At 41.7% G+C, this 135,340-nt stretch overlaps 2 protein-coding genes across 4 annotated transcripts; both read left to right on the top strand.

Annotated features, from left to right (window-relative positions):
* Positions 1-11,465: 11,465 nt before the first annotated feature.
* RNF130 (ring finger protein 130) lies at positions 11,466-75,522 on the top strand. 2 transcript variants are annotated; one of them, XM_056865458.1, is made up of 9 exons: positions 11,466-11,752; positions 27,075-27,269; positions 32,229-32,479; positions 48,496-48,567; positions 50,505-50,587; positions 57,778-57,874; positions 58,960-59,164; positions 64,306-64,399; positions 66,660-66,809. In XM_056865458.1, the coding sequence occupies exons 1-9, from the start codon at positions 11,494-11,496 to the stop codon at positions 66,673-66,675; spliced, it is 1,272 nt and encodes a 423-aa protein (XP_056721436.1). In that variant the 5' UTR covers positions 11,466-11,493; the 3' UTR covers positions 66,676-66,809. The 2 variants fall into 2 exon arrangements, with proteins under 2 accessions (XP_056721436.1, XP_056721443.1); XM_056865465.1 differs by lacking the exons at positions 64,306-64,399; positions 66,660-66,809 and adding an exon at positions 74,869-75,522.
* A 15,310-nt stretch (positions 75,523-90,832) lies between these two features.
* On the top strand, positions 90,833-129,034 carry TBC1D9B (TBC1 domain family member 9B). 2 transcript variants are annotated; one of them, XM_056865332.1, is made up of 22 exons: positions 90,833-90,955; positions 101,855-101,965; positions 104,696-104,814; positions 105,883-106,111; positions 106,551-106,809; positions 107,750-107,957; positions 108,589-108,801; positions 111,405-111,566; positions 112,094-112,244; positions 112,814-113,028; positions 115,017-115,134; positions 116,682-116,967; positions 117,999-118,128; positions 118,733-118,831; positions 119,876-119,944; positions 121,646-121,883; positions 123,030-123,095; positions 123,463-123,534; positions 123,920-123,970; positions 125,475-125,528; positions 127,372-127,478; positions 128,280-129,034. In XM_056865332.1, exons 1-22 carry the CDS (start codon positions 90,838-90,840, stop codon positions 128,970-128,972), a joined length of 3,768 nt encoding a protein of 1,255 aa, XP_056721310.1. In that variant the 5' UTR covers positions 90,833-90,837; the 3' UTR covers positions 128,973-129,034. The 2 variants fall into 2 exon arrangements, with proteins under 2 accessions (XP_056721310.1, XP_056721318.1); XM_056865340.1 differs by lacking the exon at positions 123,920-123,970.
* Positions 129,035-135,340: the final 6,306 nt, after the last annotated feature.

The following is a 135,340-nucleotide window of genomic DNA, read 5'->3' on the forward strand; positions in this document are numbered from 1 at the left end:
GCTATGCGCCGCCCAGCACTCCTATGAAAAGAAAACACACACATCTCCAGCCGGAGATGTGGAGGTGGAATGGCGGCCTGCGATACTTGTTGGAGCACAAAACTCCCCTTGTCCAATCACCGTTCGCGTGCGTGACGAGTCCCGGGGAGGGAGGAGAAATTTGCCTGCATGGGTGGGGAGTATACATCCGACTCCAGGGAGTTTTTCATGGAGATCTGTGCCAAAAACCACATAGCAAAAGAAAGGTTTGACTTGACGCGGGGATGAAGCGGGTTTTTTCCTCAAATTCGAAGCAATCATGAAAAATCAAAAATTAGCACTGTTGTAAACCTCCGTGAAAAAATGACCTAAGTGTTCTCCTCTCTAGACAGGTTTTATGTGGAAGTATCTATACACAGGATCAGTGGCAGGTTTTGTTGCACTGATTGTGGCCTGGCTGTTGGCACCTATATCAATACCAAGAGCTATCATGGGCATTTATTTACACATTTACTGAAGTGGTATTCTCCCCAAATCTTCACTGCCTTGCTTTTTACTCAGCACCGCAAAAACAGAATACTGTGAATTCCATGGAAATTGTGTGCTTTTACAGTACAGCCAAACTTTCAATAAACCTGTTCTTGATCAGAAGATATTATTCACAGCAATTACACAGAGAAATTTCTCCACAGCAGCATATTACACAACTCAGTGAGAGGAGCACAGAGAAGCAAGGCATTTTCTGTATGACTGACTCTTTAGTTATGGTGCCTGGGACATCAGCTCATGTGCCATTTCTCCTTCAGGATTCTGGTGTCCCTATTAACTTCACTGAATCTCTGTCAGAACAAAGACAGGACAGATTGGCAGGACAGATTTAATTAATTTATGTATAGTTTTCCGTGTGCAAGATAATGCCAAGCTGTAAACAGTGTAGCCTTGATAGGGCTATCACCTCAATCATGGACACCCATCTAGGGTAGCCAGCTCTGGATTGTGAAATACCTGGATATTTTGGGGATGGAGCCTGTGGAAGGCAGGGACTGGGAAGGGGAGGGACCTCAGCAGGATATAATGCCATAGAATCTAGCCTCCAAAGCAGACATTTTCTCCAGGGGAACTGAGCTTGGTCATCTGGAGATCAACTGTAATAGTGGGAGATCTCCAGATATAACCTGGAGGGTGGCAACCCTACACCCATCAGGGAGCAGTACATCGGTACAGCAGAGGAATGGAATTGGGATAAGTGTAAGATTGTCCCCAGCCATTATGGCAGCCTGTTTTTTGTGTGCCTTTCAGACATTTATTCCTCCCAACATTTGGCGCTGATCCTGACATCTTCCACACAGGAGGATCTACATGGCAAGCCCTGTTGTGGCATGGGCAATCATCATACAGAAGTCCCTTAGGGACAAGGTAATCCACAGGCCAATGCTCACTCTTGGTGAATGGGGCACTGCCTTATTTATCTGTACCAGTAAAAGCATATGCGAGTGAGTTAAATGTGCTGCTAGTATGAGCGTTGCAAGGTTGTTCATATGCAAGCTGCTTTCTCTACAGCTTTCTGTTGATTCCTGTGACAGAACAGAGATGAATCTAAAAAAGATGATGTTCAAGCACAGAACACATTTCACTTAATATGTTGTCAAACAATCTGCCCATGAAACTAAGGTCCTGTCACTATTTTAGGCACAGTGTGACACAGCTGCAGACAGTTCCTGTGCAGGACACCAGTGAAATGTGAACATTTGTCATTTGGTTGCTGCACAGTCCTCCCCCTTGGTTAAAAGAGGAAGAGTTTTGCAGAATGCTTAGAGGCCATTAGTGAAATCTTTGTGGTTCATCACCCAGCATTTCCCAAGCAGGAGTGGGGGGAAAATATGATGTAAAAGCAGAACATTCAGCTGCTGCTTCAAAAACATTTCCTGTATTGTATTGACATTTCTATAGAGCTTTTCATAAATGACATCTCTGAGGGTTTTACAAATCCACAAGTTCCCTGCTTTCAGTGGGCTCTGTGGGTTAATGTCTGCTCTCCTAAGCACACACAATGCACAAAGGCACACAGAGGACAGGCTTTGGTCTTCTTTAAAGGAAAATGAGACCAGCACACTATGCTTTACTGCTATTCTGCTCACAATAGAGATCAAGTACATCACAACCAAATCAGCTGCTCAAAAAGGAAATATTTAACCAGATGGCTTAAAGTTAAATCAGTGATATATATTTTTTAAGTTTCCGTTATGGCTAGCAAAAAAAATCAAGGAGGTTATTATTGTTTTCAAATTTCAGATACTTCATCAAAAGCTCAAAATAGTCATAAGTTGGAGGGTTCTTTTTTACAGAACTTTGTGTTATTTCTGTTACATTAATTTATTGGGACACAGACACAACTTTAAGGTGGTTTCACAAAGCATATTTTTTCTGTGATGTTCACATTATACTTGAACAAAACTACTGCTGTTCTACCATTTTGATGTGTGTTGATATTGTCTATTTGTATTCCACACTTCTTCAAAAGAGCTCATACATGTGATGTCATTGTATCCTCGCTATAACCCTTTGAGGTAGGTTAGTCTGAGAGGCACCAACTTGCCCAAAGACAAACAATTGACCATCATGGCCGAATAGAAATTTTAAACTTATTTTCATAGTCAAACCTTCCACTCTCCTCTGTATACCACGTTGGTGCAGTTCAACGGATAGAGCACTTTTAATGGGCTATTCCCCATTTCCATTCCTTATTGGTGTTTTATGCATGTCTATTTCACTTGCCATCACCCCTCCAATGACTTCAGGTCTTTGTTTTTATTATGCATGCCATTTCCAACCGTCAGCGGTCACCTCGCTCTCCCCCTGCCTTTCCCCACATTTTGTCCGCGTTTTCAAATTCAAAATGAAACAGGTCTCTGAAAACGCGGGCAAAATGCGGGGAAAGGCAGGGGGAGAACAAGGCAACTTCTGGCGGTCAGAAACTGCATGCATAATCAACACAAAGACCCGAAGTCATTGGAGGGGTGACGGCGAGTGAAACAGCCATGCATAAAAGACCATTGTCTCCTCCCATACACACAGCACATACAGTATTTATTTCTTTGATTCTTTGCATCTATGTAAAAAAAAGGAGCGTCATGAATAAATCCCTGAATCAGAAAACAAACTTGGACTAGAGCTGAATATTTATGCAGTGAAGCTGACACAAACCTATTATTTAGTGCCATTACTGGCTTTGGAATCCTTGATGTTCAGAGGCATCAAGAAACCATCTAGCAAAGAATGTTGGCAGCAGTGCTTTGTGAATTCTTTTGTTAAAGAAACTGAATATGTCAATGGCCACATACAGTGTCAGATCAAAGTTTTTTTCCCCCAGCCCTGCTTGTGGGCTTTTCTACATCCAATTTTCTACATCTACATTTTCTGATTTTTCTTTTCATTGCATCCACGACAGGAGCATCTGACTGCTCCGCAAATGTATGGGCTGACATACCTCACTCTCATATGAAAAAGCATGCTGTCAGGAAGCATTATCCGCAACCCATGTGCCTTTCATCCCACAAGTGCCATCTTTCAAGGCACCTCATTGTCCAATTCACAATCTGGTTAAGCTGAAACAGCGCAATTCAAATTGGTTTGGCTCTGATGAATTCAATATATTTCACTTCAGGGGAAACACTATGCAGAACTGTGAACTGGGCTGTAATTCCACCCAGGAAGAACCCAGGAAGTCGTCAGAACTCTATGGAAGTGGATGGTTGTAGTTCAGTATAGGCTGTGCTACAGGGCCAGTTCCCACGGCACCATCGGCAGAGAGCTATAGGTGGAATTGAGCTGCTGAACAAGAAAACAAGCTTTCTCCACGTTTTCCTGATACAATATCCACAAAACTCACCTCTAAGAACTTTCTTTGTCCCTTCTGCATCTCCTCCCCTTTGATATATTTCTAATACTGCTACTGTACTGCTAGCCGCAATATCTTGATTCATGTATTACTTTTCCTAGGATGGAAATGAATTTTTCATGTCAGAATTTTAAAAAGTGTACTTTTCATATCTGAATGCCAGGGCCTTTCATGTGTATAAACAACAAAGACTGCAGTGGCTCATTAAAGACTGGTTTATTTTGGTATAAACTTTGATGGAGCAGAGCACCTTTCTTTAAATGTGCATGAATGAAAAATATACTTAAGGCTGCGATCCTAAGAATACTTTCCTGAAAATAACTCCCATTGAAGAAAGTTGAGCTTACTTCTGAATAGACTTGCTTAGTATTGCTTCCTAAGCACACTGTTCTGCCCTGACATGTTACAACTGTGATCCTTAACAACCTTTCTTGGAAGCAAATCTTTGAAACTAATGGGACAGACTTCCAAGTAAGTGGGGTCACGATGATGAGATTAGGCATTTTTCTCTGATTGTTACAAGGAAGAGGATGAATAAATTACCCCATGAAATTGATGGGTAACAGATTCAGGACAGACAAAAGGAAGTACTTTTTCACTCAACAAGTAATTAACTTGTGGAATTCACTGCCACAGGATGTAGTGTAGCCAGTAATTTTGTTGACTGTAAAGAGGGATTACCAGAAATTCATACAAGCCAGTTCCATCAGTGGCACAATGGAGCAGCCATCTTCAGAGGCAGAAACTCTCTTAGCCTCTGTGCTCGCTTACACGCCTTCCAATGGCATCTGGTTGGCGACTGCATGACCTAGAATGTGGGAGTAGACGGACCATTGGTCTGATCCAGAAGGACTGGGCTTACTTTCTTAACCTCCACTTAGCCCCACTGAAATGTAATCCAACATACAAAGTTGTTGCCTTACCACAAATTCGCTAAATGAGGTATGTCAACATTGCACACACTAAAACAATCTCCCGTTAGGACAGTGATGGCGAACCTTTTAGAGACCGAGTGCCCAAACTGCAACCGAAAACCCACTTATTTATCGCCGAGTGCCAATTCGGCAATTTAACCTGAATACCACCCCCAGAGGGGGCCCAGAGGGAGAGGCTAGGGTTGCCAAGTTCCTCTTCGCCATGAGTGGGAGGTTTTTGGGGTGGCGCCTGAGGAGGGCGGGGTTTGGGGAAGGACTTCAGTGCCATAGAGTCCAATTGCCAAAGTGGCAATTTTTTCCAGGGAAACTGATCTCTATTGGTTGGAGATCACCCGGGGTGGGGCAGAGCCGGAAAGGCCAGCGGCTTGGAGGAACCGCGCGTGCCGGCAGAGAGGGCTACGCGTGCCGGAAGTGGCACGCGTGCCATAGGTTCGCCAACACGGCGTTAGGACCTCAACAGTCATACAAAAATGCAGCGTATTCCGTGGTCATTTGGAAGCAACTAGTACTGTCTCATCCAGTATCTTTCTGCTGGGGCAGCACAAGTACATTCCAGTGGTCACTCCAATACTTTTGATGTAGTGGGCTTTTACACAAAAGTTTATGCTGGAATACATCTTGTAAGTCTTTAAGGTGCTACTGTTATAGACTATACTGTTATAGACTAAATTGGCTACCTATCTGAAATTATCAATGGTATTCTATTTAGTATGTTGCTCATGCCCTGACCTGGATAGTCCCAGGCTAGCCTGATCTCATGAGATCTAAGAAGCTGAGCAGGGTTGGCCCTGGCAAGTATTTGGATGAGAGACCTCCAAGAAATACCAGGGTCATGACACAGAGACACAGAGGCAGGCAATGGTAAACCACCTCTGAACTCCGTGTCCTAGTCTCTGGAGCAACACAGAACAAGCTAGTTCCCTCATCAACATGACATCCCTCCAAATATTTAAACATGGCTATCATGTCTCCCCTCAACCTTCTCTTCTCCAAACTAAACAAACCCAACTCCCTAAGTCTCTCCTCATAGGGTATGGATTCCAGACCTTTGACCATTCTGGTCGCCCTCCTCTGGACACGCTCCAACTTGTCAATATCTTTCTTAAATTGTGGAGCCCAAAACTGGACACAGTATTCCAAGTGAGGTCTGGCCAATGCAGAATACAGTGGTAGTATTACTTCCCTTGATCTAGACACAATACTCCTATTGATGCAGCCCAGAATTGCATTGGCCTTCTTAGCCACCATATCACACTGTTGACTCATGTTCAGTTTGTGGTCCACTAAGACTCCCAGATCTCTTTCACATGTACTGTTGTCAAGCCAGCTATCTCCCATCCTGTACCTGTGCCTTATGTTGTTTCTGCCTTGGTGAAGTACTTTACACTTCTCCCTACTGAAATCCATTTTATTGCTTATGGCCCAGCTCTCCAGTCTATCGAGGTCATTCTGAACTCTGACCCTACCCTCCGGGGTATTAACTACCCCTCCTAACTTGGTGTCATCTGCAAATTTGATTAGCATGCTCTCTATTCCATCATCCAAGCCATTTATAAAAATATTAAATAGTACAGGTCCCAGGACAGACCCCTGTGGTACCCCACTGGTCACTCCTCTCCAGGATGAAGTTGTGCCATTAATGAGCACCCTTTGGGTTCGGTTGGTCAACCAATTACCAATCCATCTAACAGTAGCAGTGTCCAGCCCGCATTTTACTAGCTTTGTTTCAAGAAGATCATGGGGGACTTTATCAAAGGCTTTACTGAAATCAAGGTACACTACATCTACAGCATTCCCTTCATCTACCATACTTGTCACTCTTTCAAAAAAAGATATGAGATTAGTTTGGCATGACCTGTTTTTGAGAAACCCATGTTGACTGTCAGTGAGCACGGCATTTTTTTCTAAGTGCTTACAGACCGTCTGTTTAATTATCTGCTCCAGTATTTTACCTGGTATTGATATCAGACTGACTGGGCGATAATTGTTTGGGATTTCTTTTTCCCCCTTTTTAAAGATGGAGACCACATTTGCCCTCCTCCAGTCTGCTAGAACTTCTCCTTTTCTCCATGAATTCTCAAAGATTATTGCCAGTGGTTCTGAAATCACTTCAGCCAGTTCTTTTAACACCCTTGGAAGCAGTTCATCTGGCCCCGGAGACTTGAATTCATTAAGAGTAGCCAGGTATTCCTGTACTATCTCAGTGTCTATACTATGCTGTAATTCCCCTATTGCATCCTCTGCTCCATTATTCCCAGGTTGAGCACTATTCCCCTTTTGGGAGAAGACTGATACAAAAAAGGAGTTAAGTAATTGTGCCTTTTCTGCCTCCCCTGTTAATAACTCACCAACCTCTCCAAGCAATGACCCAATCGTTACCTTTATCTTCCTTTTGTTATAGGCATAACCAAAAAACCCTTTTTTGTTGTTTTTAACTTCCCTGGCTAGCCGGAGCTCATTCTGCACTTTAGCCTTCCTGACTTTCTCCCTACATGTGCTGGCTACTTGTTTGAATTCCTCTTTGTTGATTTCTCCCTTTTTCAATTTCTTGTACATGCCCTTCTTAAATCCTATCTCAACCAAAAATTCTTTAGTCATCCACCCTGGTTTCTTCAAACCTCTACCTTTTTTTCTCCTCGTGGGAATTGATTGAAATTGTGCCTTCAATATCTCCCTTTTTAGAATTTCCCATCCTTCATGTACTCCCTTCTCATTCAATATTCTCACCCATGGGATCACACCTAGTAGTTCTCTAAATTTATTGAAATCAGCTTTCTTAAAGTCTAGAGTACATGTTTGACTATTTCTTGCTTCTCCTTTCTGCTGTATAACAAATTCCAGGAGAACATGGTCACTCCCACCTAAAGATCCCACTCCTTCTACCCCATAAACCAAGTCATCATAATTGGTTAAGATCAGATCCAAAATGGCTGTTCCCCTTGTCGCTTCTTCTACTTTTTGGACTATGAAGTTGTCTGCAAGGGAAGTGAGGAATATGTCGGACCTAGTTGTTTTGGTAGAGTTAGCCTTCCAACAGATGTCAGGATAATTGAAATCTCTCATTACTACTACATCTTTCCTTTTTGAATGTTTGGACATCTGTTCCAGGAAAGCATAATCTAACTCTTCAGTTTGGCTTGGGGGGGTCTATAATATACCCCACAATGACATCACTATTTTTCTCTCCCTTTGTTTTTACCCAGATGGTTTCAAGCTGGGTTCCAGCATTTCAGTCCTGGATCTCCTCGCAGGTGTAATCATCTTTAACGTATAATGCTACCCCTCCCCCCATCCTTCCTGAATCTAACCCCCTTTTAAAGCCATTTAAAATCATGGCCATCACTAAGTCCACTGGCAGTGAATTCCACAATGTAGTTACTTGTTGAGTAAAGAAATATTTCCTTTTGTCTGTCCTGAACCTAGTTGAAGCCCATTAACTTCACTGGCTGCCCCCAGGTTCTAGCATTATGGGAGAGGGGGAAAAATCTTTATCCACTTTCTCCATCTTATGCATAAGTTTACAAACCTCTACTTTTTCCAGTTTTGTATTAGTTTATCAGACCAAGGTCCATCAAGTCCAGCAGTCTGTTCACAGTGGCCAACCAGATGCTTCTAGGAAGCCCCCAAACAGGACAACTGCAGCAGCATTATCTTGTCTGTGTTCCAAAGCACCTAATATATTAGGCATGCTCCTCTGATCCTGGAGAGAATAGGTATGCATCATGACTAGTATCCATTTTTACTAGTAGCCATGGATAGCTGTATCCTCCATGAACATGTCCACTCCCCTCTTAAAGCCTTCCAAGTTGGCAGCCATCACCACATCCTGGGGCAGTGAGTCCCACACAATTTAACTATGCGTTGTGTGAAGAAATCCTTCCTTTAATATGTTTTGACTCTCTCAGCCTCCTACTTCAGCAGATGACCCCATGTTCTAGTATTATGAGAGGGGAAAAAGCTTCTCCCTGTCCAGTCTCTCCATACCATGCATAATTTTATAGACCTCTATCACATTTCCCCTTAACTGCCTTCTTTCCAAGCTAAACAGCCCTAGGCATTTTAACCACTTCTCATAGGGCAGTTGCTCTAGTCCCCTAATCATTTTGGTTGCTCTTTTCTGCACCTTCTCAAGCTCTGTAATTTCCTTTTTTAGGTGTGGTGACCAGAACTGTACACAGTATTCCAAGTGTGGCCTCACTATAGATTTGCACAAGGGCAGTATGATAGCAGCAGTTTTATTCTCTATTCCTCATCTAATTATGGCCAGCATGGAATTTGCCTTTTTCACAGCAGCCACACACTGGGTCGACATCTTCATCGAGCTATCCACTACCACCCCAAGATCCCTTTCTTGGTCTGTCACTGCCAGCACAGATCCCATCAGTGTATATATATGAAGTTGGGTTTTTTTTGCCCAATATGCATCACTTATTTATTTTATTTATTTACTTAATTTCTAATCTTGACTTTCTTCCCATTGGGCCCCCAAAGACCTTATATCATTCTCCTTCCCTCCTCCATTTCATCCTCCCAACAACTCTGTGAGTTAGGTTAGGTTGAGAGTGTGTGGCTGGCCCAAGGTTACCCCAAAGGTTGTATGGCAGAGTAGACATTCACATCTGGGTCTCCCTGACGCTCTAATCACTACAGGCAGTTATAATCTGATGATGCTTTTCTCTAAAGTATTAATGACCATGGCTGTAAATGGAATAAAGGGAGATGCAAATCAGCCAGTGGAAAAACTGTGTGTGTGTGTGGGGTGTGTGACACAGAGACGTTCTCGATCCTTTCTTAAACTCTCATTATCACTTTGTATGCGCAGGAATCATCTCCAATTGGCTGCTAACAGTGATGGAGGAGTATGCTACAGCGGGTGTCGTACATCAATTCTGCCTCAGTGCAGGGATTATGCATTAGACGATCTCAGGTCGCCAAAAGAACAATGCATCCCTCACACCACCCATCTCTTACTAGTCGGCTCTTTTCTTCCTACAGCTTAAAAACGCCCTCCTCCATGACAACCGCAGTGTTCCTTTCTAACTCCTCCGTAACCTATTTTTAAGCAGTGGGTCGCCATGTTAGTCTGTCTGCAGTAGTAGAAAAGGGCAAGAGTCCAGTAGCACCTTAAAGACTAACAAGAATATTTTCTGGCAGGGTATGAGCTCTGGTGAGCCACAGCTCACTTCTTCAGGTATTTTCTGGTAGGGTATGAGCTTTCATGAGCCACAGCTCTCTAAATGCAAAAATATTTTCTGGTAGGGTATGAGCTTTCGTGAGCCGCAGATCACTTCTTCAGGTATCTGAAGAAGTATCTGCAGGTATCTGAAGAAGTGATCTGCGGCTCACGAAAGCTCATACCCTACCAGAAAATATTTTTGTTAGTCTTTAAGGTGCTACTGGATTCTGGCCCTATTTTGAAGCAGCTGTCCCTCCAGATCATGCCCCTCCCCTAGCCACGCCCCCAAAGAATTACCGCCGTCACGCCCCGCCCCTCTCCCCCTCCGTTCCGTGTGGGCGTGACTTCTTCGAGTCCCCTCCCGCCCTCTCCTTCGTCCTCGTGGCGATGCGGGGGGAGGGGGGAAGGAGGACGAGCGGTGGGTTGGCGCATTGCGCTTGCGCGCTGTGCGCGAGGAGGCAGCCGGCTGGTTGCAGTCGGCGGAGGCGACGTGAGATTCCATCTGAGAGGGAGAAAGAGACAGAGTGACGGTTGCTGAACGGCTGCGGGTGGTTGGCCGGCGAGCTCCTCTCTGGACTGGCGCGAAGCTGCAGCCATGGGGGTCCCGCCGCCGCTGCAGTCGCTCGCCTGGGGCTGGGGAGGGTCTGCGGAGGCTGCGTGCGAAGCCAAGCTCCGCCTCGGCCCCCAGCCGGGAGAACAACAACAAGCCTGAGCGCGGCCTCCGAGCTCGGCTGCGCGGCGGTCCAGCAACAAGCCCCAGCCGCGCGCTAGACGCTGCCTCGGCCTCTCTGTCGTCGCCGCCGCAGCAGCAGCCGTGCCGGAGAGGGAGGCGCTTGGCTCTCGCGAGGGGGGAGGACGCAGCCGCCGCCGTGCAGACCAGCCTCTCTCTCCCCCCCCCCGCCCAGCTCCCCAGCGCTTCTCTCCCGGAGGAACAGCCGCTTTGCCCCCGCCGCCCTTCCCTCGGGCCGCCCCTGAAGGGACCAAGCGGCCGCCCGGCCCTCTTCAGTCGCCTTCCCCTCTCGGCTGAAATGGGGAGGTAGGCCGAAGTGAAGGACCTCTTGGCCTCCTAAGGATCGTCTTCTGTGGGAAGCTTTTTTGGCACAAGGATATATATCTATATACATATATTTGGTCTCGCTAGCTGTTGCCTCGCCGCCTTTCCTGCCGACTGCGATCGCGCTTTCAGTCCATCCAGGCCGAATTTCTTCTGAGTTTTTAAGATAACCGTTATTTTTTTTTAAAAAAAAAGGAATGAAGAGGGCGTAGGGCTTCTCTTCCCTCCCTAATCCATATCATTTTAAGCTTCCTCAACGGACTTGGTGGACGGAAAGGTCTGCGCATCTGCCAGGCACCCAGGATGGCTTTCATGTGGTTGTAATCCCTTTTCGACTATGGCGTGGAATGAATAATTGATGGATTTCTGCTCACTGTAGGCATAAATCCATTTATTTGGCAAAGTTTTTTTATGATAAAAAATAAACTGAAGGCACTTATAAGGGCTGAAGATGATCCTAAAGTGTATTTTACCTTCCTGGAACTGTTTACCTGCTGTGCCCGTTTTGGTCCTATTTAATTGTTACACTCTCCTAGCTAGTGCTGATAATACAAATCAAGCATATTATTCAGCCTTGGTAAACGTGACTGTATGGAATTCCGAGCGTTCTACACCGACTTTACTAAGACTTGACCGTGGACGCTATGGGCAGGATTCTCCCAAAGTAGCAGTCAAAGGTCTGCTTGTAGCACCTTTACCAATCAATGGAGGTAAGCCTTTCCTATTCTTTTCCTCACTTTTCTGTGGATAACTACTAGGATGCGAGTCTGAATAAAAATATGGATTTAAATTGCATGTTGGCCCACAGAATCTTATCAGAAACCCCATGCTTTCCTGAACCTCAGAGAGTCCAAAGGTTCAGTCATAGGTTTGAATATTTCCCGTAATCTGCCGTATCAGAAAGCAAGGTGCTTTGGCACTATGGAAGATGGCTGTTTCTTAGGCGGACACCTAGCAAAGTAATTATGAAATTGCCTTATCACCTTAATATGCCTCACAAAATGTGAAAGTAACAAATATTCATGTATTATGTCAGTACTATCATTAGGTGGGACTGGGTGAATTATCCTAGGGAATTGCACTCAGTAGCAAACCTGCTTTTGCTGTCATGGAAGGTGTGAAATGGTCCTTAATGAGTGATGGAAGATTGAAGCACAGTTTCTCACTTCTAAGTCTGACATTATGCAACAGCACTGGCTTTCCTTAAATAAGTACAGTACAATATTATATTTGTGTCGCACAAACTTTGGGCATTTTATCCAGTGCCATCAGTACTTGTTCCAAGTTAAATATCACCTATGTACTTATTTGGTGTTTCAGATCTTCACTGTTGATTCTGGAAAAGAGAAAAATAAAGGGAACAAAGAGAACTCTCAATTGCTCATTTATTTCTGAGGAATTTGAAGATGTTTATAATATTCATCTCAACCAATGATAAGGTGGAATAATTGGTTTGATCTGTGAAATATCACATATTAGTAAAGTAGTTATAGAATGCTCAGGATTCGATACAGTTACATTTACCAGTTCCCATATGCACAACCTTAGGTAATTGTTACAGACATAACATTAACTTTTAAGTTACATTAAGTAGTATATGTAGTGGCATGTTTTAAATCGCTTTTGGATTCCTGCACACATCCGAAATAAATGAAGTACAAGTATAGTATATTTGTACTTAGTATAGACAACATGTGTGTGTGTGTAAGGTGCCTTCAAGTCGCAGCCGACTTATGGCGACCCCCTTTGGGGTTTTCATGGCAAGAGACTAACAGAGGTGGTTTGCCAGTGCCTTCCTCTGCACAGCAACCCTGGTATTCCTTGGTGGTCTCCCATCCCAATACCAACCAGGGCTGACCCTGCTTAGCTTCTGAGATCTGACGAGATCAGGCTAGCCTGGGCCATCCAGGTCAGGGCATAGACAACATAGTGTACTGTAAATTACATATAATCTCAGTTTAATTTGCAGGTCCTTGAAGTAATTTGTATGTTTTTACTATCAAGTACATTCAAGCTCCTTCCCCCCCCATATAATGTCTTAAGCTTTCTGTGAACAGCTTTATTTTTACTAGTTTTTAAAACTTCTGGGCCACCTTTCCAAACCAAAAGGCATTAAAAGTGCTGTGCTGTGTATACAAAACAATATAAAATAAAAATTGACCATGCAGCAGCACTAAAGCAATTCCTGTTTCAAGATGTTAGGAGACTTAATAGAAAAGCAGTGTTTTAACATGACAACTAAAAATTTGAAATGATGACCACTGAGCCTGCTTGGGAAGTGGTGTTAGAGATGTGGCATCAACACTGGAAAAATGCTCTTTGTATCTACTGGAACACAGCATGTGCAGAGAATTTCAGCTGTAGGAAGGTTCACTTTGGAGATGTTCCTAAGATATGCTGGGCCCAGACCCTTCAGGCCTTTATAGGTAGTGCTCAACCCTTCAGATCTGTGAGAAAACCAGTAGTGCAACTGAGAGACAACTGGTGAAATATGCTTAACACTATAAAGTCCAGTCATTAATCAAATGTCTTTCCATGAGTGCCTTCAAGAACAGAGAAAAAACATGGGAGTCTTTATAGTAGCAAAACTGGAAATTAATTTAGATGATACACAATGTAGAGTCTGTCAAAGTCAATGGGCAGTATTACATAGTCATTAGAGGGGAAGGAATTCCCATATGCAAGTGGCATCCTGTATCTTCTTTCAGTTGAAGACTCTTCCTCTGAAGTCTAAGTTTGGTATTTCCCAAAATAGAATGAAATTGTAGGTCGCTGCATCAGTCCACAGGAAAATCCAAAATCAAAACCGATAAAACTGATAGTAAGTAGTTTAGCAGTGGCTGCTGCCTGGATCTGCAGAATCATAGCAGGGTCCAAGAACATTTTCATTCTTTAAACCTCTTCCTTTAGAGAGAGGGATTCCTAAACATTGAATGATTCCCTGCCCCCCCCAACCCTTAAAAAAGCCCAATCCAGGAATTATACTGCATTGAATTGGAAACATTCCATGAAAGCCTACTCTGAAAAGCTATACTCTGTATTGCTTCTGTTGTTTCTCTTCCTTCCTCACTTCAGTTCTTCTTACCTCTCATTCTGTTCCTCTGCTCTTTTCGTTGTGTGCTCTTTGTCAGTATTATTTTATTTTAAATGGTGTGTGCTTAAACTCCATATGCTTTCTTCTTCATCTGTTTGAGTGAAACTTTCATAAATATGGATGGTAGCTTCTTGAAACATTTTAAAATTTGATCTGTTTTAAGAAGAGACATCATATTCACCCTGGGTAAATTGAAATAAACACTATATTTTATGCTTTATTCTTGAATTCTTGAATTTTAAGAATTATTGTAGAAAATGTTTGGATAAATCTGAGTTCCTCAAGCCACAAAGCATTTCAGCCTTCTTTACATCTAGAATCCACTTCAATCAGATAGTCTGCATCGAGTTCCCAACCCTAGCTGTACACAGAATGAACATCCATGCTGCCAGACCTAGGAAAGATTAAAAGAGCACACTGTTGGCTCTAAAGCAGTCTCCATATGATCTCTCCCAGTGACTTTGTATCCATGTGAAAAGGTAGTGGGACTGAATAGCAACATCAAATGATGGGCAGTTGCTCATTTTTTTCAAAAAAGAAAGAGGAAACTACAGGGAATCAAAGCCAGTTATAAAAGCCAGGGGGCTTTCTACCACTCTGTTGGCGTAAACTGACCCAAATTATAATAGAACGTACAATTTGCATATAGGGTAAGTGGAGTGTGGTCCTACATTCCACCTCTTCCTTTATAACACACTGATGTCGCTTGCACTACCTTGATTGTCAGTTTTCCTCTAAAGGGAAACTGGTCTTCACTGTCTGAAATCCATCAATTTTCTCTCTTTATCCTTTTCCTCTGTCAGCTGCTTAAGTAGCAAGGGAGGAGACCAAGAAGGGCAAAACTGAGCCCAGCAGTGCCAGGGAAGGTGGGGTATAAATTTAATAATAAATCAAATGAACATGCAGACTTTGTGAGTGTTATTTCTACTGAACTTTCTGATTAAAAGATTTTTTAAAAAATTTGTTAAAGCTGTTCTTTAATGTGTCCGTTATTTGTATGCTTTTAATTCAAAAATGATCAAATAACTTGTGGAACATTGCAAAAAGCATTGCAAAATTGCTTTAAATATCACAGTTTTCAATTAGTGCATCACAAAGTTCCAGTCCTTCAAATTAGTGCATGTTTTAAAAGCTGTCATAATTAACAGACTTATTTACTTCATTTAAACTATCCGTTTCTTTTCAGTGGGGACCCAAAGTAGCTTACATTGTTCTCCTTCCTTCCATTGTATCTTCACAACAACCCTGTCAGGTTGGTTAGGCTAAGCGTGTGACTGGCCCATGGTGACCTTGCAATCTTCCATGGCAGAGTCTCTCATCCTAGTCCAATATGATAAATACTATACAAAACTGGCTCTCATTTGATGGCTGTACTGGTAATAGTTATACAGCAGTCAAAGGGGTTGTGAGAGAGAAACCTCTGAAGGAAAGTGAACCTTTAGATTTCTCCTTGAAGAGTGTTGCTTTTGGATAATTGACCTTGATATTTCCTTATACAAGGTTTTTCTTTTTTCAACTTTAAATGGCTGTGTTCATATATCCATCAGCCTCTGTGTATTCAGCTCTAGGAATCCATCCTGTAGGTCACATGAAAGTTTCACTTCGTACAAACGGTGTTTTCATGTGAAGGCAATGGATACGAGGCTCCAGCTTTGGCTTTCTCAATGAAGTAGCTCAAAAGAACCACTGCAGTTTAACAAATCATGATGGCCGCATTACAGCCTTATGTAGAAACACCTGTTCATACAAATAGTTCCTGTGTATGATCTCGGGTATAAACCCACCAACAATATTGTACTCTCATAGGCAGTTGTTTGGAGGCCATTTAATGAACTTATGATCAGAAGGATATTCAGTTTTTGAGGAGGGAAGTTATTTTTGAAGATGAGTGCAAGGGTAACACCTTTTTCCATTCTTGGTTTGTAGAAGTGGAACTATAGAAACTTTAGCATAAATTTAACTATTTTTACAATGGGCTTAAAGTGGTTTCTTACTAATGTAAAAACTGCATCCACTTATTGAGCTATGGATCTATGCTTGGTTGTACTGTGCTTACTAATTTTGTTGAAGAGTTAGGATCTTAGTAACTTAATTGTTAGTCTGCAAATAGAATATAAAAAATTCCAACATGACGTCTCTGCCATGTCATTATGTTGGGTTAGACTAAGTTTATACTCACTGCTGATCATGGTACATGGAAGAAGAGTCCACTGAAAATGGTGGTTTATTTATTTTTCACATCACCGATCTTCCTGGCATCCTCCTTTACCCAGTAGTTATTGCTGACCCTAGGAAAGTTTATTCCAGGAGTTGCAGTACCTATGTGGAATAAAAGCCTCACAGGTCAGGTGGCTGCAATGGGGAGGGGGAAAGGGTCTGAAATCACTCTCTCCTGCCTCTTGCATGAATGAAGCTCTGCTGATGGAAGAAGGGAGGAACAGTTTTTCCCTACTGCAGCCTTCTGACTTTTGTGGCATAATAGTGACTCTAGGAATAAACTTTCACAGGGCTGGAAATGGTTGGGGGGGTGGAGGGGATGAGCAGTCTCCTTGCTCTGGATCCAACCTAGTGAATCTACTTCCAACTAGTTTTAATACAGAGCTGAGTTGAATACTGTTCTTTGCCAGTTTTATCCTGTTTACCATATCCAGACAGGACCTGTCCTTGCTCTTCTGGCTCTATCGATTCACTACATCTTGCCCTTTTGGAGCGCCGCTTTTATGAGGAACTTCGATCACATGATATCTCCCCCCTTTTAACATACAAATCTAATGGCTCTGTGTCTGACATAATGCCTTTTCTACTAAGCGATAGGGATCCCAAGGCTACATTGTCAGTGGCAAGATTTGTTTCAGTCCTTATATCCCTCAAACACTAGATATATGCTGCCCAAGATCAATGGATCAAGGAGCTTCTAAGGGATAAAGGAAAGGAAGGAAAGTATTATCCTGTTAGTGGTGATGTTTTAAGCCCTATGATCAATATTGATAAAAACTGTTTTGTGAACACATGGGTAACAAAAGCAGAGTTTACTGAACAAAGGCTTATATGTATCTAGGCCCGTGTTGGCGAACCTATGGCACATGTGCCAAGTCTGGCACGTCGAGCCCTCTCTGTGGAGGCGGCGGGGGCTTTGAAGGGAGCGCGGAGCCGTTCAAAGCCCCCCCTTCCCTGGACTCCCCGCCGCCAGGCTTTGAAGGGCTCCGTGCTGCCTGCAGGCAGCGCGGAGCCCTTCAAAGACCCCCCCTTCCCTGGACTCCCCACCGCCGGCCCCCCTTGCAGAGCTGGGAGGAAACCTCAGTATTCAGGTTAAATTACCGTGTTGGCACTTTGTGATAAATAAGTGGGTTTTGGGTTGCAGTTTGGGCACTCGGTCTCTAAAAGGTTCCCCATCACTGATCTAGGCAATAGGTTTCCCATTTACTCAGTGAACCTAGCTGTAACCCTTAGAGTTTATTCAAATCCCTAACTGCTGATGTTAAAGGACAAAGCTTGGGACGGGCAGCCTAAAGGGGATGTAGATCCACGGCAGCCAGGAGCAGCAGAGCCAAGCCACCTCCAAGCCACTCCAAGGCTTCCCGGCTGCCGTGAAGGGAAAAAACGGTATTTTAAAATGAAAAATGAAAAATGGGGGGAAATGCCACATTGAAAACAGTGAGGCTGTGCCACCAAAAAAAGTGGTGCAGCCCCACCGGCGCTCAAGGGAGCGTTCCCAGGTCGAAAGGTGTTAGGAAGCTGCCCAGAGGCAGCTCCGCCCCCCAGGAACACCCCAGGAACTCCTCCCCCATGCCGACACGGCCGTTCTCTTCTGGGATTTAGTTCCCGGAGTGGCTGCACTGGTGGCGGGGGCCGGCAGAGCTCCGTGGCTCCTGGACACTTGCATGTTTGCCCCTGCATGTTTGCTACTTTATCCTGTGATAAAGTGGCACATATGCTGGCCCAGAGTCACGCTGGCTCCTAAGGAGATTTCCCACCCCCCCAGGATTGCAGCCATAATTTTTTGGAATACAAATCCCACACCTGAAGAAGAACATTGATTGTTATGTTATTACCCTTGTATATACTTTTCCTATCCTTTTTATTCATCCATAGAAAAGTTCTCAAGAGCATTCCTACATATGTTTACTCCAAAACATTATTACCCGAATCTAAAGCATCCCGACACCCAACTCAGTCTTGCAGCATCGTGGGGTAATTGCAATTTGGGAATCGAAAAGCCACCCATGTCCTGCTTGGCCTGTGCTATTTGCCATCTAACCTTATGATTCTTACCTCCCCAAATAAATTTATTTATCACTAGTTGTACCCGGCCACGCGTTGCTGTGGCCCAGTCTGGTTAAATGGAAAAGAAAGAAAAGAGAAAGCGCACGTTTCTAATATGTTTAATTTCACAATGCTTGTGGGTATACAATATTTTTTGTTGTTCCATTGTGCAGATATAGAGATTGTCTGGTTTGCCGACTGTAGAACACGCAACATATAATTGTCCATGTGAGAAGCAATCCGTGTCTAGATCTAAACCGCACAATTCTAAAGATTGGCCCTGAGCTTTGTTGATGGGGATTGCAAACGCCAATCGAATTGGGAATTGCAATCTCTTAAATTGAAATGGCATATCCGTTGGAATCATAGGAATGCGAGGAATGAGGACATCTTCACCTTTGAAAGGTCCTGTCAAGATTGTTGCTTCCATGACGATGCTCGTGAATTTTTTTACTGCAAGCCGCGTGCCGTTGCAAAGCTTTGGCTGGTTGATATTTCGCAACATGTTAATTGGCACGCCGATTTTCAATTGCAGTACGTGCGGTGGCATCCCTGGCAGATCGAGTGAATTCAAAAATTCTGTTGGATAATTAACCGCTTCATCTGCTTCCACAACAGTGTCGACGGACTTGTATGTGACTGCCTCGCTTTGAATGTGAGACTGAATAATATTAAGTTTGTAGACGTCTTTGTTCTTGGCCGCAAGAATAGCTCGTTCACACAGCCAATTGTGATTCTTATAATTGGTTGTAATATTGGGAAATACTTTTTCAACCAATTCTTCTTTTGACGTCACTAAATTGCAGAAGTTATGAGGCAATGAAATTCGTCCTGAGGTCAGATCAACCGGTACCTTTCCGTTCCCAATTTCCAGCAATTGATGTGAGAATATCTCAGCTGATCGATCGTTTTGCAGCTGGACACGCATATTTGTAGTTAATTTTAACGTCTTAACGTGTCGCCACAAAGTAGGTAAGCATTTCAGGCAAGCATTTATTTCGTCCGCTGGTGTCGATCAACGAATTACAGGTAATGTTTGTCTGAAATCTCCTGCAAGCAATATTAATGCGTTCCCAAATGGTCTGATGTTTCCACGCAAATCTTGCAATGATCGATCAAGAGCCTCGAGCGATTTCTTGTGCGCCATTGTGCATTCATCCCAAACAATAAGTTTGCATTTCTGCAATACTTTTCCCATGCCGGATGCTTTGGAAATGTTGCACGTGGGAGCTTCAATGAATTGCATGTTCAATGGCAATTTCAAAGCGGAATGAGCAGTTCTTCCACCTGGTAGCAATGTCACAGGTATTCCGGACGACGCAAGAGCTAAGGCTATGTCATTTTGGGATCGAATTGCTGCCAGAATCAGTCTAATTACGAACGTTTTACCAGTTCCTCCTGGTGCATCTAAGAAGATAGCGTGTGTTGCTTTGACATCCAACAGATGGCGCTGTTTTTCAAAAAAAGCATTTTTTTACCTGTCACAGGTGTGACATCTATATAATATAGGTATATAAAAACGCGCATATTTGAATGCAACGTTGTGTCAAAATTTCAAAGCAATCGGTGAAGAACTTTCGGAGATTTAAGATTTTGAACAAACGAACATTTACATTTTTATTTATATAATAATAATAATAATAGATAGATAGATATAGAAGATTGCTGGCCACTCACCAAGAGTAGCCCCAGGAATTATTATGAGGATGTTATACAGCAGATGATTTACTTTTGGTACCACATTCATTTTAATTACGTTAATGTGGCCCATGATATCAATTTTGATATGGTTGTCCCTTGAATATATCCAGGTAAAACGTTATTTACTGAAGAAAGTTTGTAGAGGCAGGTCTGTGAGAGGCCTTTCAGATTTCGAAATGTTGGTTAAGGGCAGAAGACATATGTTTTCTGAAGTCTATGAAAGGGGTCCCCATCTTTTTGAGCCTATGGGCACATATGGAATTCTAATTACATGGTGGGCACAGCAACAAAATGGCTGCCGCAGGAGGTGGACCCAGACAAAATGATTGCCACAGCTTAACTTCAGTAACACAGTGCAGATCTTTGTGCCAAAGCAACATTTTAAAACATCTGCACAGCCAATCAGAACCCTTGCTGGACAAAGGCCCTACCTGCCTCTGCCCACTTCCTAAAAGCCCTAGGCGGGTACCAGAAAAGGTTTGGTTGGTGCCATGGTGTCCACGGGCACTATGTGGGGGACCCCTGTTCTATGAGCTGTTGGTTCAGCAAACTGCCTGTGGGTCACATTCCACACTTCCTCCTCAATTGTGATTCAAGATACGAGTTGTCTGATAGTTTTTAGAAATATGTCTTATCTTGGGTATCACGTTTTGCTATATCTCTGTACTTCAGGGAAAATTTGTTTAAGGTGATCCATGAAATTTATCTTACTCCCAAGAAGCTTGCAAAGACGTATAATACCACTAGTAATTGTTGGTTTTGTCATCAGCAGTGGACAGATTTTTACATATTGGGTGGCCTTTTCCATGCGCCCTTAATTACTGGAATAACCTAGAGGGAATAGAGGGAAGAGTTAGGGATTAGCATGCCCTTAAATCCAGAATTCTTTTTGTGGAATCACATATCTGGTTTTCCTGTGATTATATCAGGAAATCCTTTTAAATCTCATTACAACTGTGTGACTTGTTTTTGCTTGGTATTGGAAGCTAAATACGGCACCAGGTATGCAGGAATGGTTAGGTAAGGTCAAAGAGGTTAATATAATTATGAAGTTAACTATTTTACAGAAAGGTAGCTGTCCATTATTTAATCACCTACGGACTTCTGTTATTAATTGAATTGAGTGAACTTTGTAAATTTGTTTTGCATAATGGATTTAAGAATTTTGATTATGTAACTTTTTCCAGTATGGAAATTAATAAAAAAATTAAAAGCAGACTTTAAATACTGATTTACTTGTGTTTTAAAATGTCTGCCTTGAATTGTCTATATCAGTGGTTCCCAAACATTTCGGGCCACGGCCCCCTTTGTTCCACAAGCTCAACCCCAGCGCCCCCTACCCTATCCAAAACACAATTGAAGAGGACCCCCTCTAGCACACACTGCCCCCTTGCCTCTTAGTGCCCCCCTAGGTAATCCCACCCCCCTAGGGGGTGGTACTGCCCACTTTGGGAACCACTGGTCTATATCAAGAGTTTGCGTCTTCCTATGGCTTCAGCCTTATTACATTATCCCCACCAAACTCGGTCTGCATCAACTCAAATTGCTGAGGCTTGCACTATCAAATGTATAAAGTAACCCTTTTTAGGACTGTACTGTGAATATACTCCTGAAATCTAGGATGATTGCACTACCTTTATTTTCCATCTGATGAAAACTTAGTGCAGTTCTCAACAAACTTTCTTTACATCTAGGAACCAGACTTGTTTTTTCAGCCTTCAGGGTTTTGTATTGTAATGAAAACATTTTCTAATTATTGCTACTGGAAAGCCTAATCCTAACCCCATTCACAATTTCTGATAATTTTATTAATAATACAACAAAATCTCTGCCTAGATATTTAAAAACCCCAGTTGTAAAAAAAAAATCAAGTAGGAACCAAAGTTTAATCTATAAATACACCCAAGTGGCTGTTAGGATCTCAATGAAGGCATTCTCAAGATACATACCTCTTTGGTGCTGCACCTTCCATTACTTAAGGCACATTAATTCAATATGAATCTTGTAAAATGCCTTTTCATGCTTTGCATATCCACTCCAGCTCTAACAGTGAGGATGTGGTGGAGCTTTCCAAAGCTGGCAGAGTCTCTCTGCTTACATCCAGGGGGAGGGGAAGTAGAGAAGAGCTGTCCAAATCAGTGGCAGCTAAAATAAGAAGAAAAGGGGATTTAAAAAACACAGATCCTTTGTCTCATAGTTTGGATGCCATTGCTCCAGACATCCCTTGTTCATCCCTCTCCTCAACTATAAGTGGAATGCTGTGGCTAGCTTTGGAAAGCTCCACTCAGTCTTTCTTGTTAGAGGAAGGGCAACTAGTGTGGTGTAGTGGTTATGAGTGGAGGACTGTAATCTGGAGAACCAGGTTTGATTCCCCACTCCACATGAGTGGTGGACTCTAATCTGGTGAACCGGTTTTGTTTCCCCACTGCAGATTTTTGCAGCATCTGGCCTCAGCCACCAGAAGGCAAAGGATGGCTGCTGGGTCAGTAGTTGGGAAGGGGGAGTGGGCCAGCAGGCAGGGTTCCTCAGTCCTGATGGGTGTCATTCATCCATGCTAGGTGACCACAGATACTCCCATTGTCCTTATTTGCTGACACCGTATCCCGAGGATGACTGTATGGGAAGGCGCCAGTCAATGAAGCCCCTGGCAGTCGCTAAGCTCTTCGCCATCTGTGCTATGTGCCACAGCATGGCCATCTTCCAACTGCTGCCTCAACCCCTCATAGGGTGTTTGTTGGAAGGTCCCTGGGTCAGGGGGCAGGAGGACGCACAGCTGGAGGAGGCAGTGGCTAGGCAGGATGTCAGAGGTCACATAGAGCGTGAGCGGGTATTAGAGCACATTTGGTGTAGCAGGTGCCTTGCCACTCAGCCCACCTTTTGGGTCCTCTATTCTGTGGTGCCCTGGGAGAGGGATGACCCATCAGCCACAGAATGAGCAGAGCCCCATTGTGTTTGCAGCGTTTGTAGGAAATGTGCTGCAACCCACAACACCACTGCGATCCGCCATTGGCATGCCTGATCCCACTCTGCACCCAAGACAATTGCAGACAGTCACCCTATGCTGGGAGGGTTTTTTGGGGGACCCTCCTACGTCAGTGTCGCTCAGCTTGGCACCTGTGCAACCTGGCCACAGCCACCTGGCCGAGGTCGTGGAAGGGGGAGCCTGGAGCTGGGGCACTGATCCCTGCGGCTGTTTGCTGCTGCATAGGCATATGTCACCAAGCCAGGCAACCAAGATAAACAGAGGGGCTGGTCAGTGGGACCTCTAGAGGCAGAGAGCGGCGCTTTCCAAGGCTCCCTCCAGAGTTTTGTGTTCTGCCTTTTGTTTTTCTCCACTGTAAAGGGGATGGGGTGCCAGTGATGTCAGAGCTGGGAATTCCCATGTTCCATGAACAACAAATGTTCTGTTTCAACAGTTTGTGGTTTTGTTTCTGCTGGCAAAGGACATCTGCAGAAGCAGAATTTTTTTTTTTTTGAGAGTCCTGCCAGTTTGGCTAAGGAACTGAGTCATGAAAGGAACCGCACATCCGTACAGATGGCTGATTCCTCCATGGGCAATCCTGGTCACTCACCTCATGAAGGGTGGGTGCTCCTAGCTCTGAGAGCACTAGGCCCTGAGATAAGCAGGATCCCCCTGGAACCTGGTACACCATCCGTTTCAACGACATTTATCATTATGGTTGCGTGCACAGTAGCCACAACACTAATCCTTTTTTCCTAATGGCCCCATACAAAGCCCAAGCTCCACAGCTTTGTCTCACTCTTTCCCTTTATTAGCATACCCAGATGGAGCTGAGGTTTTTGGAATCCACCTAGCCCTCTCAGGCCTCCATAGTGCTAGACCCCCTGAAATTGACCAGCATTGTTTTCCAGCACCAAAAGACAGCTGTCCAATCAAATGCTGGCAGCGAGGAATTTCTAGCGGACTATGCCACCTGCTTTACCCCAATACAGGTGAATTAGGGCCACCAGTGTCCAACTATGTTGTGTGACTCCATAGAGCCAGTTCCAGGTGTCCTCCCAATCATTCAGAACTTTCAGCAAAACCTAGTTCTGAGCTGACTCATCCCTTTTTGATATACTCCTAGCCCCAAAAACAAAGCTAATTTTGCAAAGAGTACTCCACATCCTGCAGGCCCTCCATGCATTGTGTGTGTTATTGGTTGGAGGTACACAGTAAGGGGCCAAGATCGGATGTATGACAATTACCAGCAGGATGATTACCATCCACTCAGTGGGCAGATGGCACCAGCTGTGGTACAAATCAGCCTCTCCCAAACAACACCAACACACACAAAGACACAGTTGCAGCCAATACAGACACTTTATTGGAGGGCTCCAGAGGCAAAGAAGGTCAGAGATGGGTGTTTATGCAAAGTGCTTGCCCAGTAGTGCTAAGTGCTCTCTGTGCTTTTCCTGCCACCAAGGTACCTTGGCACTCACTCTAGCACATGACATGGAGCTGTCAGAGAGCATCCCATGCCACACAGTCTACCTCATGAGTTGTGGGGCGACCTTTCTGGGGTTTTTGTAGGGCTAGGGGAGGTGTGATAGGTAGGTGTGGGGTGGGGGCTTGGTCGCCACAGGGGAGGGAGGTGATTGGTCGTCCCTTAGTCAGCATCCAGAGCTGCTTGGGGCCTCATGGCCATGGCTGCAGCAGTGTGTGTGGGGGGGGGGGCTTGCTTTTTGCCGCTCTGTGGTCGCCTATGGCCTTCACTACCTTTTTTCTTGGCACATTCAGGGGGCATTCCCAGGCAGAAAGGCATTCGAGGGCGGACTAACTCTGGCCGTGCCCCATGATCTGCCCAGAGTTATGCTGGCACAGAGCCCTGGGTGCAAGAGCGGTGCAGGAGTGCTGGGGGCCTGCTCTGGTGTGAGGGTTGGTCGACTTCCTAAACCCATTCCCCCCCTTAGGATTGCGCTGTTAATTCTACATATTCTGAGTCATTTTGGATATGGCAGCCTAAAATAAGATAAAAGGAATAAAGAATGTGCTTCTTGATTTCAATGGATTTAGAAAGATATTAGTCTGCTTAGGATGGTTCTGACAGTCTACTAAGTCAGCAACTTTAATTGTCAATAGTTGTCCATTATCATCTGTCATCTGCGATCATTTATTCAGAATCCATTTGTAATGTATGTATCCTTTCTAAGCTGAGGACTCTGGATATATGCTGGAAAGTCTCCATGACATAATGAAATGTAATTTAAGAATAATTTTGGGCTAATACAAATCACTTATTAAAAATATGTGATCTGAAGTCATTTGTATCATTTCACAGTATAAAATGTTTTCTCGCTTTTTGATAAAATGCCAAATTCCATCACCTGGATGATTTATTTCTAAGCCTTCTCTGCACTGAAACCACCATGTTTTGCATTGTTATTTCCCAACTCTGCTGTAAACTGGGCATCTTGGATAAAAAAAAATGTGGACATTTTCAGAATACTTTTATTTTGTATGGGTTCTTGTAACTCTTCAGTCCTTCATCTTGTAGTGTTTAATATCAAAGCTAGTGCGGTGTATCATTAAAATGCTGCTTCTTTTTAGAGTGTCCTTGACTTAATTGTGATTTTATTCCTGAACAACAAGTGTGATAATAAAGAGACAGGGAAGAAGAGGATGAATTGTAGAAATTGAAGTTTTTTTCCAAGCATTAAATCTGGCTAACCTATTACCATTTATATTAAGTCAGTCCAGTTCTGAGAATAACAAGCATGTGGACAATTCTTTTACCTCTGTTGTGATGCTTTTAAAGAAACATGTGACAACACATTCAGCATTGATGATTGCATGGTGTTATTATAAAACAAGAGAGCCAGCATGGTGTAGTGGTTAAGATGTCAGACTAGGATCTGGGAAACCCTAGTTCAAATCCCTACTCGCACTGTGGATGCTTGCTGGTTGACCTTGGGCCAGTCACATACTCTCAGCTGTGACCCTGGCTAGTATTTGGATGGGAGACCTCAAAGGAATACTGGGGTCATGATACAGAGGCAGGCAATGGCAAACCACCTCCAAATGTCTCTTGCCTTGAAAACCCTACTGGGTCCCCATAAGTCAACTGTGACTTGACAGCAAAAAAAAAGGTTTTTTTTATAAAACAAGGTCAGCAGCAGTTCCTCGTAGACGGGGTAGTTCTCCTTTGCCCTGGCACTGTTATTCTACAGAAAAAGAAAAAGGAACTACTGCTTTTTGGGTACATTAGTAATTATATACTCAGCAGTACCTAGCAGCAGTGGTTAAGAGAACTAGCTGAATCAGAATGAGCTTTTAAAGTATGTCCTCGGTTGACAAAAAGCAAAATGTGCATGGGGCTGAATGGATAGTATCTGATTAGTATTCCGGGGATATCTGCAATGAACTCTCCTCGCACAGTGAAAACACAGTAGAAGAGCTCTGTCACAGATACAATGAATCTGGAAGCTATATGTGAATGTTTCCATGATAGAGTATAATAGCATAGCAGAAAATTGCAGTAACTCTGTTTATCAGAGACATATTGTGTACTTATTGTTAAAGATTGATATCAATGAAACAAAACAGGCTTGATTTTAAAATGGCCAATAGCCTCTATCCTTATCCTCTCATCAGATAGAATCCAGTAGTTAAATGAAACGCCAGTAATTGATTCAAATTCTTTAGTGTGAGTGACAGACTTATATCGTACAGTAATGCCTTGGTACCTAAAAAAATGAATGCCCCCCTTTCTCCTGTAAATATTGATTGAAATATTAGTTAGCTGTGCTAACTTCTCTGGAATTTTGCAAGTATATATGGCTTAATGTCAGTTACTGTAATCGTTAGATGTGGCTAACATTTACAGCTTTAAAATATTTTTTAAAATGTTCAGTCATACAGATAGATGTAATCTTCTAGTCTGAGAATGAACAGTTTTTGCCAGCAGACTTTGTTTTACCTTCATAAACACATTTCTAGTGGCTTATTTAAAAAAAAAAAATTTTTTTTTTAGTTGCAGATCGTTTAGGCTGTGATTCTCGAACACGGTTTCAAGTTCCTCCAAATACCAAACAGTGGATTGCCCTGCTGCAGCGAGGAAATTGTACCTTTAAAGAAAAAATACTGCGGGCAGCTTCACACAATGCTTCAGCTGTGGTAATTTACAACAATGTATCCAGTGAGGAGCCTGTAACTATGACTCATCAAGGTAAAAGCAAGGATACCAGATCCTTTTCTTTACTCTCTTAGCTCATTTACTGCATGTGTGGTTTACGAGAACTATGAATAGTATTCAAATGTATGACTTGTTTACAGATGGCATGCACAAATACTTAATATTTGCTTTCATTATCAGTCATTATGTTTGTCCCACAAGGTATTTCATTGCTTCATTTGTGTAATTGTAAGCATACCTGATGGTGCTTAAACGGTCAATGTCTATCAGCCAGGTGACTTTAACACATTGCCATGGCTGCTACGTGAGAGCCTGTGCATTCTCACGCTCTCCTCAGAGGGATAGCAGGGGAATGTGATGAGACTTTCCTCTGTCATTAGAGAGGTTGAAATGAAAGAAGGATAGGCATTGGCAGCAGGGTGAGGGTTACCACCCATTAAACACATTTACAAGTTTTATCATGTTAGCCATGATAAAACATCCTGCCAAAGGCATATAGGAGTGGTCCCCAACATGGTGCCTGAGAGCCCCATGGCGCCCGCCAACACCTTTTCTGGCACCTGCCAAGTGTTTTTAGGAAGTGGGCGGGGCCAGGTAGGGCTTTTGTCCAGCAAGTCTTCTGATTGGCTGTGAAGATGTTTTTAAATGTTGCTTTTGCAGCAGCTGCCACCACAGCACAAGGATTCACACTATGTTACTAAAGTTAAGCTGTGGCAATTATTTTGTGTCTGGGTCCACCTCCTGCAGCAGCCATTTTGCTACTGCACCCACCATGGCGTGTCAGAATTCCAAGTATGCCCATAGGCTCAAAAAGGTTGGGAAGCCCTGGCATAGGTATCTGTAGAAGTTATCTATGTTTGAGGTACCTTTTAGCAGAATGCCTGTCTAATATTTGGAGCATGTATTCCAGTATTTAGGTTTTACTTTGCACACTGGTGTTCAGTTTTTAACTCGCAACAAGAAAATACCATAGGTGTAGGTAGCTGTAGAAAACTTTGCTCAGTCAATAGTCTTGTTAAATATGGTTGCATTCTCTAACCCAGTGTTCAGTTGTACTTCTTCTGAATCAGAATTAGTTCAGATCCACAGGACACAGGGTACAAACAAGATCAAAGCTTTGTCTTTGAATAAATTTCCTGCCAATAGACCTCCAGTGAAGTAATCAAGGAAACAAGAGTGAGCAATTTTAAAGCACACGAGAGGTATTCAGACACAGATTGGTTTGTTAAATGAGAACAGTATGGGACTTTCAGCCTTCCTCACCTTTTGAAATTCCTGGTGATACAATCTCTGATTCTATTTTTCTCTTTATCTTCCTCTATTCTCCTTCTCCTTGCACTCATTCCTGTTGGCCATTCCATGTTCCTTTTATTCTCTTTTTCTAGGTTTATCTCTCCATCTATCCTAATGCATATTTATCTCTTTTTAAAATTAATGTTTAATAGTAGCACTTATGTAATAGAGAAAAGTGGATTTTACACAGTCTAATACTTTCATACACCTTGCATAATTTCCATAGTTTGCATATGTTTCCAATATCATTCCAAATGGAGATCATTTGAAGAGCAATAAGTTTAAGCAAATAAGGTCTTTGATTTTCATTAACCAGTCTTGTCTAGAATTATCTTCTATTTCTGCATTCTTACAAAGACTAATCCAACAACTGTTGTCATGTACAAATCAGCTACTTGTTTTCCTTGTGGCACTGAATCAATATAATTAAGAAGAAAAAACTCTGGTGTACAAGGAAGAACACCTAATGCCTTTTTATCCTGCCTTTCAAAGTGGCATACTTGATTCTGAGTTCCCTATTTGACTTGAGAATGACAGGCCCAAAGGCATGCAGCAAGCTTCAGGGTATGCTTGAACCTGGGTTTCTGACATACTCATTGGTATACCACACTAGCTCTACCTGTGTTGCCTCCTTTTAGGCTCTTGAGTTTGGCCAGTGTGCTACCATATAATATAAAACAGGGAGTGCTTTCTGAATGGTGTTGTAGAAAGTGGAGTCTTCTGAATTTCTCTTCTGAATACAGTTCCTGACTATCTGCATCTGTTCCTGCTGCATTTATATAACATGCAAGAACTTGTCACTAGAACTTCATCTGTACTTAAATGGTCAAGCAAACAGTATTTCTCTTGTCTACTAAACTGCCAGCCGCTATGGTTCAGTGTGATAGTTGCCAGTCAGTTACGCCCCTGGGCTTTGGGTTGGTCATTTAACAAAAAATTCATTCTAGTGAGAGGCTGTGCCTCAGAAACTGCAGTTGACACACTCCAGGGATCTCTGCAGATGGGGGTTCATGTCTCCTTATCACATACACAGCATGTAAACAGTCCCTTAAGAGGAAAACACATCAGAAATAAAGGATGGCTGTTTCTTTCGTATTACTTTAGCCACCTTAATAGCCCTGTTTGGAGGATGCTGTCATGAACCACTGGCTGAATTTCATGGGCTCCTACCTTTCCTTGATGGAATGACCTGTTCAGACACTCAGATCACCTCTCTCTTGCATTTGAGCCATCATAAAGCAGCCACATATTAATCCTTCTCTTCCTGGCCTTGATCTCTTAGATAAAATTCCAAACTCAAAATTGGATCCATACTCATGCAGGTGACCAGGTGTTCCACAGTTCTGCGCAAGAGGCCAGAGTCTTTTGAAAATCTATAAATCTTTCCTTCCTATGAGCTCCTTGTGCCTTTCTTGACATGTAGTTCTAGGTTTGAATCCTGGATGTAGTTACCTAGCAGCGTGGGCTAGGATAATTCCCTGTACACAAGCATATCTGAGAGTACTGTGCCAGAATTAATTAAAGGAATTGTTCATGGACAAATTACACTATTAGCTAAATGCTTGCCTCTCACATGGCACAAACTGTCTTGCCAGTCATTTGCCTAGTCTCCCACCCATGGTTGATTTCTTGTGTGCCTATTGCTAATTGTTCCAGCAGACCTCATTATCCATCTCTCCTATCTCCCCTTTATGTAGCTCAGTTGCATCATTTATCATACTAAGAGAAATCAAGAGGGTTGAAATCTTATAGCCAAGGCATGAGATGGAGTTCTAGAATCAAGTCAGATGAATGAGGTAGCTGACTGACTTTTACTAGCAGAACTCCTGTGCTTTTGAAAGCTGTGTAATAGATAGCAAGGTAACAGGTACCTATCTGCCTATTAAGCAACATGTAAAGTTACAAGAAGTCTGCTAGGACAAGAGAGTTGACAAACTGAGTTCCAAAAAAAAAAAGCAACTGAATTCACACAGGTAGCTGCTGTTGCTATAGGCTTGAGGTCTATAATGCACGGGGAGTGGGGAATACACTTGTCTTTGTGCCTGTTGGATGGCTGCCTGCTAAGAGATGAGGACAATGAGTAGGGGTCAGCAGCTGCAACAGACATCATTTAGGTTCAGGTTCTCAGTTAGTGATAGTGATTGTGTGACTAAGAGAATGGCTAAACCTAGGTGCTCTGCTGGATCCCATGTCCTCCTCCTCCTCCCCCTTTGGTGTTATCCAGACTTTCAGATTCCCTTGTATGGGAGGGGGAGAGATATCGTTATTGAGACAATGGTCTCCATTCAGTGTCTGGCGTTATGGTGGATCTTTGTCTTTAGTTCTCTGTGTGCTGTTCCATGTACTAAGGCTATAATCCTGCAAAGCAAAGAGTATTTGACCAGCAGTGTGAATAGAAAACTGGCTCAGCAGGGAGAGACACTTACTTTTCTCAGTTTGCCCCTGACCCCACCCAATTCTTTCTTTACATTGGCACACTAATGGTGGGTTTATATGGTTGTGTATCTAATATTTTACTGATGCAACTCTTGAAAGCACACCAGTGCAAAGGACTTCATTTGTGTCCTCTAGCCCTGTAGCGGCAATACAGAATTGTGCTGTGACCCTTTTCTTAAAGCTCTCTAAGAGAGTAACCAACACTACAATTAAAGACAAGGAGATATTAAAAGTAATTTGACACAGCTGTTACTCTCTTCCCTTTCACTGCCATTTTCTCTCCTGACCTTGCTCTCTTATCACTGAGCCCAATGCAGATATTCGTCTAGTTATGTACCTTGGGAGCTGTGATTGGTAATAAAGATCTTCTATTGTTTTGCTACCTAGTTCGTGATGTGGCAGAAAGTCATGGTAAATGGTTAACATGTGTGTCTCTACGAAATTGAAATACTTGCTGTTGGATAATAGATATGCAAATGACATTCTAGTTCATTCCTAATATTTCTTGCAGTTAGTGAACCAAACACAGTCCCAACAGAATTATGGCAGGCTACAGTACTTGGTTGGTAGACTGTGTTTGGATTGTTGCAAGTTATGCAGGTGTGGTTTCAAATGTAGATTTGAATAACATATTTACTTGAAAGTAGGACCGTCTATCTGGAAAAATAGAGAGCTATCTTAAACTCACATAAAAGGTCATTAAAAGTTGCCTGCTCCTCTCTCTGTCCCATATATCCTTGCAGCACTCTGTCCCCTTCCCAGTATATGACCCAGCTGATCAGCAGGGCCTCGCTTCTAAGCCTGCTGTGTGCTACTGCGCCCTCTTCATCCCCCATCAGCTGGGTCGTGGTACATGATCCACCTAATCAGTATAGCATCTCCTGAGAAGGTAGAGAGAGCAAGAGAGAATGAAGCGAGGAGGAGGACATGGGTGAGGTATAACCCCTTCCCCTCCCTATCTGAGGACTCTAAGAAAGGGGGGGGGTCAGTGGGGCAGGAGTCTACCTATCCTTGTTCCTCCCATAGTGAGTTACAGAGGGTCCATTCCAACTGTCCAAATAGACTAACTGCAGGTACATCATTACTGAGAAGTTTATATCCTTTCAGATATTTTGTGTATTACATGTAAACATTTTATGTATACTGTAACTTTCCTTTTTTAAAGGGAGTGATCTTTAATTCAGGATTGTTTGCTTTTTTGTATATATACAGCAGTTGTTTTAATGTGTACATATTTTAGATACACTTTTTTTTCTTTTGTAGGAACTGGAGACATTGTTGCTGTCATGATAACAGAATCGAAGGTTAAAGAGATCCTGAATTACTTAGAAAAAAACATGTCTGTCCTAATTACAATAGCAGTTGGAAACCGCCATCAAGCTAAAAATTTTAATCGTAGCTCTCTTGTTTTTGTATCAATATCATTTATAGTTTTGATGATAATTTCTTCAGCGTGGTTAATATTTTATTTCATCCAAAAGATCAGATACACAAGTGCACGTGATCGAAATCAGGTAACTATTCTTTGATTTCTACATCATATTTAAAATTCAAATAATACATGGTATTGTGAAATGGTAGTATTCTGATATAAGATTGTGGTACTAACACCAACTGAAATCCCAGAATATGAAGAAGGCCATATTAATTGTGCTGCTTTCTGAATGTTTGCATATCTTGATTTTGGGTGCAAAAATAGTGTTTTCCAGAGGGCATGAAATATTTCCTGGAAAACCTTCTAACAAGCTAATGTTCACCTTATTTCAGGCCTCTTGCCCTCCTATCTACTACTCTTTCACCTGTAATATTTTAAACTGTGAGTTCTTCCCAGGAATAGTTAAAACAATTCAGAGCCAATCAGAGTTGGCTATTTGCTTATTTTTCCAAGGCCAGCTTTAAGGAAGCAGTGTGGTCACTCTCAGTGGGCAAACACTTCATCCTTTGTAATATAATGCTTCTAGAAAACACAGAGCCCTGACCTGGATGGCCCAGGCTAGCCTGATCTCGTCAGATCTCAGAAGCTAAGCAGGGTCAGCCCTGGTTAGTATTTGGATGGGAGACCACCAAGAAATACCAGGGTTGCTGTGCAGAGGAAGGCACTGGCAAACCACCTCTTAGTCTCTTGCCATGAAAACACCCCCCAAAAGGGGTCGCCATAAGTCGGCTGCGACTTGACGGCACTTTACGCACACAGAAAACACAGAAGGGGTATATGAGTTTAACACTGCTGAAAATGAAACTCCTCACTTTGGCTCAGCCCTACATATAAAGAAGCAGAATTATACAATTTTCATTTCATGTTGGTTACTTAAGTTCACGTAGGTTTTCCCCCTCCCAGTTAGTATAGCAATTGCCTTGGGCTCTGGAAACATCTGAAAGCATGAATGAAGTGACACCTTGAAATCATGAAGTGATGTCATTTAAAAATATAGGCAGGAAGTCTGTGCTAAGAAGAGGCTAAATCCTATTAATTCTTCCAACGTATACTTTACCATTTATTTGGGACTCATTCAGGGCAGGTTCCAATGCAACATGTTTTTAACTTTCTCCATGCTAGAATGCACACCTTTCCCTGTATTACAAGTGAATCGGAATAATTCTCACCATCTGTTTGAAGGGAGGGGCCTGCATTCTAAAGGGGAATGGAATTCTTTCATTTTGTGTGTAGGAGTTTGCTGCATGGTGTGCAAAAGGAACAACTTTTCTCTGAGAGACAATGGAAAGTGGCACAGCTTAGTGGTGGAATACATAGTTAGCATGTACAGAAATCATAGGATTAATCTCTCATACTTCCAGTTACAGTGATCTGAGATAGCAGGTGATAGGATTCTGCGATTCCAAGGAGGCATTGTCAGAGTAGATGGAGCAATGAGACTGAGCGTAAGGCAGGTTCATACACATTTAGTTCAGAATTTCCACATTTTTGTCTGCTCCTAAGATGGAGGTATTATGCTCACAACTGATAGAAGAGACTTCTTCGGTATATAGAGCTGCTCATGGATGATGAAGTAATTATAGAAGAGACTCTTAGTTAACGCTGTAGCACTGGAGGTTCCATTGAGGTATCTACGCTTCAAATTACCTATGTTACATTAGAAGTTCCTGCATGTAGTCACCATGACAATATGTCTATAGGATGATGCCGAATAATATTGTTTCACCTTGCAAAATGTTGCAAAATTTTCTGTGGTAACTAATCTGTATTTTTGTCTTTTATTTGACTTAATTAGAATTACATAATAAATTAACAGAAATATAAATTAACAAATATTTGAAGTAACATTCAACTAAAAATTTATACTCCACTTAATTACATCAATTGAGCAACTCTTGGAAAGAAAGTTTTGCCAAACTCCATTTAGTTGAGATGTATCTTTCCCTCTTTTTAAGAATGTCAGTTTGATTACCAAAAAGGTTTCTTTTCATTTCATGGTCTATTCTTCTATTGGTGAAATATTTTCTCACTTCCAATACCTCATGAAGGTAATTCTAAGCTGCTGTTATCATATGAAAGTTCATAGTTCAAAATTCTTTCGGAAACATGGTGTATAGGTTAACATGATTACCTCAGAGGGAAAGGGAAACTCCATACCTAATCCACATTTCATAATGTCTACAACCATCAGCGGCCATCCCACTTATGCCAGCGCTGCCCCTTTTTCTCCTCTTTAGCTCTTTCGGGCAAAGAGCTCAGAAATGCACTGTGAAAGTTTGAAATGCTGGTGCCTTATAGGCCACACACGTGACCAAGTCCTTCAGTTGCTTTTGCTTAGCTAGTCCTGTTGTTCCTCTTAAACTAGATCAGAATGCAGCTGTGATTTTAGCCAGTCATCTTCCACTTGCACATAATTGCTCCATCAGCACTCCAAGAGTTTTTATCATATCCAGTGTCAGCATTGGAGATGATGGGTGTGGGATTAATGCAGGGAAATATGATGAACAGATTTATAATACAGATAGATTACATGAAGATCAGTGGAAGGATGGGAGGGATATAGAATGGGAAAATGTGAAGGGAAAGAGAGTGGGAGTTGTATGGTATAAAAGTGAAAACAAACGGATAGAACAAGTTGCTAAGGCAAGGAGGGGGGTAGGTACATATGTAGAATTGTTGCCTGAATGGTTAACTATAAAAAGACCAAGCCAGGATGTGATGCTTTTTTTCCTCCTCTTTCCTGAGCCTCAAGTTTTTGTCATGGGCAGTATTAAATGGGCTTTCATTAATATATGGAGTATGTTGGCTTTCATAAAATATATGCATGGCATATTTATTCATTCATTTATTTAATTCATTTGTAACCTGCCAATGGGGACCCCTAGCAGCTTACATTGGTCTCCTCTTCTTCATTTTACCCTTAGAACTACCCTATGAGGTAGGTTAGGCTGAGATAATGTGACTGGCCTAAAGTCACCCAGTGAAGTTCCATGGCTCTAGTGGGGATTCAAACCTGGGTCTCTTGGATTCTAGTCCAACACTCTTAACCACTACACCACACTGGCTGTCACTTCTTACTTTGGTTACAGAAAGTTCTGTGTGTATATGTTGTAAAAGGCAGGGTTGACATGGGGATGTATGTCTGTGGAATGAGGTGTTCAATTCATTTCCAGTGGCTATCTATAAAAATGAATTTAAAGAACTACTGTAGGGCTTGGCCATGCCCTGGATTTTTAAAAAAGCTTATGAATAGTGGATTCATTGCATATGCAATATCAAATACTTTTAAATGCCTTCTGTTTCAAAAGAGGTTTACCATGCAACTTGTGGGGGGGCTGTTTTAGGAAACAAAATCCAAAGTTCCCTTGGACAAGTGGTTCTGTTCTTTGAATTCTGGCCAAGAGTTGGTGCAACACTGGCATACAGTTGTACAGAACATGCTGTAACGTGGTTTTACCAGTAAGAGCATGAGAATATTAAATCCAGATAATTTTTTTACTACCCCCTATTACTGTTCCCAGTTTTATAACAGGACTTATGAATTGGATGAAATGTGAATACAGATGTGACAAAATGCAGATGACAATGACTGCATTCATGCATCAAAATACATTGGTTTGTTTAAATCACAGCTTTATTGAAACCATGGCTAATCTGCCTGACATTCATAAACGCCAGTTAGTTTGCTGCTTGCCTCGTTTCTTGTTTCAAGCAGAATCCTTGTGTGTTATCCCAGTGTCTGATGAATGGCCATACCTCTGGCAAATCTTCACTGCTGTGCTGCTTACTTGGTTTAGGTCAGCTTCAATAGCTGGGAAGAAAATGGGGTTGAAGAAGCCTAGAGCAAACTTCCTTCTTGCTTTTGGCTGAGGATCATCAGCCTCCACTGTTTCTATTCAGCTGTGTCACAGAATTCCTGATTTAAAAGAAATAATGTTTATAATCCTCGTCCCCTTTCTGTTGTGCAGTGCCTTCTCTCTCCCTGTCAGACCACTGTATACTGAAGCACATTCCTACTTGATGAGTCATCACTTTCACAGGGTGGCTAAGGAGAAGAAAGAGGAGAGAGTGCCCTTAGAAATCGCTGTATATGATAGCTGAATACAGTTGGAGCAGCAAGATTTTCTGTCGGTATGGGCTTCTCTCTCTGGATGCAGCAGTCTGAAAGGGGCTGGGCTACCAAACAAACTGGGATTTCTGCATTCAGACATCAGACAAATCAGTTAGTATGAACCACAGCCAGATACAAACCATGGCTTGGAATAACATTATTGTACATTACTTTTTCTTAGCAATTGGTTTCTAAAGACATTTATATAAGAGGATAAGCCAGTTAGGGGGTTTATTTTTCTTTGAAATATCCATTCAATTCTACAAGTTCTTATTTCAAAGAGTATCCATTGACAGTTTTGGACCTTACTCAATACTTTCATTTACCAACTTTTTTATTAATTCGGATATTGTATTGGTTTGTTTATTTGCTTCTTATATAGTGTGGCTTTCTCATTGAGATACAAGGTGGATCACATAACTAGAAGACAATGTAACAAAAACAGTAAAATACATGCAATCAGCAGTACATGAAAAAAAGAAAACTGCCTAGCATTTTCATAGACATTATGGTTGGAGTCCTATTCGCTTTATAAAAATGCCCTCTATAATATTTCCATTTTATACATTCTTGGAATGATAAAAGTTTAGGGTACTTCCTGACCTCATCAGGCAGGCCATTCTACCAAATGGGAGCCACAGAAGAGAATGCTCAGATATGGGCAGCATTAGACTGTATCCATTTGTGGGGTGGCTCCCATCAGAAGGCTTTGCCCAGACAAACAAATCTGTCACGATGGAGCATATTGGGAGAGTTGGTCCTGGATATATGTGGGGCCTTGGTCATGAATGGTTTTGTAAGCAAGAACAAACACCTTGAATTGAAGCAAGAAACTAATCTATAACCAATAGAATAGGTGTAATATATTCTGCCCAAACCCTGATAGCAGCCCCTCATAGTGGACAAAGCTGCAGAGTTCTGCTACAGCTGGAGTTTCCAAGCTGTCTTCAAGGACAGACCCAAGTAGAATTCACTACAGTAGTGTAGCCTCAACATTACCATGGCATGGATCAATGTGTCCAGTTTGGCTGGGTTAAGGTAGGGAGCCATCCTCAGGCTAAACAAAGAGGAAAGAAAGAATTTTTCACAGCTAAATTAGCTTGCTTCTCTTTTTTTTATTTAAATTTTTATTATATTTTCAAACATACAAAAAAAATTACAAACTAACAAAAATATATATGACAATATAGAAAGCCAGATAATAAGAATGATCTATATAAAAAGTTTTAAAAAACCCGAAATACATTTGTTACATTCTTATTATATTTATTCTACCCATTTTTTCCCACCACCCTCCACCAGTGTGCCCTTAATCCCTCCCACCACCGTGTTGAACTTCCGGAGAAGTGTCTAAACAGTTTATTCAGTACATTATTTTAACAATAATATAAGTTATCAAAAAATTGAATCTACAACTCGTTCACTATATTTGTAAAATTCATTTTTGCCAGCTTGTCCCAATATGCAAAGGCTTTTGACCACATAGTTTTAAATTCTTCCACATCCTTCCCATGAAGGGAGTCTGTTAATTTAGCCATCCGCATATATAACCATAATTTTTCTCTCCAGTCCTTAATTAGAGGTCTATTTGTTAGCTTCCAGGATTTTGCAATAATAATCCTTGCCGCTGCAAAACTATATTGACATATAACTCTTATCATTCCTATTCATATTATCTTTAGGAATTCCTAATAAACAAAAAGCTGGGTCCATATTTATTTTGATATTAATTAAATTATTTGTCTTCCTTACTACCTTTCTCCAAAACTTTTTGATTTTTTTACAAACCCACCAAGCATGCATCAAAGTTCCTTTTTCCATTCCACATTTCCAACATAAATCAGAGTTCCCCCCTTTAAATTTACTAACCATCACTGGTGTAATATACCATCTATAAAACATCTTATATAAATTTTCTCTTATTTCATTAGTAATTATAAATTTAAATTCTGCTTTCCATAATCTTTCCCAAACCACAAGATTAATATTATACCCCAAATCTCTCATCCATTTTATCATGACTGGTTTGATCCTCTCTTGCTTCAGATTTGTTTCAATTATAAACTTATACATCCTTGCTATTTGACCTTTATTTACCATATTTAATATCAATTCCAATTTAGATTTATTTCTATTAAACCCTATTAATGTATCTTTATTAAATATATCCTTTAATTTATAATACATAAACCAATCTCCAATCTTGAGTTCTTCTCTTGTTTTAAGAGTCTAAATATCACAACTAAACTCAATAATATCCCTATAATTACCTATATCCAAATTAAGCTGTGTTCCCCTTTTCATAAATGCTTCTATAGGATTAATCCACCCTGATGTTTTAAGTTCCCAGCATCTTTTATACCTTTTCCAAATCTGTAACAAGCTATTCCTAACAATATGAGAGTTAAAATCTCTGTTTACTTTATCATACCATAAATATACATGCCAACCAAATCTAATATTAAAACCTTCCATTTCCAACAACCTAGTATTCTCTAATAATATCCAATTCCTTAACCAACCAAAACAAGCTGCTTCGTAATACATTCTTAGATCTGGAAGACCCAAGCCTCCAGTTTCTTTTAATTCAATTAAGTTGTGATAAGCTATCCTGTGTCTTTCTTTTCCCCATAAAAAATTCTAAATTTCCTTGTCAAAGGCTTTTACGGTCAGAGTTCAGTGGTTCTTGTGGGTTATCCGGGCTGCGTAACCGTGGTCTTGGTATTTTCTTTCCTGACGTTTCGCCAGCAGCTGTGGCAGGAGTAACACTGAAGGACAGTGCCTCTCAGTGTCAAGTGTGTAGGAGGAGTAATATGTAGTCAGAAAGGGGTTGGGTTGAGCTGAATCATTGTCCTGCAAAAAGTATCAAAGGTAATGTGCTAATCATTGTCCTGTAAGTATCAAGATAATGTGCTAATGAGGGTGTGGTATGTTAATATGAAACCATTGTATCCTGAAGTGATCTGTTAATGTGTGAAATCCAAAGCTAATCTGCATGGCTATTGTTGACTGGAGGTTTTCAGGATTCAGCTCAAACCCAACCCCTTTCTGACTATATATTACTCTTCCTACACACTTGGCACTGAGAGACACTGTCCTTCAGTGTTACTCCTCTGAAGATGCCTGCCACAGCTGCTGGCGAAACGTCAGGAAAGAAAATACCAAGACCACGGTCATACAGCCCAGATAACCCACAAGAACCAAAATTTCCTTCTTCCAAACTTTAAAGATCTTTACTCCTTTTATAATCGGCAAATTCTGAAATAAAAAAATCATCTTTGGTAATACCATCATTTTGATTACTGAGATCCGTCCCCATAGTGATAACAGAATCTTCTCCTACTGCTTAAGATCTTTAACAATTTGTTGCCAAATTTTTACATAATCTTAATTTATTTCAGAATAATTACTTGGGGTTAACCATATTCCTAAATACCTAACCTTAGATTCAATAGTAAACCCTGTTTTTTAATTAATTCTGCTTGTTGTGATAGTGTCATATTCTTTACCAAAATCTTCTTTTTACTCCTATTTATTTTAAATCCTGCAAGCTTTCCATAGACCTCTACAATGTTATTCCATTTTTCCATTTGGCAATTAGGATTAGTCAGAACACACACTAAATCATCCGCATATGCTTTTACCTTACAATGATTTCTCCCAATTCTTATACCTACAATATTATAATCTTGTCTAAATTTATTCAATAATACTTCTAAAACTAAAATAAACAATAAAGGTGAAAGAGGGCAACCTTGTCTGGTGCCCTTTTGAATTTCTAATTGTGGTGATAGTACTCCGTTAACCATAAGTCTAGCTGTTTGTTGAATATATATACTCTCAGTTGCTTTTTTAAAACCAGTATCCAATCCCATATATTCCAATATTTTTTCATAAATTTCCAGTTTACATTATCAAAAGCTTTCTCTGCATTTAAAAAGATCATAGCCATTGGGGTTGGAGTGTACTCTGAATATTCTAATAAATCTATCACCGTTCTAACATTTTGACTAATCATTCTACCAGGTAAAAAACCAGTTTGATCTTCATGTATATAATCATTTAATACCTTTTTTAGCCTTGTGGCTAAAATATCAACAAATAATCTGTAATCATTATTTAATAGCGAAATAGGCCTATAATTCTTAACTTCCAGTAAATCTGTATCCAATTTTGGTATTAATGCTATATTTGCTTGTTTCCAAGTTTGTGGAATAGAACCATTTTGTAAACATAAATTCATAACCTTCAATAAGTGTGGAGATATCTGTTCTTCAAAAGCTTTGTAATAAAATTCCGTGAATCCATCCGATCCTGGTGATTTATTTAATTTACTTTTACCAATTGCTTTCTTTAATTCCTCAGGGGTTATAATTAAATCTAAAAAATCCTTCTGTTCCTGTGATATACCTTTCCAATCAAATTGTTTCAGATACACATCCATTTCTTTATCTGAAGCTAGTTTTTGTCTATATAAATTTTTATAATAATCTACAAATGTCTCCATTATTTTCTGTTTATCAGTTATTGTTTTGCTTTCTTTCCTTATTCTGACTACTGGCACCTTTTTCTCCCTCTGCTTAATCTGCCAGGCTAACAACTTGCCAGGTTTATTAGCATGTTCAAAAAATCTTTGCCTATTAAACATTATTTTATTTTCTATTTCTGTTGTTATTAATAATTCATATTGTTGTTGTAACTGTTTCAAGTTGTTAGCCTTCTTTTGCTTATCTAATTTATCTTGAGCTTTTTTTATTTGTATTTCTTCTAACTTAATTTTCTCCAATATTATTTTCTTTTGTTTTTCTTTCATCTTAAACCACCTCATATTTTGTTGAATCAAAAGTCCTCTAATTACTGCTTTACCAGCATCCCATACCATCGTATCTGAAACCCCCTTATCAACATTTTCAATGAAATAATTTTGAATATCTATTTTTAATTTTTCTACAATCTTTTTATTTTTTAATAAATAATCATTTACTGACCATGGTCTATGATTCTTATCACCTATCCTGACTTTTATCGTAATGGCATTATGATCAGATAATACCCTAGGTGATATCTCCAGGCTATCTGAAGTATTCATTAAAGTTTTAGAAAGCCATATCATATCTATTCTTGAATGGGTAAGATGTCTGTGTGAAAAATATGTATAACCCTTCTTTCTTCCATTTATAAGTCTCCAAGTATCAAACATTTCCCATTGGTTCGTCATATTAGAAAAAATACCAGGCAACCTACCCTCACATTTCTGTTTCTTTTTCTTTACAGATCTGTCCAATTTTGGTTCTACTACCCCATTAAAATCCCCCATCCAAATCATCTTCTCAGTACCATACTCGGCCAATATCAAAGTTAAATCATTAAAAAAATTTTTTGTTTCATATTAGGGGCATAAATACCAACCAATAATATTTTCTGATATCCAGTTGTAATTTCTATTAATAAAATTCTACCTTTCGTATCCTTATAAATTAACTTTGGTTCCATTATCAAAGGAACATACATAGCTACTCCATTAACTTTTTTCTTTTCATTACAAGATGTAAATAATTTCCCTAATTTCAGATTCTCTAATCTTATTACATCCTTGGATAACATATGTTTCCTGTAAACAAAAAAATGTTAGCTTTAGATTTTTGTAAATGATAAAACACCTTTCTCCTCTTATTGGGAGAATTCAAACCATTAATATTCCATGACAATATTTTTAACATGTCAATTTACAATTCTTCCCATCCCTATTTTCCCCCATTTTTAATACTTATTTAAACCCCCCTCCCTCCCCCCCTATAATCCTTATAAAAACAGCTCAGCCATCATTGTCTTCTGAAAGAGACTCCTCTTCTGGTGTTTCTACAGGGTGAACACCTCCAGATGCTTGTTCAGATTTGTCCTCTTCTGGTGTATCCCTTGGAGCGGTCCGCTTTGAGGATTTTGGAAGATCTTTGTCATATCTTCTCAAAAATTGGTCAGCTTTAAGAGTGTCAGTAATTTTGTATCTTCTTGCTTTGAAAAAGAAAGAAATACCTTGATGATACTCCCATCTGTGTTGAATACCATTGAGCTTCAGTCTTTCAACAATCTCTGCAAAATCTTTTCTTTTCCTGAGTAGCCTGGTAGGAATCTCCTTCATAATTCTCAGAGGAACACCATCTATTGTAAGTGCGCTCTTATAATGTTGATTCAGGATAAGATCTCGATGGCTTCTGGAAAAAAGCTGAATCAGGCAGTCTCTTGGGACCTTGTTGTTTCTAGCATAAGCCGAGCTAACTCTGTAAGCTGTCACAATCATACCCTCAATGACATCTTGGTCTTCTTGGAGAAATTCTGCCAGATGTACTTTAAGGAAACCTTTTAAATCCACTCCTTACGATGACTCTTTAAGCCCACGTATACGAATAAAGTTTTCTTTAACTTTAAGTTCTAACATAGTAATGTGGTCCTCTCGCCTTTCTTCTCTCTCCTGAATAGATTCCACTGAAAGTTCCAGAGTGTCCACCTTTTTCTTAACTTCTTTGCTGTCTTGAACACATTTCTGAAATTTGGTTTCCACTTTGTCTTGTCTTAGGGTTAAAGAGGTAATTGAGTCCTTTAAGGCAGAAATAGCAACTGCATTTTGGTTGACTGCTTCTTTTATGGCAGCACTTTCTTGTAAAGACTTAGTCATCATCTCATGCAGTGACTTGAGAGTGTCTTCAGGTAGTTTTGGTTTAGGTGCCATCTTAGCCAAACCTGAGGCTGCCATTGGAGGGGATGGAACTGTTGACACCAAGTTTATGTTAGACACAGAAGCTCTCCTTGTTTGATGTGAAACCTGCTGCAGTTGCTGTTGTTTCAGAAGCCCTTGAGGATGCTTTTCTTTTTTGTCTCCCATTAGTCTGAGCTGTTGTATTTGTAATCCACAAAAAGAAAAGGGTGGTGGTGGTGAGCTCTGCTGAGCTAGTTAATCAACATCAATGTCTTTCCAGCAGTAAATGGAATCTTCAATTTGATATAATATCCAGACCTTAGAGAACAGTTAGTTACTGGGTTGCTACATTTATTAAACCTTCATCTTTTTCCACTCGTTTTCCCCCTCACTGATCTGTTAGGTTTCTGTAATTGGAACTGATGGAATTTAAACTGCGCAATCCAACTGGCAAAAAGCCAAGTTCAACTCAGATCCCGTTACGGGAGTTGTAGCAAATATTGTGAAGAATTTAATTCCAAGCAAATCCTGTTAGACACCTCAGTTATAAATAGTTATAGAAGTAGAAGTGAAAATACTTGCATCAGTATTAAGATCGGAGAATCCCCGCGGCTCGTCCCTGCTGTAGTAAAGGAAATAATGGCGTCCGCTGCCCAGCTGCAGCACTTCCGAGCGATCCCCGCCGATTTATCGGTAGGGATCGCTACTAGGACGCCGTGCCTGCACCTGCCTTCTCCGCACCCCCTCTTCCATTCAGGGGTCCTGCCTGATACGGGAGGGGTGATCTTTTTGCCCCCCCGAAGCCCTCTGCCGGAGCGCGGTTCTCGCACTTGCCGCCGCCGTTTCTCTCCGACCCGGAAGTTCAATTAGCTTGCTTCTCCAGCAGTAATACTGGATCAAGTATATAACCCCTAAACTCTTAATTGAGTTAGTGAGGGTCAGCCGACCCCCATCAAACAGGGGAAACACAGTGCCCTCAAAGACTTCAGCCTTTTCAACCAGCATCACCTCAGTCTTATCAGGATTCAGTTTAAACTTGCTCATCATTAGCCATTTAACCACAGCAACCAAGACAGCTACAGCAGCATCACGCAGTCTAGACCAGCGATACTCACTCTGCAGATCTCAGAGAGTCGCATTTGCAATTCATACAACTGTTGTATGCCCCAAATACAAGCAAACAACAATGTATTACTGCCATATGACCCTTTTTGTTATGAGCCCTTCTGAGCTTATAGGGTTATCTGTTATGGAAACATAGCTAGCCTGTCCCCTCGCTGCAAAGCAAGTCAGTGTTGACATGAATCAGTGTGCAGACTTTCAAGTTCTCCAGAACTCTATTAGGCTGGTTGTTAAAAACAATGTTAAAAGATCCCTTCAGGTTTTACTCCAGTTCTGGAGGAGGTGTGGTTAGAATCTCTTTCCATGTTAAGTTTTCTGTTAGCAAGGAATTTTTTTAACACTCCTCATTCCACCAGCTTGCATATGTTGACCTAGCCTTGTGCCCAGACCCCCTACAGATATAACCACCGTAGACAAGTTGTTTTGTTGTTTTAAAAATAAACCTGTTAGTTTAACATTGTGTCCATAATAATGAAGAAATTATCCCCAAAGACACTGCCTACTTTCCTGGAATGTGGGATGCTGTGTGGGAATGGTGCTTACAAGAGTCACAGGAAGCATGTCAAAGAGCCACATATGGCTCCCGAGCCATGCATGAGTATCACTAGTCTAGTCAAAGAAATGTAGAGCTGAGTGTCATCAGCATATTGATGCCACCTAACTCCAGAACTATGAATGATCTCTCCTGAGGTCTTTATATAAAGAGAAAGAAGATAAAGCAATTTTGTGGAACTCCACAGGGCCAGTTCCACATTGATGACAACTGGTATCCTATATCAACCCTCTTGAGTCCAATCTGTAAGGAATAATTTATAACATTCTGAAGGATATGGGTTGATTCTTCAATGTCCAAACATCTCAACTGAATGGCATGATCCACAGTATCAAGGGCTGCTAATAAATCCAATAACAATAAACAAGCACAGCATTTGTCTACTTTCAAGCAGAGATCATCAGCTAGAGCCATTAGTGCTGTCTCCGACCCATAGCCTAACCTGAAACCCAACTGAAAGGAGGCCAGAGCATTGAAAGGAGGCCAGGAGAACCTGACATTGCTCTGCCACCACTCTCTCAACTATCTTGCCCAGAAAGGGTAGATTAGATGTTGGACTACTATTGTTCCCTTTGTGCTTCTCCAGTCATTCCCCCCCCCCCCAGTAATGGACTAATTGTCCTAACAGGCTATTAAAGTACTGCTGAGAACAAACAAGGCATTTTATCTTTCTGGAGACTAAAGGTTTAGCTTTATTTACTCAGCTTTATTGTTATTCCTCCTTTAAAAATTCTTAGCAGAAGATATTAGAGGTGCTTTCTAAAAAGGTACTTCTGATCACACTGTGATTCAGAAATATTTTAGTTAAATTCTGCCAGCCTATTTGAGGCTTGTTGCTTTGTCGGGATGTGTGTTAGGGGCTGGGGGGGGAAGTGCCTCCTTCTGATCTGTACATTTCCCCCAATACAGTTATTGGCATTCTTGTTTATGATCTCCTTATGTGTGTGGTATTTAATGATTGTTCATTTTAGACTTCAAAGTTTTATGTTCATGTTTTGCCTATTTTGTATTTATTAACACTGAAAGGCATAACAAGCAGCTGATTTGAACAGACAGCAGTCCTGTTTCCTAACTTCTGTTTTCAAAAACCACACTTTGGAGCAGTTGCTCAATAGATAAAGGGCTTCTGTGACCTTTTTTCCTTCTTTAGAATTTTTCAAAGGTCAGGAGAAACTTGATAAAAATTTTATGTGGTTTAAAAAGCTCATCTTATTAAAGTTTCATGAAGAGGCAGCAACAACTACAGCCCAGTCAGAAAAGCTTAGGTATTGTAAATGAGTGATAGGATAACTGCTCATTTGAAGTGAGCACCTCATTTCAAGCTATTCTGGAAGCAAACTTCCTCTTTATCTGAAAATACCACATGACCTCCTTGCATATATCCATCAAGCATTGCACAAAACATTAGAGTCTCCCTTCACTACCAGTGGGAGGTCTTTGGGGCAGAGCCCGAGGAGGGCGGGGTTTGGGGAGGGGAGGGACTTCAATGTCATAGAGTCCATTTGCCAAAGCAGCCATTTTCTCCAGGTGAACTGATCTCTATTGGCAGGAGATCAGTTGTAATAGAAGGAGATCTCCAGCTAGTACCTGGAGGTTTGCAACCCTACAAATCATGTGGATTTTGGAGTTGAAGAAGAGGTGTGGTAATAAAGGGGAGTAAAACACCAAGTAGGCTCTGCATGTTTCCTAGTGTGATAAGTATTACTCAACTTGTTCAGTTCTAGTTCATGATGTTATCTTTGTTGTTTTGTACTGTCAGGGGAGGAAAAATGGGGGATGTAATGGTAATTAGTAGCATGCACATAGTGGTAATTAGTAGTATGCGCTCACTAGTCCATTTCTCTTAAAATGCAATTAAGCCAACTATTGCCTCATTATGAGCCCATCAAGATTTTTTAAGGTAAGGTGTATTTACTTGTGTGTGTGTGTGTAAAGTGCCGTCAAGTCGCAGCCGACTTATGGCGACCCCTTTTTGGGGTTTTCATGGCAAGAGACTAACAGAGGTGGTTTGCCAGTGCCTTCCTCTGCACAGTAACCGTGGTATTCCTCAGTGGTCTCCCATCCAAATACTAACCAGGGCTGACCCTGCTTAGCTTCTGAGATCTGACAGATCAGGCTAGCCTGGGCCATCTTACAGTTGTGGAAATTAGGAAGGGCAGCAAACTGCAATCCATTTGACTTCCAGACTAGATTGCCTCCTTTTTTTCTCTTATGAACCATAATTGGCTTGTTACTGTTGCTCATATAGCCCATGTTTGTACAGACAAAGAGATAAAAAGAAGCATAGCCAAGCCTCATAAATATAGAAGAGAGGCCAGAGGTAAACTAGAAATTGGCCATGGTTTGGATGCAAGGGCATGTCATGGATTTTTGCTATGTGAATGAACCTAAAGAATCCTCAGACTCATAGTCTTCCCCCCTGCTTCTCCTTGCATGTGGCCAGCTATTTGGAGATTTCTACTTCGGTTATGTACTAATCATCAGCAAGGGTTTGTGGTTTCCCTGCAATCCAGGATTCCAAACAATGGTTAAAAGTGAGCTGTGCCATTATTTTGATTTCAGTATTTAATACATTTGAACCCCTGAGCTGTAATTTATAAGAGCATGTAAACTTGGTTCCTGGAAGCTGAACAAATTCTTCTGCTCCTGTTGCTGTCATCATTATTTCTGTTCCTTCTGTAAGAATGCCTGAATTTTATTCCATGCAACTGTCTGACATGCAAGTATAGAGATTCAGGCTTTGGGATCTCCTTTTGGGTCATTTGCTTGTCACAGGAAGGATTAGCCAAGGAGACATTTTGGAATAACAGAATTAAGCTGCAGTTGCTGTGCCATCTCTTACAAAGATACAGCGAAAGGATATTAGGGAGCCATGCCTCAAATTCAAATTTTTGGTGTGATTTAATTTTAGTTGATAAATTCTTGTTTAGGGTGCTATATTGTTTGAATGACATGCTGTCATCTTAAAACAATATATAAAGCACAGATATCTAGCATGCATTAAAATAAAATTGAAATTATTATCTCCTTACTCTAATATTCAGCAGAAATGAGGGAAAACTGTACACTTTCAAAAGACATCTGGCTTCATCAGTTTACAGGATAGCTACAACAATGAACAAGTCTGCTTCCTGGGAAATAAAACCTATGAAAATAACTTTTTGTGTGTGTTTTAAGCTACTCAGTTACTTGCCTTGCTTTCTCTGTACTATATCTCCCTCCCTTGAGGGATTGCTCATTACTGAAGCAAGGAAATGTGAGATTGCTCAATCAAAATATCCTGACAAATAAATCTATTGAATCTGCTGGCAGGTGGCAATTCTCAGTTGTCTTGGAAGACTAACTTAGAATATGCATTTGACACACAGATATTCCTACTTGTAACCAAAATTGATTCACATAAACATGAGCTTGACGTTAATGGCCAGACTTGAGTTTTCAAAGTAACCTCCAGTGCGATATGCTGTTTATTATTACTCTGGAGAATTTACAAAATATAATGGATAAGCTGAAATAATGCACCATTTGGATTTAGTATATAGCCAAAGGAAGTTAGTTAAGATGTAGAAGTTCAGTTTTCCAACACTTAAGTATGTCCTTATTGTTTTCATATAGCGTCGTCTTGGAGATGCTGCCAAGAAAGCTGTTGGCAAACTGACAACAAGGACTATAAAGAAGGGTGATAAGGTAATCTCACTAAACTATATATTTTACTTTATAAGTAATACTATTAATTGCTGTTTAATTCTCTCCCTTTATGGTTTATTCACCTTGCTGCAATCATCATTTTTGTTTAGCCTTTGCAATAATTATTCAGTGGGATTTTGCCCAGACCCTTCCGGTTTGTTCTTTTTTGTCATTACCTGTTTCAATAGTGCTGATTCAGCTGCCCATCTCAGCTCTTTAAAAGTGGGAACACTGTTTGCAGCCTACATAGCTGTATTTATTCTTCCTATCTAGGGAAACAGCATTGTATTATCATGGACATGTTGTCTCCTGGCCCGGCTATCCTTTGCTACCATGCCTAGTATTTATTTTAAATCTTCCTTTCTTTGATACAAACCTAGCTATGATTTAGAATTTTTTTCATAAGAAATTGTTTCCTCTGGCTTACCAGTCAATGATCTAACACTGCCCCAATAATTGTACATCATTTTGGGGAGAAGTATTGACACTTTGTTTCTTGTTTCTTCAAAAAAAATTCCCCTCTCTGTTTGCCCCCAAACTCTTTTGATTTCTAGATATTTGGTTATGAGAGCCTGTAATAAATTTACCTATATGTAGAGGGTTAGTTGTTGCCTTCCTTACAACATACACAGAATTTAATGAAATGGAGCTGCACTGTGAACAACAGGGCAATCTGTCATTCATTAGTGTAACGCATCGGGGTTCTCTGCATGAAATACTGGCTGTCCATTTCCAACTGTAAAGTTCATAATTTTGTTTTCCAGTGCTTTGGGGTGTCTTCATCTATGCTTCACTATCACAGCGGGAATTCAGCCACACTGCGTGCCAGGGTGGGGACCTTGGCTTTCAGTGCTGGCCTTTATAGGGGGTCAGAAGGTGTGCATGTATATGATTTGTGTATACACAATGATTTTTGTTTAAAATAAAAATACCCTAATTGTAAAGAGATCCCTTTCTTGAAAGCAAATGTATTATAAGGAGGTGTTTAAAAGGTCATAGTGTGTAGGCATGTTATTAACCTGTTTAAAAGGTATAGTATAGAAAGAGTATAATATAGAAAGAGTAGGTGAAGTGTTTTAGCAACATGTAAGCAGCAAGTGATACTGGAGCTGCTTGTCAGCTAGGAAGAACAACCTGTAAAGAGTGGCAGATGCTCTGTTTTCAAGCTACAACAGTAAAAGCAAATATTTTCTTTATCTCTTAGAAGCTCCTTAATCCATTGATCTTGAGCAGTGTAATTTTAAATCTAATGCCTGAGGGATATAAGGACTGAAATAAATCTTGCCACTGACAATGTAGCCTTGGTATCCCTGTCACTTAATAAAAAAAGCATAAGCAAATATTTTCCGTTCTTGTGTGTGTGAAAAAGGAATTTTGCTTTAGTACTAAATGGAAGCTAATTGTATTTATAAACTGTAAAGCTTTCAGGAAAATGTTTTCAGTCTGTAATTCATTTGAGTGTGTGAGGAGATCGTAGGGGGCTTCTTTGGATCCTGCTACTTTCCTGGGATCCTAGGACAGGATTCCGACCATTTGACAGTCAGCTGAGGCTGCTGAGGAGCATCTAGGTGGCTTTTTAAAAATTCTGCCATCTTTCAGAGGATAGTGGAGGGCAGAGCCTTTCTTACTGTGTAACAGAAAGCCATTCTATCAGAAGCTGTAAAGAGTAGTATTGTGATAATAGTCTTGTTAGTAATAATAGTCTTCCATTTTGTAAGTTACTTTGGGAACTTCTAAAGTTGCAATGACCTCATAAATGTATTACATAAAGAGTAGCAGAACTCTCACAGTTATCTTTTTTCCACCTGTGACCTGTAAAGCATACTGTAATCCTTCTACTTGTGGCCACCTCATTATCCCATAATAGGAAGCTTGGATTGCTACTTCTGTTTGTTCAGTGCTGGTTATTACATGAATTTTCTTCACATTCATTTTAGGAAACAGACCCAGACTTCGATCATTGTGCTGTCTGCATTGAATGTTACAAGCAGAATGACGTTGTCCGCATTCTGCCTTGCAAGTAAGCCCACAGTTTTTCTTTCTTTTTTGGGAGAATGTTTTATCTTTAAGAATATATGTATTTGGAGTTTTCCCTTTCTCAGATTTAGATGAAATTTCAATACATTAGTTTGGATGCACCCTCTGGGCTGTACAGGTGCATATATTCTGCAAAACTGCTCTCTGCAGGTTGGGGGTTAGTGCTAAAAGTTGGTTAAAATGTTAGTTATACCATGAAAAGTGGTTTGTGAATGAAGAGAATAGAGGGAAAAGTGGGACCAAAACAATTAAATGTAGAGATGAGGGCAGAAAACTTTTCAGAGGCTTATTTTTCAATGGTAAATATTCAAGATCTTAATATCCATGGATTCATAAAATTAATGACAATGAGTAGATGCCATTGCCACTACAATATTAAGCAACCTTGGCAGTTTCAAAGTTGTAATTAAAGTTTTAGGACGCTAGGAATTGTATGTTTTACTGATTTGTAAACCACAAATATTTACAAAAATCTAAGTAAAAAAATCACGTCTAATTCACCTGATTGTGCAGGTCAAATCAAAGTCAGCGTTGAGACTGTTATTCATATGTCTCTTCTCACTTGCTGGAAGGGATATAGTAGTCATCAATCTGATGTGGAACTAGCAAGTAATGCCATTGATGAGGTACTCTACCGACCTCTGTGGACAAAAGATACATTATTTTGGAATACATAAATGAACAACTAGGTATATGACACATCATGTACGTAGACACATAATCAAGATCCAGCAGCTTAATCCATGTTGTTTAACTATGTACATATAACAGAATGAGAACAGGAATAACCATCATTTCTTTGCCCTTGCACAGCATGTTACGATCATTATCAGGTTGTAATGCTCGTTATCACAAGAACCTTTGTATTCAGGCTTTTAAAAAAAGATTGGCCAATGCAAATCATAGATTATTTTATCCAAGTCCTGCCTCTTCAAAATCCATTTTTCTCTTCTTGTGCAAAGCTGTTTGTAACATCCACACAAAGGTTATCCTGTTATAGTCCTGTATCTATGGAACATATAGAAACTTATGGATCTCAACATAAAATTTCAACATGAAAACAAAGGACAGCAAAAGAGACAACATGAATGTCTAATGTATATTGTCAAATGTATTGCTCTATAACTGGCCTACCCAGTGCATAGTGTACGGCCGTATATATTCTATAAGTCTACATGCATTCTGTAATTCAGTATTGATTGCAAACTATTGTATACTGCAATGATGCTTTTCTATCACATCTTACTATGCAAATATATTATACTTTTTGTAACTATGTCCTGGTATTAAGAGGTAATTGTTATTGTGTGTTGATTATTATGCTATAGATCAGGGGTCGCAAAAGCGCAGCTCCTGAGCCACAAGTGGTTCTTTGGGCCCCTGAGTGCGGCTCTTCCCACGTGCGGAAGCAGCGCCCTAGGCCGGCCAAAGCAGCGGGAGGGTCTCCGAGAGAGGAAGGAGTGGCCCTTCCTCCAGCGCCGTCCCCACCTCCCACCATTGCGGTGGCGGCCGGAGAACGACAAGAGCCCCTCAGCTGCCACCCCCCTGTCTTTTCTTGCCGCCTGGCTGCGTTCCTTGGTTTGGCAGAGAATGGCCCTCCCTCCCTCCTCCCTTCCTTCTCTCCACCGTGAGGAGTGAGGCGTGGCTGTCCGGTCCTCGTTTTGGCCGCCGCCGCCTTTCCTCCTCTGTCTCTATGGGCGACCGGAGCTGGGCGACCTCTCACCCCCCACCTCCTCCTCCTCCTGTTGCTCCGCCTGGCCCCGGGTGGGGAAGGCGACGATGCTTCCTGGGCCAGGACCGAGCTCGCTTCGCCCTCCCCGCGCCTCAGACTGAGAGTTTGGAGCCGGTCCAGCGCATCGCCTTCCCGCGTCTTGCCCAGCCGGGATCTTGCGGGGGAACTTCCAGGGTGGGGGGCGGATTTCGCGCCTTAATCTCCAGCCCACTTGGAAGGGGTAAACTCTCCTCCTCGCTGCCTTCCTCCTCCTCATCCCCCTCAGGCGGCTCCCAAAAGTCCAGCTCCAGGCTGCCTTTCTTCCCCAGTTCCTTCCTTCTCTTTCCTTTCCCAGTTCCTTCCTTTCTTGCTGTCCCTCCCCCACTCTTCCTTCCTTCCATCTTTCCTCCCTTTCATCCTTTCTTCCCCAATTCCTTCCTTCTCTTTCCTTTCCCCCTTCCTTCCTTTCTCTTTCTTTCTCTCTGTCCCTTTCCCCACTCTTCCTTCCTTCCTTCCTTCCTTCCTTCCTTCCTTCCTTCCTTCCTTCCTTCCATCCTTCCTCCCTTTCATCCTTTCTTCCCCAGGTCCTTCCTTCTCTTTCCTTTCCCAGTTCCTTCCTTTCTTTCTGTCCCTCCCTTTCATCCTTTCTTCCCCAGTTCCTTCCTTCTCTTTCCTTTCCCCCTTCCTTCCTTTCTTTCTGTCCCTCCCCCACTCTTCCTTCCTTCCATCCTTCCTCCCTTTCATCCTTTCTTCCCCAGTTCCTTCCTTCTCTTTCCTTTCCCAGTTCCTTCCTTTCTTTCTGTCCCTCCCCCACTCTTCCTTCCATCCTTCCTCCCTTTCATCCTTTCTTCCCCAGTTCCTTCCTTCTCTTTCCTTTCCCAGTTCCTTCCTTCCTTCCTTCCTCTTTCTTTCTTTCTCCATCCCTCCCCCCTTTCTTTCTTCCTTCTTTCCTTTCCCAGTTCCTTCCTTCCTTTCTCCATTCCTTCCCCCTCCCTTCCTCTACTAACGTTTGCTGTTCTTTCCCTTTTCGGTTCTACATATTCATGCAAACAATCTTTTTCAAGCATGAACCTTATCAAGAGTAAATTGAGAAGTCATCTTATTGATGAGAACCTGGAATCATGCCTAAAATTAAAAACAACAACATACAAACCTGATTTACCCAAACTTTCCAAGGAGATGCAAGGCCATTGTTCACATTAAGTGTTTGTCAGTCATTGTCATGATTTAATTTTATGGATACCTTACTTACAATTTAATTTTTATCAATAAATACGATCATTATTAAGTATGATATCAAGTTTTATTCAGTGTACCTATAGTTTAATTAAGACTTAAAACTTTAATTAAAGTTTATTAAGTTAATAAACAGTATACCTACCTATATAGTTTAAGTTTAAGAAATTTGGCTCTCAAAAGAAATCTCAATGGTTGTACTGTTGATATTTGGCTCTCTTGACTAATGAGTTTGCCGACCACTGGTATAGATAGATAGAACTTCAAATAGAACAATTTACAAGGGAGAAGATGTTACACTCCTGTATCTATGGATCATATAGAAGCTTATGGGAACACATGGAGCGGAAGAGTTTGTAGAATTTTCCTATTTGAAGTTCATAGTACAGCCATTTAGAGGCTTGTCTTTCATTTAAAAGTGGACAAGCCTTGAAGAACTACACTTTCAGGAATATATTTTCCTTTGGCCTTTCTCGTTGTACCCTGGGGATTTTTTATCTGGCAGCATTTTGACCCGGTGGTATTTTTGCTAACTGTTACTTAATGATGTAATGTGATGTTATATTGGGTTTTAAGATTTTAATATGAAAGAATAGTCTTAGAAAGTTAAGAAAATATTCATTTTTATCGTGTTCTTTAGAAGATGGGAATGCTGGTAAAATCAACCATTGTAGAAACATAACAGACACAAATTGACTGTTTAGTATATGTGGACAGGAACTCCTTATGTGGTAACGTCCAGAAAAACTGCTGCCACAGGACACATACAGCAGTTGTGCGCAAACTCAGACTATATCTCTCAAGATCAGATAAAGCCGTGAAATTAAATCCTGCCAAGGGCAGAAAGATACTGATCTTGAATGATATAAAAGAGAGGGCACAACAGCAGTAGAGTTAGAGTTCCTAACAGGCCTAAATGGATCTCTCCATCCCTTGCATGAGATGTAAGCTCTCAGGCTTTGATCCTTGTGTGGATTGAGGCTCTTAGAGCTTTCCAAGTCTTTGCATAGACATGGAGGTTCTAAGAGCTCCCTAGCTCACTTCTTATAGATCTCTCCATCCTTTGTATGGAGACACTGAGATCTCCTTAATACTGTGTATTGAGGAGTTTTCACTAAGATCTATCTAGCCCTTACATGGACACTTCAGTCCTTAATAGACATGGAAGTTCTTAGACTTCCCTTAGACTAAGGTCTCACACAGAACTCTTTAATCTAAGCATGGATTAAAGGCTCATGGAACTTTCTAGTTCTTGCCTGAACTAGGAGTTCACACACAGATCTCTCTGATCCTTTGCATCAGAGGCCTCTCAAACAAATGGAGGGACTCATAGATTCAGTCCTCTCACGGTCTGAGAACACTCAGAGATTTCGCTATGGTCTCATGGACCCGGTCCTGGCATGGACTGAGAATATTCTCTGTAGGCTCATGAACTCAGTCCTAGCATGGACTGAGAATGCTCAGAGATTTCTCTAGCCATTGCATATACTAGAGATTCTCAGAGACCCCAATAACAAATAGAGGACCTTAGAGGTTTACCCATCCTAAACATGGACTGGGGAGGTTCACAGATGACATGATTGGGTAAAGTATGCCTACTTATTCTTATGATATTCTAGATACTTTGAATTAAGATGCTTTTAACTAAATCAGATCTTATTCATGAACTAACCATTTTTATAAGATTTCTATAACTATTATATTTTCTGAATGAAATATTATTACTGAGTTTTGAAACTCTCATATAAAGGTATAGAGATTGTTTAAGATTGCTTGCATACATGAACATGTTTAAGACTCATAATGTCTAAACTTAGTAACATTTTAAAGACTTTGTAACCATCTTCATGCATACATATTAAGACTGTACATACATATACATATTCTACATATTTTTGAAGCAATTCAATAAAAAGCTTACTTCAGTAAGAAAGCAGTTGAGTCCTGCTTATTAGGTGTCTAACTGAATAAGATAACATACTTCTTCTCAGGAAGGGGTCGATTCTAAGAGCATAGGCACTGAAACGCACTGACCCACTTCAATCCAGCACAGCTACCAAGTTGATCAAAGTTTCAAAGAATCTATACTTTTCTCTTTCTCTCTCCCTTTGAATACAAGAGCTTTTTAAGTCAGGAACAAGGGGAGGAGAAGATTCCAAAACCATTTCAGTGACTTAAATATTTGTCCCATGGTAGCTTCTATAAGATTTACGGGGAATCTCTTAGACCTATCAGAGGAAACAATAGGAATGTCATTGGTTGTGAAAGAAGATAATGTAATCTTCCCCTAGTGGTCTACTTTGGAAGAATATTTATCTGCAGTTCCTAGGAGGCTGTAGAGGAAATAACCGAAATTGGATTCTCTCCTGGTGGCTGAGGGAAATTTTACCAGTGAGTGTTTTGTTACCCACCAGTGTTATGATGGCATTCCAGAACACTGAAGCTCTGGCATTTGAAAAACAAAGATAGGATGGAAATAGGCTTTGTTCACTGGAAAGGCTGGTGGTGTAAATGCTGTTAATTCTAGTGTTAGTGCTCTCTGAGAATAGACTGAGTCATAGCTGAGTCCAGAACTGATATGGTCAGTATTATAACAACTTATCCAAGACAGAGACATCGGGCAGAGGGGAATGCATTCCATGTTTTAATGTGATAAAGTATGTAAGATTTCTGCCTTGTCAGTTTCACTTGATGAATATTTCTTTTAAATATGTTTTTGTAGTCTGATAGGTAGTACCGTACTTATGTTAGTGGATAAATATGTGTTGATGCAATGAATACTGCTTGCCATTTCAAAGGAGCATGAAATAGTGAGGTACAAGCAGAGGGCATCTCATTTTCCCTAGTATCCTTTTTCCTTATTGTTTTCTCTTATCCTTCCCTGGCAGCCTCCATAGTCTTTTCCTGCTTCCTGCTCTTCTTCCCACCCACCAGCCATCCTACCTTTATCTGCTTCCCTGATTTCAGCTTTCCACCCTTCCTGCTTCCAGCTGCCTCTCCCTAGAAAAAGTCTAGTCTGACTGGGCCCAGTTACGTAGTAGCCATCACTGTAGATTGTGTGTCTCCAGTGATCACTGCCAGGCCTGTCCCCCAGTGCGTTCTCTTTCATCAGAGGACATAATGGGGGATGGGACCAATTCAAGGGCTGTTTTTCCCAAGTCCACCCCTGCTCCAACCCCCCCAGCTTCGCTTTACAGAAACTAAGGCTTGGGAGGCTCAGTAATATTCTTGTGGTTGCCTAGCATCATCCAAAATAATGATTGAGAGCTCAGTGGGCTGGTTTTTTGTTTGTTTGTTTTGCTATAGGCATTCTATCACTTTGGGGTATTTTAATCCCCCAATGTATTTTTTTATTTCAGATTTTTCTGCAAACTTGGGACTTCCTTTAGGTTTGTAGAGAAATCCTCCAGTCTGTCCCTAGCTTTATTTTGCTGATCTATTAATCCCCACACTATGGCCCAGTTAGGAATTAGGTAAAGTAAAGGTAGTCCCCTGTGCAAGCACATGACACCACATCAGAACATTTACTAGGCAGACTATGTTTACAGAGAGGTTTGCCATCGCCGTCCCTAGTCATCTACACTTTACCCCCACCAAGCTGGGTACTTATTTTACCAACCTTGGAAGGATGGAAGGCTGAATCAACCTTGAGCCAGCTACCTGAAACTGACTTCCATTGGGATCGAATTCAGGTTGTGAGCAGAGCTTTGACTGTAGTACTGCAGCTTACCACTCTGTGCCACGGGGCATATTAGATATAGTCATTTCATATGTCCTGTTATGGGTAAGTAGAAGAATTGCATTTTGAATGGGATTCTGGAAAAACTGAGTTACTACCAACATCTGCATCATCCTCCCTCCCCTGGTGAACCTCTTCAGTGACAGCTGAAACACACTTGAAGTTAGGTACAAACAATACCTGAAATGTAGTTTTGGTCTCCCCAGTGGTGCATGGTACATTTGGAAGGATCCCCTGACCTTCAACAGCAGTATTTGCAGGAGGAGCGGGAGGGAGGGGAAAGTGGGTAAAAATTGCTCCTGTGAAGTTGCTGCATTAAAAGAGGCTTGGTTCCAACATGGTATGAAAAGAGGTAGTTTATGTGTACAGTTTGACTGAAGGAAGAATGCCAGTTTTATTAGAACTCCCTAAACCAATTGTTAGAAATTCCTAATCTTGTTTTACTATCACAGTCTCTACAAAATTGTCCTTTGTTCTTCTTTTCCAGGCATGTTTTCCACAAAAACTGTGTGGATCCATGGCTCAGTGAACACTGTACCTGTCCTATGTGTAAACTGAACATTTTGAAAGCCCTGGGAATTGTGGTAAGTTGAGAGTTACTTATTCAGTCAGGAATGCAGAGGTTTTGATTTCCGACATTGCCACAAAATAGTAAACTCACAAATCAGTAAAAGGTCAGGAATTCTAGGATTTGTTAACTACTCTTCCTTGCTTGTTTGATTGGCTGCCACTTGCATGAAATTGTGTTGCACTCACAGCTCTGTATTCTTTAAGTAAGGCCATGAAGTATGAACACTCCATTTAGCTCAAGGTATAAATTGAGATTAAAAGAATCTCTGATTTACTCAAAGTAATCTTCCTTTCTTGTACTTTGTCAGCTTCTAATCTATCTCTTGGCCATGGACCAAGGCCAAAGCAGTTTGGGATAAGTGATGCTTTGAGATAAGTGATGTTACACTAAGGCTTTTATTTCATATACTGTATGATCAAGCAAGTTTGCTCCATGAAAACCATCTTTTCAAAGTAAAATCTATTTTATAATACAACGATCTGGCTTCCTTTCCCTCAAGGCTTATGGATAATCACTTCATTTCTAGATGGAGACTTTCTGGGTCTTTTCAAGAGTAACATTCTGGGAAGAAATCCTGACCTGCTTGAAACCTTGGCCTCAGATGAACACACAGCCTCCCTTCTCCGTCTTATTGCTGAGGGAAGAAATAACAAATGAGGCTATACCACATTTACTTGAATCTAGTACCTCTCTGACCACACAATCTGTCTCTGTGAGAGTGGAGGACAGCATGCAAATAATCAAAATATGGCCCAGCACACTTATTACTTTCTCCCTGTGATGGGGGAGAGGGATATATATGTAAACAAGGCTAATGCATTTTCAGGCTTAACTTATTGATACTAAAATAAGACAAGTGGGTCTTAACCTTGCCAGTTGAGCCTATCAGCTAGAATACAAATGGTTGGTCCAAGCCTATAGAGGGAAGATTTGCTTTGAATAATGATTTAGCACCTACTACCTATTTGCCTGCATACCACGGGACACTGCAGATTATTTCTAAATCAATCTTATTTGCTTTCTGCTGTTTAAGTGTGCATAACTTTGGCAGCAGCCTGTGAAACAAGGCATCTTAACATTACAATATCTTACTTTCAGACAAATGTTCCTTGTGCCGATAATATGGCCTTTGACATGGAAAGGCTCACCAGAGGCCAGCTGGGCAACAGGAGATCAGTACTTGGTGAACTGAGCAGTGACAGCACACTCAGTCTGGAGCCCCTGCGTACCTCTGGCATATCACAGTTTCCACAGGATGGGGAATTGACCCCAAGGACCGGAGAGATCAACATTGCTGTAACTAGTAAGTGATGATTGATTTTAATTTTGGGTATCATAGGTTTTCTCTTACTTTGGATCTGTTGACCGCTAACAGCATGCATATGTTTAACAAATGTTTTATGGTGTGTGTGTTTTGAAGGACAATGTACAACATTATTCATTTTTAATAAGGTTAACAGGGTTAACATCGAGACTCTTGAACTTGAAAACAGCTATAACAGAATCTGAACAGTAAAAACCATTTCCCACTGATTAACAAAATAGATCCTGCAAGGCTATTATTTAAGTGGCTGGCAATTCAGATGGTTAAAGTATTTGACAGCTTTTTTCCCATTAGTGCATTCTGTTTGTAAACCACAATGGCTGGATCCAGCAATTCAGTAAACTAATCCAAGTACATTTGCTTTCTGTCTTTTGGGATTGAAGCAAACAATTCATAGTGTGAGCACTGTTAGAAAAGTCTAGTATGATTGTTTACAGGATTCAACTGTGTGCTTGATTATCTTTTTTAGAAAGAGAGTTCGCATGTACGTTGAGGGTATGCTTTAGACAAACACACCATTGTATTACATTCTTAATACTGTAAATATTGATTTCACTTTTGACTCAGTCACATCCCAGTTGAAAGATAGGGTACTAACTTGGCTAAATCAAACTGTATAACTTCCTAAAGGATACGATGCCTCGTTTCCCTCTCTTTGTTCAGTATGGTTTGTTCTGTCACATATTCAGCAGCTGCATGCACAGATTCGACGCAGACACAACCTGTATTTCTTCCAGCAATATTTTTACAAGTCCTTAAGGAGATGGGTATGGTAACAACCTGCTCCAGACATTTTATTCTTCAGCATTCTGGAATGACTCCCACTGGAAGTACAGACTGTCACTTGCTGCCTTTATTTAGGAGAAGCTTTAAAATGGCTCTGTTTAAGTTTTTGTGATCCTGAAATCTTTGGCATTTGTTGGGCTGCTGTGACAGTCTACTGCCTGGGGTCTTGATTTGTTTTATTGTGATGCATTGCATTTTGTACACCACCTTGAGTCTTAGCTGAAAAAGAGGTCTATAAATACTGTAGTTAGTAAATAAATGTTTCAGCGTAGCACACCACCTTTACTGTATGTTCTGGGGACAATGTAGTATGCAGCACATAGCCCTTGCTTCACAGATTGTTGGGTGTTAAGTGAATGCCTCCCATTACTAGAAATGGGCTGAGTGTACCTATTCTTGCAGTGATAGATGGGTGGGAATACCCGAGGATCTGTTGTTGTTGTTACTTACAAAATTTATATCCTGCCTTTCTGCCTAATCAGGGCCACCAGTGAGGCTAACAATTAAAAACAAAGCATTATAAAAGCATATAAAGCGTTTTAAAACCAATTACAATCAGAATTAGAATACATATATAAAATCCAAAAACAACAATTGAAATATAGTAAGGATGGATGATTGAGGGAAAACCAAATGAAATAAGTCTTCACTCTCTGGCAGAAGACAGTGATAGAAGGGGAAAGATATACCTGGGAAAGGAGTTCCATAATTTTGGCACCATGACCAAGAAGGCCTGTCTTGACTTGCCACCTGTCTAGCCTCAGAAAGCAAGAGCACCCGAAGTAGGGTCTCAGAAGATGACAATAGTGGTTGGATAGGTTTGTATGGGAGTAAGTGGTTCTTAAGATATGCTAGTCCCAAAACCATATAGGACTTTAAAGGTCAGCACCATCACCTTGAATTGTGCCCAGATCCAAATTGGGAACCGGTGTAGATGGGCCAAGACTGGTGTGATATGGTCCCTAGAACCCACTCCAGTCGACATCCTGGCTGCATCATTATGCACCAGTTGAAGTTTTCAAATACTTTTCAACTGAGCACATTGCAATAATCTAATCTAGATGTAACCAGGGCATACACCACAGTGGCAAGATGTTTTCTCCCCAGGAAGGGCCTCAGCTGACTAACTAGTCAAAGCTGGTAAAAGACACTTCCGGTCACCAGCAGAAGGCACAGATCTAACAGCAACCCCACCCTAGAGACCTGTTCCTTCAAGGGAAGTGCAACCCATCCAGAACAGGTGACACCTCAGATTCACTCACCAGTAGCAATTCCATCTTGTTGTGATTAAGCTTCAGTTTATTAGCCTGCATTCACTCCAAACCTCCTCCAGGGATTGGTTCAGGGTTTTTACAACTTCCCAGATCACCTCCCAGTATGAAAAGGAGACCAGTGTCATCTGCATATTGGTGACAACTCAGCCCAAATCTTTGGATGACCTCACCCAGTGGTTTAATGTAGCTGTTAAGAGCAAGGGGAGCCCTATCGAATGGAACCCTGAGGGACCATGCTGGACTGCAAAGGCCAAGGAGCCGAGCAGCATTCACCTAGCACCACCTTCTGAACACTACCTTACAAATAGCTTCAGTGGGGTAGCCATGTCGGTCTGCGACAGAACAGCTAGATTCAAGTCCAGTAGCATCTTAGGTATCTGACCCAGGGAGCTTAGACTCTCAAAAGCTTATACCCAAAAAATCTTCTTGGTCTCTAGGGTGCTACTGGACTTGATTCTACCTTACAAGTTGGATCTTGCACCAGCTTGTAATTTTAGAATGTTAAGTGTTAAAAGGGGTCATGGGATAAGCATTACCAATCTGTAGTTTGAGAAGCTACCAGATGATTAAGGAATGAAAACTGGCTTTTCCCCTGCCATTCTCCCTACCTGTCTGTGATACTGTAAATACCTAATAGGAGAAGTTAGTCACAACAGCGTAATATGTAGGAGGCTGTGGTAAGAAGTGGAGGTATACAGAAAGGTAGGTGAAACAGGTATCATTAACATATTTGGGGGATGATCAAGTAGCAGTTTCCTTTGGGGAGACAGTTGCTAAGGGAGAATCCACAGCTATGGTGGCCTTTAGCCACACCTCCATTACTTGTGATCCATTAAAGCCTATTGTAGCTCACCCATCACATGGCCTGGTAGTGTTTGACAATCTTGTTTTTCCAGTCCTGGGCAGGCAGGAAAAAGGTTTATCAGGTCTGTGGTGGCCACCATACTGATCTGGCTTGTGGCACTTGTTCAGCTTGATGAGTCATAAGTTGTACAGACCTGCTTTTAATTATGAGAGGACATTTCTGCATAAAGCTGTTAGACTTAAGAGCTCTGCTGTTTCTTCTAGTAATGAAAACATATATGTTTTGGGAGGTACAGTTTTACCAGTATACTTAATGGCTTCTGAAATTGATGTTTGCACTTCAGAATAAAATCTGGCATGGTTCCCTTTTACAAGTTCCCAGAAGTTGGGTTTCTTGTCCTGAGTGCTGCACACATGCTGTCTGACTTTTTCTAATCAAACATCAAGCTTTAAAATACAATGACTTATTTAATATTTCCTACAGTCAGGTAGTAAGAGGTCTTTGTCATCTGAGAATGCACAGTGGTGGTAAATCAAATATGTTACCAGCATTCTTATTAATAGATATTGTATGGTCCACATCTGCTAGTGTAATGTCATTGTGCTAGTGAAAGTTGTGGGTTTTTAAAAAAAATTGCAATAGTGTTGCTTGAAGAAAACCTCACTGTATCCAAACAAAGATATCATTTGCTTGTTAAAGGTCTAGCACTAAGATTACCAATGTTGACAATAACGGAAGCAAGAGACGCTTTCAAGCACACAGAGAAGGAGAGCTACTGAAACAACAGCAACACAAAGTAACACAGGGAGGCAATAGGGAAGTAGAAACACAAGGGTACATAATTGTTGTACATTAAACAGAACAATCTTTTATTAAATGCATTGATACAATACATTATTTAAGGTACTTTTATACATAATTTACTGCATCATCTGGTTAGTGATATGAATTGCACTAAGATCTTGCTTGTTCAGTGCTACCACGTGTGTAATTATCCTTGTGTGAATGGAATGGCGCTAAGCTGCAGTTGAACCTTGAACAGGTTTTGTTGGATAACACACCATTAATCCCTTTCATGCCCCCAGAATGTGTGTAAGCAGCGAGTTGGCAACTCTTGTCTTTTGACTAGACATTTCAAACTTTATTATAGTTATATGCTGCCTTCTTTCATGGAACTCAGGGTAGCATGCATACGGTACCTAGGAGGTCTTCCATCCAGACTGATAACTGCTTAGTTTCAGCAAGACTGTCATATAGTCCTTTCCTGGGACCTTTCACCACTTGCCCAATCTTAAAATTAGGCTAAATCTTGAAATCTTTAAAGGGTTGTTGCCCAAAGATCAGAGAGTGAGGGAGATACATTCCTCAACTTCTTCAACAACAAATACCTTAACTTGGCAACAGTTGGACTTATAAAAATGCAGATCATAGTAAAGACCAGAAATTAAAGTAACGTTTCAGGAGCATTTCAGATAGTTGTTTTCTGTATGCATTGCATCAAATTCTGTAACACAGAAAGCTACACCTTAACTTGCTGATGCTTTCTTGAAAACTTATGAAGCAAATTGTATTTCTCATAAAGGTGTCTGTCTTTTTATGTGGTTTATTTTCAAGTAAAATTATACTTCTGTTTTGTGTAATAACGCAGACTCCACACTGAATTGTGCTTTGAAAAAAGACTGAAATATTTCTTTCTAGATAAGGGGAAGCAAACAGTGAAGTGGTTTGTGTGGCTTGGGTCCTGTGGATGCAGTCTGCTGACAGCAGCACTTCCCTCCAGGGCAAGGAACCTTCTACTGATGCTAGAGCCTGTGGCTACTGTTAGCAGAACAGATCTGTGGGATCCAATCCTATATGTATGAGTGTGGGCGTGTGTTTTCATGTAGCCTTAAATACAGGGCCTCAGTTGGAGATAATCACTCTTGATATTCTTTAATTGCTGGTAAAATATCTGCTTCCACTTTCCTTGCTTTGCATTTTACATTAATCATGTGCCACTAACCTCTGGGTTCTGCTGGGAGGTGTTACTGTATCATGTCTATTTTTCTTGCGTTTCCATTTAATTTCTGTATTGGCCTTCTTCATTCAGCACCTTCTATGGCTAACCTTCTTCTGCTTCCCTGTGATGTTTCTCTTCCTGGTGCCTCTCATGACTAGAACTGTTGGCCTGCCTCTGGTCTTTGAAGGCAATGTTACCATCGATTTGACATAAGCCTTCTTCCACGAGTGATTTCCTCCCTTTCCTTTGTCAACAGAAGAATGGTTTATTATTGCCAGCTTTGGCCTCCTGAGTGCCCTTACACTCTGCTACATGATCATCAAAGCCACAGCTAGCTTAAATGCTAACGAGTAAGTAAATGTTCAGGTATCTGTGTGCATATAAACACACATTTGGGTTGGTGCATGTTTCAAAGAGAGCAATTCAAAGAAATAGCAAGAATAGAAGAATGGGAAGGAATGGGCTTTGCAAAACCAGTGTTTTGCTAGTACCAACAGTAACTGGCTGCTTTTGTCTCAGGCCAGGCTTTTCAGACCGATCAAAATGAATTAACATTTGAATTAACTTCATATTCTGAAACGATTTTTACTCTCTTTTTGAAAAACAGTCTTTTAACTAGGCTTATATTACAACTCAACCCCAAATAGCATGCATAGTAACAATATATATAGAGCAGGTGTAGATGTACAAGTGCTGTTCAGATACTTCTTGAATGGATGAATGGACATTTTTTATCCTCACAACAGAAGTAATTATCAAGGAATACAATTTATAGTGAGGATGTAAGAGACGTTATGCAAGAAATTAGTTAGGAGACATTGGAAGGCAAAACTTCAGATGTTGTCTACATCCTATAAGCAAAGAGGCATGGCAATGCACCTTGGAGGCATTTAATATTAACCAGAGTTTATGCACAGATATTTGTATAGGAGTAGGCCATTCCTGCATGATTTGTCAGCTGCAGAAGGGGTAGATGGATTGCACTGGTGGTTCCTTCTTCCATACAGATTCATGTGCACAAGCTTTGGTCCCCACAGCACAGACTGAGACATGAATCCAAGGCTCACTTGCATACCCTGCCACATATAGGGTCATGGGTGAAATTAGGAAACCCTCTTGAAACACATTTAGGAGTGTGTGCTAAATTAACGTTAGGTAAAGGAACACGATGGATTTTCTGGGCCAATTCTCTGAAACTCTGCTATCAGTTTCGCAATCAAGCCGTTCTTCTATTTGTTAATTGCCCTTGCTGTACAGCACCTTGCTGTTTTGCAGATTTTTCAGTATTACTCCTAACAGTTGGTTAACTAGAGGAATATGAAGTGCTGACAGATATTTTGCAACCATTTTCAGCTCGTTATTATCAAATAAGAATGAAAAAAGTAGAGGAGCATTCTATATGTATTTTATGAGAACAGCTTTTAGCCCAAGAGAAATTTGAGGCTTGGGGAGGAGGTGAGAAATCTTAGACTATATTCTATACCTGTTTAAAAAAAGCAGAGTTCAGCCTGTTTCTGGAATTGCCTCAGTATCCAATGTAGCGTTTCTATTATTGATTGGTTTCATATTTCCATAAAAAGACAAGAATTTATTTTACAACTTATTTCCTGTTGCTGATAAGAGCTACTTTAACAAAATAATAATTTTATGACAGATTATAAGTAACATTGTACATGGAATAATTGTAGTAACTTGCCTTAATACTGTGAAGACAGGCCATTGGAAAGATAGATGTCAGTAGCTGTTGAACAGCAAGAACTACCAAAGCTATAATAATTTGGGGAAGGAATTGCAAAATAATTAAAACCATAAAAGTATAGAAGTATATATACAAAACATTTTAAACAAATAAATAAGGGGTAAATTTTCTAAGAAAACAAGCATCATGTATATTGTAGTTTGGGTAACCAGAGAATCTTTCTCAGACCTCTGTATCTAAAAATAAATGTATTGCTTATATCAGTAATGACTATTCTGTCAACAGTGGAGCTCAGCATTAGTAAGTGACTAGGCCTTTGGACATTCCCTTACCATGCTGGAACAGGATGTAGAAGTTCCGTGCGTTTCCTGTTCTACAAGAATACTGCACCCATTATACAGGGGTCACATCTCCCTGCCTTGGATTTCCTGGGTGAGGGAGAAGCAAACACTTATTTAGCAACAGGAAGCAACAGGAAGTGTAGGGGATCTGCGTGTTTTGTTCCTGCATTGCCAAGTAGCATCTAAAGCTGCTCTGAGTTAAATTTTTGCAAAATACAGATATTAATTGAATGTGGGGGCAGAGAGAACTGAAATTCGTTATTTGTTCCTTATTTTTCAGAACTCTCTTACATGCTTTTAACCCCTAACATTTAAGGAGTTTTCCTTGCAATGGAAATAATGTCCCTTCCCATTCACTGAAACAGTTTTTATTGAGCAAATAGCGTTTGTTCAGAATTTGACTCAAACTAATCATAAGCCAAGAAAAAGTACTTAGGATTTCCCTGATAATTATAGACCTGAGTAGGATTCTGAGTAAACCGGCTTAGGGTTGCTCTCTAAGTGTACATAACTTATTTGAACAGTAGTAATAAAATATTACTAATGTTCCTTTCTTTTACTTCTCTGCAGGGCTGAGTGGTATTGAAGAAACACTTTGACAAATTGCCTTGGAGGGCGAACCACCTATTTTTATGCTTCATTTATTGATCATATAACACAAGCATATGTTTAGTACCTTCTATTTTCATAATTTGCTAATGCCAAAGCTTTGTATTAAGGAAAAAATCAATAAAACGTTAGTTTTAAACCTTAGTCTGTGATTGAATTTTTAAAGCAATGCCTCAAAAGTGAGTTTTTGTACTAGTCAGTCAGTCAGTCATATAGGTATGTGGATGTGATCTAGATCTTCCATTTATCTTCTGAACACTCAGCTAACATGGCAACTCTTTAAATTTACACTCATTAATAATGATACCAGTGCATAGATTAGTAATTGTAATATCAGGTACTTGCATTGTCCTACTTTACTGTTATATATACAAATTTAGCATGTTGTATTGGAGCGGGGTTGTTGTTTGAACAAGATGCAATTTTGACTGCAAAAAAAGCAAATTAGTAAACGTATCATGTCATTTTTTGTTCTGTTTGGTGTTGTACTTCCATTTAAAATTTAGTTTTGCATTTTTCATAGGTGTTTATGATTTGATTTATTTATAATGTCATCATACCTTAAGTGGTGTGTTAAATCATAAGCATTGCAATGCTGATCAGAGTAACATCCTTCTGCACAGTAGAATCACTTAATGTGAAAGTTGTAAATGACTAATTGTTCTGAATGAAGAACTTCAGTCCAAGTAGTTCATCTTTAATGTAGATGAAAAATTAGGTTTAAGCAACCTTTGAGTAAAACCTTGCATATTACCCTTATCTAATACTTGCACATGTCTCAAAATATTCTTGCAGGGCTTCATGTTGCTGCCTTGATTCCAAGGAGATAAAGCAGGATACAGATGTTCTAAATATAAATAAAAAATGTTGGGACAACCAAACACTGCACATAAGTGTGAACATTTTACTAGGAGGAGATGTGAATTCTAATCCTAATAGGATTAGAAGAAAAAAAGGAGGGGAATAAAACCCAACCTAAAAAAAAAGCTGGGTACCCAAGGTTGGGTGAAAAGAAAATATATATAAGTCGATGTATAAATACTGAAAGTATAATTTATTAGAAGCGCTATGTAAAATTTAAAATTATTTAAAAGCTTTAGAATAGCACAATGGCATTTCCTGAGGTTGATAACTGTAACCACATACCAAACGCGTTTCGGCCTATGGGGCCTTCATCAGTGGTTAACTAAAACCCTTTGTTAAGCCTGCACACATATCTCATTTACTATGTGTGCAGGTATCAACCTAGTGAAGCTGATACCTGCACACATAGTATATGAGAGACTTATACTAACCAGTATTACAACAAGAACCTATTATACCAGATGTTTGAGTAATTGGGATTAGAATTTACAACATATACACATGCCTGGTTGGGTTTGAACTGTTTGTATTTGTATTCATTAATGTATTTCTGTAAATGTGTGCAGGCTTAACAAAGGATTTTAATTAACCACTGATGAAGGCCCCATAGGCCGAAACGCGTTTGGTATGTGGTTACAGATATCAACCTCAGGAAATGCCATTGTGCTATTCCAATGCTTTTAAATAATTTTAAATTTTACATAGCGCTTCTAATAAATTATACTTTCAGTATTTATACATAGACTTATATATATATTTTCTTTTTACCCAACCTTGGGTACCCAGCTCTTGAATATAGGATTAGCCAGGGACATTGGATGCCTATCTTATTTTTATTCTGCCCTTTCTGCAAGGAGCTCAGAGAACTACATATGGCCCTGTCCTTCATTTTATCCTCTCAACAACCCTGTGAGGGTAACTTCATGGCTAAATGGGAGCTTGATCCCAGGTCTCCCCAGTCCCAGTTAACCACTTTAGTTACAGTAACCACATTGTCTTTTAGTAGGGTTGCTAACCTCCAGGTACTAGCTGGAGATCTCCTGCTATTACAACTGATCTCCAGCTGATAGAGATCTGTTCACCTAGAGAAAATGGCCACTTTGGCAATTGGACTCCATGGGATTGAAGTTCGTCCCCTCCCCAAACCCCTCCTTCCTCAGGCTCCACCCCAAAAACCTCCTGCCAGTGCAAAGAGGGACCTGGCAACCCTATCTCTTAGTAATTTGCTTGACTTTCTTTGCTTTTATATATTTACATGCTGTTGCACAAACCCACATGCTTACTTTAGTCTTCAACAGTAAAACATTAACTTATTTTTTTAATGCATGCTGGCCTTGTTAGTGAATGTAGGGCTATAGAGCTCTGGTTTTGAATCAAAAGCTCATGTCCAACTTAATGAGATTCACTATTGAATAAGGAAACCAAAGCCTGAAACTTTTGTGTGTTAATTCACTCAAAACATAACCTACTTTTGAGTTTAGTACTGTCTAATTAAAATATGCTGGTTTGTATTTCCAGCTATCGAAAAGAAACCAGTATTCTTATAATAGGATTTGCTTTTTAAGAAATATTGGGAATAAAGACTTGGGCTTTTTTTGAACTTAGGAAAGCAGCAAAAATCTATGTTAAAATAATTTGTAGTTGTCAAGAAAACCTTCAGCTTAGAAGGCAATTTTTATAATTAGAATGGAAGTATGTAAAGTTTCTATAATATAATTGATATTTTGAAATGCCCTTGTGATATGTTGGGAGAAATGTTGCAAATGTGGCAGTGTCTTTGCTTCAAAAACTTGAAATACTACTAGAGAGAAAGAGAAGCAAAAATAATATAGATTTTCAGAACTGTTGCTTTTTGCCTTAATATAATATTCCATGCAATTCACATCTATTATTTTAGCAATCCACACAACAATCCTGTAACCAGCATAATTTATTTTTATATTTATAATTGGATGGTGGAGACTGTAAGATTGTGGCTTGCTTAAGATCATCCAGTGAATTCATGACTAGACCTTGATTTGAACAAGAAGATTCCAGTTTATAGATGACACTGTATTTCTTGAGACATCACAATAAAGTATAAGGACAGCTTCAGGCATCAAGAATCATGGGGGAACAGGAAGTGCAAACAACTCTTTTGTTACAAGGATGCATGCAGACACTGAAACTGCATGTACTCCAGACCTATCGTGCAGTGAGATGGACAAATTTTGTTGTTGAGGGAATTCTGTACATTCCAGCTTGAAAGAGTGAGGGAAAAGGAGAACAGATGCATGAAGTGGGGAAATCATGATTCTTTCCTACAAGTCACAGTTTGCAAAACTATTTGATAATACAGCCCGGTGTGTCCACAAAGAAGATGGCTATTCTGTCCAATTATGGCATCTACAAGAAGAAGGGTTGGTTTTTATATGCCAACTTCCTCTACCACTTAAGGAAGAATCCAACTGGCTTACAATCACTTTCCCTTTCCCTCCCCACAACAGACACCCTGTGGGGTAGGTGGGGCTGAGAGAGCTCTAAGAGCTGTGACTAACCCAAGGTCATCCAGCTGGCTTCATCTGTAGGAGTGGGGAAACAAATCCAGTTCACCAGATTAGCATCCATCGCTCATGTGGAGGAGTGGGAAATCAAACCCGGTTCTCCAGATCATAGTCCACCACTCCAAACCACCGCTCTTAACAACTACACCATGCTGGCTCTCACTGGCTCATGTTGGTTAACACAGCATGTAGTGTATGTGTTGCTGACTAGTGTTAACAATTTCCAAGGGCATGTGTAGAATCCTGAGAGTTCCATCCTTCCTCCTTCATCATCTGCATCACAGTGATGGGCTTTGGAACTACGCAGAGCTTCAGTTTTAGAAACTTCTAGAACTGTCATATAGGCTTGAACCTGCTCCCCTCAGAGGTGCAGAACAGACTGCACATGACTGAAGGGCAGGAATCCTGCTTGCCTGCTCTGCTCCTTCCAACAGGTAGGCGGCACGATAAGGACATCAGTTGCAGATAAAGTGTGCAAGTTGTGTGAAAACACAGATGACCACTCAAAGGAACAACAGTTATTGTGAGCAGCCTGCAGAGTGATCATTTGTAATTTAGGAGTTCAAAGGGAGCTTTTCCATGGGATTGGCAGTTGTTAAATGCCATAACCTCTGCTTGCATAACTTGTCAGTTCTCAGCCTCCAAGGAAACCAACTGAGGACACCAGGCGATCTCTGCAAAGATCTGTGATCAGGATAACTGCATGGAAATTGAGAGGCCAGCCTACTTAACACATCTCCAAGGATGTGGCACTCCAAGCTGTCCTTCAGATTACCTTCTGCGTCAAGATTGTTTGTGAGATGGTTGGCCTAAAAGCTATGTTCTTCAAAGATGGCCTTGCCTAATCTACAACCTAACATTTTCTGAAGACAAACATCCACTTCAGCTTCAGTACTTCCAGTTATCAAACAGGTTCCTCTGTTTTGGCATCCTCACAATATTTTCTGCAGAGAAAATCACTTCTAAGTCTTAGTAGATCATCATTTTTTATATTTCAGATTTAATGTCCTTCTACAAAGTTTCATTCTATTACTGTTGGAACCTATGCACAACATTCTACTGAAAAAGATAATGTTAAAGTATTTTTCTGGTTGCTATTACATCCAGAAGGAGCATCTTAAAATTGGGTCGCTTTCCATAAAAACCAGGATTATACAGTTCTCATAAAGACAAGATCACACCAAGGGCAGATCCAACTTTTATGTCTAAGATTAATTACTCCTTCCACTGATCTCAAGAAATAAAGCTACCCTTTGTTTTCACCAAAACCTAACCACCAGGAGAAAATATATGTCACTCTTCGGCATTACAGATTTTTGATGCTTTCTTTGTCACCTTTCATGTAGCTATCAAAGGAAAGAAGGCTTCTAAGACATCTCTAAGTAGATCATTGAGGAAATGTGTACAAGGACCTATGACAAGTAGAACCTGGAAGCATCAGATGACAGTGTACCATCATATCACAAGTGTATCCACTACAGCACATTAACATATTAGAGAATGCAGTATGAGTAACTTTGATTTGCTGAAGAAGCTATGTGGTTCTTGAAAACTGCAGCCTGTTTCTTGACTCTAGAACCAATCAAGAAGCCAGGCCACCTAGACAAGAATACCATTCAGACTTCCCTCCAAGCAGAATGGACTTTTAACAGTAATTACAATGTTCCTTTCTCACAAAATGGGCTATAGAATGTGGCCTTTCCAGACAATCTTAATCAGACTTCCACATGGAAGATCTACTGACCTCAGGCTGTTTACAGCTTTATAGATAAACAGTGTGAATCTTGAACCATGTTGGAAGCAAGCTGGCAGTCAGTGAATGGCAAGACTAGCTGTAGTATTTCCTGTCTTCTGTAACTCCTGGTAGGTGGATTAATTCTATACCAAATAACACTTCTGGGCTATTTTGAAAGGTAGCATAGATTAAAGTAATTGATCGTCAAAGTTATGAAAGGATGAATGACAGTGGCAAGGTCCCTATCCAAGAAGTGACAAAGCAGCCATATTTTATAAGACTGAGGAAAAGACCTCCTGGCCACATTTGAAGATTTGGTATCTAGGAACAAGTTGGATCAGGAGCGCTCCTGGACAGCATACCTAACGTGAGGGCTTCCAGAACAAGCAGTCCCACCACACTTAGATTGCATTAACTATCTGTCATAGCCAGCTGTGATTTTATCTGGATGGATTTCTAGTTCCGGAAACAATTATGCTTTCATGTCATTTCCCAAGGGACATTTGCACAGGATCAATTTAGAGCCTGCCGTAGCACAGGGTATACATATTTTGAAAATATGCAAGTGTCTCTCTTGTTTTCTGGTATGCTGTTAATTTCGCAAGGGTATAGATTTCCTTAATTTTCAACCACCAATCTTGTAATTTAGGAGGGTGTGTTTTTTTGTTTCCACTGCCTTGCAAAAAACAACCTGGCAGCAGTAATCATGTGTAACACAAACATTAACAGGTCACTAGGTAGGGATATCAGGTAGAGAATTTAGCAGCAGTGCCTCTAGGTTGTGGGGTATCGGTTCATTCTCTGTTACGATACTGTGTTCTTGCAGTCTTTGTTTCACCTTCCCATTCGTTCCAGTTGGATTTCAACTATTTTGTTCATTACATCTTTACAACCTACATGTAGACAATGCAAGGCAATTATCTGACCAGCTAAAAAGTTTTACGAGGCAAAGAGGAATGTGTGGTACTTAAAACTGGTTTTTTTTAATAGAGGCTTTAACTTTTGCCACCCTGTCCGAAGGCAAACAGTTCTACTTGCAGTATTAAAAAGAACCAGAGGTCATATACTTAGTACAAGGCGTGCAGGCTAACCTTTCCAATTGTAAGCAGACATGCTTCATACTAGGCACTGTGCTCCTTTAACAAGAATTGGAGTTACTAGCTGAGACTCTGGTCATACAGCAAGGCCCAGATCAAGTGAAGGGACAGAATAAGCTCATAGCAAGTTCCGTTGCCCTCTATGTTAACATCAGCAAGAAAGGAGAGAGTCTTATTTGAAGAAAGCATTTTTTTCCCCTCAGTGCACTCTGAGCATAGTCTTTATTGTAAAGTTTGGGGAAATTGGACCAAATTGTAGACATGTCAAAAAGCCCACGACTGTGTTTAAATTTAGCCTGTACTGCTGCTTTCTCAGCAGGGAAAAGCAAACCTCTGACAGAAATCAATGCTGACTGTCAGTCAACTTCCTGAAGTAGAAATCTCTTCTTCGGTATCTTGCTGAAATTTAAAGGGCTTGGTTTTGTACAGAGCAAAATGAATGAAGGTATTCCATAAGCCCAAAGGCCAAACGTCAAGAATGACATAATAGGTCTTGGACATGATGTGTACAGATGGAAGAAATGGAAAGAGTGATTGGTGGGCACATGTAGACACGTGTAGATTTCTAGCGAGATAATTTGATGGATAGCAGGCAAAGGGTGGACTGAAATGAATTTCAAAAGATGCAGAACCAGTGCAAGCACTTTAGAAATGATGCTGTTTTATACTATTTAATGTTTTTGGGGTGCTATTGTGCTTGTTTATGCATGATCCCTTGCACTGTTTTACCAGCACACCACTGATTGCCTGTATTTGAGAAGGAAGATGTTTACAGTATCTTAAACACTAAGAGAAGTATGGGAATGGACTGGGCAAGATTAGGAGTTCATCTCTGCCATGTTCAGACAACAGTTTCTTGACATTCAGAAAAGATGGGTGTGAGGCAGAGATTCAGGATTGAACAGAGAGACTAAGATAAAGTAGTGTGCTGTACATGAGTTTTCTCGTGAAGTTACTTTGGAAGCTCCAATTAGTCTAGAATGCTTCTGGCCACAGTTTGAGGTGCTAGTTTTTAACTGATAGAAAGTCTTGTATGGCCGAAGAATCATGTTCAACCTTTCTGGCCATGGGTCCCACCAAGCTGAAATCATGTGGCAGCACTGATGACACATGACAGGAAGAGGAGGACTATGACTTTACTGGTGTCGATGCCAGGACTGTGTCAGAGACCAAAGAAAGTTGTGGACAAGGAAGCCCAGGGTTGTTGTTAGGGACTGGATCGTATCAATCCTGTGTTGAAAGATCACACTGGCTGCCAATCTGTTCCTGGGCACAACTCATAGTGTTGGGTCTTACCTATAAGTATATTTTAGACTGTTTTGTTATTTGTGCTTTTATGCCTTGCTTTTAGGAGTGGTTGCTATTGGTGTGCTTTTATTACTATTGACTTCTATGTTTTTACTGTTAACAATTTTTTAAACTTTTGTTTGCTGTAGACTTGGTTGTTCTATCGTTGTGAACTGCCTTGGGCAGGTCTGGAGATGAAGCATACACATTTTCTAAATAAATAGTATTCTGAAGCTTATTGCAAAAATAACAATCTGTTTAGGCTTATATATCAAACAATGATTTCCATGTGGTACTTAGCCAGGAAATTAGCCAGATAATAACTAAATAAATAACTTAATAAATAAAAATAGCTAAATATGATCCTATTCAGACAATCTCATCTTCAGCTAAATTGTGTTATATCCACATATATTATTTCCTACCGATATGCAACGTGACACAGAAATATCTGTCTTTCATATGACTTATATTACCAAATAAGTTTAATCTTTTTAAAAGACTGAAGTAATTTTCACACTTCTATGATTTGGTTAGGAATAAAAATAAATGGAAAGGAGTGGGATATATTCTTGGCTGGAAGTGCCCTGTTTTTCTTCCCACTCATGCCTAATACGATTTTTTAATTGTCTCTTCTTTTGTAGGTGGCCATTTCTTCCACCGTAATTCTCTGTCTCCTCGGAGCCTGGTGTATGAGAATGACTTCTCTTCCATTGAGCCAGTCTTGGACATGTATGATGAGAACAAGACCTGAAGGGGGATCTGCATTCTTCTTGCTTTGCTCTCTTTCCCTTTTCCTTTTCCGTTTCTCATTCCTATTATTGTGTACTCCTTCCATGGGTGTTCTTTGTCTGAAGAAGAGCGGCCTTTTCCAGAACATGTGCCTGGCTGCCAGGCTGCAAAGGTGAAGCTCAGCTGAGGCAATATTGGAGGATAAGCGGATGAAGAGTGTGCACCACAAGTCGGCTGTTGGAGGTTGCCGAGTTAAAGTTGTCATTAGCAGTGCCAACATAATGGTGTCAGTATGCTAGAGGTTTTGCCCTACTCAGTTTTTAATTTTGTACTACAGTTACCTCTCTTGAGTAGGCACATGGTATTTCTCTTTTTTACAAAATTGCAGTGTTTTGCCAGCTTAGTTGCCTATTGGAGGTAGTGGCGGGATACTGCTGAAAACACTCCAGCTATTCTTCATTCTGTCCTTACATTGAACATCCCAGTTCCAAAGGGATTTATGAGAAATGTGTTGACATTCCAGCTTGCCATTTAATTGGCTGCTGGCAGAACAAGCTAATATTACAGCAGTATTATGACTGTCAGCCTCAGTATACAACGTTGGGGGATTTTTTCACTCCATTGCTGAGGATAAATATGGACAAAAGCTACTTAGAATGAATGCAAAAAACAAACAGCCATTTTCCAGCCTTCCTGTTGAGGAAATCTCTGACTTAAAGATGCTGCTGATATTTATAAAACCAGTATTTGACCTTTAGATCATAAGACTACTTTAAAAACATCCAGAAATCAAAAGGAGGTTATTGCTTGGTTTTTAAAAGATCTGTTCTTTTTCACTCTGATTTTTAAAAAGCCAGTATGTTGGCTTTATTTACTGAAATGGCTAGAAGCTTCCTTCCTACATGTTTTTACTTGAGATAGCTGTAGCCATGAAACAACAAACCTTTTCTGAAGCCATGCCTTCTCCAGAGGACTTCAATATCATGAATGCAAGGTGGAGAAGAGATGGCAACTGCTGCTTTGACACCAATTTTTAGTACACTGGAACAGAAATGGCTGAAGAAGAAATGTTCTGATTTAACAACCGCAGATGTGGACAGCTAAAAACAAAGATGATTTTTTTTAAAGAACCGTCAATAGTGTTGCTTAAGCAGAAATCAAACACCACCAGATTTGGATTGTGCAACTAGTACAGCTTTCCTCCAGGATGCTGCGTAAATGTTAGAATTGACAGGTGTCATTTTCTTCCCCATTGCAACTCTGAGCTGCTGTAGAGTTAGAAATGGTATCATTGTAGTGTGAACAAAAGCTTAATGCTCCAGGAATGTTGATTACAGAAGAGACTGAGACGGAAAGAAGGGGCAAGAAATGGTGAGCGGGTGTCTTGTCACAGTTAGACAGCTTATGATATAAGCAGGAAGGTGGACAGGGGAAGTATTTTTTTTTCTTGCAGAAACTGGGCTTTCACAAGATTTGGCGTGCCCTGGAATGTAGTGATGCTGTGACATTAATGTGCTACTTGGAAACGAGCTCTTTGAAGCAGAATGCTTAGTTTGTATTGCCCGGATGGCCATATTTTCTCTGATCATTCTGGACTGATGAGTGATGCAGAGCATAAGGATGTGGTCCTGGTGGCCTCTTGTTTGTTGTCTGTGCCAGGTAAGTTTCTATGTCCTCCGCTAATGTGAGAAATTCTGAACAAAATCTTAAAAGCACAGTCTGAAACTACTGAGAATTTAAAGTTTGGAAGATTTGATGGAGAATATCAGTGATGCCACTTTGAATATGTACAAACAAAAGCCCTACATTCATGGGGTTTTTTTCCCCTTTACCAAGCTGCCAGTATTAGGGAGATATGCAATATGACAAGCAAATCATTTTATGCTAATACTCTCTTATGGCAAAGTATAGGGCTAGAACACAGAAGGGGAAAAGCCAAACACCTATAAATCTGATATCATCCCTAAAGTAATAAATCACACTGTTGGCTGAATGGAAATTCATTTGAATACTATAAACTGCAGACTCCTGTGGACTTTGCTCATGACAACAAGAGTTTTAAATTTAAGAGTTGGGTGGGGTGTTCAAAAATCACTGTTGTTGGAGTAGAACAAGAAGTTGAGACAATGTTAGAGAAGCAAAAGACCAAACAAAAACCCCTTATGCGGTAGATCACCCAGTTTAGAGGAGGTTCCATTAAAGCCTCTGATATGAGGACTTAAGTATGCTGAGTTTCTTTTGTTCTGGGACCAGAGGTGGGGATGGTACAGTGGTTTAATTGTTTGGTTGTAGCTTTATTATTACGTTAGGCCACTGTTATTACTGTATGTGTACCGTTTTCAGTAAGGTTCCTGTGTCTAGCCTCCCCAATTGAATAGTTTTTCAAGTTGGAATCATTATATGGCGGTGACTAGGGCAACTTCTGTTTTCACAGTTTGAACCTTCATTTATATCTAGCAAACAGGGAATTCCCCCAGCAGACCATTGTCTAAGCCCCACTTCCCAAACAATAATGTGAACATACAAGCCAACTCTGGCTGGCACTAGCTGTCTACTGCTTCAGGCACAAGTCTTTCCTGCTACCCACCCTGCTACCTGAGATCCCTGGGGGATTGATTTGGCAGCTTCTGCATGAAAAGCATGTGCTCTTCTGTTGAGCTACATCCCTACTGCAGATTATAATAGATGAAGCAGGGTGCTCAGACTGCGGTGGGTTTAGCTGATTCTGCCACAGGTAAATATTTCCATTTGGTGTCTGAGACATTACTAACAGTGACTTACCTGAGAATATAGGCAAAGTTCTGAAAATAGAATATGGAAACTCGTTTTATTAACTGCAGTTTCCTTTTGCGCATGTCGGTCTGCCTCAATGTTGTGTAGTATTGTGTACCTCAATATATATTGGCTGATGAAGAGACACGTGTATGAAATATCTGCTATTGGAGCACATTTCCTGTTTGGACCACTTTATAGGCAGCATCCAAAAAGGCATTCAGTTTAACTGTTGCCCAGCTTTTCAGATATCACATTTGCTTTTCTGCTAAGCCGTAAAATTCAATGTCCCCTTTGAGCAATAAAAGCAATATAAGCTCTCAATAAGAAAGGACTCCTAGAAAAGAAGGGCCTTTTGATTTTTGGAGTGCCGTTACACTATGCCAGATGTCAATGTGAGTGCTGCCTTTTATCTCATACAAGCCCAACTTTTACATTTTGTTATAAAGTTTGAGACTGAATACAGTACGATGAAGTAATAACTGGATTAAGATTATACATGGCCATTTTTAAAAGATGGTAGCTTGTGTCGAGGGGTCAAACATTTACTTATTTTCATGAACATTCTTATACCCAAGGTGGCTTTTTCAAAATCAAGGGTGCAACCAGATAAGATGTGGAAGACTGGGTTTTTTAATGTCTTTAATATTATTAAAAATAATCTACCAGAGAAGTAGATTTGTTTTGGGACAGAGCATTAACCCTTTCCCCTCACACCATGTGCCTGAGTAGCTATAAGCCTGAGTAGGGGGAAAGATAGATTGTCTGTCTTATTTTCACTACAAAGCTAATAACAACTCAGAAGGGATGGGATTTCTATTGTGGAAATGGTGCATGTGTGGGGTGGGGGGGTTAAATCTCTCTTGTCCCCCTCCCCAAGCTACTTTTAAAACAAAATTAAACACATCAGGAGTCTCAATAGGGGATTTTGTGTGTGTCATCCAGTTTTGTCCCAGATTATAGGCCAGCCATGATGCTAGTAAAATGTGCACTATTCTTAAGGCTAGAATACATGTGCACATTGACCAAAAGGTGATTGAAAATAATCACTAAAGGGTTGAGGGCTGTGCATAGATTTAATTTTCTGATTTCATGAATATGTCACCAGCTCATAAATGACATCAGCGTTATAGTGTGGGTAACAATACCAAAACAAACAGCTATACAAAATTAATATTGTACAGAAATGTTTTAAAACTCAAAGACTGTTCTAGCCCCGGCCACCAAATATATTTTGAACAGAAAGCTCTTGTGTCATATTTGTAAGATACATGGCTCATGCATTGAGAAGCTACTTAGTCTGTGCACTACGAAATGCAGCAAACAACATAATGCAGACATTCTGGAATACACAAATTTTCCTACACAGCAGTTATTCAGTATGGTTTTTTTTCCAAGTTGTGATTAACGCAGCTCTTCTAAAGATAAGGCAATTTCCTAAATGTGAACAAACCCCCTGAGAAAGACAACTGTTATGTCCCTTGTCTTATCAACAGGACAGATTGTATAAATAGGATCAGTTCCACGTCCTTCTACTAGGAAGTCTTCATTTCATTGTTGTCTGGGCATGAACACCTCTATTTGGCACATGCCACTAGGAAGGGGAAACCTTTTGGCTTCTAAACTTACAGCGTTCTGCAGAGCATCGGTCAGTCTGAAGCGAGTTGCACACAGCTGTAGTAGATGCGATCCCACATACATGTATATGGTAACCACTTCAACTATGTCAAGTAACACTGTGGCAGGCAAAAGCATTTAAGAGTCATATTGCTTTCATTAGAGAATTCAGGCCGAAACCCATTCACGTGCAGCTTCATGTGGTTCTGTGCCTGCCCACATCTATTTGAAGGAGCATTATGCAAACCGAGCTTCTGCATGAAGCAGCCGTCTTGTGGTTTGTTATATGCAGGGGAGAAGGGATAGGTGCCAGCCTGCTCTTCCAGTTCATTAGGAGTATTGCCAGCTTGGTGAATCTATGATCCCACCTAGGTTTCTAGTGTATACAAGCTGGCTTTTGTTAGGAAATATGTTTCACATGTGAACTCTTGGGAGAGTTGCACATGCAAATAAGACCTATTCCTGAAAGAGTGTATGGTGAGAAGAATGTGCATGATGTGGAAAGGAGGAGTAACTACAAACGCTAAGTATATTGCAGAGAGACTGCACATTTTCTGCCCTGCTGGGGTTCTCTATGTTGTCCATCCCCTTTTCCTGATGTAGGGTCCCCCACCCCCCAGTGCACAGTAGAAATGTGAAGAATCGTGCAGTTAAGGTCATTAAGTTATGTGCTTTAGAGGCATTTCTAGTGTGGAATTGTAGAATGTCCTTTACAAAATTAATAATCAGTTCATCCGTTTGGGGGAATCTCTCTGTATATGCAGAAATAGTCTGCTGCTGTTAGAATTAGTCCTGAACAAGGGAAGAAAGATATGAAATCGGTAAGAGAATCTGGATTTGACCAGTACTTCAAGCTCATCCAATAAAATTTTTACATATATAGCTAGTTTTATTCTGCACAAGGCAGAGATTTAATTGTGTCTGCATTCTGTGTTGCTGCTGGGTCTTCCCTCTCCCTTTAAGAGTTCATTTTAAAATCTAGAAAGCTTCAGCCTTTTCTTCAGCTCCACTATCTTGTCTTCGGGAGAAAGGGGGGATATTTTAAATAAATGTTAATCTATCCTGAACTAAAAATAATCTCTGATTAATTCAGGTAATCAATAAAATTGTGAGATAACAATAATAAGGAAATGAGCATAGGTGTCGCCTTGGTTTTGGATCATTATGCCTGCTCTTGAACTTCAGTTAGCTGCCGTTTCTGAATGACGGCTGCCTCCCAACACATCCTTCCATGGGGACAGGCTTATCCACTGGCATCTGTCTTTGATGTTGGCTGTGACGTAACCAACTGGTAATGCCTCAGTATGCATCCTCAGTGCAATTTTAGAACAGGATGACCTTAAGTTATCTAATCTATCTGTCTTCCCCAAACAAGGCTATTTTTACCAAAGTCCTCACTGAAAACATTGCTGTAGCTCCTTTGGGCAAATGCACAACAAGGAACTTAACAATCCCCTTTAGTTGCTTGTTGATGCTTCATAATCATGCCAGATAATTTTCCCCGCTGTAAATCACCACAGCCTAATCTGCTTCGCCTGAGTCCAGAAGATCATTTGGTTCCTCTTTTTAGTTGGTTAGAAGCTCCAGCTCAAGCCAAAGGGCAGACTGCTGTGTTTATAACTAGCATGCACCAACGACTGTGTTAATTATCACAGAGAGGCTGGATTTATGCAGCCCTGTCTAAATTTACCAAGATAAAACAAAGGAAGAGGCATCCGCATCATCCCGCAGTTCCACAAGTCTCCATTGTTTACAGCGACATCTAGTGGGGGAAGAGCTAATCTACTCCCCAATAGTTCCTCCACAATAAAGGCTCTGTACCTGCCTGCTTAGATTTAGGCCTATTCAGAAAAGAAAATCCGATTCGTAGCATGTCTGAGGGAGTCTTCAAGCAGATGGTTCCCTTTACTCAGCCGTTTTGATAGAACCGGGTCTGCTTTTGGGTCATTCTTTTCTAACGCCTAACTTCAACTGACCCATTTATTTTTAAAGCAGCATTTTGCTGGTCATGCCAATGGCCTAGAAGAACTTTCTGTGAGATACTGCTGAGCTAAATAAAGTAGGCATCGTCTTGTCACTCCCAAAGAACTTGACGTTTAACAAGAAAACAAGTCTGGTTTCATCATTCCTTTTCAAAGCTGTCCTTTCACAGTAAAAAGCTTGAAGCAAAGGCTTTGTATACTGCAGTCAGACTTGTTCCATGATGGTTTCATAAGAACCATGACAGCTTTTGTATCCAACTGTAATGCTTACCTACTTCCAGAAAGGGAGTAAACTCCCATTACTTGCACAGCACTGGATTATCCTGTGCCAAAAAGGCGGGCTTGAAATACTTCTACTTCTAGGGATGTGTGGAGAAAGTTTATTCCCTCCTCTTATTGTCCTTTGATTTATTTCTGTTGATTGATGGCAGTCACTGTCGTGTATTCCAGTCATACTGAAACAGCAGAACTGTACAAACAAATGCTATCAACTTGCTCAGCTGCACAAGGAATGAGATGATTTTAAAAAAAAAACCTACCTAGATGGAAAACTTGTTTACGGAAAACATTTTGTGTTGGGCAAAGAAAGAAATAATCGTGGAAACAATGGGAGTGCGCACGTGTAGATCAGTTAGGACCATACATAATAGCTGCAGTGTCAGACTTTACAGCTTCACTCAGGAGCTCTGTCGCCCACATTTTTGCTGCATGTTCATTTTTAAATGGGACATTCTTCATACAGTGCGACTTGGACCTTGGCTGTTTGGGTGATACTCAAGTTGTAAAGCTTGAAAGCATAGATTGCCTGATATATTTAGATGCCATAGGGGCAATTGAATTTCAAAACTGAAAAAATGATCTGCACCAAACTAGTAATATGCAAGCCCAGCTCTACTGTGTTCTGATTTTACTGTGTTTCTGAAACAGTCACAATTACAGAACATACACAGATACGTTATTGTTAGCACACCAGTACATTTGCTATGGGAGAAGCAATGGCTTACTTTCCTGTAAGATCTGTGAAACAGAGGCAGCTGCCCTGGTGTGTGACTAACATACCAGACTGGAAACTAGGAGTTCTTGAACAGGAGGTACCTGGTTCCATCCTAAGTAAGTTACGTTCAATGCCTCAGTACCTACCTCACAGGACTTGTGTGAAGTTTCATCCATTAATATTTATGAAGAATGCCAAGCTTCTTGCATGGACGGTGTTTTGTAACTGCATATGTTTGTCTGCTTGTTCTGAAAGTCACAGCTTGTTGGCTTGTGACTCCATCTGCCTGCAGTTTTCCTTATAGGTACCAGCTAGTCTGGAGTGCTGAACCATGTTGGCTAAAGCTTTCATGATCTGATTTTTTTTTTTTTTTTTTTTGTATAATGACTCAGATTGTCTGCCTTTTTCTTATTCTTTTGGTGTGTGTTCACTTAAGCTTGCTTGGCCCTGCTTGTAGCTCTTTAACTGTTATTTCTTGTGACATATACAGACAAATAGAATACAGTGGAAAATCATTTAAGAGGATGATTTGCTGACTCACTCAGTTGGTGTAGTCCCAGTGATTCCAGAAGGTCTACACTGTCAGAGGTCAGTGAGTTACTCCCTTAGAACTGCCAGCCCTGTCAATCATTGCATTTCAGCAACGACTGACATATTGAAAATGTGATTGCTACAATCACTTGTTACCGTGGAGATAGGGGTAGCCTGCTAATGACCCCAATATGAGGTTATAAAAACCTTAAAACCAGCTATCACAGTTGTTAATAAGCTAATGAGGTTGCTCTGCTTTAATAAAAAAGCACATATATTATAGCTTGTCCCTTATCGAGCCCAGTAGCTTGGTGAAGAAGTTGCCATTTTCCAAGTGCACAGAGAAATCAATTTTGAAATTGATTTGGCTGGCCCATTTCCAAGGCCAAAGAAGATTCCTTCAGTTGTGGGGATTTGAGAAGAAAGAGGACCTTATGTGCCAGTTAAACTCAGAGGTGAACGTTAGAGGGAGCATCATGAATGTTTGCTTCATGAAGAATGGCCTCACCTCTCGGACTATCTAGATGCTGCATATTAAGGTTTCTCACTCTATTCCCACCCCCACCCCACTGGAGCCCCTGTGCCATTAATAGCTTCATGGCAAGCTAAAACTCAACTTTTCACACTCATCCTGGGTAAAGATGCAGTCATGAGTAAAAATCTGTACCTGCTGACTTCCTTCCTGTCATGAAGCTCTTAAAAGCACAGGAGTCTTGCTTATTATTTTTAAGAGAAGAAATCTTATAGATATTTATGGAAATGATTGTCGCTGGATTTAAGGGGAAATACCACCTCCAGAATGAAACAGTTGCCGTGCATTATTGTTCTTTATCTATCTGTACATTGCTCACTGCAGAGGTAGAAATACTATCACTGCGCTAAGCCTTACTTGCTGAGAGACAGTGCTTTTCCAAAGTGCACAAAGCTAGTGGTGTTGCAATTATTTCATCTGTTTTATATCAAGAAAAGTGAAATGCCCTTGTTGGTACCACTCAAGGGCTACTCATGCAACCCTTATGTTTCTGGATATCCATAGCAAACACTTGGTATATCCATCCTGCCGCAGATGCAAACAGTGCTTCAGGGTGTCAATTCCCAATTCAGTTGAATTTCAATTTGAACTTTTGAGGCTATCATGAGTGCTCTTGAATCCAAACTGTCAGCCCAGAGAGAGAATAAAATAAATAGCTATACGCCTAAGGGCCATGTGTAGTGGGAGGGGGGGGGCTTGTGTCTGCTCGGGATCTCTTAGCATAGGCTGAGACTTAACTATGCACGAAATGCAGTGAGTAACTTGTGGCAGAAAAAACGGTCTTCTGAATTTGGAGAGTGAGAACGATTAAACTATCAAAGGTTGTGTAGATGAAAATATAGTGGCAGAGAGTACTATCTGACTTCTTCATTGCTATGTAGTGAATTATATCAGTGTGAACAAAGAGCTGAAAAACACAGACAAGCTACCGGAGGCCTGGCAAGCTAAAAAGGACTATTTGCCTTGTTTCTAATCTAGGCATGTGCAGGCAGTACGCCATCCTCTTGACAATCGAAACTTTCAAACCTGTGTGATAAGCTGTAGCTTGGCAGCCACAAAATTCTTAGTCTACATATTTTGATGTAAGTATATTGTAGCTATGTGGTATATGCTGATATGTTTATAGTGTATACCTTTAAGTTAGGGTTTGCTAATGTAATACATTTCAATAAAAAGCTATCTAAAAACAAATTGTGTCTGATTAGCATTGTTCAGTGGGTTCTGTATTTGGGTGATAACTTCACAGTCTCACTAACTGCACTGAAACTTGCCATTTTGAAATACCTCTATTCAAGTCCATGAGCAGAGTTGATGTCATTCCTACACAGAGGAAATTTATACTGGCAGAAGTGCCCTGGCTGGAGTTTGTGCAGAATACTGCATGAGTTTAGATTAAATTGTGTCACTTAGTGTATTTGGATGCCACTTGGCCACCAGGCAGATACCTGTGACAAGTTAAAAATAAACCCATCTTCCTGATTATCTTATCTCAAAAACTCCAATAACACACAATTTTCCTTTTCACATGCTGCCCTTGAAATTCTGTGCTGTGTGCTTTTTACAAAATTCACCATGAACATAGCTGAAATGGTGATCCAGTGGTAGATTACATGAGCAATTGCTCTGTGGTTTTATCAAATGAGCACTGGTATTCATGCACCTCTCACCAATTTGTCATGCGTAAAGTGGAATTTTATGACACCTTGCCAGGCCTTTGTTGTGCCATTCCAGAGCTAAATTTCAACACCAGAAGCTGCCTAACGAGAGCTGCTTCCATACAGAAGCATGAAATAATAGGGAGAGGGACAGAAGTGGGTGGGAACAGCATCTGCATGGCCCATCCCTGTGCCACTCACTACCTGTGAGTTTTTCCTTCGACCAGCTTTTAAAAGGAAAGCCCCAGGAGCCCCATGAATCATGCTCGCAATAAGCATCATGTCAGGTGGAATTTCCCCAAAAATGCAAGGCATGCTGTTCTTCATTGACGAAAAAAGTCTGTGTGGAACCAGCCAAGCTCCCTCAAAACGGCAACTGGATACATCCTGGCCAGCATTGCTGTTAGTATTATAAATTATTAGAAAAGGGATTGAAAACGAAATGGCAAATATTGTAATGTCCTGGTATAAAGTAATGGTGCAGCCTCATTTGCAACATTGTGTGCATTTCTCATCCCACTATTTCAAAAAGGATATTACAGAACTAGGAAAGGCACAAAGGAGGTCAACCAAGATGGTAAGGGGATTGGAGCTTCTTTCTTAAGAGAAAAGGCTGGACAATCGGTATAGAAAAAAGTTTCTTTCAGTATAGAAAAAAGATGGCTAAGGGGAGACATGACAAGAGGTTTATAAAATTATGCATAGATAAAAGGAACTTTTTCTCCCTCTCCCATAATACTAGAATTCTGTGGTACCCAATTAAATTGTTGGCAAATAAAGTCAGGACAAACAAGGGAAATACTACTTCACTCAATTAGTAATTAAAGAGTAGAATTTGCTTCCAGTGATGGCCACACGCACAGTGTTCAAATGAGGTTAGTCAGATTCATGGAGAAGAGGTCCTTCAATGGCTACTAGCTATAGTGACTGGAAGGAGCCTCCATCTACAGGGGCAGCAAATCTCTAAATACCAGTGCTGGGAGGCAGCATCAGGCGAGGGCCTCAGCCTCTAGGCCATGTTTGGCCCTCCAGGGCAACTGGTTGGCTGCTGTGTGAAACTATTGACTGATCCAGATGGACTACTGGTCTGATCCAGCTGGTTCTACTTATGTCTTTATGTTTATGTTGCATTTCATTCCACTAGCCTTAGAACAGCTTGGGTTTCTTCAGGAAGGAGAGCTGAGTCAAAGCAGGGAAAACGTAGAAAGGTCAAATAATGGATCTGGAACAAACAACTGGATGGAACAGGATCAGGATTTCTTATAAAGCTGAAGATTTGTTGCTACTGACAATATGTGCTGTATTGTGTATAAAAAAGAAGAAAGCATAAATAATCAGTGATAGTTAATAATAACAGCTTCGCTATATCCCTGGGGAGCTACAAAGGAAGAACTACTGTTTAGTCATATATGTGAACTGCTCTGACAAACTGCAGTCATTCAGGCAGAGTTTTTAGTAAACGCTAGGCATTTTTCAACAGACGGGCTTGTGGCTTTTATCAGCTAGTTTCATGAAGACAAGGAGTGAGGAAACTAGCCCAGGTCTGAAAATGCTGTTTTACCTACCTTTAGAAATTCATGGTAAAATTCTAGGTAGGTGCTGCTTCATCCAGTTATTACAGAGCTCTAAAACACACTCTAGTAAAAACATCAGGCTCCTTAGTAGCTTAACAGGGAACAGCTACTCATATTGTACTGTTTGGTTGGTACCTACTCCTATAGTTTGGCCAGAAGGACAAGACATCTTAGTTTCTTCAGCTGTTGGGTCTTTTCCTCATTCCAGATTTTGGTTGGCTGATTCTTATTATTGCATGGCAAAGATCACCAACCTGCCCCTGAGGATACATAGTACTATTTTGAGTGATGGATTGTATTTTATGTATGGACTAGCAAAGAAATTAAATAAAAAGTTCCTCATCAAATATTTCTGAGTAGACTTGGCCATCATGGCATTGGTTACTGCTTAAATAACAGGAAGCAGAAATTAGGAATAAATGGACAGTTCTTGCAGTGGGGGGAAGTGGACAGTGAGGTCTCTGAAGGATCTGTATTAGGATCTGTATTATTTATGGTATTTGTAAATTACTGGGGTGAAACGTTATCAGAACAATTTGTGAATAACTCCCAATAATTCAGGATAGTGAAGTCAGGTAAATGAGGTTCAGTGTAAGTGAAAGTGGTGTAATCCTAATTTAAGTGATGGAGTCAGTATCCTGAATACACATTAATACATAAAGCTGCTTCATACTAAATTAGACCATTGGTCCTCCAAGGTCAGTATGGTCTACTCAGACTGGCAACAGCTATCCAGGGTTCATGGCAGAGGTCCTTCACATCACCTACAACTGATCATTTTGATTGAAGATTAAAACTGGGGCCTTCTGCAGGCCAAGCAGATGCTCTACCACCAGGCTGCAGCTCCAATAATTTGGAGTCATTCACAAATTTATTTGTCTGGGAATGATTAACCAGGAGAGAGATCCTGGGATCATGATGGATGAAAATATGAACACAGTGGGAAACCATGGCTAAAACAGTGGCTTTTATGTTGAGGGTTATTAGGGATGTGATTGTAAATAAAATAGCCTTGTAACACATTAATGTAAAGCTATATTGCAGCCACATTTTGAATAATATGTATAGTTAGTTGTGGCTGCCTGAATTTTTAAAAAAATCATAGAGCTGAAAGAGGTGCAGAAAAGAGCAAGTGAAATATATACGGCAAGGGTGGGGAACCTTTTTTCTGCCAAGGGCCATTTGGATATTTATAACATTATTTGTGGGCCATACAAAATTATCAACTTAAAAATTAGCCTGCTATATTTGGTCAAACGTTTAGCCAAGAGGCACGACCAGAGACGACTCCAAGTGTCTGCCATGTACAGCGACTTACTTTTGAGCTCTGCTGTCCCCAGCTGGGCCCAAGAGATTCAGGCAGGGCAGCAAACACAAGACGGAGTGAGCGACAAGCCGCTCGGGGCTTGTAGGCGAAGGAGCCCAGTCCAGTAACACCCCGATCTGGCACTTTCCTGCCCTACGCGTCTTTTGCAGGACTTAGAGGGGAAAGAACCAGAAGGGAGAGGGGGTACTGACCAAGCCCCAAGCAGGCAGCTACCCAGATGACCCCTCCCCCCGTGCAAGCAAGCAGGCAGGCATCCAGTCGGTGGCGCACTTGCCCACCTGGTGGCACAGGATGGTCTGTTGCACCAGCCGGGCGTAGCTGTCCAGCCGCACACCGGAGTTGCTCCTGCTCTGCATGGTCGGGACCAGATTCTACAGCCGGCTCCTGCTACCTCTGCCTGCAGGGATGAAATGAGGACACACTGGCTAAGAACTCACCGCCCCCCACCCGCGCATTCTGGCCCTGTCCCGTTTAACCCCTCCTTTGTCGCCACTTCCGCCCCCAGCCCACTTGTAGTACAGAGGGAATACGTTGCTCCATGGCTCTGGTGGGAAAGGGTTAACACAGTTTCTTGGGCAGTCCTAGCAGCTCCATAGCTAATGACTCTTCTGCAAGGGGGAAAGAAGGTTCCCTTTCTTGGCAAAACAAACTCACATCTACCTTGAATAGAGGCTATTCCTGTCTGTGGGAGGGGGCAGATCACCAGTCTTAAATCCTTCTGAGCTAGAGATCTGCCAGGACCCACGAAGGGCCAGACCAAATGATTTTGTGGGCCTTATACAGCCCTCGGGCCTGATGTTCCCCACCCCTGATATAAGGAATTAAGCACTTTCCATACAAATTACTGGGGCTTTTTAGTTTTGAAGGAGTTGACTGACATGATAGAAGTTTATAAAACAATGTTTGGTGTGAGGAAAGCAGTTTTTAAAAAAGCCTCCCTCTCCCATTATACTACCACTCACCATCATCCAATACAGCTGATTAAACAATAGACTATAGACGCCGCCCCCCAAAAAAGTACTCCATACAGTGCATAAGCAATGTATGGAATTAACTGCCACAAGATGGTATGAATGGCTTTAAAAGGAGATTAGGTGAATTTAGAGAGGGTATGTCTATCAATGGCTATTAGCCAGATCAAACTGCCAGGCTCAGGGGCATTATGCCACTGAATACCAGTTGGCAGAGTAGTGATAGCAAGGAAGGGCTATTTCCTTCATGTGCACATTATATGAAATCATAGGGTTGCCAAAGTTGGGCTGGGAAATTCCTGGAGATTTTGGGGGTGAAGTATGGGGAGGGTGGGATTTGGAGAGGGGAGGGAGCTCAGTGGGGAATAATGCCCTAGAATCCCTACAATAGAATGCTATAGAATTACAACTAATTTCCAGACTACAGATCTGTTCCCCTGGAGGAAATGGCAGCTTAGGAAGGTAGACTATATGGCATCATATCTCCACTGAGCTCCCTCCCTTCCCCAAACTCTATCATCGCCAGGCACCACCTCAATTCTCCAGGAATTTCCCAAGCAGGAGTTGGCAGCCCTAAGACTCATGTATGTTTCCCATCTTATAATGGGGCTGGCCGGGGAGGTTATCTTTATGACTCTTTCCACACTCTGTGTCACACTCCACAGTATATGAGAGAGAGACCACACATGGTTAGTTCTGGAGGACTTTACCGTCATGTCTCCACAATCCAAAACTCAGCTGTGGGAGTAGTTTTCAGTGTCTGGGATCCACTATGGACCAGAAAAAAAGGCAGAAAAATGTATGTGTATATTATGTCTAGAACCTTTCTCTTACTATGGACCCACCACAACCCACTCCCACAAAGCTGAGGTGGAGCAGCTCCAGCCAGTACATATTTATTCTGAAATCCTAAATTCCACTCAGAGAAAGGGGGTGGGAGGGATAGGAGGGCCAATTGGGCCTGGGCTTCAAATGGTTAATTTTCTGGCATTCAGTAAGTTTTGTCAACTTGTTTTTATACACATCATATGTTGCAACATTTTTACTATGGCTGGAGACATAAAAGCTGGAAGTGGTCGGGCCTTTTCCGAGAGGACCACGTTCTGCTGTTGAGTTCACTAAGTCCCACTCCCTCCTGAACAAGTGTAGGACTGCAGCCAGGGAGGAAGGAACATAAGAAAAGCCCTGCTGGATCAGACCAAGGTCCAGCCGTCTGTTCACACAGTGGCCAACCAAGCGCCTCCAGGAAGCCACAAACAGGACGACTGCAGCAGCATTGTCCTGCCCGTGTTCCACCGCACCTAATATAACAGGCCTGCTCCTCTGATCCTGGAGAGAATAGGAATGCATCATGACTAGCATCCGTTTTAACTAGTAGCCATGAATACTCTTCTCCTCCACGAAGAGGCCCACTCCCCTCTTAAAGCCTTCCAAGTTGGCAGCCATCACCACATTCTGGGGCAGGGAGTCCCACAATTTAACTATGTGTTGTGTGGAAAAATACTTCCTTTTATCCGTTTCGACTCTCTCAGCCTCCAGCTTCAGCAGATGACCCCGCGCTCTGGTATTACGAGAGAGGGAGAAAAGCTTCTCCCTGCCCACTCTCTCCAAACCATGCATGATTTTATAGACCTCCATCCTGTCTCCCCGCAGCCGCCGCCTTTCCAAGCGACCAACTGGAGTGACTCAGCGGAAAGAACCAGGCCAGCCACGAGCCAGACGGAGGGGGCTGGGGGAGAGAGGCGCCGTCGCCCGCCGCAACGCCAGAGGGCGCCACAGGCAAGCGCCGCTCGGCTGGGGCCGCGACGTCGGCAGCCCCCGTGACCCGCCTGTGACCGTGGGCCCGGCCGGCCCGCAGCGGGGAGCGGGGAGCGGGGCCTGGTGGCGGCGCCGCCGCCGCAGGCAGGGACGACCCGCGGCCTCGCCATGTGGCTGGCCCCCGAGGAGGTGCTGCTGGCCAACGCGCTGTGGGTCACCGAGCGGGCCAACCCCTTCTTCCTCCTGCAGCGGCGGCGGGGCCACGGCAAGGGGGGCGGCCTGACGGGTGAGTGAGTGAGCGAGCGGCCGGGCCGAGGGGCGGGGGCCGGCCGCTCCCAGGCCTCTCTCCCCCCCCCGCCCCATAGGGGAAGGGCAAGGCCTGGCCCTTCTGCCAGGGTCGACCCTCGCCCTGGGCCTTTGCCACCTCCTAAATTCCCAGTGGGTCGCCGTGTTAGTCTGTCTGCAGTAGTAGAAAAGGGCCAGAGTCCAGTAGAGTGTGAAAGCTCACACCCTACCAGAAAATATGTTTGTTAGTCTTCAAGGTGCTACTGGGCTCTTGCTCGTTGTTAAATCCAGAGCCCATCGACTCAGGGCCTGCATAGCGCAAGGGGGCATCCAACGGCCTCGTGCAATGCAGGGGCTGGTAATATCGCCCGTGTTCATCGCCACGAAAGGCTTGGGAGGCAGGCCCCCCGTTGACTTCACTGGGGCTTGTTTCCCAGTCAACGTGCGTAGGCTGGGGCTGCGTTGCGGGTGTAGCTATTTGGCGGCTTCTTGAGGCTTCGAGTGTGTAGCAAGCGGTAGATGTGATGTCGACTTCGTCCCAGACTTAAGCGCATTTGGATGCATCTTTGAGACTTCCCTCCAGGACGATGTTGCAAGCTTTGGACTTGTGAAAGGCCAGCGTTACGTATAGACTTTGGGTAACAGGAATGCTTATGTGTACATGTGGTTATGTGCTGTGTATCTGCCAACATGCAGAGCATAGATTCTGTGGGTGTACATGTGTACATTTGGGATACAGGGTTTTACGCAGAGAGAAAATGTGAATGTTAATAGACCCGACATGTTATCATCATGAATAATATTCACATATATAGCATGGCAAGTAATAAAGAATATGTGGTGGTGATTAAACATTTGACTTCCAAACTTAAAGGGTTGTGTGCTATTTTAATGGTTTTCTGTGCAGCTATCGAAGTTTAATGTTCTTCTTTATGAGTGAGTGATGGGAGTCTACAGGAATCACATGGCTTCAGCAGCTTTCTTAACTTGGTATTAATGAAGACTGTTGTGAGCTGTACAGTAAATTTGCAGCAGTTGTAAACAATGAAATCTAATCTTGGCAACATTATGTAGAATGTCAAGTCATTAACAAATCCCTGTTTTACTTATAAGCAAGGTCAGTACTGAGTTTATTCATATTCTGGTATTCTACATTACTATGTATGGATGCTAAAGTTGGACAGTAACGAAAGCTGGCAGGAAGAAAATTGATTCATTTGAAATGTGGTGTTGGAAGAGAGTTTTACAGATACCATGAACTGCCAAAAATCAAATAAATGGATTCTTGATCAAATCAAGCCGAAGCTCTCCCTAGAAGGTAAAATGACTAAACTGATGCTATTGTACTGTGCTCATATCAGAAGACAAGAGTCACTGGAAAAGACAATAATGTGAGGAAAAGTAGAAGGCAGTAGGAACAGAGGAGGGCCCAACATGAAATAGGTTGATTCAGTCAAGGAGGCTATGGCTCTCTGTTCGCAAGACCTGAACAAGGCTGTTAATGATAAGGCGTTTTGGGGTTTTTTAATTCATAGGGTTGCCATAAGTCGGAAGAGATTTGATAGCACATAACACACACACAAGTACTGATTTTGCAACTGATACAAACTGCATTTATGTTGACTCCATATTTTCACACTTATATTGTGTCAGCATCTGCAGATCTGTAAAGATTTGGTGCAGATCACATCTTCTCGTTGCTCTGCACCTGTTCAGTATGTGTTTGTGCTATAGATAGGTTAGGACATGGTGTCAAAGCAGTGGATGACTTCTCCATTGCCCAAGGAATGAAGTCGTTTAAATTCCTATTCAAAAGACATACTTCCTTGTATTTGTCTCACAGTTGGGGAAGTGCAACTGTAGAAGACAGTGAAGATACAGGCCTTGGACTTGTCCCTATCTGTCATTTTTGTATTTTTGAGAGTGCATAGATCTTTAAGCTTGGGTCTTGCAATTTGTTTCATATAGGTCGAGGTCAGCAAGCTTACATTTATTATGAAATAGGGATGGTATTGCTAGCCATGCATTTGCATCTGCTTATTTTGTAAATTTCTTTCTAAGATCACAGACATTGTGATCAATAGGTTTTTAAGATATTTCCTGCTTGGTCCATGTTAGAGCTCTGGTATCTTTTGTACAAGAAAGGAGAGTCTGTGCAGGTACACTGTGTCATGTCATGGTACTTCATGGTAAGAAGTTTGATAAACCAAGCTTCCCAGGTTCCCTTATCTAGAGAGTTGTTAAATGTGTAGGACTTCTAATGATAAGAAGGGTGAGCTTCTTAGCCTGTCAAAGCTGTGTGCAAAATAAATTCAAATAATGCAGTTGTCAGGAGAAGTTGTTCATATGTGTTACCTCAAACTGTATTTTAAAAGTTTCCTAACACTCCCTTTTCAGCCTACTAAGAAGGTTTTTTTAAGTGATAACTGCATGTTGTAATGAGATCCAAATGCCTTCTGTAAAGGAAGTGCAGTGGTAAGGAAAGCACATGTTCCTTGCACTCAATGTGTGATTCACTGGGAACATGTGATTTCCTTCAGTTCACTGCATACGCTAGTAAGGGAATGGAACCTAATTATGCAGCTGTCATAAACACCTATTATTGAATAATGCCTGTGACAACACTAGTGATAAAAATGTGTATGTCACTTTGTGATCATTTAAATATTATTTATATAAGGTCTTGTTTAGAGGCCAAACACTTCCCTGCGCTACATAAGAACATAAGAAAGGCCATGCTGGATCAGACCAAGGCCCATCAAGTTCAGCAGTCTGTTCACACAGTGGCCAACCAGGTGCCGCTAGAAAGGCCACAAACAAGACGACTGCAGCAGCGTTATCCTACCTGTGTTCCAAAGCACCTAATATAATAGGCATTCTTTCTAAGCTAAACAGCCCTAAGCATTTTAACCGCGCCTCATAGGGCAGTTGCTCTGGTTCCCTGATCATTTTGGTTGCTCTTTTCTGCACCTTCTCAAGCTCTGCGATATTCTTTTTTCGGTGTGGTGACCAGAACTGTACACAGTATTCCAAGTGTGATCTCACCATAGATTTGTTCAAGGGCAGTATGATAGCAGCAGTTTTGTTCTCTATTCCTTGTCTAATTATGGCCAGCATGGAATTTGCCGTTTTCACAGCAGCCACACACTGGGTTGACATCTTCATCGAGCGATCCACTGCCACCCTTAGATCCCTTTCTTGGTCTGTTGCTGCCAGCACAGCTCCCATCAGTATATATGTGAAGTTGGGGTTTTTTGCCCCAATATGCATCACTTTGCACTTGCTCACATTGAATCTCATTTGCCATTTTAATGCCCATTCCTCCAATTTGAAAAGATCCTTTTGGAGCTCTTCACAGTCTGATTTTATTTTAACCACCCTAAATAATTTGGTGTCATATGCAAACTTGGCCATCTCGCTGTTCACCCCCAACTCCAGGTCATTGATGAACAGGTTGAAAAGCACCGGTCCCAACATGGATCCCTGAGGGACCCCTCTGCTCACATCCCTCCATTGTGAGAACTGACCATTGATTCCTACTCTCTCCTTCCTATTTTTCAGCCAACTCTCCATCCATAAGAGGACTTGTCTTCTTATCCCATGCCTATGAAGTTTGCTTAGCAATCTTTGGTGGGGGACTTTGTCAAAAGCCTTTTGGAAATCCAAATACACAATGTCCACAGTCCTCTAATACTTGCTCTAAACAGATTCAGTGTTCCCCATTCTTTTAACACCGGTTAAGAGTTCAAGAGGTTTGCACACTCCCTCTTCATCTTTCCTCAAGTCTTGCTTCCCTTTCTTCTTCCAGTCTCCTGTTTGCATTGATGAAATTAACCATGGTTGGCTTAAAATCTATTCGAAACCAGGGTTTTAATTTATTTATAAAGTCTGGTTAAAGTTACCATTGCTAATGTTGGTCTCATTACAGGTGTAACTCCACACCCTAATTAGTCCTTGAAAAAGAGCAGGAGGGAAGAATTCATTTAGGAGAGGGGAAAGGAACTGAAGGGTGCTCTCAATCTATTAACACATTAGAAGGCATTATATCTGCTTTGAGACTTTGCCATGCAGAAGTGCTCTGACTTAACAGCAATTTTAAATAGTAAACGCTGTTTCAAATATCTAACCAGTACTTTTCAATATTTTTCATAAATGATCTGGATGAAGGGGTGGAGGAACTAATCATTAAATTTGCAGATGACACCAAATTGGGAAGAGCAGCAAGCACATCAGAAGATGAAGATAGAATTCAATGATATCTGAACACACTGGAAAAGTGGGCGAATGTGAACAAGAAGCAATTCAACAAGGATCAGTGCAGAGTTCTACATCTGGGTAACAAAAATGAGGAACATACATACTGGATGGGGGATACACTTTTGGGTAGCAGTGTGTGTGAACAAGATCTGGGAGTATGGGTCAACAGTAAGCGAAATATGAGCAGTCAGTGTGATGCAGTGGCAAAAAAGGCTAATGCAGTCTTGGGGTCTATCAACAGAGGTATATAACATCCAAATTGCAAGGTGTCATAGTCCCGCTGTACACTACATTGGTCAGGCCGCACCTGGAGTACTGTGTGCAGTTCTGGAGGCCTCACTTCAAAAAGAATGTGGACAGAATGGAGGTGCAGAGGAGAGCAACAAGGATGATTAGGGGCCTGGAGACATATGAGGAAAGGCTGGGGGACTTGGGAATGTTCAGACTGGAGAAGAGGAGGTTGGCGGGGAGACATGATTGCTGTCTTTAACTGTTTGAAGAGCTGTCACTTAGAGGAGTGCAGGGAGCTGATCCTGTTGGCAGCAGAGAATAGGACTCACAATAATTGTCTTAAACTCACAATAATGGGTTTAAATTATGGGCAGAAAGGTACTAGCTGGATATTAGGGGGGGAAATTACAGTAAGAGTTGTTCACCAGTGGAATTGGCTGCCTAGGGAGGTGGTGAGCCCTCCTGGCAATCTTCAAGCAATGGCTGGACAAACACTTGGCAGGGATGCTCTAGGCTGATCCTGCTTTGAGCAGGGGGTTGGACTAGATGGCCTGTATGGCCCCTTCCAACTCTATGATTCTCACTGTCCTCACTGAAACTATGCCATGTGCTTTGGAGAGCCTGTTTGATTTATTTTCTTAAACTTAGAGTTGTGTGGTTCCCCCGTCCAGCACTGGTGAATATGGCCTGCAATACAATTGTTTTTGAAATGACTCATATGGCACCTTGTCAATAAGGTTATTTTCCTTGGAGACGGAGCACCTCCCCCTTCCGCCATGATACATAGTATTGTGCTTTGTGGAACTATCCTACAATGGTGAAGGGAAGGTTTTGACTGTTTTGGATGGCCAGGAGTCAAGTGTGCTTGAGCAATATGATCCTGTGATCACTAGTACAGACTGCAATTCAGACTACTACTGCAAGTAATGTTACAATAGATAAGTTCAGGTACACTGTGTCACAGATTCTCCTTATTTGTGTTCTATCATAAAATTGCAGTGCAATGTCCTATTTTCAGACTTCTCTAATGACCCAAAGAAACTTGTTCCCCAGGCCCATCCCCAGGCTGTCAAGCAATGTGCTCAGGGAGTTGCTGGAAGAAACTTGATCATCAATCTCAGAGATGGGCTTCACTTGAACCCAAATGGAACCAGGCTGCCAATGCTTAATGTCAAAAAGAAAGCAGAGCAGCTTTTTAAATAAGTCCTGGAGGAAAGCTGACATGAGCTAGGAAGTGCCCATTCCTGAATGGGGGCGGAGCTCTTTAGGAGCCGGCATGACCCCACACCAGCGTAGGTGCCACTTTATCATGGAATAAAGTGGCACCCACGCCAGCATGGGGGCAAACATGCTGGTGTCTGGGAGCTGCAGAGCTCCACCGGCCCCCGCTGCCAGCGCAGGCACTCTGGAAAATAAATCCCGGAAGAGAACGCCGGTGTGCCGGCGTAGGCCAAGGGCTGGGCGATGCCCGCAGTCCTCAGACGTGCGGGAGGTATTTAGCCCCTTTCAGAGCAGGCGACAAAGATTATGCTATCTACCAGGGTCAGAAGTCAGAGGCGTCGGCAAAGCAGGCAGAAGTCAACGGCCAGAAAGATTAATCAGAGGCAATAGCAGGAACACAGAGAAACGGCACGGTTGCTTCCGCAAAGTGAAAGCATGCCTGCGCTGCTATCAGTCAGTGCACTTCCAAGCTAGGCTTCATCCTGAAAAGACTCAGCACCAGTTCTCTGTCTGTTTAGCCTCTCCAAGCGAGCACTCCTCCTTTTACCCTGTAAAACCACACGCTGCCGAGTCCTGATATGCCTATCAGGTTCAGGTGAGCTTGGAGGGCTGCCATTCTCAGCTTCTGCTGCAGGGGTTGAGGGAAGAGTAGCTTCTGTCTGCCCTTGTTCCATCTCTCTGCCTAGCTGTGGTTCCTGCTGAGTTGTTTCAGGCTCCTGTGCTACTGACTGCAATGGAGGTACTGAAGGCCCAGAGGCAACCTGTTCCTCCACTTCAGCTTCAGAGTCCTCCGAGTCCTCAGCTCCCAAGGCAGGGCCCATGACAGCCGGCATGGCAGAGGCGTTCCCAGGGGCGGAGCTGATGCTAGTCAGCTTCCTAACCACTCTTGCCCCAGGAACGGCCCCTCGCACAGCGGTGTTGCCACGACACTTTTTTTGGTGTCATAGCCTCGCTGTTCTCAATGGGGCATCTTTCCCTTTTTGCGTGTGTGTTTTTTAAATACCTTTTTTTACCTCCGCAGTGGCTGGGAAGCATCTGAGGAGGCAGCCTGAGTGCACTGCTCCTGGCCGCTGCGGAAATACCTCCCCCCCCCCCCCAGGAATGGGCTTTGGTTCATGATAACTCATGGTAAAGACTTGGGGCAATATTGCTGGGAGTTGGCTAGAACTAGAGAATGAGAATAGAGCAGTAAATGAGGACCATGTAAAGAAAACCAGGCCAAGGGAGGTAAGGACACTTGGAGAGGGAAATGAGGTACAAGTATCTGTTGTACTAGTGTCTGAAGCATCCAGGCCAAGACTGGGGAGCTGAAGTGCTTGGTACTTAATGACAATTTAAATATAGCAAGGATTTCAGAAAGCTGATAAAATGGGGAGGGGGGAATCAATGGGATATGGTCTGTGGACAAAACAGAAAGAGATGTGGTGGGGTGTTCGTTGCTTTGTATACCAAAGAGGGCATAAAGTAAGCTAGGTAACATAATTGGAATAAACTGCTTCATGGGATCATTATGGGTAGAGATTCTGAACCCCCAAAGTGGCTTCTGTGCCCTGTTGGCCCTCCTAGGAAACTAGTTGGCCTCTGTGTGAAGCAGGACCCTTGTATACGTGGACTAGGCCTGATCCAGGAGGGCTCTTCTTATGAGGCACATGGGGAGAGAGGATCAAGCTCCTTCCCATGCTATTTTCCCAGCCTGAGTCCACCTCCCCCGCCCCCCGCTGCTGCCAGGGAGCAGTTACTTGTTCCACTGAAGACTGAACAGGGACTGAATGATGGGGAAATGTAGCCCTATTGGGGCAAACAGCAGGTCCCCAGGGCCGTTTCAGGCTGGGGAAACAGTGATGCGCCCCTTAAGCCCCCCTTTCCTGTGATTCTGAATTGGGCACTAAACACCTGGGATTTATGTTTCACGTGACAGTTTTCAGTGCGTGTTGCTTGACAGAGCCAGTGTGTTTTCTGTGCTAGTTTTTATTTGCATGAAGGTTTTTATGTAAAGGGAAAATATTCCACCTCATGTTTCCACAACCTCTTGCATGTGTGAACCAGGCCTAAGTTGCTTGTGAGGGTTGCTTCAGGGCCCAGATGCGTTGAATAATATAAATTGTAAGCCTGCCTCCCTTCAGTCCTTCCTTTGTTCATTTAGGTGACTGTTCAGTAACTGCTATTGCTTTCATAATCTGGCAATTGAGCCTCAAAGGCCTCATTATGGAGTGGAGACCTGCTGGAGTGGAGCTTCAGCTCCTTCCCGAAGTATGTTTCAACTGCCACGTTGAATCTCCAGTCTGGTTATGTTTTTGCAGTTGTGAGAAAAGAAGTTACTTTCTGTACTTATTTTAAGATCTTAAACCTTGCATATAAAGTTATCTTCCTGTCCCTGTATTCCTCAAAGACCTGACTAAACTGTGTTGACATGTTTGTCCTCTAGAAAGGTAGGTCACTTTATGAGAGTATAGCAACTCTCTCAGAGTAGTGTGTTGTTCCTTTCACAAGCACCTTTTTATTGTTTGAGTGTCTTGGTTATTTTTAACTGCCAGATACTGTGATGCATAAAAGGTCATTTTTGATGTAAACACTTCGGTTTCAGAAGACCCATGCAAAATGTATCTCTTGTCTGTAAAGAAAGCAAGGTCTAGGAGTGTGAAGTGATTTACAAGTGAGGATAACATTTCAGTCCTAGTTCTAGATATGTACAGTGAGGGGGGAAAGTATTTGATCCCCTGCTAAATTTGCCCGTTTGCCCTCTGACGAAGAAATGACCAGTCCATAATTTTAATGGTAGGTTGATTGTAGCTGTGAGAGACAGAATAACAACAGGAAAAACCCCAGAAACCCAGAAGACAAAAGTCAGAGATTGATGTGCATTATAATGAGTGAAATAAGTATTTGATCCCCTATCAACCAGCCAGATTAGGGTTAGGGTTAGGGTTCTGCTGTCGACAGAAGCAATCAATCCATCAGATTCCAAACTAGCCACCATGACCAAGACCAAAGAGCTGTCCAAGGATGTCAGGGACAAGCTTGTAGACCTGCACAAGGCTGGACTGGGCTACAAGACTATTGCCAAGCAGCTTGGTGAGAAGGTGACAACCCTAACCCTAACTGTCAAACTCCCTCGGTCTGGGGCTCCATGCAAGATCTCATCTCGTGGAGTTGCAATGATCATGAGAACGGTGATGAAGCAGCCCAGAACTACACGGGGGGAACTTGTCAATGATCTCAGGGCAGCTGGGACCATAGTCACCATGAAAACAGTTGGTAACACACTACGCCGTGAAGGACTGAGATCTTGCAGAGCCCGCAAGGTCCCCTTGCTCAAGACAGCACATGTACAGGCCCGTCTGCAATTTGCCAATGCACATCTGAATGACCCAGAGGAGAACTGGGTGAAAGTGTTGTGGTCAGATGAGACCAAAATCGAGCTCTTTGGCATCAACTCAACTCGCCGTGTTTGGAGGAGGAGGAGGAATGCTGCCTACGACCCCAAGAACACCATCCCCACCGTCAAACATGGAGGGGGACATATTATGCTTTGGGGGTGTTTTTCTGCTAAGGGGACAGGACACCTTCACCGCATCGAAGGGACGATGGACGGGAGCATGTATCGTCAAATCTTGGGTGAGCACCTCCTTCCCTCAGCCAGGGCATTGAAAATGGGTCGAGGATGGGTATTCCAGCATGACAATGACCCAAAACACACGGCCAAGGCAACAAAGGAGTGGCTCAAGAAGAAGCACATTAAGGTCCTGGAGTGGCCTAGCCAGTCTCCACACCTTAATCCCATTGAAAATCTGTGGAGAGAGCTGAAGGTTCGAGTAGCTACACATCAGCCTCGAAATCTTACTGACTTGGAGAGGATCTGCAAAGAGGAGTGGGACAAAATACCTCCTGAGATGTATGCAAACCTGGTGGCCACCTACAAGAAACATCTGACCTCTGTAATTGCCAACAAGGGTTTTGCCACCAAGTACTAAGTCATCTTTTGCAAAGGGATCAAATACTTATTTCACTCATTATAATGCACATCAATCTCTGACTTTTGTCTTCTGGGTTTCTGGGGTTTTTCCTGTTGTTATTCTGTCTCTCACAGCTACAATAGACCTACCATTAAAATTATGGACTGGTCATTTCGTCGTCAGAGGGCAAATGGGCAAATTTAGCAGGGGATCAAATACTTTCCCCCCTCACTGTATTGTGGGAAGACTATAGGTTTGCTACCATCAGTGGAAGCATTTCTCCTTGCCTTCATACATAAGTTAACAACAAATAGGGCCTCTCACAGAGCAATCCTAAGAAGAGTTACTCCAGTCCAAGCATATTCATTTCAGTGGGCTTCGACTGGAGTAATTCTGCATAGGATTGCACTGTAAGTCTTTGGAATTTGTAAGTCAAGCAGTGCTACCGCTAAGCTTCCTTGCTGTCTGATAGGGATTTCTTAATAACTTACTGGGTGGCCCACTCTCCACTTCATGTACGTATTTATAAAATGAGAGTATTGGCACTACTAAATGAGAATGCTGCCTTTACTGGAAGAGTAGTGACCTGATTTTGCTGTTATCTTTTATTAAATTGGTCTTGCAGAAGAGGTGAAACTTCCATGTATTATTCTGTATGAACATTTGAATATTTTGTCTAATGATCAATAGGATGACAGTGTTTCCAGGTGGTGCCCAAATACTTACATTTGATTTTAGCCGATAGGCCGAAAAGCAATGGTGCCCAAATAGTTAACCACAGATGATCTAAACTTTGTCCCCTGTAAGTTTTTCAAACAGGTTTCATTTGGTTGTTGATTTTTCTCTAAGACTAAACAGAATACTTCTCCATTATGTAAGTCAAAATGAAACTGATATCAGTATTTCCTGCCAGAAACAGAAACACATGAATATCTTTTTATTGTATTGAATAAATGTTTAATTGAATTTTTAAAAGAAACAGGAACACAAGTGCATGAAAATTAGATATGATTTTTTAAAAAAATCTTGGCTGTGGAATTGTCAACAGTAATTCTGTACAGCCAACTTTATCTCTTGGAGTGGATGCACTTCTGGTTTTTACATTAAGACATGAGGTCTTTTAGAAGTGCATATAGGATTCACAATCTCTCCTCCCCCTTTGCCAATGATGCACAATCTCTCCTCCCCCTTGGCCAATCAAATTCAACATGTTTTTCTCCACATCTTTGTCTATTTAGGCCTGCTTGTGGGAACCCTTGATGTGGTTTTGGACTCAAGCGCTAGAGTTGCTCCCTATAGGATCCTGCATCAGACACTGGACTCTCAGATCTATTGGGCAGTGGCATGTGGTAAGTACTACTGTATCTGAAAACGTACAAGATTTTTTAAAGGGCAAATAGCACTGATGTATCTCTGCTCTTGTCTCCCAAACCACACTTTAAAATCTCTCATACTGATTCTGCTTTTTGAACAAGGGAGTTCTTTGGGAAGCATTTTGAATTTGTTTAGAGGCACTTTCTGAAAAGCTAATTCTGTGAAAAAAATCTGGGTATGTGTATGAATCATGTATTTATGTATGTATGTGTATATAAATTCCTGTCTCACTTTATAGTAACAGTCTCACAGTGACTTACAATTAGAAAGTTAAAACACATTGTGTAATAAAATAAAAATGCAATAGAAAACCATCAGACTAACCAGCAGAATCAAAGCAAGAATGAACCAGAAAGTCATCATAAACCAAAATCCAACCTGAAGAAAACAAAGTCAGTCAATAGCAGAATATCTCCATCAACAACTCAAATCAAAAGCTTGTAGAAAGACAATGATCTTCATTTGTCTTCTGAAGCTAAAATAAGAGTGGGTCAAATTACACCCAGGGGAGGGTCGTTCTAAAGTCTCATTGCTGCTCTGGTCCTTATCACATGTTCCACCATACCTGTGATGGCAGTGGAACACTGAGCAGTGCTTGTTTAGCCAACCTTAGTGTACAAGATGGTTCATGGTGGAGACGGTTGTCCCTGAGGGGACCTCATTTCAGGATCATTTAGAACTTTTAAGGTCAAAACTAGTACACTGAATTTGGCCAGAATTAGATTGGAAACCAATTACGTTGGGTCAAACTTGGAGTGGTATGATCAAAGTATCTGCATCATGTATCAAGTATGGTTTTTGAGAATGTTACAATGGCAGCCCCATACGCAGCATATTTCAGTAGTCCAACCTGGAAGTCACCACGGCATGCACAACTGTGACCAAGTCAGACTTCTCCAGGAAGAGCCGTATTAGGTTTACTAAACAGAGTTGGTAGATGATATTCTTGGTCACCAGCTGCTGCCTGAACATCCAAGAGCAGTGTTGACTAAGAAGTACACACAAATTGCAAAGCTAGACCTTCAATCCTATCCAGCACAGGATGAATCCTACCATCCTAGATTGGCTGAACTACCAGCCAACGGCACCTGCATCTTGTCTGGATTAAGTTTCAGTTTGTGTATTCTCATGTGGGTGCATCACTGGTTTGTGACACCAGTTAAGCAAATTCACAACCTCCTTAAGACCAGATAAAAAGAGAGGTAGAACTAAGTGTTATCTGCATACTAATGACACCAAACCCCTGAGCTCCCGGCAACCTCCCCCAGTGGTTTCCTGGAGATAAATAGCATAGGAGACGAAACAGGATCTTGCAGGACTCCAAAGGCTCTGGGCGAGAGCCAGAGTCTCCTCGGCCTGCCTTCTGAATCCTACCTTCCAGGCAGGATCAGAACCACAACAGCTCAGTACTTCCCAATTCTACCTGTGCGTGGCAGTGTAGAGTGATGCCATGACTAGTGATATCAAAAGCTATGAGAGGGCCAAGAGAACTAGCATTGATGCATCCTTCACCTACCTCCCAAGGTAACCAAGGCAGTTTTTAGTACCAAAACTGTACGAGGTGCACATCTGGAATATGGCCATTATATCTAGAGGTTTAGTCCAGGATTCTGCCATCAGGTAGAACAGAAAAAACATGATCTTGGTAGGGGAAAAAGTTTTTTTAAAAGAAAGTTCCTGACAGAAATCCTTATTACAGAAATGTTCCTTTCCCTTCGCATAGGCTCCAATGTGAAAGGTATTTCAACATGACTCCCTCACTTTTGTGAGTTTTCAGATAACCTGTTTTAAATTATGCTGAGAGCCATAACTTGCCTAAAGCCTTGTGACTGAACAAGGATTTGTGCCTAGGTCTTGCTCATCAGAAATTCAACACTCTCTCCACTATACCGTGCCAATGTGGCATGTGTTCTAATCTGTTTGATTTGAAACTTAAAAACAGCACTATGATGTAACAGCACTGTTATTGCCAATGTACAGATGGATATCAGAGGCTGAGAATAAATTAACTTGCCCTGGACCATCCAGAGAGTCTATATTTCAGAGCAGGGAATTGAATCCAAGTCTGACACAGAGTTTGTTGCAGCATAGGGGCACAAAGATTGGGTAATCCGTGGGGCTGCCACCCAGAAAGTCTCTGGGGAAGAAGTGGACTTTGAAAGGGGACTTGTCAAATTGGGAGGTGTTGCTTTTTTCCAACTGTAAGAAATGGCTTTTTTAAAAAAGAGGAAAAAAAGGTAAGTATATTATAAAACTGTAGAGAAATGTTTTTGAAGTCCCAGGAATCTTGTAGTGAGACTTATAAGATTATGTTTGATTTCTGTGTATTAAGGTAGCTATAAAGAGAGAGAAGATGGTAGCAGTGTTAGGATTGAAATAAAAGAACAGTGCAAGTTGATAACAAGCAACCTTGTATAGAGCAGGAGTGAGGCACATAGACAGATAGAAGGTTGAAGATTGTTGATGAATGTTTAGCTGGGAGGCTTCCCTATCAATTGTGTGGTAAAGCACTATAAACCGTAGTAGGTTTGTTCTTGCCTCATTTATAAGCTGTAGCTGAAATAAAGTGGCACAAGAGGAGAAGTAGGATCACAGTGAGAAGAATGGATGTGACTTTCCATAGGGATGCTTGCTTTTGTATCTTTAATTGTAAACTCTCTTGTAGCTGCTGCCATCTTATTTGTCATTTGTTCATTTGTTGTTAGGTTCATCCCGTAAAGAAATCACAAAACACTGGGAATGGCTAGAGAATAACTTGCTCCAGACTCTTGCCATCTTTGATAATGCAGAGGATATCACTACCTTTGTCAAGGGCAAGATACATGTAAGAAACTCCTTCTCTTCCGTAGACTCCCTGTGTCCTGGTGCTAAAGACTGTTTCTTCACATAAAGCTCAGTGTGGGACAGATGTCTGAAGTACATCCTGGGTTGGAGGCCTTGGATCCATTTGGCCAACTGTTGTGTTTACCCTTGGCACAAGTCTCACCTCTTGCATTAGGGGGTCAACCCCTTCTGTGTGTGTAAAGTGCCATCAAGTCGCAGCTGACTTACGATGACCCGTTTTGGGGTTTTCATGGCAAGAGACTAACTGAGGTGGTTTGCCAGTGCCTTCCTCTGCATAGCAACCCTGGTATTCCTTGGTGGTCTCCCATCCAAATACTAACCCGGGCTGACCCTGCTTAGCTTCCGAGATCTGACGAGATCAGGCTAGCCTGGGCCATCCAGGTCAGGGCGTCAACCCTTGCACAGGACAACCCTGTCCCTTGCACAGGACAAAAATGCCGCCATGATCAGAACAGATCCATGGGGTCCAACCCAACATGAAAAAGGGGTGGAATCATATGATTACCTGGGCATCTAAAAGGATTGTCTTTATTCATGAAAACAAAATAACCTGATTAGTTTAATGCTGCATCATATTAATCACTGCTTCCATTTATCCTAGCTTGTGATCAAATATAGTGTTGCTTTGTTTTTATCCTGCCCTCCCTTGCAGTTGGCCATCACTTCATGTATGATTTTCTTTGTGGTAAAAGAAACATGCTCCTATGTACAAAAGGAAAAACAAAATAAAGACTTTTTAAAAAGAAGTTCACATAGGAACGATGTGGGGAGGTGTCTGTATAGGAGGAGGTTCCATTGCTTGTCACTTACAATATTCAGAGGGTGCTTGTAAAACTATGTTTCACAAGACAAGCACCACAGCAGCAACATAAGGTGTCATGTTTTCCCAGGTACAAAATATTGAGCATAAACTTAAAGATCTGTGGTGCACCCAGAACAGAAGTACAGCCTCAAGTGGTGGACATGTGTACTGTGTGCAACCAATTAGTTAGTGCCAAACCCTGATTCTGTAGAAGACCATTAATCTCCAGCTCCTTTTTTTCTGCAGGGCATTATTGCTGAAGAGAACAAGAATCAGCAGCCTCAGGGGGAAGAAGATCCAGGTAAATTTAAGGAAGCAGAACTGAAGATGCGTAAACAGTTTGGAATGCCTGAAGGAGAGAAGCTGGTCAATTACTACTCCTGCAGCTACTGGAAAGGACGTGTCCCGAGACAAGGATGGCTGTATCTGACTGTTAATCACCTCTGTTTCTATTCCTTCCTTTTGGGCAAAGAAGGTAAGCTGTAAGCCTGCTGAATGTTTCTGGCCCACACCTCGTTTGTTTAACTGATCTGGTCTGATGGCTGGTTTTAAGCTGGGGGGTCAGATCTGGAGTTGTGAGTGATGTTCATAGTGGGGTTGAGGCCCAGCAGGTAGAATTCTCAGTCTGGAAAGGAGGGGGAGGGAGCTTGCGATTCCGTGGCCTACTTCTGGGTGATCAATGATAGTTCAGCAGTTGGCAGTGTTACATCTGCACTGGCTTAAAACCGCTTGAGCCAATTTTGCAAAAACGTGCAGGGTTCCTTAGTCTGTACATTCACTTGCATATGAGAATTTAGCTGAGCCATGCTCCCGTTAGAAAAAAGAAATTGGATAGGTTTATATAGGCTTTCTCGTTTGTTTAAAATGTGTTTGGAAGTCTGACCGTGATTGCTTGGGTTTCCATGTTTCCCTAGTAACCCTAATAGTGCAGTGGGTGGATGTGACTCAGCTGGAGAAGAATGCTACTCTGCTGTTCCCTGAATGCATCAAAGTGAGTACCAGGGACAGTGAGCTCTTCTTCTCTATGTTTCTCAACATCAGCGAGACCTTCAAGTTGATGGAGCAGCTGGCTAACATTGCCATGCGACAGCTACTGGACAATAAAGGCTTCGTGGAGGATATGTTGCTTCCCAAGCCCAGCAAGCCTCTCAAGAATATCTCAGCACTCAAAAGGTGTGTGTGAGTGTATCTTCCAGGGTTTGGAGGAAGACAAGTGAAACTAAGAGGCAGCTTGTATATTTTCATGAAATGTTTATATTCAGTAACGTTGTGAAGCCTTGCTTAATCTCCAGCACAAGGAATCAATTTAAGGGTAAAGTGTTTGGGCTGTACAATTTCGACTATTTCATCGGAGGCACAATCTATCTTTCCAGCTCAAAATATTTTGCACTCTCAGTTTTGAGTTTTTTTTTTTTTTGACTGAGCACATTCCTTCCTGGTTGTAAAGGGGAGAAATCTGGAATCATTTCCTCTTTAAGATATAAGTGGGGTAAGCGTGAGCGTGTGGGAAGCATCCTGCTGCCCTTTCCCAGAAAATTAGGAGGGCTCTTCCAGAGTCCATCACCTTCTGTTTTTAAGTTCATCTGGCTATCCACTACTGCCTTTTGAATGCCGTGAGAATTGAGCACCTCTCCCAGCGTGGTGTAGTGGTTAAGAGCGGTAGATTCCCCACTCCTCCATGTGAGTGGCAGACTCTAATCTGTTGGACTGGGTTGGTTTCCCCACTCCTACACATGAAGCCAGCTGGGTGACCTAGTCACAGCTCTCTTAGAGCTCTCCCAGCCCCACCTACCTCACAAGGTGTCTGTTGTGAGGAGAGGGAAGGAGATTGTAAGCCGGTTTGAGTCTCCTTAAAAAGGTAGAGAACATTGGCATATAAAAACCAACTCTTTTTCTTTTTCTTCTTCACATTCTTTTACTTTATTCTCAGATCATATTTAAATAGATTTTTTTGGAAGGAGAATCTTGGATGAAACTATATTGACAAGGGGCTGTTCTTGTAATACTTAAAGATTGTGCTGGAATAACAGTGGTGTTTTACTTCTTGGATTGGATAGTAGGACACGTTGTTTTTCTAATATGTTCATATTGTACTTACTTTCTGTTTCTTCAGAGATCTGGATGCTCGAGCTAAAAATGAGTGGTACCATGCTACTTTCCGACTGCCCAAGGATGAACGTCTTGATGGACATACAGATTGTACTTTATGGACCCCATTCAACAAAATTCACATCCTGGGCCAGATGTTTGTTTCCAACAACTACATTTGTTTTGCTAGCAAGGCAGAAGAGGCCTGTCATCTCATAATACCCCTCAGGGAGGTGGGAACCTGTTTCTGGTGATGAGTTGTCTCAGCATCAGGACTAGTAGCTTATTTGTTTTTCGTTTTACATGCTGAATGTATAGAAAGTAGTTAGACGTTGGTTTTGTCTTTCAGCGGGTTGAAGAAATAATTTCCCAAGCAGAGGGCAACAAGATCTAGTTTTATATCTACTGTTACAGATTTTTGGCGTGTCTGAAAGAAGCACCAGGATGCACATGAGAGAGAATGGCACTGTTTTTGTCACAACAGCTTCCAGAGAGTGCCAGAGAGTTAAAGCACTGTTTATTTTGAATATCAGAAACTGAAGAGAGATGTCTAATGTTAGCCGTGTGAACCATAGTAATCAAAATGGATAGAAAAACATGATGCTTAAAGCAAAATTCATCATTGCACGGTTCACAGGATTATAATTTCCTTAGTATTTCATGTATACACCTTCCTGCCTGTAAGAAAAAGCATCAAGGTAGATCTTTGATGGTGCTTATCGTTGTATCTAGTAATATTGAAATTGTAAGCAAGTTAAAAGTCAAGGTTGTAAATTATCCATAACAAGTTGAATATCAGTTTGTGAACATTTCTAGTTATGAAGAAGCCGGACATATCCAAACTGTCCCCATTGTATTTTCCAGGTCACAATTGTTGAGAAAGCTGATAGTTCCAGTGTCTTGCCCAGCCCACTCTCAATCAGTACCAAAAGCAAAATGACCTTCCTGTTTGCCAACTTGAAAGACCGAGATTTTTTGGTACAGAGAATTTCTGACTTTCTGCTGAAAACTTCATCCAAGAAATCAATCGGCAGTGGCAGAGCACGGAAGAAAAGCCTTGGTGACCAAACATGTGAGGTACTAGAACTGAACTCTGGAAGGGCACTGCCTGCATACCATAGCATGTACACATGAAGCTGCCTTATACTGAAACAGGCCCCTTGGTCCATCAAAGCCAGTATTGTCTACTCAGACCAGCAGCAGCTCTCCACGGTCTCAGGCAGAGGTCTTTCACATCACTGATTTGCCTAGTCCCTTTAACTGGAGATGCTTGGGATTGAACCTGGGACCTTCTGCATGCCAAGCAGATGCTCTACCACTGAGCCACAGCCTCTCCCCTATGTGATCTTGAATATATTTTGATATGCACTCCCTTCAGTTATTCTTTGTTTCTAAAGCTAAAAACTGTCTAAATCCACGTGCTTCATTTGCTTACTATGAGTAGCAATGAAAAGGACAACTTTGTTGTTCAATTTGCTGCAAGAGATTCAGAAAGTTATCAGGATCTCTTAATCCAGAGTTGATGTACACTGATTAGACAGATGAAGAAGGTCTTGCTGTTATGGTCGCAATATACCTATTTTGAAAAATCTTCCCAGAACAGCGTTTGGTCACACTAAATGTTCTTTAAATTGCAATAGAGGCTTCTTTGTACTTTAGCAATTCTCTGGCTGTGGAAGAGCATATCCTTGTGAAGGTTAATCCATTGGCTTCGCAGGCAGGGCTATCATAATTAGGAAGAGTCTTTCCTCTTCCACTGGAAGAGGTTTCCCCAGTTCAGACCTTTCTGCTGCATAAAAAGTATATCTTTCTACTGTGTAGAAAGTTATCAGGTATCTTCAGAGCTCTACTACTCAATAGCACGTCAAGAAAAGTCTTTCTCTTTCTCCCCCCCCACACCTTAATTAGCCAGGGAAAGGAGGTAGCTTCATGCCAACCTTGTATGCCCACGTTATGCTTTATTTTAGCATGTTCTCTAATTTTGTTGTTTGTATGAATTGTACTGTTTGTCGTAGTCAGTCATGAGTCTCGGCAAGAAAGATTAAGTATGTGAATAGGCTGGCCACGTCCTCAGCCGCTGCACAGTTTGGCTCTGCCACTCATCCCTTGAAGAGGTAGAGGTTCCATGAAGCATGGCAGGAGTCACCTCAGCAAGCTGAGGAGGGAAGGTAGCCTGTGAAGGTGTAGCAGGTGTGTCCCTCAGTAACTCCACAGGAGTCCTCACTGGGCCCTCAAGGCACCTTGGACACAGCTCAGTCCCTGAACAACCCACTCCAGTTAGGTGGCAGCAGAAGCAGTGCCTCCAGCCCAGCCGCTCAGAAAGGCGTCAACGTGTGGTATGAACAGTGGCCATTTTGGCTAAGCACCCACCATAGTGATGTTGTGGTGGAAGAAGGAGGTGTAAGGGTTGGATTGTCAGTTGGAGATCACAGTTCCTTTCCCTTAATAATGGCCTCTCTTCATCCTAATCTGTGCTTGAATAAAAAAAAAAAAGCAAGAGGGGGGCTCAAAAGTGCTATAAGAGAGACTCTTTTCCCCTTCCCTCTGTATCCTAATTATAACAAAAAGTAAAAAGCAGACTCCTCTCAGGGCTAAACTTGCACACGGAGACTCATCAGATGAATCCAAGTCAGGCTGCTTAGTAATTTTCTTTCAGGGAGTTTGTCCCTCCACCTCTCCTCCAGGGGAAGTTTCCAACCTGCACCTGTACAGACTAATGTCCTTGATTCCGGAGGGGTTTGTTGCCCAAAACTCTAATCCAGAAAGAGATCGCTGTGGGACATTCTTGGGCAGGGAATTTCTCATTTCTGACAAGGGCAAAGAGTGGTCCAGGGACAGCATTAATTCCCTGGACCCTTCTTCAGCCAGAATTTTACAACTTCATGAGTTCTTCTCTCTCAACAAAAAGTCTATTCTCCATTTGTCTGGGGGGTCTTCTAGCCTTTCACCAGCCTACAAGGAGCTTCCTAGGTTTTTTCTAAACCCAAAGAAGCATCTCAGCTCATTACTTTCCCCAAGTCTTTAAGCAAGGTTCTCATGGGTGAGCCATTTTTGGGTCCAGCATTCCAAGTTCAACTGAAGGATTTTATTAACTGCCCAATCCCACTGGATTCCCTGTACGTGCTGTTAGTAAACACTCCAGTTACTGCCCTCATTTCATGCCCCATAGCTCCAAACAGAGGGAACAGCCCCGGAAAGAAACGGTGAGACAGAACCTTTGAGATAGTTTAGCAGATTCTGCCTTTGCTGTAGCATCTATTTGATGGATAGAAGATCTATTGCAAGATCTTCATCCGCATCCTTCCAAGAAGAATGGTAAATTGAGAGGTTCCAGATCTAAAATACTTCAACGGTAGCCTCAGTTTAGTCACCTTCAGTTTAGGACACCTTTTGCCACCTAAATACAAGGTTCCTTGGGAAGTCCTCTTTGTTTCCTTTTCTCCTTCTATTTAGAACAGTGTTTTTCAGTACATAATATCCGATATAAGTCCATGCTGTTTCACGCTTGACCTGGAGGAGCTCTTCCCAACCAAGGAGGAAAGAGTCTGCTTAATCAGCGTAGCTCTGCCTGGGAAGCCAGCTGGTGGACTAACCATCAAAGTTAGCTTCATTCCACCAGCAAGAAGAAACCCCTCAGTCGGTACAGTGTTTTGTTTTCAGTTTACATTTTTATTTTTTAGGAAACTCCAGAGCTGTCCCCCAGCAGCCCTCTTGAAGTCAGTCCCACCTCACCTTTCAGTCATCAGCTGGCTAATTTCTGTGCAGATAAAGCGCCAACCGCATCCCAGGGATTGCTTAAACTGTTCGGGACCAACCACGAACACGTCTCTGAATCGCACTGGGTAAATTATCTGCTCTCTTTTTTTATTAATTGGGAAACAATGTCTTAAGTGTTGGTTTATTAAACAGTAATAGAAGCAATAAAATGGTACATAAAACTACATCTTATGGAAACCCTCATACCTGTTCGAGAAAATGTCATCAGATATAATTAAACAGCACTATTTTCTTGCAATAGCTCCACTAATCTTTGGGCATCTGAAAACGCTAATCTCTGCATGGGAACAGGCATTGTCAATTTGGCCTCCCAACTCTGTGTGCTTTATAGGCTAAATTCAGATTGTTTCATGTGTTGTGCTAAGCTGGTGCCTCGCACACCATTCTTTACTCGTTTTGCCCATGCAGAGAGAAACTTTTTTTATCCTGCTTTTCCTCTTGCAGAGTTTAATTGAAAATTAAAATAGGAGATCAATGTTAATATATTATTTACAGGGCAAAGTATGCTGCTGGGGGGTAGGGAGAAAACCCAGAGACTGGGTCAACAGACGTCTCCGGTAATTTGATCCTAACAATGCTTTCCTCTCTTAAGGCAAAGGAGACGATGAAGGAGGAATCATGGAATATTCATTTCTTTGAATATGGGAGAGGAATGTGTATGTATCGCACAGCCAAGACCCGTGAACTCGTGCTAAAAGGGATCCCGGAAAATCTTCGTGGAGAGCTGTGGCTCCTATTTTCAGGTGAGCAGTCATGCAGTGTTCTGCAATTGATAGGGAATTGGAGGTTTTTTTTTAAATATACTTTATTTTCTTTTATTTCCAAATTCTGTATTCGGCCTATTATAGGCCCTTGATAGCCGCTAACAAAATTGAAAAAAAGATTACATCATCAAAAACAAACCATCGATACATAAAAGCAGGTCAGGCAGCCAGACAGGCAACTGAAACAACAACAGGCAGCTTCCCCATTTCTCAGTTCAGTTCATAGGATTTCTCGGTCAAATGTCTTCAACCTAGACTTGGAAGGCCAGCTGGGACAGTGCCTCTTACCTCCTGAGGGATGGAGTGCCAGAATTTGGGAACAGTAGCAAGAGAAGCCCTTCTGAAGGTCCCAGTCAGTTACACTTTTGTTTATATTGATTCACACAGGAAGAAATGATTATTGCTAAATTATTCCCTTTGTTTTGACCTGGGTCCAATACTGCTGCAAGGCGCTGAAATTGGAAAGCATCCAGCAAGTCAAGGAACAAGCCTCAAATACATTCTGAATGTCATAGATAAGAAAGCTAGGGTTTTTTGTCTCTCTGCAGGGGCCTGGAATGAGATGGTCACTCATCCTGGCTACTATGCAGACTTGGTGGAACAGTCAGCGGGGAAGTACAATCTGGCTACAGAAGAAATCGAAAGAGACCTGCATCGTTCCATGCCGGAGCATCCTGCCTTCCAGAATGAACTGGGAATTGCTGCTCTTCGAAGGGTGCTAACAGCGTATGCTTTTCGGAATCCCACTATTGGGTATTGCCAGGTAAGAAAGAACAATCAGACTGTGTCATGTTGTGATGGCACTAGGAGCTCCGGTTGAATAATCATCACTGAATAACTGCTGTTCACAGTCATTGGCTATGCAGATATGTTACACAGACACATTGGGTTGGAATGGATCCAGACAAAATTTTCCAGTGGTCCAATGGAACTTCCCTGTCTCTCCCTTCCTACTGCAGCCCTCTGATTTCCATAAAATGCTACTCCTGGTGGATAGGAGACCCCCTGCAGCAGGAAGGGGAAACTGGTGGAAGTTGCCAATTTAGTCTGGATCCAGCCCATCCCTTGTACCTTAAACATCTTTCCCTCAGCTGGGCCCTGCACAAAGTTATTACCTTAATAACCTTTGGCTAGGCTGGAGCATGCACAAGGAAGTTTTCTGCCTCCTCTGTTTCTACAGACTATCCAAATTGTTTCTTTGTATATTGAGCATGTTCATCTGTTGGTTTCTCCTTAGTGTGTGCCGGTCTTCATCTGTTAAGCTGTTAACGGGGTCACACTAGTATATGATGGAGAAAGAGAAGCTGAGGGGATCTGGCTTTAGGAATGGCTGGTTTTTTGTTTGTTTAGAATATTTTTGTGCCACCTCTTGAGAGGCCTGCTCAAGGCAGCTTACAATTAAAAAACACAGTATAAAACACAAGCCATTGAAACAACTCTATTAGACTCAAGCAGCATAAACTTTATCCTTAAAATGGCAGACCATTAAAAAGCTGATAGGTAACCCCCTAATTAGAAGCCTGGGTGAAAAGATGTGTTTTAGCCTGGTGCCTGAAAGAAAGTAAAATAAACACCAGGTAAGCCTCAAGGGAGAGGGCATTCCATAAGGGAGAGTCTGTTACAGAAAATGCCCTGTCTCTAGTTGCCATCCGCCTCACCTCTGAAGGCAGGGGCACAGAGGGCAGGGCTTGAGAGGCATATCTCAACTGGCAGGCTGGATAGTATGAGGCAGCAGTCTTTCAGGTACCCTGGCCTCAAGCCGTTTAGCAGTTGAATTGTACCCAGAGACAAATGGGTGGCCAGTGCGGATCTTTCACTGGCCCTCACCCATCTCATTCCCTTCTCTGTTACCCATTTAGGACTTCCACAGACCCACGTGGCTTAGCTGTTAAGGAGAAATAGAGCTCGATGCAATCTGCATACAGGTCATACCACACCAACCCCCTGATGACCTCTCCCAGAAGTTTAATGTAGATGTAAAATAGCATGGAGGATAAGATAGAATGCCAGAGGGCCAAGCAGGAGTCCCCCAGGTTACTGCGTTGACAAGAGAAGTTACTTGGGTAGAGAGCCTTGCTTGGCAGAGAGATGCCTTGCCTTTCACCCAATGCCTGGATTGGAAGGGAAGTTGCTTGCATGGAATCTTCATGCATGGAGAGGGGCTGTGGCTCATCTGCTTTGCATGCAGAAGGTCCCAGGTTCAATCCCCAACATCTCCAGTTAAAGGGACTAGGCAAGTAGGTGATGTGAAAGACCTCTGCCTGAGACCCTGGAGAGCTGCTGCTGGTCTGAGTAGACCATACTGACTTTGATGGACCAAGGGTCTGATTCAGTATAAGGCAACTTCATGTGTTCACTCAACTGGTTTATGTGAGTCTCCCAGTCATATCCTGATAAGATGCTCAGCTCCCTTCTTCTCTTTCCAGCATTCTTGGAAGCTTTGGGAGAAAGGGGGAAGTGAGGTAGGAATGGGGAATAAAGCGAGGCAGGAATGAGGGAATGCAAGTGCTCCCCCCTTTTTTTTATTTCACCCCACCTGCGACATGTCATAGGCATTTTCTAATAAGAACACGATGCAAGGTGTGTGACGTGAAGGATGTGGCTCTGACTAAAACATTTGCTTCAATTTCTCTCCTTTTGAATTTGATTGTAACAATCTAAATTACAGTGAATGATGGCCTTCTTAAATGTGTTTCTGACCCACTATGGATTCCTTTCTCCCTACGTATGTTGTGTATATGTGCCTGACAGGCCATGAACATTGTGACATCAGTATTACTTCTGTACTGTAATGAGGAAGAAGCTTTCTGGCTTCTTGTGGCCTTGTGTGAGAGGATGCTACCAGATTACTACAACACCAGAGTGGTTGGTAAGCTTTCGTCCATTTGTCCTTGGAAGCTGAGATTAGTTGATACAATGCATTGAAAGAGAGAGGAAAAGATTATTTATGAACTGTTGAACAGCTAAGACTGTACTTAGAACAGGAAGTATAGACGTAGTGGAAGCTTTGGTCTCATAAAATCACCACAGTTTTTGGTAAGAATTTTTCTTCAGATATTTAAATTATAATGTTGGAAGGAACTGAATGAGTCTTGTCTAAGGCCATGTAATGAATATAGGCCTGTAGTCAAATATTACTAAATCGTATACAGAAACCTCTTAGAATTTAGTCTTTGTGTCAGTTATTTATGGAAATATTTGGTACCAGCAAACACACTTTTGCTTCCAGATAAATGTAAAACCAATGATTTAAGTAAAGAAAGCAGACAGTGATTGTTTAAGAATAGACTTTAACAAATTTTCTCTGACTGTAAATCCAGCCCAAAAATTTAGGAGCCAGACTTATTTTTCAGCCTTCGGGATTCATATTTTAATGACTGTATTTTCTGATAATCACTACCACAAAACCTAATCCTAATCTCTTCACAGTTTTTCATAATTTTATTAAAACTATGACAAAAGTGTTGTAGTATATAAATAAGTATAGGCATATCCCTGGTTGTCATCACCATGAGAAAACCCTAAACTCTAACCTAGCCTATTTTCTTTCCAGTGTCTCATAATTCCATTATTGGTTTAAAAAGCTTTATTTAATTGAATATCAGAGCAATATAGAAACTGGTTAAGAAATGACTTCATCCACCATCATTGCATGGTGTAAAGTTAACATATAAACAAGCAATGACAAGAACTTTGTGTACATGCATGTTGTGTACGTGCATTTTATGTCATACATCAAAACATTCTGTGAAATGATAAATAAGTTTTGTTTTTTCACTGCTGAGAGATGCTACAATAAAATCACTGCTGAACATACTAGGTTCTACAGCGAAATTTCTAGGCACCATGTTGATCTGATGGATGGGATTTGGTTTCCCCATTCCTCCACATGAAGCCAGCTGGGTGACCTTGGGCTAGTCACAGCTCTCTTCGAGCTCTCTCAGCCCCACCTACCTCACAGGGGGTCTGTTGTGGGGAGGGGAAGGGAAGGTGATTGTAAGCCAGTTTGATTCTTCCTTAAGTGGGAGAGAAAGTCGGCATATAAAAACCAACTCTTCTTCTTCTTCCAGAACTGAAACAAAACAGTATGTGAATCTTTTTTGGAAGAAAACTAGAGCATGGGGGGAATTCACAGATGCTTTCCCACCATTTAATGATTGCAACCTCACAGGATGACTTCAGTGAGCAACACAGTCATTCAGCCTAAAATTGCAGACAGTTTTCATTTTTTGTGACACCCGCCATTATTTCCTCAAGAAGAAGAATTTACAGTGGAAATATCTCAAAACATTTGTATGCAAACTCATCCCGAGACAAAACAAGTTTTTATGTTAGGTTTCACCTCCTCTGTAATATGGGTGTATTCTACACTGTCACATCCTTGACGCTATCCCTCTGTCTCCATTATCTATTCAGGTGCATTGGTAGACCAGGGCATCTTTGAGGAGCTCACACGGGACTGTCTTCCCCAGTTGTCTGAGAAGATGCAGGATCTGGGTGTCATTTCTAGCATATCACTCTCTTGGTTCCTCACCCTCTTCCTCAGTGTCATGCCTTTTGAAAGCGCTGTTGTCATTGTTGACTGTTTCTTCTATGAAGGCATCAAGGTCATCTTGCAGGTCTCTCTAGCTATCTTGGATGCCAACATGGAGAAACTGCTAAACTGTTGTGATGAAGGCGAGGCTATGACTGTCCTGGGCAGGTAATATTTGTTGTTCTTCAGAGTTAAATGAATTGCAAAGGTTTTGTTAATGATTGCTATTAACTCTTCCTTCCTCACTCTGACTAGCGACTGAAGTTACTTACCTCTCCAGTGTTGGTTGTTTAGTAGGAAGAAACTACATATGTTACAAGGATAATAAACCTAATTCTTCAAAAAACTGCACTTCAATGTATTTGTGGAGTGTACTGGCATAGGAAGTCAGTGCAGAGAGATTTGTTGTTAATGGATCTGCAGAGATCTCTGCACTGACTGGCGCAGGATCCATTAGCAGAACCGAACTTTCCCACCTCCTACAGCAGTCCACTAAGACTTCTGTAGTTGAATGACTAAGGATGACCAAGCTGAAACTGAATACTGACAAGATGGAAGTAATGTTGATCAGGAAGGCTGAGACCCTGAATGACATGGGGTACCCCAGTTTTGATAGGGTCCAGTTGTCTCTCACTGACTTGGGTTCAGAAGGCTATTCTTGTAGAGAAGTAGAACTATTATGTAATGGATCAACTCAGGAGGTAACCTCTTTTAGAGATACGTGTTTTGTCTTCCAGTTCTTCAATCCCAGTCCCACTGCATTATGTTTGTTCTACTGGGAATCTTTACTGTTAAACTCAAATGTTACCATATTTTGTAATCTGTTTGCTGATTGACTGTATAGTTGTGTTTTACAAGAAATCTTTGCTGTTAGATTCAAATATTGTTATCATTCAAATGTTAAATTTTATAGTTGGTTTATTGATTGACTGAAAAGGTGTATCATACTTAAGTTCCAATGAGAAAGAAGGTGTAGAAATTAAAATAAATATAATTTGAAGGAACTGCAGTTAGTCAAAGTTTATTCATAAAGGATGAATTCTAAAACTGATAGTTCTTGGGAGAATACATCATCAGTGGAATTAGACAGGCTTGGTAGAAAAATGTAAACTATTCAGAATTGTGTTGACTCTTCTAGCCCTAATTGTCCGATTATAGACTAATCCAAGATTCTGTTTTCATTCTTGATTTTCCTGTAGGTACCTGGATAATGTAGTTAATCGACATAGTGTTTCTCCACCTATCCCACATCTCCATGCCTTATTGACAAGTGGAGATGAGCCACCAGTGCAAATCGATATCTTTGAACTTATAAAAACTGCCTATGAGGTCTGGAGCTGTTTATTTTTAAATTCGTATGATATTTTCTGCTTAAAGGTCTGGTCTTGCATCATTTGTTACTCCAAAGCACTGTCTTCAGTGTAAGTTTGAAGCATGCACACATTCAGGATATGGGTTCTTCCTCCAGCTGATTAAGTTTAGGATTGGTTAATCACCTTAGTGTATTAATTAATTTATTAAGTGGGATTGCTGCCATTATAACTCCTCTGTTTCCCCTTGACTTTCTTTTAAAGCTTCCTGTTAGTTTTGAGTCTTCTTTTTCTGAAATGTGTATGTATGGCAAGTGCTACAGAAGCAAAATTTCTCTGTGCCTGCCCCATTTGGTGTTCAGGGGGTGATTCGAATTGAATTGCTACTAACTCACCACCTTCTTTCCTCCTTGCTCCCCATTGTTTGTGCCCATGGCTTCCAGACAAAGTTTGGGGTCCTTAGTTGGTCATCAGTTACTCCATACACAGTTTTCTTCTTCCTCAGTGACACCAGTTGCCTTAGTTAACCATCTGCCAATTTCCAGTGGGCCATTGAATGCATGCAGTATGTCATTGATTGCTGTGACTGTAAAGATGAACCTGATCTACTTTTCTGACTATAGAAATTCAGCCATTTGAAGGCAGATGATATTGAGCAGGTGCGCTTTAAGCAGAGATTGAAGGTAATCCATTCTTTGGAGGACACAGCCAAGAGGAGTGTGGTAAGTGGAACCCAGTTGTTTAAATATGTATATTAAGTGTCTTGATCATGTTTTCCTAATTCTTTACCCACTCTGAATCTTGAGGATAGTGAGGTAAAACTCCAAAGAAAGAAATAACAGCTAAGAAACCCAGTTGACATGTCACCATGTCATATTGCTCTGGCCCTTATAGAGAGAATTATTCTGTGGCTGATCTGGTTTGAGGCAAATTAAAGAATTGCAAGGGGCGATTTCAGCTTACATCTGCAGATCTGAGCAGCTGCCATAACAAGTTGGGATTGGAAGCAGATGAGAAGAGCTGACCGTTGTGATGCTGACCGTTGTGATTTTTGCCAGAAAGGAAGCCTTGTCAGCTCTTGCCACAAAACCCTACTAGTTAGCTCTCTTCTTTTCACTTCTTTCTTCCCCATTGAGTGACTGGGAGGGGGTGTTGAGGTGGCAGCAACAAGAGAAACTGACCTTTCTCATCATCAGGGCTGTTCTGCCTAGTGATCTCTAGGGAAGAGTAGCTTTCACATCTTTTCGCTGCAGCTTTTTTTCTATTATTTGTTTTGTGGCAGTGTTCTTTTCCTCCAGATAGCATCAGATGTCTCTGGCAGATGTCTCCACTGCCCTTGTAGATGTTTGACACTGAGTGGATTAAAGAGATAAAAGCTGAAAGGAAGACAAGGTTGACATATTTCCTGTTCCCACTTCCAATTACAGGCACAGAGAGCAGGAAATGCATTTAGTGTGTTTGGCTAGCTTTTTGCTGTGTTTACCTGCTGAGTTCAAGGGAATAGAGCTATTCTTCTCTAGCTGTCATCAGATTTTTTTTGTTGTTGCCTTTTTTTCCTTCTGCATCTTCCTGTCTTAGAGATCAATAATTCCCTTGATGCAGACTTTTATATTCTGCTCAAAATCATTATACACTCTTTCCTTTCTCCGGTCAAGTCCCCAGGCCTTGAAAGACATTTTGTTGTGCTTGGTAGTTTCCTGTTGTTGAATGTGACTTTCACAACTAATAGAATTTTTAAAAATCATTGTTTTCATGCCTCTCTGTAGGTCCGAGCTGTATCTGGTGATATTGGGTTTTCAATGCAGGAATTAGAAGACCTTTATGTAGTATTTAAGGTAAGAGACATTTAAAATATTATCTTGTAAGCTATCATTAACTGTTGTGCAGCTTTAGCCCACGGCAGATTTGTCTTGAGTGCTTGTTAGCTGTTTGCAGTGGTGTTTGGTTCCCTCACGTCCAAAGTGTGGAAGAACTGGGACATTTAATTGATAGGGTACAATTTTTCTTTGTGTTGCTGATTTTGCTTTGGTTTTCCTGTCCTGAGTTTTCAGGATAGGGGGAGCTGTACATAGATGTATACTGTTTTTGTCTTGAAGAAGGGTGCACGAGATGGATGAGCAAGTGTGAAATATTCGTATACACCAGCTCGTACAAAATGTTACTTGCTTTAAAAGCAAGTGTTATTGTCCAAAAGTAGATACAGGATTTTGGGGGAGAGAATGGAATTAACTCCTTCTGAGGGTTAGGCAGGTGGCAACCCAGGAGAGAGCCTTCTTGGTTGTGGCCTGAAAATTCTGGAACTCTCCCCAGACTTATCTGCGTCCTTCTGTTGCCACCTTCTGCCAGTGGGTGGAGACTTTTTTTGTTCTGTTTGGCATTCACTCAGTGATCCCTTTATCCTGCACAATGTTTTAATTGTGTTTTTTTAAATGTTTTCATATTTATTTTAGCTCTTGATTTAATTGTTTAATGATGTGTTTTGTTAGGTTTAATGATTTTAAAATGTGATTTTATTATGTATGTTTAATGTGTTGGCCACTTTAGTGGCCCTTATGAGGGCAGAACAGCGGTATATAAATTTTGTAAAACAAAATAAATACATCAAATAATAGTCAGTCGCTCTGATCTAGCTGGGGGCTATAAATATATGGGAGCAGTCTTTTGATTATCTTCTCTGCTTTGATGAAGAACCACATATGTTGGTGATCTGACAGTGAACATTGCACAAGGGACACCTACTTCAGAAAGCAGAACTTGCACCTATCAGCTATTTTGAGGGGGGGGAGAGAGAGCACAGAATTTTGGGGTGGGATAAGGAAATGTGACCTGTCTCCCCACCAACCAGCTGATTGGGGTGGTTACTGTTTATTTACATGGACACAGTTGGGTTAGGGTCATTAGTCAAAGGAGACGTGTTAAAATTGTAGACTTCTCTGCAGACTGATGAGCAGGAATGGAGTAACTTAGAGCAGTGCCATAGCCAATCTTGTATGGACAACTAGTTTTATGTTTTTATTTTTGTTCTGTGGAGTTTGGAAGCTGGCAGCCAGGACCTTACAGAAGACATCTGGTAAATTGAATATAATCCTTATAGTTGGAATCGTAAGTGATAGCTACAGCATTAGTATTAGTTTATTTTAGCTCTCTACTTGCCAAAGGCATTCAGTGATACTGATACGATGCCGTCTTCCTTGGAGGTTTCAAGGGCTGCAGAGCTCTCAGTAAAATGACATTTACTCACAAGCTCTGCACTGAAGTATTTCAGTCGGCTCCCCAGGCTGGTGGTGGTTCTTGTCATAGTGATTGATTTCTCTCCGGTTTTTTATCTGGTGTCTTCTTCATTTTGCAGAGTTGAGCTAAAGTTGTGCCAAACCAGAAAAACACAAAAGTAAACAAATAACATAAAACTCAAAGCCGCCTTCTGTTTGGAGTTGCTAGTGCTTTGTTCTTCCCCCTAAGAGCTCTAGATACATCCAAGGTTGAAGGCTGGAATTTGTTGCTCTAGTGCCTGACCTCGTCACCCCTTTTCTTCACAGGCAAAACACCTTATGAGCTGTTACTGGGGAAATTGCACTGCTGCTTCCCAACGAGACCAGAGCCTGCCCTACTTAGAGCAGTACCGCATCAACATAGAGCAATTCAGAGAGTTGTTTGCTTCCCTTACACCTTGGTCTTGTGGCCTCCATACACCAGTGCTGGCAGAAAGGATGTTCCGCCTCCTGGATGAGAACAAAGATGCACTCATTAACTTCAAGGAGTTTGCAACAGGGATGAGTATGTGGCTTTTCTAAAGATTATGTTAAATGTGGAAGCAGATATTTTTGTCCTCCCCTACTCACTGGTCAGTGATGAGACAGTGGCAGGAGTTGCATTTGGAAGGACCTTATAAAAAGCTTGGGAAGAATGGGAAATGCAATCTCATTTGCTCCTCATTGTTGAGTAAGGAAAAAAACAAGGAGTGGCAATTCTCGTGGTCTTCTATACAGAATTAGTGGTTAAAGCTCCTTAGGGCTTATCATTGTTTGTGTAGGACCTAAATCTGGTTAATGGAAGTTTGAACTAGTGTAGTCTAGTGAACAAACGTTTTAGGAAGTCTGGGTTCAGATTCTGCTTCCAAATGAACACATACATCTTTCAGCCTCAGTCCCCATCAGTAAAATTACAATATTGACTGTGAAGGCGAGCGGGTTTATTATACTCACCTGTGGGGTTGGAGCCCTCAGCAAACAGGGTGATGGTTGGCCCCCTCCATGGGCCGACCTTCTTCTACCCAAAGGATACACCACACTCACATTGTTAGGAGAACTTTCACTTTATTCGGGCCACCTGGCCTTGTTTACAAACTTGTACAGGCAGTTTCCTTCATTCCCGCATGCTCCATCATCTCCACTCTCTCTTCACACCTATGCATCACTGACCACCCTCAGCTCTGCTCTACCATAGTCTTAAGGGCCTGTCCCAGGACTGGGACCCACACTCTTATTCCAGCCTCAGCCTGCCAGGCCCACACAGTCCCAGCAGCAGCCCTTCCTCTCTAGAAGAGGAGCTGAGACTGCTAGGTAGCCTCTTCCCATGGTGTTCGTGTCTGGCCATGCACACCCCACAGGACGACTACCTTCTTTTGTGTTCTTCCCATCTAGCGTCTCTGGATCTGTAACTGGGCTATAGCTCTGCCCTGAGCAGGAGGGTAGCGGGCCTTGAGCTCCTCTGCTGCATTGACCTTCTTCATACAGCTGTTTTGAGGGAAAACATAAAAGCAGGTTCTGTGCACACTTGTAGGAATATGACATGGCAATGAATTCATAGAAGTCTCACCTGCTAAACTTCTGTATGCCAGGCAGCAGGTAAAGGCCAGGAAAAAGTTGCCACTAGCACGTTCGATAATGCTTGTTCTTTTCTCTTGATCTCCATTCTGAACAGGTGGAATGTATCATGGCGATTTGACAGAAAAATTAAAACTCCTTTACAAACTGCATTTACCTCCAGGTGGGTGTTTTTTTATATCACCTCACCTAATTAATCTCTCTTGCTCCAGAACCATCATGGTACGAAATGTTTATACAAGCCCAATTATATGCTGTTATTGAAGGATGCTCCCATTGAAGTCCTATTACTTGGAGGAAATTCGTCAGCACACTACCTGAGAGAATCTCTAATGGCCAAACTAGATGTTAGGGCATCAACAGGTCGGACCCATGGGGACCATAACGTCTAGTTTGGCCCTGAGTCCCTAGAGCTTAAGTGTGTTTAAGGTGCCTTGAGTTCATCTGATAAAGCAAAAGGCATAATGTAAATAACAAATCACAACAAAGGGTTGGCCTTATTAATTTTTTTCCCACTTCCCTTTGTATAGCTCTGAGTCCAGAAGAAGCTGAGTCTGCTCTGGAGGCTACAAATTACTTCACAGATGATAAAACTGCAGAAGGTAATAACAGTTGTTCTCACCTGACTGAGGACCTGGGCACAATAAATGGTGTGAAGCTGCTCTCAGTGGTTGTCGTGGTTACCCTCCACAGCAGGAGGGTATCCCAGCAAGGGTCTTGCATTTGTCATGACCTAATGGCTAGAGAGCTTCTTTAGCCCAATATGTGATGTATGGTTAGCAGAAGCCTAATGCTGCTTGTTCTTTTCAGCAAACTGCTTTTCCTATGATCTCGGGCTCTTGTTTAGATCTTGTTGAATCTTGTTTCCTTCTTTGCTCCCCTCATTATTTCTCTTGCTGTCAGATCACTCTCTTGTTATGCCTTAGATTTCTTCCCTACTTTCAAACCCCATTTCTCTTTCTTTCTCTCACATCTTTTCTTCTGCAGTATCTCCTTTTGTCTCAGAACTGGATCTCTTCCTGCAATGTGATTCTCAAGGTTAGTCTGAATTGCTTGTACGACAGTGACCCCACTGCGTGCTATGATTACCTGCCTTCCAAATGTTGTGAAAGCCATATAGAATTAAATTGCCTAGTGCCATTTTTCTGTGCCATTTCTGATACAGAGCAGCTAGGTGCAATGTTTTATTTTCTTCATATATGACATCTTAGATACATTTGATTATTATTCATCAAATTCCATATTCACTAATTTTAAATTCACTGCTCAGGCCCTAATGTAGAAAAGGAGCAGGGTCTTCTGCAGGTGCTAACCTGCAAATGGGCAAAATCAACCACTGCCTGTATACATGGCCCTCTTGTGCACTGAAACATATACTGCTTCAGTGTTTTGCTTTGTTTTAATCCTTCCCTGTCAAACCTGTGCCTGCATTGGAGTTCCTTCTTCTAAATCTTTCCTTGGTACTTTTTCAACTGGCTATGAATTGTCTTAAATGCAAGATCTACCTTGTCCAGCCTTTTGCTTCCAAGAATAGCCAGGTGCACCTGACAAGCTCTCAAGCATAGCATAATAGAGATAGTATATCTCTGATTACCAGACAATGGGGACAGAGATAACTGGCCATTTATGCATGGCTGTTTCCTCATGGTCATCCCGCAGACTTCTTTGGAGCTTTGCTTTGATTATGCTTGCATTTTCCAAATGCCAGAGGTCGCTTCGCTTTCCCCACACGTTTCACCCGCATTTTCTGGATTCATGTTTAGCCAACATCCAGAAAACGCGGGGGAAACCCATGGGGAGAGCGAGGCGACCTCTGATGGTTGGAAAATGCAAGCATAATCAAAGCAAAGCCCCAAAGTAGTTGGCAGGGTGACTGCGAGGAAACAGCCATGCATAAATGGCCAACTATCTCACAACATGGTGGTTTTATTTTTAGGTGTCATTTATCCAAACCTGCTTTGGTGCAGTGTTTCCTAAAAGGTTATATCAAAAGTTGGTTGCTGGAAAGTATGGATTGAGAAGGTGTGGTTTTGTGCAGCTACCTACCCATATCCAGTGCCGTGTCTGGTGCCATTTTGCCACTGCCAGTGGGTTCTTTGTTAGGGTTTTTTAAAATAATCAGTAATATAAAGATATTGCAGCAGTGTTAAAACACTATCTCAATACATCCACAATCAACGTTTTACAAAAGCCAGCAAAGAGCCTGTTGGAGGCAAAGGAAAGAAAGAAATGGCAGGTGGGGTGGAAAAGAACATGGTGTTGCCTTGTGTAGAGGCTTCACACTGACGTGAATGCTTTTACATTTGCACCGGCAATGAGATAAAATTGGGAACTGGAGAATCACCCCTGTGTGGAATCGACCATATCCAGTGGGTTGCTCCCACAGAAGACTCACTGCTCCGGTGAGGTACATCTTTACACACCATTTGTTCCAGTTATGTTAAATGCACTTTACTGTGTGCCTGTTAGGATAGACGTTGTGTTTTCCTGTTTCATGCTGTGCTCTAAATATAGCGTTTACTGTTTTGTTGTCTCTTTTTAGAAACAGCAGTGCAGGAAGACAAAACATCAAGAGAGAGGACCTCTAAAGAACAAGGTGAAAATGCTTTCCTGGTGCTGACAGATTGCACCCTGCTTATTTCCTTGCTTGTCACTCATGCAACCATTTTCAGCCTGGCCAGGTTATTAGGCTTGAATATACTGCAGAGGGTAAAGTGCCTGAACTAGAACAGTGAGTGTTAACAGTTCTCTCAACAATGTCACATTTGGCCAATTGGAGGGGATGTAACTCTCTTCCAAGCCACAAAACATTTTGTTTGCAGCTGCCATTACTATGCAGAATGCTAAACATTATTTCATTTAGGCCATGATGGGTGAAATTTCTAAAAGGAGCAGGCCCTTGACCAGAAGAAACCCAGACATCTGTATAAAGGTCATCATCACTAAAGAATATGCATATTCTTACAGTTCCTCATAGTAGATACCCGTGGTTAATACAGTAACCTTGACATAGTACATGGGGTTGCCCTAGAAGATAACCTGGACATTTCAGCTGGTGCCAAATGCAGCATCCCTTGTACTGTCTGTCTTTACACACCTGGACCACATTACACCAGCCCTGAAGTCCCTTCAGTGACTGCCTCTTTGTTTATGGATCCAAGTTAAAGTGCTGATGCTTATCTTAAAAGGCCTTCATACCCTGGAGCCTACATATATGAAGGACCATCTCTCCTGATATTTCATGTGGAAAATTATGTTACCCTACACACCAGGGTCTCCTCAAAATCCTCTTGGGTGTTTTGCACACAGGGACAGGCTTTTGTAGTTGCTACGTTGCTGCTGCCATACAGTGTAGCAGGAAAAAGGCTTCCACACATCAGATTTTCTCCATAGTTTCAGTCCTGCAAAATCCTGCAGTTGTCTGTCACTGTACTGAGATAACAATTTGTGTGCCTCTGAATTCCCAGCTTTCATCTTTTGTAAAAGTAAGTCTCTAGCCCCTTTCCTTGTGGAGATATGTCTTTCCTTTTATAAATCTGTAAGTTTTTCAAAATTAAAGTTGGGAATTCAGAGAACCTGATACACAGATTGTTACAGTGTTATAACAGTATTCAATTGATGATTAAAACAAGAAAAGCCCCACAGGTAGCAGTGGGGAGGACATGGCCACTGCAGGACTGCGTCAGGTATAATTGCTGCCGGCTAGGCAAGACCAGGCAAACCCAAACTTTTCCACACACTCAGCAGCTATCAAGGCTTTTTCTGTGATCTTTCCCAAAACTTCACAGCAAAGCAGGGTTAGGAAGATCGGAGAAAAGCTCTTGAAACCCTGGGAGGTGCACGAATGTACCACAATGCTGTGAAGGGAACAGAGAGGGAAAAACCACTTTCTAACACTGTCAAACCCAGGGCAAATGACCTGTGAGAAAATGGCCTTGCTCACATGAACACATGAAGCTGCCTTATACTGAACCAGACCCTTGGTCCATCAAAGTCAGTATTGTCTACTCAGACTGGCAGCGGCTCTCCAGAGTCTCAGGCAGGGGTCTTTCACATCACCTACTCGCCTAGTCTCTTTAACTGGAGATGCCAGGGATTGAACCTGAAACCTTCTGCTCTTAAGGAGAAAGTCTGTGATGGGCTGAGCCTTTTTGCCCCATGGTTATAGAACAGCCTCTTGGAAAAATTAACCCAAGCACCTACCCTTAGCTCCTTCCAGTGAGGCTGTTAACACAAAACTATTGGAAAGAACTTACGAAGAAGCTTGGATGGTCTTTGGCTTAACTGTTTTAATTATGTGTTTGTTATATTTTTAATTAGCTGTTTTAACAATGAATTTAAATTTAATATTAATATTTGTATTGCGTCCTGAGTGTATTGGGGAAAGGCAGTGTATACAAATGTCTCAAATAAATATAATGGCATGATTTTCTTTGCAGAGGAGAAGGGTACCAGTCCACAAGATTACAGATATCATCTACGAATGTGGGCCAAGGAAAAAGATTCCAAAAAAGAAACAATCAAGGATCTCCCTAAAATGAGTCAGGTGGGAAATTGAGAATGTATTTCAAAAATTGAGTCTCTTTAACATTTAGGCTCACCTCAGACGTAATGTGAAGCCAGGTTTATTTTAACCAAGGTTATTTTGTGTAATCAAGATTTGGCTTCCTAATTATCACTCAAATCTTGGTTAATTATCACTTGCTAATTATCACTCAAATTTTGATAAGCCTTGGAAAATTTACTTAGCTCTTTTTGGAGCTCTCTTCAAACTTTTAAATACTCATTGAAGTATATTGGGCAGCTAGAGATACTCTTTGAGGCTGATGAAGCCTTAGGTGAAATGCATTGAGTACCATGGATCTGCGTTCCTTCCTTCAATCCAGTTCTGAACACTTTTGATGGTCCCCATCGGTCTATTGGCATTACCCTTTTAAGGGAATCTAAAGATACAGACGAAACCACATATACTTTTTTGAGTTCACGGACCTTTTTCCAGAAGCTATTTGGCTTTGTATGTTCTTCTGGTGGTGACTGCTCATGACTATTGTTTATAGTATGCTCTTCTTGTTCAGTTCTGTTGTCCTTTTGCACAGTCTTGGTGTGTAATGTGTTTTCACTTGAATATATTTTGAGTTGTTTGAATTATATCGAGCCCTTTGTTGTATGTTATTTTGAACTATTCAACACAACTAAGAGTAACTTGGTTAGGGAATGTGAAATGGCAGTGCTATGGGAAAAGCCAAATTTAAGCCAAGGTTATCACAATTTTTATCTCAGACATAGCACAGTTAAGGCTAACTGTGATTAATAAACCAACTTCTCTGTTGTTGTTTTTTCCCCAAAGGAACAATTCATAGAGCTGTGCAAGACCCTTTACAATATGTTCAGTGAAGACCCTGTGGAACAAGAGCTGTACCATGCCATCGCTACAGTGGCCAGCCTTCTCCTACGCATTGGGGAAGTGGGCAAAAAGTTCTCCCACCAGCCTCCAAAGAAAGCTGATGACTGCAAAGCCAACAGCTCCCAGGATGCAGCTAGTGAAGATGAGTCCCCAACTTCTGAACAGAGTCAGAATTCAACTGTAGAACGGTATCCCCAAGCCAACACCGAAAATAAAGCTTCTGGAGATGTTCAACTTGAGAAACAGCAGCAGGAGAATCAGACTTTTGTTGATGGAGGCGGTGAGGGTCCAGGATCTCCCATACAGATGCTTTCGGATGATGAAACCAAAGACGATATGTCCATGTCTTCGTACTCCATGGTCAGCACGGGCTCCTTGCAGTGCGAAGATATCGCAGATGATACAGTGCTGGTTGGCTGCGAGGCGGGCAGTTCGGCCGCACGATATGGCAGCACCATCGACACGGACTGGTCCATCTCCTTCGAACAGATCTTGGCCTCGGTGCTTACAGAGACTGCCCTGGTAAACTACTTCGAGAAGAAAAATGACATTATGCAGAAGATCAAGGAGCAAAAGAAAGTAGAAAGGCAGTACAGTTCCTCTAGCGATTACGAACTTTCCTCAGTGTCAGGTTGATCTCAGGAAAAAGAGCAAGGCTTGGGTAATAGAAGTGGGAGATCTAGAAGCCTGTTGGATGCCTGGACCTGGCTTGGTGGTGGTTGTTGTTGTTGTTTTTTACCAGCAGCTATAATTACCCAACAATTAAAGTAGTTTCAGCTGAGTAAGGGGCTTATCACAACGACTATTTAATATAGATACCTCCCTGGAGGATGCCTTTGCTTGCTGGGCTTGTGTTACATTCTCAAGAGCATGAAAGCCATTAGAACCTAATAGCCTCTGTGGCTTAGAGTTACTACACTTAAATTATGCATGTCCGCCTCTGGCTATCCTTTCTTGAATGGAGCTTGATTTCAGTCACACTCTGCTCTACCTTCATTTGCTTTTAGGTTCTTTGATAACTGTTCACACGAAAGGCAACCTAGCTTGCATTCCTTCCTTCTGTGTCTTTTGCTGCCTCCCTGTGACCTAACGCTATGTATCGAAATGCTGCAGAGGCCCTGGCCTGCCTAAGGGATAGGCTTGTTAGCAATCTAAATAAAAAGCAGTCCTTTGTCCATTCCACGGCTCTTGGCGCCCTGCAGTTAGAATGCCCCATTGCCTTGGGACAGCAGGTTTCTATCCCAAGTGAATTATCATCCCAGTACCATGTGGTTTTTGGCATCTTACCAGAAAGAGATGCATACTAGCATCTTTTAGTCTGCTTTTGATTCTTCAGTGCCAAGTGTTTGTTTTTAATTCCGCTGAAAGAAAGAAAAGCACTGGGAATTGCTGCAGCTACGGGGACTGGATTGGGCTGGGGTGAGTGTTGTCGTCCCAAGAATGGCAAGACAGTAGACAGGACACACTCCTCTTGCTGTTTTGATCATTAAATTGTTCTCTTTATAATTTTGAAGGTTACATTGGATCTAAGAAGGTTGTGGCTTTCCAGTAAACCAATTATCACAGCAGAGACTGAAGAGATTTGTTTCTTACTATGGTCAGAAGCAGACCTTCAGGTTTTTCTGTGTGCTAAACCCACCCATTGCTCCATGCAGGTGTAGAAACAGTGTAACTCTGGTTGCGTTTTGTTTTTGCTTAGGCCTCCATCCTGTTCACTGGAACCCACTAAGTGGCTGCAGGGTAGTCCAGTGCCTCACATCGTAGGGATATCCCTGTTGGACTACAATTCAAGGAATTGTCGTAACTTACCTTAATATTGTAACTGTTTTGGGACCACCCTTTGTTTTGTAGGCATAGAGCATGCAGACCCTGCCCTCTGCACATCATTTGTGGACCAGGGGAAAGTTGGAGCTCCACGTTGGGATTGATAGCTTCCCTATGGGAAGGCCTTCACTCTCAAGAACCACCGTTATATTTGTTTCTCCATACATGCTCATCTCATTACACAAGTATATTATTCTGTCCCCTTGAGCTTCATTGAAAGTGAGTAAATGGTTGTGTGTGTGTGTGGCTATGGCCTGGCCAGCAATGAGTGTGAGCTACACTGGCAGTTCTGAAAGAGAAAATTAATTCTGAAGCCCTTGGGTGACTGCTCCTGTCGAACACACCACATGGTGCAATAACCAGTGTTTCTATGGCGTATTCTGTGTGTATTCACAACAGATACATGTTTCTTAAATCCCTGCCTCTTTTGTCATGTACCTCTGGACACATAACAGAACAAAATGTGCTTTTTACTAATTCTTCAGTAATTTATTGTAATTTTTTTTTAAAGTACAGGTACATGTGATTTTACATTATGTCTGATCAATCACGTATTCAATAAATGGAAAATCTCACATATAGCCGTGGATTTGCTTTTGCTTTATTCGAATCAGATAACCTTTATTGGCATAATATTGATGGTCACAAGGTCAGAGATAACCAGGTAGTACATATCTATATTAAAATTAAGTTTGAATCTTAACAGCTTCTGCCAAAAACTCGCCACCTTCACAGTAACATCATTTGAAATGTCGTTCAGCAAGAATTTACGTGGTTGTTCTGTAAGAGGCAATCCGTTTGCTGATTAAGGGTAATATAAATTTTTTACGGGGTTCGTCATGTAAATGACAATCTAAGATAATGTGTTGTAAGGAGTCTGGCTGGCCTGTTCCGCATGGACTCCCTCTTGTTGAAGGGAGTCTTAGTAAATCTCCCATATAAAACCTTAGATGGAAAGGAATTGCTCTCCGTTGAAGAGGCTCCTCAAGTGTACTAAAATATTGCTGCATCTTTCAAGACAATATTGACAACTTTTGCTTTATTGAAAAAGTCTTTTAAAATGCCTGCCATTTATTTTCATAATTACATTTTTCACAAGAGCCTTTGAGAAGATGTTTGGGATAAATAGGTAGGTGATCAGTATCTGTTTTGAATGTCATGTCTCAGCCATCTCTGTAATAGGAGAAAGTGTCTTAAGCCAGCTCTCACACACAGTTTGGAGGGTTTCCGTAATTTTTTTTTTTTTTTGCTGCACGTGCATGTTTTATTTCTCACATGCACAAAAGCACTTCAGTTTGGCAGAGTTACTCAGTCTGACTTGAATTCTTATGCTTTGCAGGGTCAAATCACTATGTCACACTCAGCCTTTATAAGAAACATACCAAAGTGCCCAGTACCATTTCACAGCAATGCAGGCCAGGGAATGTGTTATTTTGGATATGATTGAAAAACGCTGGAATTGCCAGCTACCTCAGGCCAGCTGTTTGTCTGCCTGCTCTCCTGGGTTTGAACAGATGCCATGATCATCCCCCACAACAAAAGCTAGCAATGTTAGCCATTCCAACACAGCTGTTTACGTATATGGAATGTACATGTTTGTTTTCTGTGAAACTCGCATGAAAACCCTACAGTTAAGTAATTCAAAAATCATTTCTGTTCCAAATAATTGGTCTATATTATTTAGTTCATTGAAGGGCAGGCACATAGTTAGTAATATGCTCCAACTAGTAGGCTTATACTTGAAACTCTGAAAACCAGTCCCATAAAAAAACAGTAGAATATATCCACAGTAAGGGATTTGGAGGGAGCCCCGTGGCACAGAGTGGTAAGCAGCAGCACTGCAGTCCAAGCTCTGCTCACGACCTGAGTTCGATCCCAATGGAAGTCGGTTTCAGGTAGCCGGCTCAAGGTTGACTCAGCCTTCCATCTTTCTGAGGTTGGTAAAATGAGTACCTAGCTTGCTGGGGGTAAAGGGAAGACAACTGGGGAAGCCACTGGCAAAACACCCCACAAACAAAGTCTGCCTAGTAAACGTGATGTGATGTCACCCCATGGGTCAGGAATGACCCGGTGCTTGCACAGGGGATCTTTACCTTTTAAGGGTTTGGAGATCAACACATGAGGATTTAGTAAACCAGACAGGAGCCTGTCTCTTTTGCACACACAAACTTTTGCAGTGTTCTTGTGTATACAGACATGACGCGTTAAAGTGAGCTGGTAGTCTCAACAGCATTTAATCCATCTAAAGGTAAAGGTAGCCCTGTGTGCAAGTGCAAGCACCAGGTCATTACTGACCCGCAGGGTGACATCACATCACAATGTTTACTAGCTAGCATGTCTATCATTTGACTGCATCATCAAATGATGAGTGGCCCATCACAGATATCACACTACATTTTGAATTTTCGTATCAGTTCAGAGACAATGCTTTTCAGTGAAGGCAGTTCACACATTTCAGCTGCCTGAGAAGTGCACTCCCCCTATTTGAACCAATTTGTACTTTCACACAGTGCAGCTCTTGGAGGTAAACAAGCTGCAAACATCCAATCTGCCCACTAGATGGCAAATAAATGAAGCGGAAAGGGAGGCCAGTATCTCTTAATAAATCTGGGGGAACTTTACGCCCATAGGTTTTCTTTGTACAAGTATTTTCGTTGCCCTGCTTGGCTTGTTAAAGCTTTATAGGTAGCACTGTCAGGTGCTGAAAAGCTTTCCCTAGCTAAAGAGGGTCTGACAAACTAGGCCAGTTCAGTAGTTCTCACACTTTTTAAAGTGGGACACACTTCTTAACTTTTTGACGTTTCAGGGCCCATTTGCAAAATATTTTCATACTACTTCATGTACAAAATTTATATTCCACCTTTTTACCCAATCAGAGCCATTTGCCTCCTACCCAACATAAAATGCAATAATCTCTCATCAGGTGATGCTGAACAAGTTTATATTTTTGTATGTATTGGGTAGTTTTATTGAGCAACAGACGGTATTCCATGGCCATTTCACACATTATGCAATGGTGACTTAAAATTTGCTGTTGAGCCTCCTCTCCCAGCATATCCTGTTTCACTTGTCCCCTTGCCTTGTAACCCTCCTGCGAGAAAGTCTTGACGATCGTGGATACCAATCCATATTATTAGGATTGTTGGACCACTGTCAATCTCCCATTTCTGGGGCAAGGTGACTGAGTAGTGACAGGGCAGCAGCTGAATGTCACTTCTTACCTGGCTCCTTTCATTTTCTTGTTATCAATTATGTGGGTGTGCCGACTGTTCCCCCAAGGTCTCACAGTGGTTACTATGCTCTTAGCTGAACGCCATTCACTGTAATGTATGGATCTATCGGTTTGTTTTTAAGTGTTTTTATCTGAAGGCTTGTAGTATATTTTTATTGTGTTTTATTGTATTAAGGCTTGTTATTACCTGCCCTGAGCCCAGCCTTGGCTGGGGATTGAGGGTGGGATAGAAATCTAAATAATAAATGATTAAATAATTCTGGTTTCAGCCTGGCTTTGGGGCAGGTTTGATAGTGCTGGTAGATTATCTACAACTGCAAATGAACATGGGCTCTGTTAACATTGTGGGACTCTTTGCTGCTTTTGATATGTCTGACCATGACATTTTATTGAACTACTCAGAGCATGGTTTTAAAATAGAAGGAGCTGTAGAATGGTTTCAGTCTTTTCTGTCTGTTAGATAGCATACTTTCCATTGGGAATTATTAATAATCCACCTGAGTACTTTCTTGTAGAGTATGGTGGGGTTCTGTAACCTCTTATGCTCTTTAACGTCTATAGGAGACCATTGATCAGATCATCAGTAGCTGCAGTGCTGGGCATCATTAATATTCAGCTGACACCCATGTTTAACTTTAAGCTTTCAGACACTGCTGTCTCTCTTCTGGCCCATTGCTTAGAGGCCGTGATCAAGTGGACGAGGGGACACAAACTGAAATTGAAGGCAAGATGGTGTTGCAAAAAATTGATATTCTCAAGGGTGATAAGCGATAACACTGGGCTACCAGGTTCTCGCAGCTTTCAGGAGCACAATATTTGTAAGCCTTTTCCCTGCTGCAATAGCAGGAAACTTTCAGAACAAACTCCCATTTTTCCCTACATTATTTTACCGACACGTTTTCACAATGTTAGATAATTCACAGTGGGTCGCCGTGTTAGTCTGTCTGCAGTAGTAGAAAAGGGCAAGAGTCCAGTAGCACCTTAAAGACTAACCAAAATATTTTCTGGTAGGGTATGAGCTTTTGTGAGCCGCAGCTCGCTTCTTCAGACACAGCTAGAATGTGAATCCATCTGTCTTTAAGTAGAGGAGAGTGAATTCAGACAAGCATTAGTATGTAAATGTGAACAGTATGTAAATGTGAATCGCAGGCGTGATGGGATGAGGTGTGGTCTGCAGAAGAGTCCGTGACGTCCAGGGGAGAGATGGGTGGGGAGAAATCAGCATTGGTCACGAGCCATGAATGCAAGGTCTTTATTCAGCCCAGGTAAATGCATTGTCTCACGAAAGCTCCTACCCTGCCAGAAAATATTTTTGTTAGTCTTTAAGGTGCTCCTGGACTCTGGCTCTTTCCTATCACAATGTTAGAAAAGGTACGAAAAGTGTAAGGCGGGGTGGAGCGGGGGAGGGGGACACAAGATGCTTCCAGGCCGCTGCAACTCTACAGCCCGGGAAGTCTCCATTGCCTTCTATGATCGGCTGCCGTCTTGAACCACTAAGGGGCCGATGGCGAGAGAGAACCGGAGCTTCAAAAACAACCCGGAAAGCCCACAGGCTTCCCGTCCAGCGGGCCCTTTGGGAAGCCTCGTCCCTCTCCACCAGCGGCTCCGTGCAGACTGACCTTTTGGCGGCTGCCCGGCCACCCTTTGGCCAAGAGGGTTTGCATAGGGAGCGGGGGAGGGGCTCGTTGGTGTGGGAGGGGCGGGGCGGGGGTACATAACGCGCCTTCCCGCCAAATGCTCCGTTCCTGAAAGGTAGCGTAACCCTGCCAACCTTGTGGGCTTTAGGACCCAGGGGGGCTCACGGGGCATGGGCAGTTAGGTCGGTTACTGGCTGCAACTGCCACACCCCTCGGTCAGTTGGGCTGGCTGGGAAGAGGGAAGCCGGAGTTAAGCGGAGGGGGTTAATCCTTTCCCTTGACAGGTATGTGTGGGTCCTGTTAGAAAGGAA

The sequence above is a fragment of the Euleptes europaea genome, chromosome 1 (assembly GCF_029931775.1).
Source record: "Euleptes europaea isolate rEulEur1 chromosome 1, rEulEur1.hap1, whole genome shotgun sequence".
Lineage (NCBI taxonomy): Eukaryota > Metazoa > Chordata > Lepidosauria > Squamata > Sphaerodactylidae > Euleptes > Euleptes europaea.

Excerpts from the sequence above, each read along its gene's own strand:
- TBC1D9B (XM_056865332.1), top strand. The coding sequence starts at position 90,838 with ATGTGGCTGGCCCCCGAGGAGGTGCTGCTGGCCAACGCGCTGTGGGTC. Across the intron at positions 90,956-101,854 it reads CAAGGGGGGCGGCCTGACGG|GCCTGCTTGTGGGAACCCTT; the intron begins GTGAGTGAGTGA and ends TTGTCTATTTAG. Across the intron at positions 107,958-108,588 it reads TCATAATACCCCTCAGGGAG|GTCACAATTGTTGAGAAAGC; the intron begins GTGGGAACCTGT and ends TGTATTTTCCAG.
- RNF130 (XM_056865465.1), top strand. The coding sequence starts at position 11,494 with ATGATCCTAAAGTGTATTTTACCTTCCTGGAACTGTTTACCTGCTGTG. Across the intron at positions 11,753-27,074 it reads ACCTTTACCAATCAATGGAG|TTGCAGATCGTTTAGGCTGT; the intron begins GTAAGCCTTTCC and ends TTTTTTTTTTAG. Across the intron at positions 59,165-74,868 it reads GATCAACATTGCTGTAACTA|GTGGCCATTTCTTCCACCGT; the intron begins GTAAGTGATGAT and ends CTTCTTTTGTAG.